Raw genomic sequence first — 144,179 nt, 5'->3', positions numbered from 1 at the left:
GTGATGGACCCCCAGTAATCACACTCCGTATTATATACAGTATATCCCCTGCTCGTGCCTTGCACTGATGAGTGATAGACCCCCAGTAATCACACTCCGTATTATATACAGTATATCCCCTGCTCGTGCCTGGCACTGATGAGTGATGGACGCCCAGTAATCACACTCCGTATTATATGTAGTGTATCCCCTGCTCGTGCCTGGCACTGATGAGTGATGGACGCCCAGTAATCACACTCCATATTATATACAGTATATCCCCTGCTTGTGCCTCGCACTGATGAATGATGGATGCCCAGTAATCACACTCCATATTATATACAGTATATCCCCTGCTTGTGCCTCGCACTGATGAGTGATGGACGCCCAGTAATCACACTCCATATTATATACAGTATATCCTCTGCTCGTGCCTCGCACTGATGAGTGATGGACGCCCAGTAATCACACTCCATATTATATACAGTATATCCCCTGCTCGTGCCTCGCACTGATGAGTGATGGACGCCAGTAATCACTCTCTGTATTATATATGCAGTATATCCCCTGCTCATGCCTCGCACTGATGAGTGATGGATGCCGAGTAATCAGACTCCATATTATATACAGTATATCCCCTGCTCGTGCCTCGCACTGATGAGTGATGGACCCCCAGTAATCAGACTCCATATTATATACAGTATATCCCCTGCTCGTGCCTCGCACTGATGAGTGATGGACGCCAGTAATCACTCTCTGTATTATATATGCAGTATATCCCCTGCTCATGCCTCGCACTGATGAGTGATGGATGCCCAGTAATCACACTCCATATCATATACAGTATATCCCCTGCTCGTGCCTCGCACTGATGAGTGATGGACCCCCAGTAATCACACTCCATATTATATACAGTATATCCCCTGCTCGTGCCTCGCACTGATGAGTGATGGACGCCAGTAATCACTCTCTGTATTATATATGCAGTATATCCCCTGCTCATGCCTCGCACTGATGAGTGATGGATGCCCAGTAATCACACTCCGTATTATATACAGTATATCCCCTGCTCGTGCCTGGCACTGATGAGTGATGGACGCCCAGTAATCACACTCCGTATTATATACAGTATATCCCCTGCTCGTGCCTTGCACTGATGAGTGATGGATCCCCAGTAATCACACTCCATATTATATACAGTATATCCCCTGCTCGTGCCTCGCACTGATGAGTGATGGACGCCCAGTAATCACACTCTGTATTATATACAGTATATCCCCTGCTCGTGCCTCGCACTGATGAGTGATGGACGCCCAGTAATCACACTCCGTATTATATACAGTATATCCCCTGCTCGTGCCTCGCACTGATGAGTGATGGACCCCCAGTAATCACACTCCGTATTATATACAGTATATCCCCTGCTCGTGCCTGGCACTGATGAGTGATGGACGCCCAGTAATCACACTCCATATTATATATACAGTATATCCCCTGCTCGTGCCTCGCACTGATGAGTGATGGACCCCCAGTAATCACTCTCCATATTATATACAGTATATCCCCTGCTCGTGCCTGGCACTGATGAGTGATGGACCCCCAGTAATCACTCTCCATATTATATACAGTATATCCCCTGCTCGTGCCTCGCACTGATGAGTGATGGACCCCCAGTAATCACACTCCGTATTATATACAGTATATTCCCTGCTCGTGCCTGGCACTGATGAGTGATGGACCCCCAGTAATCACACTCCGTATTATATACAGTATATCCCCTGCTCGTGCCTCGCACTGATGAGTGATGGATGCCCAGTAATCACACTCCGTATTATATACAGTATATCCCCTGCTCGTGCCTCGCACTGATGAGTGATGGACCCCCAGTAATCACACTCCATATTATATACAGTTTATCCCCTGCTTGTGCCTCGCACTGATGAGTGATGGACGCCCAGTAATCACACTCCGTATTATATACAGTATATCCCCTGCTCGTGCCTGGCACTGATGAGTGATGGATGCCGAGTAATCACACTCCGTATTATATACAGTATATCCCCTGCTCGTGCCTGGCACTGATGAGTGATGGACCCCCAGTAATCACACTCCGTATTATATACAGTATATCCCCTGCTCGTGCCTCGCACTGATGAGTGATGGACCCCCAGTAATCACACTCCGTATTATATACAGTATATCCCCTGCTCGTGCCTCGCACTGATGAGTGATGGACCCCCAGTAATCACACTCCGTATTATATACAGTATATCCCCTGCTCGTGCCTGGCACTGATGAGTGATGGACGCCCAGTAATCACACTCCATATTATATACAGTATATCCCCTGCTTGTGCCTCGCACTGATGAATGATGGATGCCCAGTAATCACACTCCATATTATATACAGTATATCCCCTGCTTGTGCCTCGCACTGATGAGTGATGGACGCCCAGTAATCACACTCCATATTATATACAGTATATCCTCTGCTCGTGCCTCACACTGATGAGTGATGGACGCCCAGTAATCACACTCCATATTATATACAGTATATCCCCTGCTCGTGCCTCGCACTGATGAGTGATGGACGCCAGTAATCACTCTCTGTATTATATATGCAGTATATCCCCTGCCCATGCCTCGCACTGATGAGTGATGGATGCCGAGTAATCAGACTCCATATTATATACAGTATATCCCCTGCTCGTGCCTCGCACTGATGAGTGATGGACCCCCAGTAATCACACTCCATATTATATACAGTATATCCCCTGCTCGTGCCTTGCACTGATGAGTGATGGATCCCCAGTAATCACACTCCGTATTATATACAGTATATCCCCTGCTCGTGCCTCGCACTGATGAGTGATGGATGCCAAGTAATCACACTCCGTATTATATACAGTATATCCCCTGCTCGTGCCTCGCACTGATGAGTGATGGACCCCCAGTAATCACACTCCATATTATATACAGTATATCCCCTGCTCGTGCCTGGCACTGATGAGTGATGGACGCCCAGTAATCACACTCCGTATTATATACAGTATATCCCCTGCTCGTGCCTGGCACTGATGAGTGATGGACGCCCAGTAATCACACTCCGTATTATATACAGTATATCCCCTGCTCGTGCCTTGCACTGATGAGTGATGGATCCCCAGTAATCACACTCCGTATTATATACAGTATATCCCCTGCTCGTGCCTCGCACTGATGAGTGATGGATGCCCAGTAATCACACTCCGTATTATATACAGTATATCCCCTGCTCGTGCCTCGCACTGATGAGTGATGGACCCCCAGTAATCACTCTCCATATTATATACAGTATATCCCCTGCTCGTGCCTCGCACTGATGAGTGATGGACCCCCAGTAATCACTCTCCATATTATATACAGTATATCCCCTGCTTGTGCCTCGCACTGATGAGTGATGGACGCCCAGTAATCACACTCCGTATTATATACAGTATATCCCCTGCTCGTGCCTGGCACTGATGAGTGATGGATGCCGAGTAATCACACTCCGTATTATATACAGTATATCCCCTGCTCGTGCCTGGCACTGATGAGTGATGGACCCCCAGTAATCACACTCCGTATTATATACAGTATATCCCCTGCTCGTGCCTTGCACTGATGAGTGATGGACCCCCAGTAATCACACTCCATATTATATACAGTATATCCCCTGCTCGTGCCTGGCACTGATGAGTGATGGACGCCCAGTAATCACACTCCGTATTATATGTAGTGTATCCCCTGCTCGTGCCTGGCACTGATGAGTGATGGACGCCCAGTAATCACACTCCATATTATATACAGTATATCCCCTGCTTGTGCCTCGCACTGATGAGTGATGGACGCCCAGTAATCACACTCCATATTATATACAGTATATCCTCTGCTCGTGCCTCGCACTGATGAGTGATGGACGCCCAGTAATCACACTCCATATTATATACAGTATATCCCCTGCTCGTGCCTCGCACTGATGAGTGATGGATGCCCAGTAATCACACTCCATATTATATACAGTATAACCCCTGCTCGTGCCTGGCACTGATGAGTGATGGATGCCCAGTAATCACACTCCGTATAATATACAGTATATCCCCTGCTCGTGCCTCGCACTGATGAGTGATGGATGCCGAGTAATCACACTCCATATTATATACAGTATATCCCCTGCTTGTGCCTCGCACTGATGAGTGATGGATGCCCAGTAATCACACTCCATATTATATACAGTATAACCCCTGCTCGTGCCTGGCACTGATGAGTGATGGATGCCCAGTAATCACACTCCGTATTATATACAGTATATCCCCTGCTCGTGCCTCGCACTGATGAGTGATGGACGCCCAGTAATCACACTCCGTATTATATACAGTATATCCCCTGCTCGTGCCTCGCACTGATGAGTGATGGACGCCCAGTAATCACACTCCATATTATATACAGTATATCCCCTGCTCGTGCCTCACACTGATGAGTGATGGACGCCTAGTAATCACACTCCGTATTATATACAGTATATCCCCTGCTCGTGCCTCGCACTGATGAGTGATGGACCCCCAGTAATCACACTCCATATTATATACAGTATATCCCCTGCTCGTGCCTCGCACTGATGAGTGATGGATTCCCAGTAATCACACTCCATATTATATACAGTATATCCCCTGCTCGTGCCTCGCACTGATGAGTGATGGACGCCCAGTAATCACACTCCGTATTATATACAGTATATCCCCTGCTCGTGCCTCGCACTGATGAGTGATGGACGCCCAGTAATCACACTCCATATTATATACAGTATATCCCCTGCTCGTGCCTCGCACTGATGAGTGATGGACGCCCAGTAATCACACTCCATATTATATACAGTATATCCCCTGCTCGTGCCTCGCACTGATGAGTGATGGACGCCCAGTAATCACACTCCGTATTATATACAGTATGTCCCCTGCTCGTGCCTCGCACTGATGAGTGATGGACGCTCAGTAATCAGATTCCGTATTATATACAGTATATTCCCTGCTCGTGCCTCGCACTGATGAGTGATGGACCCCCAGTAATCACACTCCATATTATATACAGTATATCCCCTGCTCGTGCCTCGCACTGATGAGTGATGGACCCCCAGTAATCACACTCCGTATTATATACAGTATATCCCCTGCTCGTGCCTCGCACTGATGAGTGATGGACGCTCAGTAATCAGATTCCGTATTATATACAGTATATTCCCTGCTCGTGCCTCACACTGATGAGTGATGGACGCCCAGTAATCACACTCCATATTATATACAGTATATTCCCTGCTCGTGCCTCGCACTGATGAGTGATGGATCCCCAGTAATCAGACTCCGTATTGTATACAGTATATCCCATGCTCGTGCCTCGCACTGATGAATGATGGATGCCCAGTAATCACACTCCATATTATATACAGTATATCCCCTGCTCGTGCCTCGCACTGATGAGTGATGGACGCCCAGTAATCACACTCCGTATTATATACAGTATATCCTCTGCTCGTGCCTCGCACTGATGAGTGATGGCCGCCCAGTAATCACACTCCGTATTATATACAGTATATCCCCTGCTCTTGCCTGGCACTGATGAGTGATGGCCGCCCAGTAATCACACTCCGTATTATATACAGTATATCCCCTGCTCTTGCCTGGCACTGATGAGTGATGGATGCCCAGTAATCACACTCCGTATTATATACAGTATATCCCCTGCTCGTGCCTCGCACTGATGAATGATGGATGCCCAGTAATCACACTCCGTATTATATACAGTATATCCTCTGCTCGTGCCTCTCACTGATGAGTGATGTACGCCCAGTAATCACACTCCGTATTATATAGAGTATATCCTCTGCTCGTGCCTCGCACTGATGAATGATGGATGCCCAGTAATCACACTCCGTATTATATACAGTATATCCCCTGCTTGTGCCTCGCACTGATGAGTGATGGCCGCTCAGTAATCACTCTCTTTATTATATATGCAGTATATCCCCTGCTCGTGCCTCGCACTGATGAGTGATGGCTGCTCAGTGATCACTCTCCATATTATATACAGTATATCCTCTGCTCATGCCTCGCACTGATGAGTGATGGACGCTCAGTAATCACTCTCTGTATTATATATACAGTATATCCCCTGCTCTTGCCTCGCACTGATGAGTGATGGCCGCCTGGTAATCACTCTTTTATATACAGTATATCCTCTGGTCATGCCTCGCACTGATGAGTGATGGCTGCTCAGTAATCACTCTTCTTATTATATACAGTATATCCCCTGCTCATGCCTCGTACTGATGAGTTGTGGCCGCTCAGTAGTTTATATACAGTATATCCCCTGCTCGTGCCTCGCACTGATGAGTGATTGCAGCCGGCCTCGGCTCTGTGACGCGGTGTTCCTGACCCTTCTCCTGCCTTTCCTAGGGGCTCATTTCTCACCAAGAAGCAGGATCAGGCCGCCCGTAAGATCATGCGCTTCCTCCGCCGCTGCCGTCACAGGTACAGGGAGGGTTTGGGGTCCGCCACCGCTGCTGTGAGTATTTGGGGGGACCTCCTACCTGACGCACTTTTGTGATCCCTCACAGGATGAAGGAGATGAAGCAGGCGCAGGACCTGGACTGTCTACAGAAGAGGGGACTGACCAATTAACCCCTCGCTCCTGCTAGATCACGGACCCTGGGAGGCAGCGCCGGAGCGGGCTGGCCTGTGCCATACTGTGCGCTGCCTACGCCTGCGAGCCGGGACGACGGGTGGTATCACTCATACCTCTTATGAGCTGCTGGGTGCAGCGCCCCCTGTGTGCAGCCGCCATGTGTGCAGGTGCCTGTAGCACATATGTGTCTGTATACCTGCACGTTCCTGCGGCCCCGTGTGTGTATATACATGTATTTGTGAGTGCTCGGGGGCCGCTCACCGGTGCATGTGGCTGTACGTATTGGTGTGTATATATCCGCATATAAATCTATACATATATATATAGGGCTGTGTGTATATACATATATATATCTGTACATTGTGGCCTCAGGCAGCTGGATTATTTATTTCACTGGCGTCATTTCATGCACTTTGATACTCGGATATTCTATGATTCTTATGTTTTTCTCTTTTTTTTACGGTTATTGCAGACGATTTTTCATGGTATTTTTGTCATGTTTTTGTAAAGCTTTTTCAGTCCTTGTATTTTTGGGTTTTGGCGTCTCTGACATCACTATGTCCTACGGGGGGCGCTCTGCAAGACGATGCACAAATCCGGGGTCTCCGCAGACGTCCGCTGCCCGATGTCGGCACTTTCCTCTTGGAGAGTCTATTGCACTATTTTACTTTGTCCTCTCGCTGCTGATGGGGCGGACGCTGCCGGAACGGGCATTTAGCGCATCAGTGCTGTACAGATTGGGGGGGGCGAGACATGTCCGGGGGTCCGGCTCACTTACTAAGACGGTGCCTCTGCTGAATGTGGGGGCCGCGTCGGGGTCTCGCTGTCGTCAGCCGACTAATGAGTGCAGCAGCATCTGCAGTAACGGCCCCACGCCAGACCGCACGTCAGACCCCCACGTCAGACCCCCACGCCAGACCGTACGCCAGACCGCACGCCAGACCGCACGCCAGACCCCACATCAGACCCCACGTCAGACCCCACGCCAGACCGCACGTCAGACCCCCACGCCAGACCCCACGCCAGACCCCACGTCAGACCCCCACGCCAGACCCCACGCCAGACCGCACGTCAGACCGCACGTCAGACCCCCACGTCAGACCCCCACGTCAGACCCCCACGTCAGACCCCCACGTCAGACCCCCACGTCAGACCCCCACGTCAGACCCCACGTCAGACCCCCACGTCAGACCCCACGTCATCCAACTTTAGATTTCGGGCTTTTTTTTTTTTCCAGATCACAATTATTAAAATATATAAAGATTCTTACCGGATAAAGGACGATGAGAAGCGGCAGTGTCCTCCGATGGCGCGGCCGCGGGGTCTCAGTCTCCCGATCCCTCTCTTACGGGCTTTTGCCCATTAGTTTTCATCGTTTGTCTCCTTTATCAGTCAGAATCTTCTGTATTCAAGAACAACAGGAAAAAAAAAACCTTTTGTATTTTTATTTCCACAAACTTTACATTCTGATTACATAGAGACCCTCGAATTCCTCCGCAGCAAATGCACAAAAATCTCCGGGAAGCATTAGATGGCAATGCTGTGACATAGAGAATCCTTCCCGACACACCGCCAGTTACATGAAATGTGAAAGATTGATGGAAAATCCACTGTCTTAATACCTGAAGAAATGTGGCTTTCCTCCTCGCCTCGTTTCTAGGTGCGCGGAGTTTCCTCCAGGAGATCGGTCCCCGTTACCCTCTTTTGTGTCCGTTATTGACCCCACTTTCCCAATCATGTGACTCCCATCCTCCACAGCGGAGGACGGCAAAAAAATATATATATATATAAAAAAAAATAAAATAAATGAAACTGAAAAAAAAAACACCTTAAAATATTTAACACTACAGATTGTGAACAGGAGAAATTCTATTTAAAAAAAGAAAATTAAGTAAAAAAAAAAAAAGCTATTTTTCGGAGCGAACCGCAGGGAGGGAGGGGGGGATTTTGCATGGAAACTAAATGTAAATATTGTAATATAGAAATTTTCTGATATTCTAGAATTTATTGCCTGCTTCACATGCAAACCTTTTGAAAATGCAAGAACTGATCAGTGTTTTTTTCCTCCAGAATTTCCGGCTTTGTTCTGAGTATTTTTTATTGTTTTTTTTATTTTCTTGCTTCTTTTTATTTATTTTTTTGCATGACTTTGTAACAATTTACATTAAAATGCTGAATTGGCCGGAATGAAAGCTCCTGTGGTTATTCTGTCGCCTAGAAGAGATATCCCAGAATGCACTGTGTCCTGTGGATGATGTCATGCTAGTATCATCCAATCATCTCTGCTCTCCCTGCAGTGGGAGGAGTCTGCACACGGCCTGTGGCGTGCAGGTCGCTGCCTCTCCTGGGCGCTGCTCCTCCATCTCCCCCAGTCTGCTGCTGCTGCTCCTCCATCTCCCCCGTCTGCTGCTCCTCCATCTCCCCCAGTCTGCTGCTCCTCCATCTCCCCCAGTCTGCTGCTCCTCCATCTCCCCCCGTCTGCTGCTCCTCCATCTCCCCCCGTCTGCTGCTTCTCCATCTCCCCCCGTCTGCTGCTTCTCCATCTCCCCCCGTCTGCTGCTTCTCCATCTCCCCCCGTCTGCTGCTTCTCCATCTCCCCCCGTCTGCTGCTTCTCCATCTCCCCCCGTCTGCTGCTTCTCCATCTCCCCCCGTCTGCTGCTTCTCCATCTCCCCCCGTCTGCTGCTTCTCCATCTCCCCCCGTCTGCTGCTTCTCCATCTCCCCCCGTCTGCTGCTTCTCCATCTCCCCCCGTCTGCTGCTTCTCCATCTCCCCCCGTCTGCTGCTTCTCCATCTCCCCCCGTCTGCTGCTTCTCCATCTCCCCCCGTCTGCTGCTTCTCCATCTCCCCCCGTCTGCTGCTTCTCCATCTCCCCCCGTCTGCTGCTTCTCCATCTCCCCCCGTCTGCTGCTCCTCCATCTCCCCCCGTCTGCTGCTTCTCCATCTCCCCCCGTCTGCTGCTTCTCCATCTCCCCCCCGTCTGCTGCTTCTCCATCTCCCCCCGTCTGCTGCTTCTCCATCTCCCCCCGTCTGCTGCTCCTCCATCTCCCCCCGTCTGCTGCTTCTCCATCTCCCCCCGTCTGCTGCTTCTCCATCTCCCCCCGTCTGCTGCTTCTCCATCTCCCCCCGTCTGCTGCTTCTCCATCTCCCCCCGTCTGCTGCTTCTCCATCTCCCCCCGTCTGCTGCTTCTCCATCTCCCCCCGTCTGCTGCTTCTCCATCTCCCCCCGTCTGCTGCTTCTCCATCTCCCCCCGTCTGCTGCTTCTCCATCTCCCCCCGTCTGCTGCTTCTCCATCTCCCCCGTCTGCTGCTTCTCCATCTCCCCCCGTCTGCTGCTCCTCCATCTCCCCCCGTCTGCTGCTCCTCCATCTCCCCCCGTCTGCTGCTTCTCCATCTCCCCCGTCTGCTGCTTCTCCATCTCCCCCCGTCTGCTGCTTCTCCATCTCCCCCCGTCTGCTGCTTCTCCATCTCCCCCGTCTGCTGCTCCTCCATCTCCCCCCGTCTGCTGCTTCTCCATCTCCCCCCGTCTGCTGCTTCTCCATCTCCCCCCGTCTGCTGCTTCTCCATCTCCCCCCGTCTGCTGCTTCTCCATCTCCCCCCGTCTGCTGCTTCTCCATCTCCCCCCGTCTGCTGCTTCTCCATCTCCCCCCGTCTGCTGCTTCTCCATCTCCCCCCGTCTGCTGCTCCTCCATCTCCCCCCGTCTGCTGCTCCTCCATCTCCCCCCGTCTGCTGCTCCTCCATCTCCCCCCGTCTGCTGCTTCTCCATCTCCCCCCGTCTGCTGCTTCTCCATCTCCCCCCGTCTGCTGCTTCTCCATCTCCCCCCGTCTGCTGCTTCTCCATCTCCCCCCGTCTGCTGCTTCTCCATCTCCCCCCGTCTGCTGCTCCTCCATCTCCCCCCGTCTGCTGCTCCTCCATCTCCCCCCGTCTGCTGCTCCTCCATCTCCCCCCGTCTGCTGCTCACAATGGTAGGACAGACTGAGATGAAACTGTAGGGGCCCTGTGACCCTACGCTATGGGGGCCCCGTGACCCTACGCTATGGGGGCCTCGTGACCCTAAAAAAGGACGTCTCGTCCCCTTTCACCTTGTGGAACCTGGGAAGGACACTTGGCAAGAAGAAACCCCATAAGGAGGACCACTTTATCTGATGAAACTCAAACCTGCCCCCGTGTCCCCCCCGAGACTGAAGAGATGAATTCGGTGGATCTCCGTCTGAGGGCCCGGTGTGTTTTGCCAATTTTAGTGACAAGTTCTGTAAAATGGCGAATGCCGATTGATGACATTTTTTTTTGTGCCACTTTAAAGTAAAAAGTCGCACGATCCTTTAAAATGTGCAATAATTTCTGATGAACAAAAAGAAAAAAAAATAAAAGACAGTGGGAAAATTTACAGACGTCGTTTTAAAAAACCGTAAATGATGAATTGGCAGAAAACAACCGAGTCAGTGATGGCAGAAAGCAACAATGAGCGTCGGTAATCCCATCGCAAACAGGATTACAATAAAAGGAAATACCTCAGTACATGGAGGGTTAAATGGGATCCACCATACACAAAAGGTGATGTCACAGCTCACTTCCTCCCCCTCCTGTACAATGACTGATAACTCCTCTATATACAGTAAATAACACAGAATCCACCATTCGCAATAGGTGATGTCACAGCTCACCTCCTCCCCCTCCTGTACAATGATAACTCCTTTATATACAGTAGATAACACAGGATCCACCATTCACAATAGGTGATGTCACAGCTCACCTCCTCCCCATCCTGTACAATGACTGATAACACTAATATATAAAGTGTAAAGATCTGAGGTTGTGGGTTGTAAGTAATCTCCTAGGCAGGTTAACGATGCAACAATATTTTATTGATCACAGCCATGGTAATAAAGCAATTCCAGGTAAATGGCGAAAATACTGTTCTCTCAGTCCTTAAGTTCCCAACCTGGGATCAGTAGTTCCACTGGCTTTGTATCAGGCCGTATTCACTGTCTCACAACTATTGGTTGGCCCACAGATTTCGCATCTCCAGCCAGTATAGTCTGTAGCCACAGTCCACGATCCTCCAGATGACAGATAAAACGATGGAAGCACAGGTATCCAGGAGCAGCCGTCCTTCAGGAAAGTGTAAATCCAAACGACATATCCACAACTGCAGCACGCTTATCCAGCCGTCGGTACTGATCTCCACATCCCGTCGATCCGTTCATGGTCCAGAACCACAGTCTCCCTCCTATTCCTTCGATGTCCTTCCACACAATTCTCACTAAAACATTTGTCCTCTTTCCTCCCTGGGGTCAGCCCCCTCCCACAGGTCACAAGTCATGACACCCTCCCCCTTAAGCAGTTACTTTAGCTGAAACAATGAAGAATATTCCATGAGCCTTCACCTGAGCCTTCACCCCTTTACCCCCGAGGGTGGTCTGCACGTTAATGACGGGGCCAATGTTTACAATTCTGACCACTGTCACTTTATGAGTTAATTACTCTGGAGCTTCATCGGATCCCCCTGATTCTGAGACTGTTTTTTCGTGACATATTGTACTTCATGATTGTGGTAAAATTTCTTCGATATCACTTGCGTTTATTTGTGAAAAAAATGGAAATTTGGCGAAAATTTTGCAATTTTCAAAATTTGAATTTTTATGCCCTTAAATCAGAGCGATCTGTCACACAAATAGTTAATAAATAACATTTCCCACATGTCTACTTTACATCAGCACAATTTTGGAACCAACATTTTTTTTATTAGGGAGCTATAAGGGTTAAAAGATGACCGGCGATTTCTCATTTTTCCAACAAAATTTAGATTATATTACACGGAGCGTTATATCCTCCTGTTACATTACACGGAGCGTTATATCCTCCTGTTACATTACACGGAGCGTTATATCCTCCTGTTACATTACACGGAGCGTTATATCCCCCTGTTACATTACACGGAGCGTTATATCCTCCTGTTACATTACACGGAGCGTTATATCCTCCTGTTACATTACACGGAGCGTTATATCCTCCTGTTACATTACACGGAGCGTTATATCCTCCTGTTACATTACACGGAGCGTTATATCCCCCTGTTACATTACACGGAGCGTTATATCCTCCTGTTACATTACACGGAGCGTTATATCCTCCTGTTACATTACACGGAGCGTTATATCCTCCTGTTACATTACACGGAGCGTTATATCCTCCTGTTACATTACACGGAGCGTTATATCCTCCTGTTACATTACACGGAGCGTTATATCCTCCTGTTACATTACACGGAGCGTTATATCCTCCTGTTACATTACACGGAGCGTTATATCCCCGTTACATTACACGGAGCGTTATATCCTCCTGTTACATTACACGGAGCGTTATATCCCCCTGTTACATTACACGGAGCGTTATATCCTCCTGTTACATTACACGGAGCGTTATATCCTCCTGTTACATTACACGGAGCGTTATATCCTCCTGTTACATTACACGGAGCGTTATATCCTCCTGTTACATTACACGGAGCGTTATATCCTCCTGTTACATTACACGGAGCGTTATATCCCCCTGTTACATTACACGGAGCGTTATATCCCTCTGTTACATTACACGGAGCGTTATATCCTCCTGTTACATTACAAGGAGCGTTATATCCTCCTGTTACATTACACGGAGCGTTATATCCCCCTGTTACATTACACGGAGCGTTATATCCTCCTGTTACATTACACGGAGCGTTATATCCCTCTGTTACATTACACGGAGCGTTATATCCTCCTGTTACATTACACGGAGCGTTATATCCCTCTGTTACATTACACGGAGCGTTATATCCTCCTGTTACATTACACGGAGCGTTATATCCTCCTGTTACATTACACGGAGCGTTATATCCCCCTGTTACATTACACGGAGCGTTATATCCCTCTGTTACATTACACGGAGCGTTATATCCCCCTGTTACATTACACGGAGCGTTATATCCTCCTGTTACATTACACGGAGCGTTATATCCCCCTGTTACATTACACGGAGCGTTATATCCCTCTGTTACATTACACGGAGCGTTATATCCCCCTGTTACATTACACGGAGCGTTATATCCCTCTGTTACATTACACGGAGCGTTATATCCCTCTGTTACATTACACGGAGCGTTATATCCTCCTGTTACATTACACGGAGCGTTATATCCTCCTGTTACATTACACGGAGCGTTATATCCCCCTGTTACATTACACGGAGCGTTATATCCTCCTGTTACATTACACGGAGCGTTATATCCTCCTGTTACATTACACGGAGCGTTATATCCTCCTGTTACATTACACGGAGCGTTATATCCTCCTGTTACATTACACGGAGCGTTATATCCTCCTGTTACATTACACGGAGCGTTATATCCCTGTTACATTTCACGGAGCGTTATATCCCTCTGTTACATTACACGGAGCGTTATATCCTCCTGTTACATTACACGGAGCGTTATATCCCTCTGTTACATTACACGGAGCGTTATATCCTCCTGTTACATTACACGGAGCGTTATATCCCTCTGTTACATTACACGGAGCGTTATATCCTCCTGTTACATTACACGGAGCGTTATATCCCTCTGTTACATTACACGGAGCGTTATATCCCTCTGTTACATTACACGGAGCGTTATATCCTCCTGTTACATTACACGGAGCGTTATATCCCTCTGTTACATTACACGGAGCGTTATATCCTCCTGTTACATTACACGGAGCGTTATATCCCTCTGTTACATTACACGGAGCGTTATATCCTCCTGTTACATTACACGGAGCGTTATATCCCTCTGTTACATTACACGGAGCGTTATATCCCTCTGTTACATTACACGGAGCGTTATATCCCTCTGTTACATTACACGGAGCGTTATATCCCTCTGTTACATTACAAGGAGCGTTATATCCTCCTGTTACATTACACGGAGCGTTATATCCCTTTGTTACATTACACGGAGCGTTATATCCTCCTGTTACATTACACGGAGCGTTATATCCTCCTGTTACATTACACGGAGCGTTATATCCCCGTTACATTACACGGAGCGTTATATCCTCCTGTTACATTACACGGAGCGTTATATCCTCCTGTTACATTACACGGAGCGTTATATCCTCCTGTTACATTACACGGAGCGTTATATCCTCCTGTTACATTACACGGAGCGTTATATCCTCCTGTTACATTACACGGAGCGTTGTATCCCCGTTACATTACACGGAGCGTTATATCCTCCTGTTACATTACACGGAGCGTTATATCCTCCTGTTACATTACACGGAGCGTTATATCCCTCTGTTACATTACACGGAGCGTTATATCCTCCTGTTACATTACACGGAGCGTTATATCCTCCTGTTACATTACACGGAGCGTTATATCTCTCTGTTACATTACACGGAGCGTTATATCCCCGTTACATTACACGGAGCGTTATATCCTCCTGTTACATTACACGGAGCGTTATATCCCTCTGTTACATTACACGGAGCGTTATATCCCTCTGTTACATTACACGGAGCGTTATATCCTCCTGTTACATTACACGGAGCGTTATATCCTCCTGTTACATTACACGGAGCGTTATATCCCTCTGTTACATTACACGGAGCGTTATATCCTCCTGTTACATTACACGGAGCGTTATATCCTCCTGTTACATTACAAGGAGCGTTATATCCTCCTGTTACATTACACGGAGCGTTATATCCCTCTGTTACATTACACGGAGCGTTATATCCTCCTGTTACATTACACGGAGCGTTATATCCTCCTGTTACATTACACGGAGCGTTATATCCTCCTGTTACATTACACGGAGCGTTATATCCCTCTGTTACATTACACGGAGCGTTATATCCTCCTGTTACATTACACGGAGCGTTATATCCCTCTGTTACATTACACGGAGCGTTATATCCCTCTGTTACATTACACGGAGCGTTATATCCCTCTGTTACATTACACGGAGCGTTATATCCCTCTGTTACATTACACGGAGCGTTATATCCCTCTGTTACATTACACGGAGCGTTATATCCTCCTGTTACATTACACGGAGCGTTATATCCCTCTGTTACATTACACGGAGCTCATTACAGCCGTTTTTCCCTCACAGGGCTGCGTTGCCCCTTTAATGCTCGGGGGGGGGAGGGGGGGCAATGTGCAGTCGCCCCTTTAAAGACGCGCGCACTTTTATGTCCAGGCGCGTGTCCGCCCACAGGATCCAAGATGGCGGATCTGCTCGGTTCTATTCTCAGCTCCATGGAGCGGCCGCCGCAGGTCGGGGACCAGGAGAGCCGGCGGAAGGCCAGAGGTGAGGCCGCTCCTCTATTCCCGCTCGCACAGTGAGCTGCTCCCGGTCCGGGCTATCAGGCGCCTCCTGGACTCCCGGTACTTCATTTTAGCACCGATAAATCAAACCGGCGTATGTCTGGCCTCTGATTGGTCAATCCGTGTGTCAGTTATAAAATGAGCGACCAATCAGCGGAGACATCACGTCCCAGCTGTGTCCTGGTTGGTTGCGTCCGTGTCTGGGCGGGTCTGCTGCAGCTGTTGTGCGCAGGCGCTGAGGTTTGCCACTGGCTGAGCTTCTTCCTTGTAGCAGATGATTGGCTGCTCCGTGTGTAGACTGTGGCGCAGCTGCTTTGTGATTGGTTATTTGAGGTCGTGGCCTTTTCTCTGATTTGCTAATAGTAATGTCTGTTCTATTCCTTGTCCCGCCTCTTGGAAGGATCTTCTAGTTTTAGCTCAGTGTTATTTAAAGGGAAAGTGTCATCTATTTTTTTTTTTTTCAACAATTTAAGAAATGTAAAGTATTAATATTATAATAAGAAAAAAAGTTGAATTATTGGGATCAAATATTAAATGTTTGTCCACTTTTAACCCCTTTATAACCTTGGATTTTGTGCTTTCATTTTTTTGCTCCTTTTCCCAGAGCCATAACATTTTTTATTTTTCGGTCAGTTTGGCCGTGTGAGGGCTTGTGTTTTTTTTTGCGGGACGAGTTGTACATTTGAAGGACACCATTGGATTTACCATATCATATACTGGAAAGTGGGGGGAGGGGAAAATCAAAGCTGTTAGGGGAGATGTCGGCTGTCATGTGCTGGTAACATGCGGGCTCGGCACTAGAGCCCGCAGAGATGTCCTCATACGTCCAAAGTGTAATGGGCTGAAGCTCGCTATGTAAAGCTGGTATGCCTGTAGCCTGCCGGACACCTGCAGTAAATGTGGGTGGGGCCTGCTGACATGTGGCTGCTGGCTCCTCCCCCTCTGTATGTGGGCGGACACCAGTCACAGTTTGCCCCACAGTCTCCCATGTTCAGGGTCTCCTGTATTTGTGGTGTGTAAGTGTCGCCCCCCCTGAGGCTGCAGAAATAAAGAATAAATGTTACACAGGACTCTTCATTTATTATTAAAAATAATAATAATTAATGCAAAAAATAAAGTTGGCGACCCCCTCCTGGCGGGCCGCGGCTGGGCATCTGCAGTGGTCGGAGTGTCCGGTCCGGCGACACTCTCTGGCGCCGTTTGTAATGATATCCGGCTGAGCCGACTTTACCGATGTGAGACATGGAAGTGAATATTTATTTCTTTATTTTATATAGAGCAAGCGGCCCGACTGAAGAAGATGCAGGAGCACGAGAAGAGGCAGAAAGTGGAATTCAGAAAAAAGGTGCGAGAAGAGGCCCCGCCCCCTGCAGGGTGATGCAGAGAGAGGGGAGCTGTGGCTCCGCCCCTCCCCCCCTGCAGGGTGATGCAGAGAGAGGGGAGCTGTGGCTCCGCCCCTCCCCCCCTGCAGGGTGATGCGGATAGAGGGGAGCTGTGGCTCCGCCCCTTCCCCCCCCCCCTGCAGGGTGATGCGGAGAGAGGGGAGCTGTGGCTCCCCCCCCCCCCCCCCCCAGGGTGATGCAGATAGAGGGGAGCTGTGGCTCCGCCCCTCCCCCCCCTGCAGGGTGATGCGGATAGAGGGGAGCTGTGGCTCCGCCCCCCTCCCCCCCCCCCCTGCAGGGTGATGCGGATAGAGGGGAGCTGTGGCTCCGCCCCTCCCCCCCTGCAGGGTGATGCGGATAGAGGGGAGCTGTGGCTCCGCCCCTCCCCCCCTGCAGGGTGATGCGGATAGAGGGGAGCTGTGGCTCCGCCCCCCTCCCCCCCTGCAGGGTGATGCGGATAGAGGGGAGCTGTGGCTCCGCCCCCCTCCCCCCCTGCAGGGTGATGCGGATAGAGGGGAGCTGTGGCTCCGCGCCCCCCCCCCCCCTGCAGGGTGATGCAGATAGAGGGGAGCTGTGGCTCCGCCCCTTCCCCCCCCCCCCCCTGCAGGGTGATGCAGAGAGAGGGGAGCTGTGGCTCCCCCCCCAGGGTGATGCGGATAGAGGGGAGCTGTGGCTCCGCCCCACCCCCCTGCAGGGTGATGCGGATAGAGGGGAGCTGTGGCTCCGCCCCCCTCCCCCCCTGCAGGGTGATGCGGATAGAGGGGAGCTGTGGCTCCGCCCCCCCCCCCCCCCCCCGCAGGGTGATGCAGATAGAGGGGAGCTGTGGCTCCGCCCCTCCCCCCCTGCAGGGTGATGCGGATAGAGGGGAGCTGTGGCTCCGCCCCTCCCCCCCTGCAGGGTGATGCGGATAGAGGGGAGCTGTGGCTCCGCCCCTCCCCCCCTGCAGGGTGATGCGGATAGAGGGGAGCTGTGGCTCCGCCCCCCTCCCCCCCGCAGGGTGATGCGGATAGAGGGGAGCTGTGGCTCCGCCCCCCTCCCCCCCTGCAGGGTGATGCAGATAGAGGGGAGCTGTGGCTCCGCCCCTCCCCCCCTGCAGGGTGATGCGGATAGAGGGGAGCTGTGGCTCCGCCCCTCCCCCCCTGCAGGGTGATGCGGATAGAGGGGAGCTGTGGCTCCGCCCCCCTCCCCCCCTGCAGGGTGATGCGGATAGAGGGGAGCTGTGGCTCCGCCCCCCTCCCCCCCTGCAGGGTGATGCGGATAGAGGGGAGCTGTGGCTCCGCCCCCCTCCCCCCCTGCAGGGTGATGCGGATAGAGGGGAGCTGTGGCTCCGCGCCCCCCCCCCCCCCCCCCCCTGCAGGGTGATGCAGATAGAGGGGAGCTGTGGCTCCGCCCCTTCCCCCCCCCCCCCTGCAGGGTGATGCAGAGAGAGGGGAGCTGTGGCTCCCCCCCCAGGGTGATGCGGATAGAGGGGAGCTGTGGCTCCGCCCCACCCCCCCCTGCAGGGTGATGCGGATAGAGGGGAGCTGTGGCTCCGCCCCCCTCCCCCCCCTGCAGGGTGATGCGGATAGAGGGGAGCTGTGGCTCCGCCCCCCCCCCCCCCCCCCCCCCCCCCCCCCCCCCCGCAGGGTGATGCAGATAGAGGGGAGCTGTGGCTCCGCCCCTCCCCCCCTGCAGGGTGATGCAGAGAGAGGGGAGCTGTGGCTCCGCCCCCCCCTGCAGGGTGATGCGGATAGTTTGGTATGTTGGCCCCGCCCCATGATGGGTGTCTCTTGTCCTGTAGATGGAGATGGCGGTGTCGGACTTCATTCAGGACAGTTCTCAGACGAAGAAGAAGTTCCAGCCGATGAGTAAGATGGAGCGCAGCATTCTGTGAGTAACGTCGCCCGTTTCTCGGCTCTGTACTTGCCGGTGTGGTGACCGCCGTCTCCTCTCACACAGACACGACGTGGTGGAGGTGGCCGGCCTGACCTCCTTCTCCTTCGGGGAGGACGAGGAGAGCAGATACGTCATGATATTTAAGAAGGTGGGTGTGGGGGGCAGGGCTCCTTAGTGGAGGGGGGGGTTGCGGGGTGATGGGGGTGAGTTGGGTTTCGGGGGTCCCTCTCATTGGCTGTGTACCTCACTGTGCCCCATATTTAGGAGTTCGCCCCGTGTGATGAGGAGCTGGAGTCGTACCGCCGCGGGGAGGAGTGGGACCCTGTGAAGGCTGAGGAGAAGAGGAAGATGAAGGTAAGCTTCCTGCAGCCACCAGCAGAGGGCACTGTGGGCTGTGAGCAAGTTGAGCCTTGTGGCCATGTGACTCATGGAGGCCAATCAGAATGCTGCTTTCATTTCATTGGTTACTATGGTGACCCGTCTGCTTCTGCCGTGTGTGTATAATATTATTATTATTATTATTATTATTTATTTCTGTGTTCTCAGGAGTTGGCGCAACGAGAGGCCGAGAAAGACGCCATGAAGACTCCATCAAGTGTCAACCCGAATAGCGACTACAAAGACAAGTACAGTCACCTGATCGGGAAGATGGCCGCCAAGGACGCCGCGCACACCCTGCAGGCCAACAAGGCGTACGGCTGCGGTAAGGGAAGCATGGCATCTGGGACCGGGGGTTGGTGGGGACTTTGGTCTTGACGTCTCCCCCTTTCTCCTCAGTTCCAGTCGCTAATAAGCGGGACACGCGATCCATCGAGGAGGCCATGAACGAGATCCGAGCCAAGAAACGATCAAAGCAGGAGGACGGCGACTCCGCGCCCGGGAAATCCTGAGCGCCGCGTCTCCTGTGTTTGGGAATTCTTCATTTTTTACGCCGCGGTTCTGCCGCAGACTGTTGGACGCGCGACTTCTCCGGTGCCCGAGCGTCTTATTTAATCTGGTTTTATTTGTGTTCTGGACTCATTTTAACCCTTGTCATGCTGTTATTCTTCAGAGTTTTTTAAAGTAAAAGAGTATAAAAGATGGCGGCAGTGACGCGTGGTGACTTCCTGGCTCGGCCGCCATTTGTGACGCCCATCACACGATTTATCTATAAATTATCCTTCGTGTACAGACGACTTTGTCTCCGTATCTGACCCGGAGTCACCGCTTCTTACTGCTGTAACATGGCCGCCCTCGAACACTTTAATATTTGGTTTGTTCCAGAAAATGAAGTATTTCTCCCAGAAACTTATTGCGCTTAAACATGTTTTGTTATACACATGATTATTTCTTTTGTGTGTAATGAAACAACACAAAAAAAAGGCAAATTGTTCATAATTTCAGACAGAATTGTGAGTAAACATCTTTGTTTCCAGCATGTGATGCTCGTTCACACTCACCTGTGGCAAGTAACAGGTGTGGGCAATATGAAAATCCCACCTGAAATCAGATAGAGGGGAGAAGTTGCAATCTTTGCATTATGTGTCTTTGTGCCACACTAAGCATGGAGAACAGAGAGAGAGGAGAAGAGAATTGTCTGAGGACTGGAGAACCAAAATTGCTGAACAATATCAACAATCTCAAGGTTACAAGTCCATGTCCAGAGATCTCGATGTTCCTCTGTCCACAGTGCGCAACATAATCAAGTTTACAACCCATGGCACTGTAGCTAATCTCCCTGGACGTGGACGGCAGAGAAAAAATGATGGAGGGTTGTAACGCAGGATAGTCCGGATGATGGATAAGCCCCAATCAAGTTCCAAAGAAATGCACCCTGTGCCTGCAGGGCACCTTGTATCAGTGTCAGCAGGAACTATCCAGCCACATGTGAATGAAATTAAGCGCTATGGCAGAGACCCGGGAGGACCCCACTGCTGACACAGAGACATAAAAACCTAGACTGCAGTAAGCCAAAATGTACACGAGTGAGCCAAAAGTCTTGTGGACAGATGAGACCAAGATAGAGCAATTTGGTAAAGCACATCAATCTTCTGTTTACCGAAAACGGAATGAGGCCTACAAAGAAAAGAACACAATACCTACAGTCAAATATGGTGGAGGGTCACAGATGTTTTGGGGTTGTTTTGTTGCCGCTGAAACTGTGTGTGAGGTATTATGAAATCTGAAGATTACCAAAGGATTTTGGGTGTCCATGTAGAGCCCAGTGTCAGAAAGCTGGGTTTGCGTCCTAAGTCATGGGTCTTCCCTCAGGACACTGACTCCAAACATACATAAAGAAGCCCCAGAAATGGATGGAAACAAAGCGCTGGAGAGATCTGAAGTGGCAGCAATGAGACCAGCTCTAAATCCCATTGATCACCGGTGGAGAGATCTTACAATTGCCGTTGGGAGAATACGCCGTCACATATGAGACCTGGAGCAAATTGTAAGAAGAGTCCAAGATCCCAGCTGAGGAGCAAGAAGAGTCCAAGATCCCAGCTGAGGAGCAAGAAGAGTCCAAGATCCCAGCTGAGGAGCAAGAAGAGTCCAAGATCCCGGCTGAGGAGCAAGAAGAGTCCAAGATCCCGGCTGAGGAGCAAGAAGAGTCCAAGATCCCGGCTGAGGAGCAAGAAGAGTCCAAGATCCCGGCTGAGGAGCAAGAAGAGTCCAAGACCCCGGCTGAGGAGCAAGAAGAGTCCAAGACCCCGGCTGAGGAGCAAGAAGAGTCCAAGACCCCGGCTGAGGAGCAAGAAGAGTCCAAGATCCCGGCTGAGGAGCAAGAGGAGTCCAAGATCCCGGCTGAGGAGCAAGAAGAGTCCAAGATCCCGGCTGAGGAGCAAGAAGAGTCCAAGACCAAGGCTGAGGAGCAAGAAGAGTCCAAGACCCCGGCTGAGGAGCAAGAAGAGTCCAAGACCCCGGCTGAGGAGTAAGAAGAGTCCAAGACCCCGGCTGAGGAGCAAGAAGAGTCCAAGACCCCGGCTGAGGAGTAAGAAGCTGACTGTTATAGGAAGTGACTGACTGCAGGTAATTATTCCTCAGGGCACAGCCAAATATTAAGGAGGGGACAACAACTTTGGGGTTTTGTGTGAAGTTTTGTCCAATTTGCCTGTTTTTTCTGTGGTTGCACACGCTTTGTTATACACACGTTTAAATGCAATAATTTTCCGGGAGAAATGATTCATTTTCTGACACAATTGCCAGGGTGCCAACACTTTCTGCCATGACTGTATCTCCGCAGCACCCTCCTCGTAGAAGGAAAGAATTCTGTCACATCATAATGTATACAAAAAAGTGCCCCCCCCCCCCCCCCCCTCCCTCATTGCTATAGTGGGCGGCTTAGTCAGGACCGGGCTGCCCTCTGCTCTTACTGCAGAGAATCCCGCTCGCCGGCTCTTCTCTCATCCACGTTGACATTACAAGCACCAATGGTGGACGATAGAGATCACTGATCTACACATGATGGAAACGACATGATCACATCGTCTGGAGTCACGTGCAAAAATCCCGGCACCCCCAGCTCTGGCCGCCATCACTGATGTTAACCCCTTCCCACGTGGCCAACTTCTGTTTTTTCTCCTCACCTTTTTCCAAGAGCCGTAACGTCTTTGTTTTCCTGACACTTGGGGTTTTGTCCTTTTACGGAACAAGTCGCATTTTTCACAAACATAATGCGTATTTGTTTTTATATTTTGATCAGACTTTTTTATTATTTTATTTTTTTTATTGCATTTATTTTTAATGGAGGTTAAGGAGGTGAGTGGAACTTTTTGTTTTTATTCTGTTCATGTTTTAAAAAAAGCCCACACTTTTAAAAACTCTTTATTAGTCCCCTTAGGGGACTAGAACTTGGGATTAGACCACGGTATTGCGTCATATAGTAAAAATCACGGTCACCTTTGGCGACTGGCCACGTTTCAAGGGAACTCCGTAATGACGAGCATGGAGGTCTTCAACAGACCTCCGGCTGTCATAGCAACCCACGGGTGCCTCTCGATTGCTTCGTGGGGGTGCCGATGGGTGCATTAAATGCCAGGGCCCTGTTAATGGCGCTGTCAGTTTGATGTAACAGTCGTGGACAGAGCTCGGCGCCACCTGCGGCTGTTAATGGCAGTGACACGCGGGCAGGATCCGCCTATATTGGCCAGGTATGGGGTGAGCTTTGCACCATGGTGGCACCTGAGCATGGTGACGTCAGCTCAATGGGCGCCTTCTGATGGTCTGTGTAGATGTCTGACGCCCCGTGCTTATACTGGGACATCAATGGTGGACCCGTGGTCAGTGCCGTGACGCTCACACTTCAGGTGAAGATAGGAAGATGTGAAAACTGTGTTTCCATTATTTTTGGTCAGTGATGTATTCGTCCCATGAGTACGTCGTTCACCACTTCACTTCTTGGTGCTGGAGGTTGAGGAGAGTAATAATAACCGGGCGCTGCAAGCCGCCCTCCATCACTAGGACCCTGGAAACATCTGTCCTGTAGTGCGCTCATCTGAGATGACTTTGCGCGGGGAGGGAGAGGAGTGGGGAGGCAGAGGAGCGAGGGGTGGGAGAGGAGTGGGGAGGCTGAGGCGCGCTGGGAGGGAGAGGAGTGGGGAGGCAGAGGCGTGAGGGGAGGCAGAGGAGTGGGGAGGCAGAGGAGCGAGGGGTGGGAGAGGAGTGGGGAGGCAGAGGCGCTGGGAGGGAGAGGAGTGGGGAGGCAGAGGCGCTGGGAGGGAGAGGAGCGGGGAGGCAGAGGCGCTGGGAGGGAGAGGAGTGGGGAGGCAGAGGCGCGCTGGGAGGGAGAGGCGCGCGGGGAGGCAGAGGCGCGTGGGGAGGCAGAGGAGTGGGGAGGCAGAGGAGCGAGGGGTGGGAGAGGAGTGGGGAGGCAGAGGCGCTGGGAGGGAGAGGAGTGGAGAGGCAGAGGCGCGCTGGGAGGGAGAGGCGCGCGGGGAAGGAGAGGAGTGGGGAGGCAGAGGCGCGTGGGGAGGCAGAGGAGCGAGGGGTGGGAGAGGAGTGGGGAGGCAGAGGCGCTGGGAGGGAGAGGAGTGGGGAGGCAGAGGAGCGAGGGGAGGGAGAGGAGCGAGGGGAGGGAGGGGAGGGAGAGGAGCGAGGGGAGGGAGAGGAGCGAGGGGAGGGAGAGGAGCGGGGAGGCAGAGGAGCGAGGGGAGGGGAGGGAGAGGAGTGGGGAGGCAGAGGAGAGTGGGGAGGGAGAGGAGAGTGGGGAGGGAGAGGAGAGTGGGGAGGGAGAGGAGCGAGGGGAGAGGAGCGAGGGGAGAGGAGCGAGGGGAGGGAGAGGAGCGAGGGGAGGGAGAGGAGTGGGGAGGGAGAGGAGTGGGGAGGGAGAGGAGCGAGGGGAGGGAGAGGAGTGGGGAGGGAGAGGAGTGGGGAGGGAGAGGAGCGAGGGGAGGGAGAGGAGCGAGGGGAGGGAGAGGAGAGGAGTGGGGAGGCAGAGGAGCGAGGGGGGGGTGAGGGAGAGGAGTGGGGAGGCAGAGGCGCGCTGGGAGGGAGAGGAGTGGGGAGGCAGAGGCGATGGGAGGGAGAGGAGAGGAGTGGGGAGGCAGAGGAGTGAGGGAGAGGAGTGGGGAGGCAGAGGCGCGCTGGGAGGGAGAGGAGTGGGGAGGCAGAGGCGCGATGGGAGGGAGAGGAGCGGGGAGGCAGGGGCTGGGAGAGGAGTGGGGAGGCAGAGGCGCGATGGGAGGGAGAGGAGCGGGGAGGCAGGGGCTGGGAGAGGAGCAGGGAGGCAGAGGCGCGAGGGGAGGGAGAGGAGCGGGAGGCAGGGGCTGGGAGAAGAGTGAGGGGAGGGAGAGGAGCGGGGAGGCAGAGGCGCGAGGGGAGGGAGAGGAGCGGGGAGGCAGAGGCGCGAGGGGAGGGAGAGGAGCGGGGAGGCAGAGGCGCGAGGGGAGGGAGAGGAGCGGGAGGCAGGGGCTGGGAGAAGAGTGAGGGGAGGGAGAGGAGCGGGGAGGCAGAGGCGCGAGGGGAGGGAGAGGAGCGGGGAGGCAGAGGCGCGAGGGGAGGGAGAGGAGCGGGGAGGCAGAGGCGCGAGGGGAGGGAGAGGAGTGGGGAGGCAGAGGCGCGCGGGGAGGGTGAGGAGTGGGGAGGCAGAGGAGTGGGGAGGCAGAGGAGCGAGGGGAGGGAGAGGAGTGGGGAGGCAGAGGAGCGAGGGGTGGGAGAGGAGTGGGGAGGCAGAGGCGCTGGGAGGGAGAGGAGTGGGGAGGCAGAGGCGCGCTGGGAGGGAGAGGCGCGCGGGGAGGGAGAGGAGTGGGGAGGCAGAGGCGCGTGGGGAGGCAGAGGAGCGGGGGGAGGGAGAGGAGTGGGGAGGGAGAGGAGTGGGGAGGCAGAGGAGCGGGGGGAGGGAGAGGAGTGGGGAGGCAGAGGAGCGAGGGGAGGGAGAGGACTGGGGAGGCAGAGGAGCGAGGGGAGGGAGAGGAGTGGGGAGGCAGAGGAGGGAGAGGAGGGAGAGGAGTGGGGAGTCAGAGGAGCGAGGGGAGGGAGAGGAGTGGGGAGTCAGAGGAGCGAGGGGAGGGAGAGGAGTGGGGAGGCAGAGGAGCGAGGGGGGGGTGAGGGAGAGGAGTGGGGAGGCAGAGGCGCGCTGGGAGGAAGAGGAGTGGGGAGGCAGAGGCGCGCTGGGAGGGAGAGGAGTGGGGAGGCAGAGGTGCGCTGGGAGGGAGAGGAGCGGGGAGGCAGGGGCTGGGAGAGGAGCGGGGAGGCAGAGGCGCGAGGGGAGGGAGAGGAGCGGGGAGGCAGGGGCTGGGAGAAGAGTGAGGGGAGGGAGAGGAGCGGGGAGGCAGAGGCGCGAGGGGAGGGAGAGGAGCGGGGAGGCAGGGGCTGGGAGAAGAGTGAGGGGAGGGAGAGGAGCGGGGAGGCAGAGGCGCGCTGGGAGGGGGAGGAGGGGGAGGAGCGGGGAGGCAGAGGCGCGCGGGGAGGGAGAGGAGTGGGGAGGCAGAGGCGCACAGGGAGGGTGAGGAGTGGGGAGGCAGAGGAGGGGGGAGGGAGAGGAGTGGGGAGGCAGAGGAGCGGGGGGAGGGAGAGGAGTGGGGAGGCAGAGGAGCGGGGGGAGGGAGAGGAGTGGGGAGGCAGGGGAGCGGGGGGAGGGAGAGGAGTGGGGAGGCAGGGGAGCGAGGGGAGGGAGAGGAGTGGGGAGGCAGAGGAGCGAGGGGAGGGAGAGGAGTGGGGAGGTAGAGGAGGGAGAGGAGTGGGGAGGCAGAGGAGCGAGGGGAGGGAGAGGAGGGAGAGGAGTGGGGAGGCAGAGGAGCGAGGGGAGGGAGAGGAGTGGGGAGGGAGAGGAGTGGGGAGGCAGAGGAGCGAGGGGAGGGAGAGGAGTGGGGAGGCAGAGGAGCGAGAGGAGGGAGAGGAGTGGGGAGGCAGAGGAGCGAGGGGAGGGAGAGGAGTGGGGAGGCAGAGGAGTGGGGAGGCAGAGGAGCGAGGGGAGGGAGAGGAGTGGGGAGGGAGAGGAGTGGGGAGGCAGAGGAGCGAGGGGGGGTGAGGGAGAGGAGTGGGGAGGCAGAGGCGCGCTGGGAGGGAGAGGAGTGGGGAGGCAGAGGCGCGCTGGGAGGGAGAGGAGTGGGGAGGCAGAGGCGCGCTGGGAGGGAGAGGAGCGGGGAGGCAGAGGCGCGAGGGGAGGGAGAGGAGCGGGGAGGCAGAGGCGCGCTGGGAGGGAGAGGAGTGGGGAGGCAGAGGCGCGCTGGGAGGGGGAGGAGCGGGGAGGCAGAGGCGCGCTGGGAGGGAGAGGAGTGGGGAGGCAGAGGCGCGCTGGGAGGGGGAGGAGTGGGGAGGCAGAGGCGCGCTGGGAGGGAGAGGAGCGGGGAGGCAGGGGCTGGGAGAGGAGTGGGGAGGCAGAGGCGCGAGGGGAGGCAGAGGAGCGGGGAGGCAGGGGCTGGGAGAAGAGTGAGGGGACGGAGAGGAGCGGGGAGGCAGAGGCGCGAGGGGATGGAGAGGAGCGGGGAGGCAGAGGCGCGAGGGGATGGAGAGGAGCGGGGAGGCAGAGGCGCGAGGGGAGGGAGAGGAGCGGGGAGGCAGGGGCTGGGAGAAGAGTGAGGGGAGGGAGAGGAGCGGGGAGGCATAGGCATGCTAGGAGGGAGAGGAGCGGGGAGGCAGAGGCGCGTGGGGAGGCAGAGGCGCACGGGGAGGGTGAGGAGTGGGGAGGCAGAGGAGCGGGGGGAGGGAGAGGAGTGGGGGGAGGGAGAGGAGTGGGGAGGCAGAGGAGCGGGAAGGCAGAGGAGCGAGGGGAGGCAGAGGAGCGAGGGGGGGGTGAGGGAGAGGAGTGGGGAGGCAGAGGAGCGAGGGGAGGGAGAGGAGTGGGGAGGCAGAGGAGCGAGGGGGGGGTGAGGGAGAGGAGTGGGGAGGCAGAGGCGCGCTGGGAGGGAGAGGAGCGGGGAGGAGAGAGGCGCGTGGAGGGAGACGCGCCGGGAGAGAGGCGCGCGTCTTCCAAAAAATAAGCCGAACACTCATTTCCTTCTGTTTTTATATCTTTGGTTTATTCTTTGGGATCCATGGAGGTGCCATTATGACGACCCTTGTGTGTACAACGCACCGTATGATGTCATCAGTAGCTGCTGGTGATGTCATATGGGGCACTAACATTTCGGGTGGTTGTTTGGCACCGATACGTGGCGGCGCAGCAGGAGGCTGTGACGATCGAGCCCCTTATGGCACCAAATGTCCTGTATGTGTAAGGAATGGGCCTGGCGGATGAGGCATGGCGTATCTACACCCTTCCGCCAGGTGACGAGTTGGGCTCACGGAAGCCATGTTGGATCTGCAGTTTGTCTAGAGGATTCGTAGGTGGTTGGTGGAGGGGGCCGATCAGGCAGGAGATTCAGGAACTTCTATCTTCACTTGGCCCGGGGGTTTCTGAAGTTACGTCCAGCAAACTTTGCTTTGTCGCCCAGCTCCTCCTCAATTCTGCAGAAGAAATAAACCGGTTGTGGTCAGCGACACGGGGGCCATATCCCAGTGCTGCCGTGGGCGCTGCCCTTCTCTAGATCATGTTTATGCCCACATCTAACCCTCCAGCTATAAATAATAACACGTGGGTGCACGGCCGCGGCACAGGCCTTACCTCATCAGCTGGTTGTATTTCGCCAATCTCTCTGACCTGCAGGGGGCGCCGGTCTTAATCTGGGAAAACAATGAGCACAATATTATTTATTGTGCTGGTGGTTTTATTTGTGTGATGTGGAAAGCCCATGTGTGTACCTTCTCTTCACCAGTGCTGTGCACAGTCCCTGTCCTCCCTTGTCCTGTGCACGGTCCCTGTCTTCCTCCTCCTCACCAGTCCTGTACACGGTCCCTGTCTTCCTCCTCCTCACCAGTCCTGTACACAGTCCCTGTCTTCCTTACCAGTCCTGTACACGGTCCCTGTCTTCCTCCTCACCAGTCCTGTACACGGTCCCTGTACTCCTCCTCCTCCTTACCAGTCCTGTACACGGTCCCTGTACTCCTCCTCCTCCTTACCAGTCCTGTACACGGTCCCTGTACTCCTCCTCCTCCTTACCAGTCCTGTACACGGTCCCTGTACTCCTCCTCCTCCTTACCAGTCCTGTACACGGTCCCTGTACTCCTCCTCCTCCTTACCAGTCCTGTACACGGTCCCTGTACTCCTCCTCCTTACCAGTCCTGTACACGGTCCCTGTACTCCTCCTCCTCCTCACCAGTCCTGTACACGGTCCCTGTCTTCCACCTCCTCACCTGCCCTGTACACTGTCCCTGTCTTCCACCTCCTCACCTGCCCCCTGTACACTGTCCCTGTCTTCCACCTCCTCACCTGCCCTGTACACTGTCCCTGTCCTCCTCATCATCAGTCCTGTACTCTGTCCCTGTCCTCCCTTGTCCTGTGCAGTGTTTCCTCCTCACCAGTCCTGTACACAGTCCCGGTCTTCCTCCTTACCAGTCGTGTACACAGACCCTGTCCTCCTCACCTTTCCTGTACGTGGTACCTCTGCTCCTCTTCACCTGTCTTGTGTGCAGTCCCTATATTTCCTTATTCCTCCCCTGTCCTGCACACAGTTCCAGTCCACCTCCTCACCTGCCATGTACACAGTCCCTGTCTGCGTCATCACCAGTCCTGCATACAGTCCCAGTCCTCTTTACATGTCCTGTAAACAATCCCTGTCCTCCTCCTCCAGTCCTGCACAGTCCTTGTCGTGGGTGCAGTCCGTGTCCTCCTCCTCGCCTCTCCTGTGTGCAGTCCCTGTTTTTCCTTCCTCCTCCCCTATCCTGTGAGCAGTCCCTGCCCTCCTTCTTTCCTGTCCTGTGTTCCCTCGCCTGTCCTGTGTTCCCTCGCCTGGGTGCAGCCAGTCTCCCCTTCCTCCTTGCTTGTCCTGTGCGCGCAGTTCCTGTCTCCCCTTCCTCCTCGCCTGTCCTGTGTGCGCAGTTCCTGTCTCCCCTTCCTCCTCGCCTGTCCTGTGCGCAGTTCCTGTCTCCCCTTCCTCCTCGCCTGTCCTGTGCGCAGTTCCTGTCTCCCCTTCCTCCTCGCCTGTCCTGTGCGCAGTTCCTGTCTCCCCTTCCTCCTCGCCTGTCCTGTGTGCGCAGTTCCTGTCTCCCCTTCCTCCTCGCCTGTCCTGTGCGCGCAGTTCCTGTCTCCCCTTCCTCCTCGCCTCTCCTGTGTGCAGTCCCTGTTTTTCCTTCCTCCTCCCCTATCCTGTGAGCAGTCCCTGCCCTCCTTCTTTCCTGTCCTGTGTTCCCTCGCCTGGGTGCAGCCAGTCTCTCCTTCCTCCTCGCCTGTCCTGTGCAAGCAGTTCCTGTCTCCCCTTTCTTCTCACCTGTCCTGTGCACAGTCCCACCACCAGGTCAGCAATGAAGGTGTCTTCTGTCTCTCCGGAGCGATGGCTGACCATGACACCCCATCCATTAGACTGAGCCAGCTTACAGCTATAGAGATAAAATATAAACAGTTACATAAGTTACGTCAGATCTGACCAATCAGAAATCTCTGTCCTGCGGAATCACAGAGGTGGCCCCCCCAGACACCGGGGGTACAATTATATTACCCCCTCAGTCCTCTGTTTACCACCAGTCGTTTTGTTAGCAAAGGTAAACTGCCGAAGGACATACACCAGGGGTGGGGGGAGGCCGGATGTTATACACCGGGGAAGATGGAGGGGCCGGATGTCAGACACCAGGGTGCAGATGGGGGAGCCGGATGTCAGACACCAGGGTGTAGATGGTGGGCCGGATGTTACACACTGGGGGGGTGTTGTAGGGGCCGGATGTTACACACTGAGGGGAGATGGAGGGGCCGGATGTTATACACTGAGGGGAGATGGAGGGGCCGGATGTTACACACTGGGGGGAGATGGAGGGACCGGATGTTATACACTGAGGGGAGATGGAGGGGCCGGATGTTACACACTGAGGGGAGATGGAGGGGCCGGATGTTACACACTGGGGGGAGATGGAGGGACCGGATGTTATACACTGAGGGGAGATGGAGGGGCCGGATGTTACACACTGAGGGGAGATGGAGGGGCCGGATGTTACACACTGAGGAGAGATGGAGGGGCCGGATGTTATACACTGAGGGGTGATGGAGGGGCCGGATGTTATACACTGAGGGGTGATGGAGGGGCTGGATGTTATACACTGAGGGGTGATGGAGGGGCTCGATGTTACACACTGAGGGGTGATGGAGGGGCCGGATGTTATACACTGAGGGGTGATGGAGGGGCCGGATGTTATACACTGAGGGGTGATGGAGGGGCTGGATATTATACACTGAAGGGAGATGGAGGGGCTGGATGCTATACACTGAGGGGAGATGGAGGGGCTGGATGTTACACACTGGGGGGGTGTTGTAGGGGCCGGATGTTACACACTGGGGGGAGATGGAGGGGCCGAATGTTACACAGTGAGGGGTGATGGAGGGGCCGGATGTTATACACTGAGGGGAGATTGAGGTGCTGGATGTTATACACTGAGGGGAGATGGAGGGGCCGGATGTTACACAGTGAGGGGTGATGGAGGGGCTGGATGTTACATACTGGGGGGAGATGGAGGGGCCGGATGTTACACACTGAGGGGAGATGGAGGTGCTGGATGTTATACACTGAGGGGAGATGGAGGTGCTGGATGTTATACACTGAGGGGAGATGGAGGGGCCGGATGTTATACACTGAGGGGAGATGGAGGGGCTGGATGTTATACACCGGGGGGAGATGGAGGGGCCGGATGTTATACACTGAGGGGAGATGGAGGTGCTGGATGTTATACACCGGGGGGAGATGGAGGGGCCGGATGTTATACACTGAGGGGAGATGGAGGGGCTGGATGTTATACACCGGGGGGAGATGGAGGGGCCGGATGTTATACACTGAGGGGAGATGGAGGGGCCGGATGTTATACACTGAGGGGAGATGGAGGTGCTGGATGTTATACACCGGGGGGAGATGGAGGGGCCGGATGTTATACACTGAGGGGAGATTGAGGTGCTGGATGTTATACACTGAGGGGTGATGGAGGGGCTGGATGTTACATACTGGGGGGAGATGGAGGGGCCGGATGTTATACACTGAGGGGAGATGGAGGTGCTGGATGTTATACACCGGGGGGAGATGGAGGGGCCGGATGTTATACACTGAGGGGAGATAGAGGGGCCGGATGTTATACACTGGGGGGAGATGGAGGGGCCGGATGTTATACACTGAGGGGAGATAGAGGGGCTGGATGTTATACACTGGGGGGAGATGGAGGGGCTGGATGTTATACACTGAGGGGAGATTGAGGTGCTGGATGTTATACACCGGGGGGAGATGGAGGGGCCGGATGTTATACACTGAGGGGAGATAGAGGGGCTGGATGTTATACACTGAGGGGAGATGGAGGGGCCGGATGTTATACACTGAGGGGAGATAGAGGGGCTGGATGTTATACACTGGGGGGAGATGGAGGGGCTGGATGTTATACACTGAGGGGAGATTGAGGTGCTGGATGTTATACACTGGGGGGAGATGGAGGGGCCGGATGTTATACACTGAGGGGAGATGGAGGGGCTGGATGTTATACACTGAGGGGAGATTGAGGTGCTGGATGTTATACACTGGGGGAGATGGAGGGGCCGGATGTTATACACTGGGGGAGATGGAGGGGCCGGATGTTATACACTGAGGGGAGATGGAGGGGCCGGATGTTATACACTGGGGGAGATGGAGGGGCTGGATGTTATACACTGAGGGGAGATGGAGGGGCCGGATGTTACACACTGGGTGAGATGGAGGGGCCGGATGTTATACACTGAGGGGAGATGGAGTGGCTGGATGTTATACACTGAGGTGAGATGGAGGGGCTGGATGTTATACACTGAGGGGAGATGGAGGGGCTGGATGTTATACACTGAGGGGAGATGGAGGGGCCGGATGTTATACACTGTGGGGAGATGGAGGGGCCGGATGTTATACACTGAGGGGAGATGGAGGGGCCGGATGTTACACACTGAGGGGAGATGGAGGGGCCGGATGTTACACACTGAGGGGAGATGGAGGTGCTGGATGTTATACACTGAGGGGAGATGGAGGGGCTGGATGTTATACACTGGGGGTGATGGAGGGGCCGGATGTTATACACTGAGGGGAGATGGAGGGGCTCGATGTTATACACTGGGAGTGATGGAGGGGCCGGATGTTATACACTGAGGGGAGATGGAGGTGCCGGATGTTATACACTGGGAGTGATGGAGGGGCCGGATGTTATACACTGAGGGGAGATGGAGGTGCCGGATGTTATACACTGAGGGGAGATGGAGGGGCCGGATGCTACACACTGAGGGGTGATGGAGGGGCCGGATGTTACACACTGAGGGGAGATGGAGGTGCTGGATGTTATACACTGGGAGTGATGGAGGGGCCGGATGTTATACACTGAGGGGAGATGGAGGTGCCGGATGTTATACACTGGGAGTGATGGAGGGGCCGGATGTTATACAATGAGGGGAGATGGAGGTGCTGGATGTTATACACTGGGAGTGATGGAGGGGCCGGATGTTATACACTGAGGGGAGATGGAGGTGCCGGATGTTATACACTGGGAGTGATGGAGGGGCCGGATGTTATACACTGAGGGGAGATGGAGGTGCCGGATGTTATACACTGAGGGGAGATGGAGGTGCTGGATGTTATACACTGGGAGTGATGGAGGGGCCGGATGTTATACACTGAGGGGAGATGGAGGGGCTGGATGTTACACACTGGGGGGAAATGGAGGGGCTCGATGTTATACACTGAGGGGAGATGGAGGGGCTGGATGTTATACACTGAGGGGAGATGGAGGTGCTGGATGTTATACACTGAGGGGAGATGGAGGGGCCGGATGTTATACACTGTCGGGAGATGGAGGGGCTGGATGTTATACACTGGGGGGAGATTGAGGTGCTGGATGTTATACACTGAGGGGAGATGGAGGGGCTGGATGTTATACACTGAGGGGAGATGGAGGTGCTGGATGTTACACACTGAGGGGAGATGGAGGGGCCGGATGTTATACACTGGGGGGAGATGGAGGGGCCGGATGTTATACACTGGGGGGAGATGGAGGGGCTGGATGTTATACACTGTGATGAGATGGAGGGGCTGGATGTTACACACTGTGGGGAGATGGAGGGGCTGGATGTTACACACTGTGGGGAGATGGAGGGGCTGGATGTTACACACTGTGGGGAGATGGAGGGGCTGGATGTTATACACTGGGGGGAGATGGAGGGGCTGGATGTTATACACTGGGGGGAGATGGAGGGGCTGGATGTTATACACTGTGGGGAGATGGAGGGTTGGATGTTACACACTGGGGGGAAATGGAGGGGCTGGATGTTATACACTGAGGGGAGATGGAGGGGCTGGATGTTATACACTGAGGGGAGATGGAGGGGCCGGATGTTACACACTGAGGGGAGATGGAGGGGCTGGATGTTACACACTGAGGGGAGATGGAGGGGCCGGATGTTATACAGTGAGGGTGATGGAGGGGCCGGATGTTACACACTGAGGGGAGATGGAGGGGCTGGATGTTATACACTGAGGGGAGATGGAGGTGCTGGATGTTACACACTGAGGGGAGATGGAGGGGCTGGATGTTACACACTGAGGGGAAATGGAGGTGCTGGATGTTATACACTGAGGGGAGATGGAGGGGCCGGATGTTATACAGTGAGGGTGATGGAGGGGCCGGATGTTACACACTGGGGGGAGATGGAGGGGCCTGATGTTATACACTGAGGGGTGATGGAGGGGCCGGATGTTATACACTGAGGGGTGATGGAGGGGCTGGATGTTATACACTGAGGGGTGATGGAGGGGCTCGATGTTACACACTGAGGGGAGATGGAGGGGCTGGATGTTATACACTGAGGGGTGATGGAGGGGCCGGATGTTATACACTGAGGGGTGATGGAGGGGCCGGATGTTATACACTGAGGGGTGATGGAGGGGCTCGATGTTACACACTGAGGGGAGATGGAGGGGCTGGATGTTATACACTGAGGGGAGATGGAGGTGCTGGATGTTATACACTGGGGGTGATGGAGTGGCCGGATGTTATACACTGAGGGGAGATGGAGGGGCTGGATGTTACACACTGGGGGGAAATGGAGGGGCTGGATGTTATACACTGAGGGGAGATGGAGGTGCTGGATGTTATACACTGAGGGGAGATGGAGGGGCTGGATGTTATACACTGAGGGGAGATGGAGGTGCTGGATGTTATACACTGGGGGTGATGGAGGGGCCGGATGTTATACACTGAGGGGTGATGGAGTGGCCGGATGTTATACACTGAGGGGAGATGGAGGTGCTGGATGTTATACACTGAGGGGAGATGGAGGTGCTGGATGTTATACACTGAGGGTAGATTGAGGTGCTGGATGTTATACACTGTGGGGAGATGGAGGGGCCGGATGTTATACACTGAGAGGAGATGGAGGTGCTGGATGTTATACACTGAGGGTAGATTGAGGTGCTGGATGTTATACACTGAGGGGAGATGGAGGGGCCGGATGTTATACACTGAGAGGAGATGGAGGTGCTCGATGTTATACACTGAGGGGAGATGGAGGTGCTGGATGTTATACACTGAGGGGAGATGGAGGTGCTGGATGTTATACACTGAGGGGAGATGGAGGGGCTGGATGTTTTACACTGAGGGTGATGGAGGGGCTGGATGTTAGACACTGAGGGGAGATGGAGGTGTCGGATGTTATACACTAGGGGAAGATGGAGGAGCCGGATGTTATACACTGAGGGGTGATGGAGGGGCCGGATGTTACACACTGAGGGGAGATGGAGGGGCCGGATGTTACACACTGAGGGGTGATGGAGGGGCTCGATGTTATACACTGAGGGGAGCTGGAGGGGCCAGATGTTACACACTGAGGGGAGATGGAGGGGCCGGATCTTACACACTAAGGGGAGATGGAGGGGCCGGATGTTATACACTGAGGGGAGATTGAGGTGCTGGATGTTATACACTGAGGGGAGATGGAGGGGCTGGATGTTATACACTGAGGGGAGATGGAGGGGCCGGATGTTATACACTGAGGGGAGATGGAGGGGCTGGATGTTACACACTGAGGGGAGATGGAGGGGCTGTATGTTATACACTGGGGGCGATTGAGGTTGTGAGGAGCTGCCCACTTACTAAAGACTAAGAGACTTTTCCAGCATGGAGCACCGATTCCGTCAATATTATTATTGTGTTTTATTAGGGATTTGCTGTGTTTTATTAATGCTCTGCTTGCTCGTTAGTTTATGTACACTAACTTTACTTGCAAATTGTTCAGCATTCCAGTAATCTCATCAGTTTCTCAGAAGCCTTAAATCATTGTCCAAACAGCGGCTAGACCCATAGTGTGAGTGTTAATTGTAGACACAGCGGTGCCGTCACCACAGAGGGTCTTATATGCAGTCTCAGGTGAAGGCTCCTGGAATATTCTTTATTGTTTCAGCTAACAGTAAATGCTTAAGGGGGAGGGTGTCATCACTTCTGACTTTTGAGGGGCCTGAGCCCAGAGAGGGAAAAGCAACATGTTTTAGTGAAACGTGGGTGGAAGGACGCCGAAGGGATAGAATCTATGGCTGTGGACATGGAGCTGATGGATGGATGGCTTACGGAGTGTTGGAGATCAGTTATCAACTAAGCTGGATAAGCGTGCTGCAGTTGTGGATATGTCGTTTGGATCTAAACTTTCCTGAAGGACGGCTGCTCCTGGATACCTGTGCTTCCATCGTGTTATCTGTCATCTAGAGGATCATGGACTGTGGCTACAGACTATACTGGCTGGAGATGCGAAATCTGTGGGCCAACCAATAGTTGTGAGACAGTGAATACGGCCTGATACAAAGCCAGTGGAACTACTGATCCCAGGTTGGGAACTTAAGGACTGAGAGAACAGTATTTTGGCCATTTACCTGGAATTGCTTTATTACCATGGCTGTGATCAATAAAATATTGTTGCATCGTTAACCTGCCTAGGAGATTACTTACAACCCACAACCTCAGATCTTTACAGAGGTGCCGGATGTTATACACTGAGGGGAGATGGAGGGGCCGGATGTTACACACTGAGGGGAGATGGAGGGGCTGGATGTTATACACTGAGGGGAGATGGAGGGGCCGGATGTTATACACTGAGGGGAGATGGAGGGGCCGGATGTTATACACTGGGGGGAGATGGAGGGGCTGGATGTTATACACTGGGGGGAGATGGAGGGGCTGGATGTTATACACTGAGGGGAGATGGAGGGGCCGGATGTTATACACTGAGGGGAGATGGAGGGGCTGGATGTTATACACTGGGGGGAGATGGAGGGGCTGGATGTTATACACTGAGGGGAGATGGAGGGGCCGGATGTTATACACTGAGGGGAGATGGAGGGGCCGGATGTTATACACTGGGGGGAGATGGAGGGGCTGGATGTTATACACTGAGGGGAGATGGAGGGGCCAGATGTTACACAGTGAGGGGTGATGAAGGGGCTGGATGTTACACACTGAGGAGAGATGGAGGGGCCAGATGTTATACACTGAGGGGTGATGGAGGGGCTGGATGTTACACACTGAGGGGAGATGGAGGGGCCGGATGTTACACACTGAGGGGTGATGGAGGGGCCGGATGTTATACACTGAGGGGAGATGGAGGGGCCGGATGTTACACACTGAGGGGAGATGGAGGGGCCGGATGTTACACACTGAGGGGAGATGGAGGGGCCGGATGTTACACACTGAGGGGTGATGGAGGGGCTGGATGTTACACACTGAGGGGAGATGGAGGGGCCGGATGTTACACACTGAGGGGTGATGGAGGGGCCGGATGTTATACACTGAGGGGAGATGGAGGGGCCGGATGTTATACACTGAGGGGAGATGGAGGGGCCGGATGTTACACACTGAGGGGAGATGGAGGTGCTGGATGTTACACACTGAGGGGAGATGGAGGGGCCGGATGTTAAACACTGAGGGGAGATGGAGGGGCTGGATGTTATACAGTGAGGGGTGATGGAGGGGCTGGATGTTATACACTGAGGGGAGATGGAGGGGCCGGATGTTACACACTGAGGGGAGATTGAGGTGCTGGATGTTATACACTGAGGGGAGATGGAAGGGCCGGATGTTACACACTGAGGGGAGATAGAGGTGCTGGATGTTATACACTGAGGGGAGACTGAGGTGCTGGATGTTATACACTGAGGGGAGACTGAGGTGCTGGATGTTATACACTGGAGGGGAGATGGAGGGGCCGGATGTTACACACTGAGGGGAGATAGAGGTGCTGGATGTTATACACTGAGGGGTGATGGAGGGGCCGGATGTTATACAATGAGGGGAGACTGAGGTGCTGGATGTTATACACTGAGGGGAGACTCTGGTGCTGGATGTTATACACTGAGGGGAGACTGAGGTGCTGGATGTTATACACTGGAGGGGAGATGGAGGTGCTGGATGTTATACACTGAGGGAGATGGAGGTGCTGGATGTTATACACTGAGGGGAGATTGAGGTGCTGGATGTTACACACTGAGGGGAGATAGAGGTGCTGGATGTTATACACTGAGGGGAGACTGAGGTGCTGGATGTTATACACTGAGGGGAGACTGAGGTGCTGGATGTTATACACTGAGGGGAGACTGAGGTGCTGGATGTTATACACTGGAGGGGAGATGGAGGGGCCGGATGTTACACACTGAGGGGAGATAGAGGTGCTGGATGTTACACACTGAGGGGAGATTGAGGTGCTGGATGTTACACACTGAGGGGAGATGGAGGGGCTCGATGTTATACACTGGGGGAGATTGAGGTGCTGGATGTTATACACTGAGGGGAGATTGAGGTGCTGGATGTTATACACTGGGGGGAGATGGAGGTGCCGGATGTTACACACTGGGGGGAGATGGAGGGGCCGGATGTTATACACTGAGGGGAGATGGAGGGGCCGGATGTTATACACTGAGGGGTGATGGAGGTGCCGGATGTTATACACTGAGGGGAGATGGAGGTGCCGGATGTTACACACTGGGGGGAGATGGAGGGGCCGGATGTTATACACTGAGGGGAGATGGAGGGGCTGGATGTTATACACTGGGGGGAGATGGAGGTGCTGGATGTTATACACTGAGGGGTGATGGAGGGGCTGGATGTTACACACTGGGGGGAGATGGAGGGGCCGGATGTTACACAGTGAGGGGAGATGGAGGGGCTGGATGTTACACACTGAGGGGTGATGGAGGGGCTGGATGTTACACACTGAGGGGTGATGGAGGGGCTAGATGTTACACACTCGGGGGAAACGGAGGGGCCGGATGTTACACATTGAGGGGTGATGGAGGGGCTGGATGTTACACACTGAGGGGTGATGGAGGGGCTGGATGTTACACACTGGGGGGAAATGGAGGGGCCGGATGTTACACAGTGAGGGGTGATGGAGGGGCCGGATGTTACACACTGAGGAGAGATGGAGGGGCCAGATGTTATACACTGAGGGGTGATGGAGGGGCTGGATGTTACACACTGAGGGGACATGGAGTGGCCGGATGTTACACACTGAGGGGTGATGGAGGGGACGGATGTTATACACTGAGGGGAGATGGAGGGGCCGGATGTTATACACTGAGGGGAGATGGAGGGGCCGGAAGTTACACACTGAGGGGAGATGGAGGGGCCGGATGTTACACACTGAGGGGTGATGGAGGGGCTGGATGTTACACACTGAGGGGAGATGGAGGGGCCGGATGTTACACACTGAGGGGTGATGGAGGGGCCGGATGTTATACACTGAGGGGAGATGGAGGGGCCGGATGTTATACACTGAGGGGAGATGGAGGGGCCGGATGTTACACACTGAGGGGAGATGGAGGTGCTGGATGTTACACACTGAGGGGAGATGGAGGGGCCGGATGTTACACACTGAGGGGAGATAGAGGGGCTGGATGTTACACAGTGAGGGGTGATGGAGGGGCTGGATGTTATACACTGAGGGGAGATGGAGGGGCCGGATGTTACACACTGAGGGGAGATGGAGGGGCCGGATGTTATACACTGTGGGGAGATGGAGGTGCTGGATGTTATACACTGGGGGGAGATGGAGGTGCTGGATGTTACACACTGGGGGGAGATGGAGGGGCCGGATGTTACACACTGAGGGGAGATGGAGGGGCCGGATGTTATACACTGGGGGTGATGGAGGGGCTGGAGATTATACACTGAGGGGAGATGGAGGGGCCGGATGTTATACACTGAGGGGAGATGGAGGGGCCGGATGTTATACACTGGGGGTGATGGAGGGGCTGGAGGTTATACACTGAGGGGAGATGGAGGGGCTGGATGTTACACACTGGGGGGAGATGGAGGGGCCGGATGTTACACACTGAGGGGAGATGGAGGTGCTGGATGTTATACACTGAGGGGTGATGGAGGGGCTGGATGTTACACACTGGGGGGAGATGGAGGGGCCGGATGTTACACAGTGAGGGGAGATGGAGGGTCTGGATATTATACACTGGGGGTGATGGAGGGGCTGGATGTTACACACTGAGGAGTGATGGAGGGGCTGGATGTTACACACTGAGGGGTGATGAAGGGGCTAGATGTTACACACTCGGGGGAAATGGAGGGGCCGGATGTTACACTCTGAGGGGTGATGGAGGGGCTGGATGTTACACACTGAGGGGTGATGGAGGGGCTGGATGTTACACACTGGGGGGAGATGGAGGGGCCAGATGTTACACAGTGAGGGGTGATGAAGGGGCTGGATGTTACACACTGAGGAGAGATGGAGGGGCCAGATGTTATACACTGAGGGGTGATGGAGGGGCTGGATGTTACACACTGAGGGGAGATGGAGGGGCCGGATGTTACACACTGAGGGGTGATGGAGGGGCCGGATGTTATACACTGAGGGGAGATGGAGGGGCCGGATGTTACACACTGAGGGGAGATGGAGGGGCCGGATGTTACACACTGAGGGGAGATGGAGGGGCCGGATGTTACACACTGAGGGGTGATGGAGGGGCTGGATGTTACACACTGAGGGGAGATGGAGGGGCCGGATGTTACACACTGAGGGGTGATGGAGGGGCCGGATGTTATACACTGAGGGGAGATGGAGGGGCCGGATGTTATACACTGAGGGGAGATGGAGGGGCCGGATGTTACACACTGAGGGGAGATGGAGGTGCTGGATGTTACACACTGAGGGGAGATGGAGGGGCCGGATGTTACACACTGAGGGGAGATGGAGGGGCTGGATGTTATACAGTGAGGGGTGATGGAGGGGCTGGATGTTATACACTGAGGGGAGATGGAGGGGCCGGATGTTACACACTGAGGGGAGATTGAGGTGCTGGATGTTATACACTGAGGGGAGATGGAAGGGCCGGATGTTACACACTGAGGGGAGATAGAGGTGCTGGATGTTATACACTGAGGGGAGACTGAGGTGCTGGATGTTATACACTGAGGGGAGACTGAGGTGCTGGATGTTATACACTGGAGGGGAGATGGAGGGGCCGGATGTTACACACTGAGGGGAGATAGAGGTGCTGGATGTTATACACTGAGGGGTGATGGAGGGGCCGGATGTTATACAATGAGGGGAGACTGAGGTGCTGGATGTTATACACTGAGGGGAGACTCTGGTGCTGGATGTTATACACTGAGGGGAGACTGAGGTGCTGGATGTTATACACTGGAGGGGAGATGGAGGTGCTGGATGTTATACACTGAGGGAGATGGAGGTGCTGGATGTTATACACTGAGGGGAGATTGAGGTGCTGGATGTTACACACTGAGGGGAGATAGAGGTGCTGGATGTTATACACTGAGGGGAGACTGAGGTGCTGGATGTTATACACTGAGGGGAGACTGAGGTGCTGGATGTTATACACTGAGGGGAGACTGAGGTGCTGGATGTTATACACTGGAGGGGAGATGGAGGGGCCGGATGTTACACACTGAGGGGAGATAGAGGTGCTGGATGTTACACACTGAGGGGAGATTGAGGTGCTGGATGTTACACACTGAGGGGAGATGGAGGGGCTCGATGTTATACACTGGGGGAGATTGAGGTGCTGGATGTTATACACTGAGGGGAGATTGAGGTGCTGGATGTTATACACTGGGGGGAGATGGAGGTGCCGGATGTTACACACTGGGGGGAGATGGAGGGGCCGGATGTTATACACTGAGGGGAGATGGAGGGGCCGGATGTTATACACTGAGGGGTGATGGAGGTGCCGGATGTTATACACTGAGGGGAGATGGAGGTGCCGGATGTTACACACTGGGGGGAGATGGAGGGGCCGGATGTTATACACTGAGGGGAGATGGAGGGGCTGGATGTTATACACTGGGGGGAGATGGAGGTGCTGGATGTTATACACTGAGGGGTGATGGAGGGGCTGGATGTTACACACTGGGGGGAGATGGAGGGGCCGGATGTTACACAGTGAGGGGAGATGGAGGGGCTGGATGTTACACACTGAGGGGTGATGGAGGGGCTGGATGTTACACACTGAGGGGTGATGGAGGGGCTAGATGTTACACACTCGGGGGAAACGGAGGGGCCGGATGTTACACATTGAGGGGTGATGGAGGGGCTGGATGTTACACACTGAGGGGTGATGGAGGGGCTGGATGTTACACACTGGGGGGAAATGGAGGGGCCGGATGTTACACAGTGAGGGGTGATGGAGGGGCCGGATGTTACACACTGAGGAGAGATGGAGGGGCCAGATGTTATACACTGAGGGGTGATGGAGGGGCTGGATGTTACACACTGAGGGGACATGGAGTGGCCGGATGTTACACACTGAGGGGTGATGGAGGGGACGGATGTTATACACTGAGGGGAGATGGAGGGGCCGGATGTTATACACTGAGGGGAGATGGAGGGGCCGGAAGTTACACACTGAGGGGAGATGGAGGGGCCGGATGTTACACACTGAGGGGTGATGGAGGGGCTGGATGTTACACACTGAGGGGAGATGGAGGGGCCGGATGTTACACACTGAGGGGTGATGGAGGGGCCGGATGTTATACACTGAGGGGAGATGGAGGGGCCGGATGTTATACACTGAGGGGAGATGGAGGGGCCGGATGTTACACACTGAGGGGAGATGGAGGTGCTGGATGTTACACACTGAGGGGAGATGGAGGGGCCGGATGTTACACACTGAGGGGAGATAGAGGGGCTGGATGTTACACAGTGAGGGGTGATGGAGGGGCTGGATGTTATACACTGAGGGGAGATGGAGGGGCCGGATGTTATACACTGAGGGGAGATGGAGGTGCTGGATGTTACGCACTGAGGGGAGATTGAGGTGCTGGATGTTATACACTGAGGGGAGATGGAGGGGCCGGATGTTACACACTGAGGGGAAACTGAGGTGCTGGATGTTATACACTGAGGGGAGACTGAGGTGCTGGATGTTATACACTGGAGGGGACATGGAGGGGCCGGATGTTACACACTGAGGGGAGATAGAGGTGCTGGATGTTACACACTGAGGGGAGATGGAGGGGCTGGATGTTATACACTGAGGGGAGATGGAGGGGCCGGATGTTATACACTGGGGGGAGATGGAGGGGCTGGATATTATACACTGAGGGGAGATGGAGGGGCCGGATGTTATACACTGAGGGGTGATGGAGGTGCCGGATGTTATACACTGAGGGGAGATGGAGGTGCCGGATGTTACACACTGGGGGAGATGGAGGGGCCGGATGTTATACACTGAGGGGAGATGGAGGGGCCGGATGTTACACACTGGGGGTGATGGAGGTGCTGGATGTTATACACTGGGGGTGATGGAGGGGCCGGATGTTACACACTGAGGGGTGATGGAGGGGCTGGATGTTACACACTGGGGGGAGATGGAGGGGCCGGATGTTATACACTGAGGGGAGATGGAGGGGCCGGATGTTACACAGTGAGGGGTGATGGAGGGGCCGGATGTTATACACTGAGGGGAGATGGAGGGGCTGCATGTTATACACTGGGGGAGATGGAGGGGCCGGATGTTACACAGTGAGGGTGATGGAGGGGCCGGATGTTATACACTGAGGGGAGATGGAGGGGCCAGATGTTATACACTGGGGGTGATGGAGGTGCTGGATGTTACACACTGGGGGGAGATGGAGGGGCCGGATGTTATACACTGAGGGGTGATGGAGGGGCCGGATGTTATACACTGGGGTGATGGAGGGGCCGAATGTTACACACTGAGGGGTGATGGAGGCGCTGGATGTTACACACTGGGGGGAGATGGAGGGGCCGGATGTTATACACTGAGGGGAGATGGAGGGGCTGGATGTTATACACTGGGGGGAGATGGAGGGGCCGGATGTTATACACTGAGGGGAGATGGAGGGGCTGGATGTTATACACTGAGGGGAGATGGAGGTGCTGGATGTTACACAGTGAGGGGTGATGGAGGGGCTGGATGTTATACACTGAGGGGAGGGGCCGGATGTTACACACCGAGGGGAGATGGAGGGGCTGGATGTTATACACTGAGGGGAGATGGAGGCGCTGGATGTTACACACTGGGGGGAGATGGAGGGGCCGGATGTTATACACTGAGGGGAGATGGAGGGGCTGGATGTTATACACTGGGAGTGATGGAGGTGCTGGATGTTACACAGTGAGGGGAGATGGAGGGGCCGGATGTTATACACTGAGGGGAGATGGAGGGGCTGGATGTTATACACTGAGGGGAGATGGAGGGGCCGGATGTTACACAGTGAGGGGAGATGGAGGGGCCGGATGTTATACACTGAGGGGAGATGGAGGGGCCGGATGTTATACGCTGGGGGTGATGGAGGGGCTGGATGTTATACACTGGGGGGAGATGGAGGGGCCGGATGTTATACACTGAGGGGAGATGGAGGGGCTGGATGTTATACACTGAGGGGAGATGGAGGGGCTCGATGTTATACACTGTGGGGAGATGGAGGGGCCGGATGTTATACACTGGGGAGAGATGGAGGTGCTGGATGTTATACACTAAGGGGAGATGGAGGTACTGGATGTTATACACTGGGGGGAGATGGAGGGGCTGGATGTTATACACTGAGGGGAGATGGAGGGGCTGGATGTTATACACTGAGGGGTGATGGAGGGGCTGGAGGTTATACACTGAGGGGTGATGGAGGGGCTGGATGTTATACACTGAGGGGAGATGGAGGGGCTCGATGTTATACACTATGGGGAGATGGAGGGGCCGGATGTTATACACTGGGGAGAGATGGAGGTGCTGGATGTTATACACTGAGGGGAGATGGAGGTGCTGGATGTTATACACTGAGGGGAGATGGAGGTGCTGGATGTTATACACTGTGGGGAGATGGAGGGGCCGGATGTTATACACTGAAGGGAGATGGAGGGGCTCGATGTTACACACTGAGGGGAGATGGAGGGGCTGCATATTATACACTGGGGGTGATGGAGGGGCTGCATGTTATACACTGGGGGAGATGGATTGGCTGGATGTTATACACTGGGGGTGATGGAGGTGCTGCATGTTATACACTGGGGGAGATGGAGGGGCCGGATGTTATACACTGGGGGTGATGGAGGGGCCGGATGTTATACACTGAGGGGAGATGGAGGGGCTGGATGTTATACACTGAGGGGAGATGGAGGGGCTGGATGTTATACACTGGGGGAGATGGAGGGGCCGGATGTTATACACTGAGGGGAGATGGAGATGCTGGATGTTACACACTGAGGGGAGATGGAGGGGCCGGATGTTACACACTGGGGGGAGATGGAGGGGCCGGATGTTATACACTGGGGGAGATGGAGGGGCTGGATGTTATACACTGAGGGGTGATGGAGGGGCTGGATGTTATACACTGAGGGGAGATGGAGGGGCTGGATGTTATACACTGGGGGAGATGGAGGGGCCGGATGTTACACACTGAGGGGAGATGGAGGTGCTGGATGTTATACACTGAGGGGAGATGGAGGTGCTGGATGTTATACACTGAGGGGAGATGGAGGGGCCGGATGTTACACAGTGAGGGGTGATGGAGGGGCCGGATGTTACACAGTGAGGGGTGATGGAGGGGCCGGATGTTACACAGTGAGGGGAGATGGAGGGGCCGGATGTTATACACTGGGGGAGATGGAGGGGCTGGATTTTATACACTGGGGGAGATGGAGGGGCCGGATGTTATACACTGAGGGGAGATGGAGGGGCCGGATGTTATACACTGGGGGAGATGGAGGGGCTGGATGTTATACACTGAGGGGAGATGGAGGGGCTGGATGTTATACACTGGGGGAGATGGAGGGGCCGGATGTTATACACTGAGGGGAGATGGAGGGGCCGGATGTTATACACTGGGGGGAGATGGAGGTGCTGGATGTTATACACTGAGGGGAGATGGAGGGGCCGGATGTTATACACTGGGGAGAGATGGAGGGGCCGGATGTTATACACTGAGGGGAGATGGAGGTGCCGGATGTTATACACTAAGGGGAGATGGAGGGGCCGGATGTTACACACTGAGGGATGATGGAGGGGCTGGATGTTATACACTGAGGGGAGATGGAGGGGCTGGATGTTATACACTGAGGGGAGATGGAGGGGCTGGATGTTATACACTGAGGGGAGATGGAGGGGCTGGATGTTACACACTGAGGGGTGATGGAGGGGCTGGATGTTGTACACTGAAGGGAGATGGAGGGGCCGGATGTTATACACTGAGGGGAGATGGAGGGGCTGGATGTTACACACTGAGGGGTGATGGAGGGGCTGGATGTTGTACACTGAAGGGAGATGGAGGGGCCAGATGTTATACACTGAGGGGTGATGGAGGTGCCGGATGTTATACACTGAGGGGAGATGGAGGTGCTGGATGTTATACACTGAGGGGAGATGGAGGGGTTGGATGTTATACACTGGGGAGAGATGGAGGTGCTGGATGTTATAGACTGAGGGGAGATGGAGGGGTTGGATGTTATACACTGGGGAGAGATGGAGGGGCCGGATGTTATACACTGGGGAGAGATGGAGGTGCTGGATGTTATACACTCAGGGGAGATGGAGGTGCCGGATGTTATACACTGAGGGGAGATGGAGGTGCTGGATGTTATACACTGAGGGGAGATGGAGGGGCTGGATGTTATACACTGGGGAGAGATGGAGGGGCTGGATGTTACACACTGAGGGGAGATTGAGGTGCTGGATGTTATACACTGGGAGAGATGGAGGGGCCGGATGTTATACACTGGGGGGAGATGGAGGGGCCGGATGTTACACACTGGGGGGAGATGGAGGTGCTGGATGTTATACACTGAGGGGAGATAGAGGGGCCGGATGTTATACACTGTTGGAGATGGAGGGGCTGGATGTTATACACTGAGGGGAGATGGAGGGGCTGGATGTTATACACTGGGGAGAGATGGATGGGCTGGATGTTATACACTGAGGGGAGATTGAGGTGCTGGATGTTATACACTGGGAGAGATGGAGGGGCCGGATGTTATACACTGGGGGGAGATGGAGGGGCCGGATGTTATACACTGGGGGGAGATGGAGGGGCCGGATATTATACACTGAGGGGAGATGGAGGGGCCGGATGTTACACACTGAGGGGAGATGGAGGGGCTGCATATTATACACTGGGGGTGATGGAGGGGCTGCATGTTATACACTGGGGGAGATGGATTACCTGGATGTTATACACTGGGGGAGATGGAGGGGCCGGATGTTATACACTGAGGGGAGATGGAGATGCTGGATGTTACACACTGAGGGGAGATGGAGGGGCCGGATGTTACACACTGGGGGGAGATGGAGGGGCCGGATGTTATACACTGAGGGAGATGGAGGGGCTGGATGTTATACACTGAGGGGTGATGGAGGGGCTGGATGTTATACACTGAGGTGAGATGGAGGGGCCGGATGTTACACACTGAGGGGAGATGGAGGGACCGGATGTTATACACTGGGGGAGATGGAGGGGCCGGATGTTACACACTGAGGGGAGATGGAGGTGCTGGATGTTATACACTGAGGGGAGATGGAGGTGCTGGATGTTATACACTGAGGGGAGATGGAGGGGCCGGATGTTACACAGTGAGGGGTGATGGAGGGGCCGGATGTTACACAGTGAGGGGAGATGGAGGGGCCGGATGTTATACACTGGGGGAGATGGAGGGGCTGGATTTTATACACTGGGGGAGATGGAGGGGCCGGATGTTATACACTGAGGGGAGATGGAGGGGCCGGATGTTATACACTGGGGGAGATGGAGGGGCTGGATGTTATACACTGAGGGGAGATGGAGGGGCTGGATGTTATACACTGGGGGTGATGGAGGGGCCGGATGTTATACACTGGGGGAGATGGAGGGGCTGGATGTTATACACTGGGGGAGATGGAGGGGCCGGATGTTATACACTGGGGGAGATGGAGGGGCTGGATGTTATACACTGGGGGAGATGGAGGGGCCGGATGTTATACACTGGGGGAGATGGAGGGGCCGGATGTTATACACTGGGGGTGATGGAGGTGCTGGATGTTATACACTGGGGGAGATGGAGGGGCCGGATGTTATACACTGAGGGGAGATGGAGATGCTGGATGTTACACACTGAGGTGAGATGGAGGGGCCGGATGTTATACACTGGGGGAGATGGAGGGGCTGGATGTTATACACTGAGGGGAGATGGAGGGGCTGGATGTTATACACTGGGGGAGATGGAGGGGCCGGATGTTACACACTGAGGGGAGATGGAGGTGCTGGATTTTATACACTGAGGGGAGATGGAGGTGCTGGATGTTATACACTGTGGGGAGATGGAGGGGCTGGATGTTATACACTGAGGGGAGATGGAGGGGCCGGATGTTACACACTGAGGGGAGATGGAGGGGCCGGATGTTACACACTGGGTGAGATGGAGGGGCCGGATGTTATACACTGGGGGAGATGGAGGGGCTGGATGTTATACACTGAGGGGTGATGGAGGTGCTGGATGTTATACACTGGGGAGAGATGGAGGGGCCGGATGTTATACACTGGGGGAGATGGAGGGGCTCGATGTTATACACTGGGGAGAGATGGAGGGGCTGGATGTTATACACTGGGGAGAGATGGAGGTGCTGAATGTTATACACTGGGGAGAGATGGAGGTGCTGGATGTTAGACACTGGGGGGAGATGGAGGGGCCGGATGTTACACACTGAGGGGTGATGGAGGGGCTGGATGTTATACACTGAAGGGAGATGGAGGGGCCGGATGTTATACACTGAGGGGAGATGGAGGGGCCGGATGTTATACACTGGGGGAGATGGAGGGGCTGGATGTTATACACTGAGGGGTTGTGGAGGGGCTGGATGTTATACACTGAGGGGAGATGGAGGGGCTGGATGTTATACACTGGGGGAGATGGAGGGGCCGGATGTTATACACTGGGGGAGATAGAGGGGCTGGATGTTATACACTGGGGGAGATGGAGGGGCTGGATGTTATACACTGAGGGGTGATGGAGGGGCTGGATGTTATACACTGAGGGGAGATGGAGGGGCCGGATGTTACACACTGAGGGGAGATGGAGGGACCGGATGTTATACACTGGGGGAGATGGAGGGGCCGGATGTTACACACTGAGGGGAGATGGAGGTGCTGGATGTTATACACTGAGGGGAGATGGAGGTGCTGGATGTTATACACTGAGGGGAGATGGAGGGGCCGGATATTACACAGTGAGGGGTGATGGAGGGGCCGGATGTTACACAGTGAGGGGTGATGGAGGGGCCGGATGTTACACAGTGAGGGGAGATGGAGGGGCCGGATGTTATACACTGGGGGAGATGGAGGGGCTGGATTTTATACACTGGGGGAGATGGAGGGGCCGGATGTTATACACTGAGGGGAGATGGAGGGGCCGGATGTTATACACTGGGGGAGATGGAGGGGCTGGATGTTATACACTGAGGGGAGATGGAGGGGCTGGATGTTATACACTGGGGGTGATGGAGGGGCCGGATGTTATACACTGGGGGAGATGGAGGGGCTGGATGTTATACACTGGGGGAGATGGAGGGGCCGGATGTTATACACTGGGGGAGATGGAGGGGCTGGATGTTATACACTGGGGGAGATGGAGGGGCCGGATGTTATACACTGGGGGAGATGGAGGGGCCGGATGTTATACACTGGGGGTGATGGAGGTGCTGGATGTTATACACTGGGGGAGATGGAGGGGCCGGATGTTATACACTGAGGGGAGATGGAGATGCTGGATGTTACACACTGAGGTGAGATGGAGGGGCCGGATGTTATACACTGGGGGAGATGGAGGGGCTGGATGTTGTACACTGAGGGGAGATGGAGGGGCTGGATGTTATACACTGGGGGAGATGGAGGGGCCGGATGTTACACACTGAGGGGAGATGGAGGTGCTGAATTTTATACACTGAGGGGAGATGGAGGTGCTGGATGTTATACACTGTGGGGAGATGGAGGGGCTGGATGTTATACACTGAGGGGAGATGGAGGGGCCGGATGTTACACACTGAGGGGAGATGGAGGGGCCGGATGTTACACACTGGGTGAGATGGAGGGGCCGGATGTTATACACTGGGGGAGATGGAGGGGCTGGATGTTATACACTGAGGGGTGATGGAGGTGCTGGATGTTATACACTGGGGAGAGATGGAGGGGCCGGATGTTATACACTGGGGGAGATGGAGGGGCTCGATGTTATACACTGGGGAGAGATGGAGGGGCTGGATGTTATACACTGGGGAGAGATGGAGGTGCTGGATGTTATACACTGGGGAGAGATGGAGGTGCTGGATGTTAGACACTGGGGGGAGATGGAGGGGCCGGATGTTACACACTGAGGGGTGATGGAGGGGCTGGATGTTATACACTGAAGGGAGATGGAGGGGCCGGATGTTATACACTGAGGGGAGATGGAGGGGCCGGATGTTATACACTGGGGGAGATGGAGAGGCTGGATGTTATACACTGAGGGGTTGTGGAGGGGCTGGATGTTATACACTGAGGGGAGATGGAGGGGCTGGATGTTATACACTGGGGGAGATGGAGGGGCCGGATGTTATACACTGGGGGAGATAGAGGGGCTGGATGTTATACACTGGGGGAGATGGAGGGGCCGGATGTTATACACTGGGGGAGATGGAGGGGTCGGATGTTATACACTGGGGGTGATAGAGGTGCTGGATGTTATACACTGGGGGAGATGGAGGGGCCGGATGTTATACACTGAGGGGAGATGGAGATGCTGGATGTTACACACTGAGGGGAGATGGAGGGGCCGGATGTTATACACTGGGGGAGATGGAGGGGCTGGATGTTATACACTGAGGGGAGATGGAGGGGCTGGATTTTATACACTGAGGGGAGATGGAGGTGCTGGATGTTATACACTGGGGGAGATGGAGGGGCCGGATGTTACACACTGAGGGGAGATGGAGGTGCTGGATTTTATACACTGAGGGGAGATGGAGGTGCTGGATGTTATACACTGTGGGGAGATGGAGGGGCCGGATGTTACACACTGAGGGGAGATGGAGGGGCCGGATGTTACACACTGGGTGAGATGGAGGGGCCGGATGTTATACACTGGGGGAGATGGAGGGGCTGGATGTTATACACTGAGGGGTGATGGAGGTGCTGGATGTTATACACTGGGGAGAGATGGAGGTGCTGGATGTTATACACTGGGGAGAGATGGAGGTGCTGGATGTTATACACTGGGGAGAGATGGAGGTGCTGGATGTTAGACACTGGGGGGAGATGGAGGGGCCGGATGTTACACACTGAGGGGTGATGGAGGGGCTGGATGTTATACACTGAAGGGAGATGGAGGGGCCGGATGTTATACACTGAGGGGAGATGGAGGGGCTGGATGTTATACACTGGGGGTGATGGAGGGGCTGGATATTATACACTGTGGGGAGATGGAGGTGCTGGATGTTATACACTGTGGGGAGATGGAGGGGCTCGATGTTATACACTGAGGGGAGATGGAGGTGCCGGATGTTATACACTGAGGGGAGATGGAGGTGCCGGATGTTATACACTGGGGGTGATGGAGGGGCCGGATGTTATACACTGAGGGGAGATGGAGGGGCCGGATGTTATACACTGAGGGGAGATGGAGGTTCCGGATGTTATACACTGAGGGGAGATGGAGGGGCTGGATGTTATACACTGAGGGGAGATGGAGGGGCCGGATGTTATACACTGAGGGGAGATGGAGGGGCCGGATGTTATACACTGGGGGAGTTGGAGGGGCTCGATGTTATACACTGGGGGTGATGGAGGGGCTGGATGTTATACACTGGGGGTGATGGGGGGGCCGGATGTTACACACTGAGGGGAGATGGAGGGGCCGGATGTTACACACTGCGGGGAGATGGAGGGGCTGGATGTTATACACTGAGGGGAGATGGAGGTGCCGGATGTTATACACTGAGGGGAGATGGAGGTGTCGCATGTTATACACTGAGGGGAGATGGAGGTTCCGGATGTTATACACTGGGGGTGATGGAGGGGCCGGATGTTATACACTGAGGGGAGATGGAGGGGCCGGATGTTATACACTGAGGGGAGATGGAGGTTCCGGATGTTATACACTGGGGGTGATGGAGGGGCCGGATGTTATACACTGCGGGGAGATGGAGGTGCCGGATGTTATACACTGGGGGTGATGGAGGGGCCGGATGTTATACACTGCGGGGAGATGGAGGTGCCGGATGTTATACACTGGGGGTGATGGAGGGGCCGGATGTTATACACTGCGGGGAGATGGAGGTGCCGGATGTTATACACTGGGGGTGATGAAGGGACCGGATGTTACACACCGGGGGTGATTGAGGGGCCAGATGTTATACACTGGGGGTGATTGAGGGGCCAGATGTTATACACTGAGGGGGATTGAGGGGCCAGATGTTATACACTGAGGGGGATTGAGGGGCCAGATGTTACACACTGGGGGGGATTGAGGGGCCAGATGTTATACACTAGGGGTGATTGAGGGGTCGGATGTTATACACTGAGGGGTGATTGAGGGGCCAGATGTTATACACTGGGGGTGATGGAGGGGCCGGATGTTACACACTGGGGGTGATTGAGGGGCCAGATGTTATACACTGGGGGTGATGGAGGGGCCGGATGTTACACACTGAGGGGGATTGAGGGGCCGGATGTTATACACTAGGGGTGATTGAGGGGCCGGATATTATACACTGGGAGTGATGGAAGGGCTGGATGTTACACACTGCGGGGAGATGGAGGGGCTCGATATTATACACTAAGTGGTGATGGAGGGGCTGGATGTTACACACTGAGGGGAGATGTAGGGGCTCGATATTATACACTGAGGGGTGATTAAGGGGCCAGATGTTATACACTAGGGGTGATTGAGGGGCCGGATATTATACACTGGGGGTGATGGAGGGGCCGGATGTTACACACTGAGGGGAGATGGAGGGGCTGGATGTTATAGACTGGGGGTGATGGAGGGGCCGGATGTTATACACTGAGGGGAGATGGAGGGGCCGGATGTTATACACTGAGGGGAGATGGAGGGGCCGGATGCTACACACTGAGGGGTGATGGAGGGGCCGGATGTTACACACTGAAGGGAGATGGAGGGGCCGGATGTTACACACTGAGGGGAGATGGAGGGGCCGGATGTTACATACTGAGGGGTGATGGAGGGGCCAGATGTTATACACTGAGGGGTGATGGAGGGGCCGGATGTTATACACTGGGGGGAGATGGAGGGGCCGGATGTTACACACTGAGGGGAGATGGAGGGGCTGGATGTTATACACTGGGGGGAGATGGAGGTTCCGGATGTTATACACTGGGGGTGATGGAGGGGCCGGATGTTATACACTGAGGGGAGATGGAGGGGCCGGATGTTACACACTGGGGGTGATTGAGTGGCTCGATGTTACACACTGAGGGGTGACGGAGGGGCCGGATGTTATACACTGAGGGGTGATGGAGGGGCCGGATGTTATACACTGAGGGGTGATGGAGGGGCCGGATGTTACACACCGGGGGTGATTGAGGGGCCAGATGTTATACACTGAGGGGGATTGAGGGGCTGGATGTTACACACTGGGGGGGATTGAGGGGCTGGATGTTATACACTGAGGGGGATTGAGGGGCTGGATGTTATACACTGTGGGGAGATGGAGGGGCCGGATGTTATACACTGAGGGGAGATGGAGGGGCCGGATGTTACACACTGGGGGTGATTGAGGGGCCAGATGTTATACACTGGGGGTGATTGAGGGGCCAGATGTTATACACTGAGGGGGATTGAGGGGCTGGATGTTACACACTGGGGGTGATTGAGGGGCCAGATGTTATACACTGAGGGGGATTGAGGGGCTGGATGTTACACACTGAGGGGTGATGGAGGTGCCGGATGTTAGACACTGAGGGGTGATGGAGGGGCCAGATGTTAGACACTGAGGGGTGATGGAGGGGCCGGATGTTATACACTGAGGGGGATTGAGGGGCCAGATGTTACACACTGAGGGGTGATGGAGGGGCCGGATGTTAGACACTGAGGGGTGATGGAGGGGCTGGATGTTATACACTGAGGGGTGATGGAGGGGCTGGATGTTATACACTGAGGGGTGATGGAGGGGCTGGATGTTACACACTGAGGGGTGATGGAGGGGCCGGATGTTACACACTGGGGGTGATTGAGGGGCTCGATGTTACACACTGAGGGGTGATGGAGGGGCCGGATGTTATACACTGAGGGGTGATGGAGGGGCCGGATGTTACACACCGGGGGTGATTGAGTGGCCAGATGTTATACACTAGGGGTGATGGAGGGGCCGGATGTTACACACTGGGGGTCATTGAGGGGCCAGATGTTATACACTGGGGGTGATGGACGGGCCGGATGTTACACACTGGCGGTGATTGAGGGGCCAGATGTTATACACTGAGGGGGATTGAGGGGCCAGATGTTACACACTGGGGGGGATTGAGGGGCCGGATGTTATACATTGAGGGGAGATGGAGGGGCTGGATGTTACACACTGGGGGGGATTGAGGGGCCAGATGTTATACACTAGGGGTGATTGAGGGGCCGGATGTTATACACTGAGGGGTGATTGAGGGGCCAGATGTTATACACCGGGGGTGATGGAGGGGCCGGATGTTATACACTGGGGAGATGGAGGGGCTGGATTTTATACACTGAGGGGAGATGGAGGTGCTGGATGTTACACACTGAGGGGAGATGGAGGTGCTGGATGTTATACACTGAGGGGAGATGGAGGGGCTGGATGTTACACACTGGGGGGGATTGAGGGGCCAGATGTTATACACTAGGGGTGATTGAGTGGCCGGATGTTATACACTGAGGGGTGATTGAGGGGCCAGATGTTATACACTGGGGGTGATGGAGGGGCCGGATGTTACACACTGGGGGTGATTGAGGGGCCGGATGTTACACACTGAGGGGGATTGAGGGGCCAGATGTTATACACTAGGGGTGATGGAGGGGCCGGATGTTACACACTGAGGGGGATTGAGGGGCCAGATGTTACACACTGGGGGTGATGGAGGGGCCGGATGTTATACACTGGGGAGATGGAGGGGCTGGATTTTATACACTGAGGGGAGATGGAGGTGCTGGATGTTACACACTGAGGGGAGATGGAGGTGCTGGATGTTATACACTGAGGGGAGATGGAGGGGCCGGATGCTACACACTGAGGGGTGATGGAGGGCCCGGATGTTACACACTGAGGGGAGATGGAGGGGCCGGATGTTACACACTGAGGGGAGATGGAGGGGCCGGATGTTACACACTGAGGGGTGATGGAGGGGCCAGATGTTATACACTGAGGGGTGATGGAGGGGCCGGATGTTATACACTGGGGGGAGATGGAGGGGCCGGATGTTACACACTGAGGGGAGATGGAGGGGCTGGATGTTATACACTGGGGGGAGATGGAGGTTCCGGATGTTATACACTGGGGGTGATGGAGGGGCCGGATGTTATACACTGAGTGGAGATGGAGGGGCCGGATGTTACACACCGGGGGTGATTGAGGGGCTCGATGTTACACACTGAGGGGTGATGGAGGGGCCGGATGTTATACACTGAGGGGTGATGGAGGGGCCGGATGTTATACACTGAGGGGTGATGGAGGGGCCGGATGTCACACACCGGGGTTGATTGAGGGGCCAGATGTTATACACTGAGGGGGATTGAGGGGCTGGATGTTACACATTGGGGGGGATTGAGGGGCTGGATGTTATACACTGAGGGGGATTGAGGGGCTGGATGTTATACACTGTGGGGAGATGGAGGGGCCGGATGTTATACACTGAGGGGAGATGGAGGGGCCGGATGTTACACACTGGGGGTGATTGAGGGGCCAGATGTTATACACTGGGGGTGATTGAGGGGCCAGATGTTTTACACTGGGGGTGATTGAGGGGCCAGATGTTATACACTGAGGGGGATTGAGGGGCTAGATGTTACACACTGGGGGTGATTGAGGGGCCAGATGTTATACACTGAGGGGGATTGAGGGGCCAGATGTTACACACTGAGGGGTGATGGAGGGGCCGGATGTTAGACACTGAGGGGTGATGGAGGTTCTGGATGTTATACACTGAGGGGTGATGGAGGGGCTGGATGTTTTACACTGAGGGGTGATGGAGGGGCTGGATGTTACACACTGAGGGGTGATGGAGGGGCTGGATGTTACACACTGAGGGGAGATGGAGGGGCCGGATGTTACACACTGGGGGTGATTGAGGGGCTCGATGTTACACACTGAGGGGTGATGGAGGGGCCGGATGTTATACACTGAGGGGTGATGGAGGGGCCGGATATTACACACCGGGGGTGATTGAGGGGCCAGATGTTATACACTAGGGGTGATGGAGGGGCCGGATGTTACACACTGGGGGTGATTGAGGGGCCAGATGTTATACACTGGGGGTGATGGAGGGGCCGGATGTTACACACTGGGTGTGATTGAGGGGCCAGATGTTATACACTGAGGGGGATTGAGGGGCCAGATGTTACACACTGGGGGGGATTGAGGGGCCAGATGTTATACACTGAGGGGAGATGGAGGGGCTGGATGTTACACACTGGGGTGGATTGAGGGGCCAGATGTTATACACTAGGGGTGATTGAGGGGCCGGATGTTATACACTGAGGGGTGATTGAGGGGCCAGATGTTATACACTGGGGGTGATGGAGTGGCCGGATGTTACACACTGGGGGTGATTGAGGGGCCGGATGTTACACACTGAGGGGGATTGAGGGGCCAGATGTTACACACTGGGGGGGATTGAGGGGCCAGATGTTATACACTAGGGGTGATTGAGGGGCCGGATGTTATACACTGAGGGGTGATTGAGGGGCCAGATGTTATACACTGGGGGTGATGGAGGGGCCGGATGTTACACACGGAGGGTGATTGAGTGGCCAGATGTTATACACTGGGGGTGATGGAGGGGCCGGATGTTACACACTGAGGGGGATTGAGGGGCCAGATGTTACACACTGGGGGGAGATGGAAGGGCTGGATGTTACACACTGGGGGTGATTGAGGGGCCAGATGTTATACACTGAGGGGTGATGGAGGTGCTGGATGTTATACACTGGGGGTGATTGAGGGGCCGGATGTTATACACTGGGGGGGATTGAGGGGCCGGATGTTATACACTGAGGGGAGATGGAGGTGCTGGATGTTATACACTGGGGGTGATTGAGGGGCCGGATGTTATACACTGAGGGGGATTGAGGGGCCAGATGTTACACACTGGGGGTGATTGAGGGGCCAGATGTTATACATTGGGATTGGACTGAAGGAAAGATCAGAATTTGTGCATCCTCTCTCCGGAGTGTCGGTGTCTCCACAGCGGCCGCTCCGGTCACTTACGCCTGGATGGACTCGGTGACGGAGCCAATCTGGTTGACCTTCAGCAGGAGGCAGTTGCAGGCTTTCACCTCCACGGCTTTCTGGATCCGCTTTGGATTTGTGACGGTTAAATCATCACCGACGATCTGGATATCAACAGTGGAGAGGAAGTTCTTCCAGTTATCCCAGTCATCCTGGTCAAAGGGGTCCTCAATGGAGACCACTGCGGGGAAAAGAGGAGAAGATTACTCTGCAGTAGGTGGTGCCGGCTCCCAGATCCCTTTTATCTGTATCACCCTGCAGGAGGCGGGGCCGGCTCACAGCTCCCTCTATATATATCACCCTGCAGGAGGCGGGGCCAGCTCACAGCTCCCTCTATATATATCACCCTGCAGGGGGCGGGGCCGGCTCACAGATCCCTCTATATACATCACCCTGCAGGAGGCGGGGCCGGCTCACAGCTCCCTCCATATGTATCACCCTGCAGAGGGCGGGGCCGGCTCACAGCTCCCTCTATATATATCACCCTGCAGGGGGCGGGGCCGGCTCACAGATCCCTTTTATCTGTATCACCCTGCAGGAGGCAGGGCCGGCTCACAGCTCCCTCTATATATATCACCCTGCAGGAGGCTGGGCCGGCTCACAGATCCCTTTTATCTGTATCACCCTGCAGGAGGCCGGGCTGGCTCACAGCTCCCTCTATATGTATCACCCTGCAGGGGTCGGGGTCGGCTCACAGCTCCCTCTATATGTATCACCCTGCAGGGGGCGGGGCCGGCTCACAGCTCCCTCTATCTGTATCACCCTGCAGGAGGCGGGGCCGTCTCACAGCTCCCTCTATATGTATCACCCTGCAGGAGGCGGGGCCGGCTCACAGCTCCCTCTATATATATCACCCTGCAGGGGGCGGGGCCGGCTCACAGCTCCCTCTATATGTATCACCCTGCAGGGGGCGGGGCCGGCTCACAGCTCCCTCTATCTGTATCACCCTGCAGGAGGCGGGGCCGTCTCACAGCTCCCTCTATATGTATCACCCTGCAGGAGGCGGGGCCGGCTCACAGCTCCCTCTATATATATCACCCTGCAGGGGGCGGGGCCGGCTCACAGCTCCCTCTATATATATCACCCTGCAGGGGGCGGGGCCGGCTCACAGCTCCCTCTATCTGTATCACCCTGCAGGAGGTGGGGCCGGCTCACAGCTCCCTCTATCTGTATCACCCTGCAGGAGGCGGGGCCGGCTCACAGCTCCCTCTATATATATCACCCTGCAGGGGGCGGGGCCGGCTCACAGCTCCCTCTATATGTATCACCCTGCAGGGGGCGGGGCCGGCTCACAGCTCCCTCTATCTGTATCACCCTGCAGGAGGCGGGGCCGGCTCACAGCTCCCTCTATCTGTATCACCCTGCAGGAGGCGAGGCCGGCTCACAGCTCCCTCTATCTGTATCACCCTGCAGGAGACGGGGCCGGCTCACATCTCCCTCTATATGTATCACCCTGCAGGAGGCGGGGCCGGCTCACAGCTCCCTCTATATGTATCACCCTGCAGGGGGCGGGGCCGGCTCACAGCTCCCTCTATATGTATCACCCTGCAGGGGGCGGGGCCGGCTCACAGCTCCCTCTATCTGTATCACCCTGCAGGAGGCGGGGCCGTCTCACAGCTCCCTCTATATGTATCACCCTGCAGGAGGCGGGGCCGGCTCACAGCTTCTCTATATATATCACCCTGCAGGGGGCGGGGCCGGCTCACAGCTCCCTCTATATGTATCACCCTGCAGGGGGCGGGGCCGGCTCACAGCTCCCTCTATCTGTATCACCCTGCAGGAGGCGGGGCCGTCTCACAGCTCCCTCTATCTGTATCACCCTGCAGGAGGCGGCGCCGGCTCACAGCTCCCTCTATCTGTATCACCCTGCAGGGGGCGGGGCCGGCTCACAGCTCCCTCTATATGTATCACCCTGCAGGGGGCGGGGCCGGCTCACAGCTCCCTCTATCTGTATCACCCTGCAGGAGGCGGGGCCGTCTCACAGCTCCCTCTATATGTATCACCCTGCAGGAGGCGGGGCCGGCTCACAGCTCCCTCTATATGTATCACCCTGCAGGGGGCGGGGCTGGCTCACAGCTCCCTCTATCTGTATCACCCTGCAGGGAGGGCGGCTCACAGCTCCCTTTTGTCAGGGTATATGTCGTCTACACCCTCACCCGGGTAATTCTTGATGAAGGACTTGTACAGGTTGCCCAGCTCTTCTCCGCTGATGTAGCGGTTCGGGTCGTCTGGTGATTTGAAGTCCAGATCGTATTTTCCTTTGCGGAAGAATTCGGATGCAGCGACGTCCATCCCGATGACGATCTTGTCTGGGTATCCGGCCTTCTCGATAGCGGCTTTCAGGAGCTCCAGAGCTGCAGGAGACACAATGCCCTCGTTCATTCCCCGCTGATCTCCGGGTGCAGACATTATACTGTACGATTATATGATGAGGGGCACGCGGGTCACCGTCACACCCTGCAGCGCCTCAAGGTGCCTCGTCTGCTCACCCTCATTGTTCTCCAGGATGTTGGGAGCAAATCCGCCCTCATCCCCCACGTTGGTGGCATCTTTGCCGTACTTGGCCTTAATGACAGCCTTCAGGTTATGGTAGACCTCCGCCCCGATGCGCATGGCCTCACGGAAGGTTGATGCCCCCACAGGAAGGATCATGAACTCCTGCATGGCCAACTTATTACCGGCATGGGAGCCACCATTAATGACATTGAAGGCCTGAAGAGAGACAGAAATAATGAGGAGACGGAGAGACGAGAGAGAATGAGGAGAAGGAGAGCGGAGAGAGAATGAGGAGACGGGGGGACGGACAGAGAGAATGAGGAGACGGGGGGACGGACAGAGAGAATGAGGAGACGGAGGGACAGACAGAGAGAATGAGGAGACGGAGGACGGACAGAGAGAATGAGGAGACGGAGGACGGACAGAGAGAATGAGGAGACGGGGGGACGGACAGAGAGAATGAGGAGACGGGAGGACTGTGAGAGAGAGAATGAGGAGACGGGGGGACGGACAGAGAGAATGAGGAGACGGGAGGACTGTGAGAGAGAGAATGAGGAGACGGGAGGACCGTGAGAGAGAGAATGAGGAGACGGGAGGACTGTGAGAGAGAGAATGAGGAGACGGGAGGACCGTGAGAGAGAGAATGAGGAGACGGGAGGACCGTGAGAGAGAGAATGAGGAGATGGGGGGACGGACAGAGAGAATGAGGAGACGGGGGGACGGACAGAGAGAATGAGGAGACGGGAGGACTGTGAGAGAGAGAATGAGGAGACGGGAGGACCGTGAGAGAGAGAATGAGGAGACGGGGGGACGGACAGAGAGAATGAGGAGACGGGAGGACTGTGAGAGAGAGAATGAGGAGACGGGAGGACCGTGAGAGAGAGAATGAGGAGACGGGAGGACTGTGAGAGAGAGAATGAGGAGACGGGAGGACCGTGAGAGAGAGAATGAGGAGACGGGAGGACCGTGAGAGAGAGAATGAGGAGACGGGAGGACCGTGAGAGAGAGAATGAGGAGACGGGGGGACGGACAGAGAGAATGAGGAGACGGAGGACGGACAGAGAGAATGAGGAGATGGAGGGACGAGAGAGAGAATGAGGAGACGGTGGGACGGACAGAGAGAATGAGGAGACGGGGGGACGGACAGAGAGAATGAGGAGATAGAGGGACGAGAGAGAGAATGAGGAGACGGGGGACGGACAGAGAGAATGAGGAGATGGAGGAGGGACAGAGAGAATGAGGAGATGGGGGGACGGACAGAGAGAATGAGGAGACGGGGGGACGGACAGAGAGAATGAGGAGACGGAGGACGGACAGAGAGAATGAGGAGAAGGGGAGCGGAGAGAGAATGAGGAGATGGAGGACGGACAGAGAGAATGAGGAGAAGGAGAGCAGAGAGAGAATGAGGAGACGGAGGGCAGACAGAGAGAATGAGGAGACAGAGGACAGACAGAGAGAATAAGGAGATGGAGGGACGAGAGAGAGAATGAGGAGACGGGGGGACTGAGATAGAGAATGAGGAGACGGGGGGACTGAGAGAGAGAATGAGGAGACAGAGGAGGACAGAGAGGATGAGGAGATGCAGGGACGAGAGAGAGAATGAGGAGACGGGGGGACGGACAGAGAGAATGAGGAGACGGAGGATGGACAGAGAGAATGAGGAGACGGAGGACGGACAGAGAGAATGAGGAGACGGGGGACGAGAGAAAATGAGGAGACGGGGGGATGGACAGAGAGAATGAGGAGATGGAGGATGGACAGAGAGAATGAGGAGATGGAGGACGGACAGAGAGAATGAGGAGATGGAGGGATGAGAGAGAGAATGAGGAGACGGGGGGACGGACAGAGAGAATGAGGATACGGGGGGACGGACAGAGAGAATTAGAAGACGGAGGACGGACAGAGAGAATGAGGAGATGCAGGGACGAGAGAGAGAATGAGGAGACGGGGGGACGGACAGAGAGAATGAGGAGACGGAGGACGGACAGAGAGAATGAGGAGATGGAGGACGGACAGAGAGAATGAGGAGACGGAGGACGGACAGAGAGAATGAGGAGACGGACGGACAGAGAGAATGAGGGGACGGAGGACGGACAGAGAGAATGAGGGGACGGAGGACGGACAGAGAGAATTAGGAGACGGGGGGACAGAGCGTGAACGAGCAGACGGGGACGGAGAGAGAGAATGAGGAGACGGGGGACTAAGAGAGAGAATGAGGAGAGAGGGGGACAGAGAGAGAGAGAATGAGGACACGGGGGATGGGGAGAGAGAATGAGGAGATGGGGGGACGGAGAGAGAGAGAATGAGGAGATGGGAACGGAGAGAGAGAATGAGGAGACGGGAACGGAGAGAGAGAATGAGGAGACGGGTACGGAGAGAGAGAATGAGGAGGCAGGGGGACGGAGAGAGAGAACAAGAAGACGGGGGATGGAGAGAGAATGAGGAGACGGGGACAGGGAAAGAGAATGAGGAGATGGGGGAACAAAGAGAGAATGAGGAGACAAGGGGACGGAGAGAGAGAGAATGAGGAAACAAGGGGACGGAGAGAGAGAGAATGAGGAGACGGAGGGACGGAGAGAGAGAATGAGGAGACGGGGGAACGGAGAGAGAGAATGAAGAGACGAGGGACGGTATTATTTTTGGGGGAATGCAATACTGAATACTCACAGGGACGGGAAGAATAATATCGGGGTTTCCCGCGAGGTCAGCGATGTGCCTGTAGAGGGGGACCCCCTTCTCCGCTGCTCCGGCCTTGCACACGGCCAGGGACACCCCCAGGATTGCGTTAGCACCAAACTTAGCTTAAAGTAAAGAGGGAAATCAGATTTTCTCCCCACGGACGTCTCGTCTCTCACATCTCTTCATACTTACATTTGTTCTCGGTCCCATCCAGCTCCAGCATCAGTTTATCGATCTTCTCCTGCTCCACAACGCTGAGTTTCTACAGAGACAGAACGTGGAGATGAGAAATCTCGCCTCAATCTACAGACCCCCATCTACTGGTCCAGGGCGAGACATATACAGGACCATCAGACCCCCGTCCACCATACTCTGGACCATCAGACCCCCGTCCACCATACTCTGGACCATCAGACCCCCGTCCACCATACTCTGGACCATCAGACCCCTGTCCACCATACTCTGGACCATCAGACCCCTGATCACCATATTCTGGACCATCAGACCCCCGTCCACCATACTCTGGACCATCAGACCCCTCACCACCATACTCTGGACCATCAGACCCCTGACCACCAAACTCTGGACCATCAGATCCCTGACCACCATACTCTGGACCATCAGACCCCCGACCACCATACTCTGGACCATCAGACCCCTGACCACAGTGCGTTGGTGATGCTGTCACTTACCTTCTCCAGTACGGCGGGGACAATAGTCTTGTTGATGTGCTCCACAGCCTTCTGGACACCTGTTGGGGGTAGTAGTGGTTACAGGACATGTGGGGAAGATGGGTAGATCCTCTTGGATGATTTATAATGGTCTTACCTTTCCCCAAATATCGTGATTTGTCGCCATCTCTCAGCTCCAGAGCCTCATAGATTCCTGTGGAGGCTCCACTCGGGACCGCGGCCCGAAACATCCCTGTCATAGTGAGGACACAGGATAAGAAAGCGCACAGCTGCTAGCAATCTATCTCCTGAAATACTCTGTGCTGCTCTGGAATCAGCCTCACACCTAGAGACCCGTGACCTCTGTACCTGAGTGTTGTATAATGAACACACGCACCTTTCCCGGTGTACAGGTCCACCTCTACGGTAGGGTTACCCCTGGAGTCCAGGATCTCCCGAGCATGAATCTTCTGTATAGACATGATGCCCTGAGGAGCAGGAAGGAGAAATGAGGGGACAGAGATCACATGACTGTAATAATACCAATATACACTGATCACATGACTGTAATACTAATATACACTGATCACATGACTGTAATAATACCGATATACACTGATCACATGACACAAATAATACCAATATACACTGATCACATGACTGTAATAATACCAATATACACTGATCACATGACTGTAATACTAATATACACTGATCACATGACTGTAATAACACCGATATACACTGATCACATGACTGTAATAACACCGATATACACTGATCACATGATTGTAATAATACCAATATTCACTGATCACATGACTGTAATAATACCGATATACACTGATCACATGACTATAATAATACCAATATACACTGATCACATGATTGTAATAATACCGATATACACTGATCACATGACTGTAATAACACTGATATACACTGATCACATGACTGTAATAATACCAATATACACTGATTACATGGCTGTAATACCAATATACACTGATCACATGACTGTAATAATACCAATATACACTGATCACATGACTGTAATACCGATATACACTGATCACATGACTGTAATAATACTGATATACACTGATCACATGACAGTAATAACACCAATATACACTGATCACATGACTGTAATAATACCGATATACACTGATCACATGACTATAATAACACCAATATACACTGATCACATGACTATAATAATACCGATATACACTGATCACATGACACTAACAATACCGATGTACACTGATCACATGACCGTAATAATACCTGTGACGAAACAGCTTCTTAGCTTAATCAGCCAGACGTTTACATTTGTTAAGCCAAGAGACGTACACTATTGTGTTTGTGTTGACTTGTAAATGTATTGTCTGGTCAAGAAGGACATACTATTATTTGTATAAACCTGAATGTTTATTTACAAGAGCCCCCTGCTATACCAACTATGTAAATTGATTAAATGCTCAAACAATGAGGCATGTTCCCTGTGGAATAATACCCTCCCTAATTCTTGACCAGTGGATGTGTGCTTGAAAAAACAATTGTAACTATTTAAGGGACATATGCCTCTGTAGCAGACAGAATTGAAAGAGAGACTTTGCAAAGAGAATCAACAATCAGACAGACTCTTCAGGACATCAGCTCGGTAGCATGGCTCGATCCAGAGAGACACAGATTTGGATTCTACATGATTCCGGCCTAAGTGTACACGGTCCTGACTTGAAGGATACATATCTACTCCATTGACCATCAGAGAACCCATGGATACATTTGGGGAGACATTAATGAATACCTGAGCAAGAGTCTTGGCATTCGGAAGTGCTGGTAATGCGATGAAACTACAACCACCAGAACCACAGTCTTGCCTGCAGATACCGGTAGGTCAGTAATAAAATCCATGGACAAGCGTGTCTGACGCGCCCCCTGGGCCATATTCTTTAGGGGAATACCCGGAGCCGGATCAGATGGGGGTTGTAGTCTCCGAGTGGCTGTGACCCGGTCCGTGCCCAGGGTGTCAAGCTCAGAGTATGTGGCAGTCCTACAGATGTTACAAAGTTCGTTATGTCGACTACGCCACCCGTTGGATTGCGGTCACTACGGCCGCCGCTGCAGCAGGGTCCGCTGAGGCTGATGGTGTTGGTGCAGCTTTAGATAGTATAACCCCCAACGGGAGGGGTATGGCCTCAGGGGGTCAGGTGCAGAGGATGGGGGTTGTGGTGGTGCAGCGTAGATGATAAGTAAAGACAGAGTCGGGTTGTGCAGTTCAGGGTGTTTACTTACTGCGGATATTCCGGTCACTCCGGCCTTGAGTGACCACCCGAGCCGTGCTGCGTCCACCAGGTCCTGGATTCAGCCAACCCCCAAGCAAGTCCGGAGCGTGTCCCTGAGCCCTCCTTCTTGTCCTTTCTTCTGGCCGTCCCCACCAGGGATCCACCTAGGTCCAGCTCCCTCGGGCCTTCTGTTGGGAGACCCTTGGCCTTGGGTTCCCTGACCCTACACGTGGTTTGCCTTCAGGGTGGATGTGGTGGGTGGCCGTGGCAGATCCTGCCCACGGCCTCCGGTCTCTGGCTGAGGTATGCTTTAGCCCCCACCAGTTTGGGATCCGGTACCCTGTTGCCAACTCTTCACCCTGTGATTGTATTTGGGGTCTCAGAGTTCCTTCTTTCTCCCCCTCTGGGTCTTTCTTTCTCTCCTCTCTCACTCTTGGGCTGGGGTTGCTCTGCTCTTCTGCTTTCTTCAGGTTACACTCTGACAGACTGACCCTGATCTTAGATGGTGCCCACCTTAAATACTCCCTCTATGTGTGAGCTCAGGTGACCAGCACCCAATGAGCTCCTATCTTTACCCAGGCTGCTCCCCCTATCTGCCCCTACACTACTGGGATGTACCACCCCCCTCCCACTCCAGCCAGGAACAGACTCGGTCGTACCTGCACATTTCTAAGTGGGAGTACCGTTGGTCTGCTCCTCGGAAATGGGATGTGTGTAGTGCATGCAGCTGACTGAGCTCAGTTCCACACTCCATCCTTACCCGGGAGTGGAATATCACACCTCTGGGTTGAGGTGCAATACCCCTGTAGCAGCCGAATCCTCAGGGTGCTACATTCCCCCCTGGTAAATCACAGCACGTCCTCGGGCTGTAAGATATAAAACAACACCAAAACATACAACTTTTGCATAAACAACATAATAAAACATATAAAACAACATATATTAGCAGCATCATAAAACTTTTCATATAAAACATTCTCGTAGTCGTTTCTTGCTTCTAACTCCTCCTCCGGACACTGTGCAACGTGTGCCCGGGAAAAGTGCAACAGTTTCTCTAGAAAATTGGTCTTCCTATAAAACCGGTAGGGGGCGCTTTAGGAAGCGCAACTATTTACAAAGGGATATGGCCGCTCTCAGTCCTCGGCCAGGTATTTAGGAAAGGGATGACCGCTCTCAGTCCTCGGTCAGTGGGAATAGGGACACACTGGTTAACAGTTCAATTCGCTGGTCCCAACGGGGACTATAATAGCAGCAACAGTTCACTGTGCCCCGACGGGCAACTATATACAGCTTGTACTCTGCTGTACTCAACGACGACGTCCTCCTGCTCTTTCTTTGTGGTTACCTTTAACTTCAGACCCGTCCGGGTCCTCTTGCTCCTCCTCACACCGCAGCTCCTCCTCCGTCAGGCGATGCACATGGAGGGCGTAGGGTCCTTTGGCACACTTGTGCCGGGTGAAGGTGACCTCGTCCCCTATATACAGGTCACGTCCTCTGTGTCCCTCCGGTAGGTGGGACTCAACGTCTCTTCTTGTCACGAAGACGTCGCCTGGGGTGCGGTGATCTCGGATGAAGCCCCACCCGTGCTGCATATTAAACTTGATCACAGTCCCGGTGGAAGGGGGACCATGAGCTGCACGGGGACTCCTCCTGGCCCGGCTCTTCTGCTCCGCGCTCTTTATTTGGGCTTGTTGTTCCCGGACCCGCCTCTCTCTCCGCTCCCTCTCAAAGACCTCGAGCTGCTGGCGGCAGCACTCTGCACGCTCCGCTGCGGCTGCCCGAGTCTCCTGAGTGAACCCCATGAGATCTTCTCCGGTGGGGTCCCACTCAAACTGTGCCTCCTCTAGCGGGGGCGAGGTCCTTTTTACGGGCTTTGGAACTGGAATCAGGGGTTCGTCTAGGGGTCTCTCTTTCCGGAGTCGGGGATGGTGAAACTCCGGTGGCCATATAAAGGGCTGCCCATCCGGGCACGTATGTTGGGCGAACAGATCTTCTCCCAGATGCGGCACTCTTGGTTTTATGGGCGCGGTGGTGGTGGCGCCCGGGTTGCCCAGGCCTTGCGGCCAGGCCTGGGGCACCTGGAAAGTGAAGGGCACCGTAAGGACGGCGGCGCCCTGGGCTACTTGGCCCTGCGACCAGGCCGGTGGCTCCGCGGAGGTAGGGGGCGCTGTTGGTATTGCGGCGCCCGGGGGTACTAGGCCTTGCGACCAGGCTGGTGGTACTTCCTGCTTGGTCACGCTCGGGGTCGAGGCGTGTGACGTCACAGGGGTCGCGGCTACGGCTTCCGGTTGAGGCCTAGTCTGTGGCGGTGACGTTGCGGTTACGGGCACGGCAGGGGGTACTTCGGGCTCTGCGACGGGGAGCTGGGGCAGGTACGCGGTTTCCCGGTTTGGGGTAGAGACGTCCCCTTTACCTGCCTCCTTTCGTTCGGCTCCCTTTCCGGCGCCGTCTCCGGCCTTCAGTCCTCCTGCGCCATCCTCAGAGGCGGTCTGTCTCCTCGTCTCGGGTGGCGTGCTCCGCTGACGAGTTCTTGTCTGCTGGGCCATCTCACGGCTCCATTCTGCTAACGTCTCTCGCTGCACCCGGGCCATCCTCCGTGCGAGGCCCTCCAGCGCGGTCTGTGCACACTCCCGATCTCGGGGGAGCTGTGCCAGGACCTCCACTAAGCCTAGTGGGGTCGTTGCTTCTAGCAGGCTCCTGACCAACGGGTCGGTGCTGCTCTGCTCTCCTTCCGTTGTCTCCAGCAGGCTCCTGGCCAGCGGGCCGGTGCTGCTCTGCTCTTCTTCCATCTCCGGGTAGGCTCTTTCTGGACTCAGCTCTAGGCTTCTTGTCTCCGGGTGCGCTCTCTCTAGACTGCTCCAGGCGACACCCATCTTTGTTCTCTTCTTCTCAGTCCTCCCACTTCGAGGGCGGTCCCGGGGCCACTTGGTGATTGTCAGCTCCAGGGGCAGTTCTTTCACGCTGACAGACACCTCTAGCATCACAGTCTCCGTTGGTGGGGGCGGTTTCCACTTTTGGCGCCATTTTCGGTCCTGGCCCACGATGGGAGGCGGCCTCTTGCCATTCTCTGGCACGCCCATAATGGCGTCCGCTCTGACAAGGCGGGAAACCTTTGGAAATGGCGGGAATCGTCTCCCAGTGGCGGGAAACTCTGCAGATGGCGGGAAAAAGCTGTTAATGGCGGACAACCGGCGGGAATCGATCTGTGATGGAGTCCGATGGCGGGGACCCTCCGGAACCGGCAGGAGACTTCTTTTTGAGGTAAACTTGTTCTTTTCTTCAGGCACGCAGTACCCGGTTGTTGCGGGCACGAGATCCTGCCGACTACGCCAAAGTTGACGCGCCCCCTGGGCCATATTCTTTAGGGGAATACCCGGAGCCGGATCAGATGGGGGTTGTAGTCTCCGAGTGGCTGTGACCCGGTCCGTGCCCAGGGTGTCAAGCTCAGAGTATGTGGCAGTCCTACAGATGTTACAAAGTTCGTTATGTCGACTACGCCACCCGTTGGATTGCGGTCACTACGGCCGCCGCTGCAGCAGGGTCCGCTGAGGCTGATGGTGTTGGTGCAGCTTTAGATAGTATAACCCCCAACGGGAGGGGTATGGCCTCAGGGGGTCAGGTGCAGAGGATGGGGGTTGTGGTGGTGCAGCGTAGATGATAAGTAAAGACAGAGTCGGGTTGTGCAGTTCAGGGTGTTTACTTACTGCGGATATTCCGGTCACTCCGGCCTTGAGTGACCACCCGAGCCGTGCTGCGTCCACCAGGTCCTGGATTCAGCCAACCCCCAAGCAAGTCCGGAGCGTGTCCCTGAGCCCTCCTTCTTGTCCTTTCTTCTGGCCGTCCCCACCAGGGATCCACCTAGGTCCAGCTCCCTCGGGCCTTCTGTTGGGAGACCCTTGGCCTTGGGTTCCCTGACCCTACACGTGGTTTGCCTTCAGGGTGGATGTGGTGGGTGGCCGTGGCAGATCCTGCCCACGGCCTCCGGTCTCTGGCTGAGGTATGCTTTAGCCCCCACCAGTTTGGGATCCGGTACCCTGTTGCCAACTCTTCACCCTGTGATTGTATTTGGGGTCTCAGAGTTCCTTCTTTCTCCCCCTCTGGGTCTTTCTTTCTCTCCTCTCTCACTCTTGGGCTGGGGTTGCTCTGCTCTTCTGCTTTCTTCAGGTTACACTCTGACAGACTGACCCTGATCTTAGATGGTGCCCACCTTAAATACTCCCTCTATGTGTGAGCTCAGGTGACCAGCACCCAATGAGCTCCTATCTTTACCCAGGCTGCTCCCCCTATCTGCCCCTACACTACTGGGATGTACCACCCCCCTCCCACTCCAGCCAGGAACAGACTCGGTCGTACCTGCACATTTCTAAGTGGGAGTACCGTTGGTCTGCTCCTCGGAAATGGGATGTGTGTAGTGCATGCAGCTGACTGAGCTCAGTTCCACACTCCATCCTTACCCGGGAGTGGAATATCACACCTCTGGGTTGAGGTGCAATACCCCTGTAGCAGCCGAATCCTCAGGGTGCTACATGTCCATGGTCTGCTAGGAGTAGGCAGCGGCAGAAGAGGACCAGACGGACGGGCATGCGATACTTTAGAATGCGCGCAAATACTGCAAGCCGACACATGGTCAACCACATTCCGATGCAATCCCGGCCACCAAAAATGACAGAAAGGAGGTCCGCAGTTGCCTTACCGCCTGAATGACCAGCAAGCACAGAGTTGTGATGTTCCCTAATTACTTTACGACGCAGATTAGATGGCACAAACAACATCCCCGGCAGGAGGCAGGGCCGTCCCCCTGAGCCTCCAACACCTCTCCCTCCAGGTCAGAGTACAAAGCCGAAATGTCTACCCCCTTCTGCAAAATAGGGGCAGGGTTCTCATGGTCACCACCACCAGGGAAGCTCCGGGATAAAGCTTCATCCTTGATATTTTTAATCCCTGGACAGAAAGTGACAACAAAATTGAACCTAGCAAAAAAGAGACCATCTAGCCTGGCTAGGGATGAGACGTTTAGCAAACTGAAGATATGACAGGTTCTTATGGTCCGTGATAACAGCAATAGGATGGACTGCCCCATCCAACCAATGTCGCCAATCTTCGAAAACCAATTTAATCGCCAAAAGCTCCCTATTACCCACGTCATAATTTCTCTAGGCCGAAGACATTTTTTTTGAAAAGAAAGCGCATGGATGCCATTTACCAGGGGACGGACCCTGAGACAACACAGCCCCAAACCCCACCTCCAACGCATCAACTTCTACAATGAAAAATTGAGAAACATCGGGTTGACTGAGTTATAGGTGCTGTGGCAAAATATCTCTTTAAGGAGGAAAAACAATGCTGCGCAGCATTCGACCATTTGGATCAGACCCCTTTCTTGTCATGTCAGTGAGGGGTTTCACAATTAACGAATAATTTTGAATACATTTCCAGTAAAAATGAGTAAAGCCCAGAAAGCGTTGTAATGCCTTAAGGTTTTTTAGGGACGGTCCCAATCAAGTACAGCATGGATCTTCTCTGGATCCATCCGAAAACCCGTTTGTGACAACAGGTACCCCAAAAATTGCACCCCCAGGATGGCGAAAATACATTTCTCTAGTTTGGCATATAGTTTGTTGTCTCTTAATATCTGTAGTACCTGTTTAACCTGACCCTGATGTATCTCAAAATCAGGTGAGTAAACCAAAATATCATTCAGATAGACCACCACAATCCTGCCCACCAAATGATGGAAAATATAATTTATGAAATGCTGGAATACTGCAGGTGCATTGGTCAAACCAAAAGGCATAACCAGACTCTCGAAATGACCTTCCGGGGTATTGAACGCTATTTTCCATTCATCCCCTTCACTGATTCTCACCAGATTGTAGGCTCCCCTTAAATCCAACTTGGAGAACAATTTAGCTCCCACAACCTAATTGAATAAATCTGGAATCAGAGGAAGAAGGATAAGGATCTCGGATGGTAATTTAATTCAATTCCGGGTATTCTAAACAGGGACAGAGACCCCCATCTTTTCTTCTTAACGAAGAAGAACCCTGCCACCACAGGCGAAGATGAGGGTCTGATATGGCCAGAAAGATTACACAGTGTGGACTTGGGTACTTTAGCTCCAGTTAATAGGACAGTCATATGCAAGATGAGGAGGCAAATCCTGACACCCCTTCTCAGAAAATACATCCTCGAAACCAGACAGAAAAGCAGGTAATGTCTCCGTAGAGACCGTAGAAAGGGAAATGTATAAGCAGTTCTCATGGCAGTAATCTGCCCATTCAACAATTTCCCTGGATTGCCAATCCACTATCGGATTATGTTTCACCAACCAGATCCAGTACAGTCAAGGTGGGAAGACCCTCCAGGACATAACAAGGAATTATTTCATAATGAAAAGACCCCACCCTCAGTCTTATATTATGTACAATCTGAGTCAGAGATCACTGAGTAAGTGTCGCTGAGTCGATGGCATAAATAAGGATGGGCTTAGTTAACAGACAGCAAGTAAACCCATGAGTTCTCACAAACCCAGCATCAACCATGCTGACTCCAGCTCCACTGTCCACAAATACAGACATTTTCTCAGTCCTGCTCTCTAGCACCACATCTGCCCTCAGGACAAACCGAGAACTGCATGTTAAAAAAAACACCCCCCCCCTGATTATCCAACTCCACACTACCAAGGGTTAATTGAGTTTCTTTCTGCTTGGAAACCGAGGGACAGACCTCAATAAAATGCCCTTTTTACCACAAAAAAAAGCACACCCCTTTCTCTTCTGCATGGGTTCCTCCAATTCCATAAGTACAGGTTCACCCCCAGACCATTTCCCCGGCAAAAGGGCGTTGCCCCAAAAAGGGGGCTCAGGAGGATGTGGTCTCACCCACCTATCCCTAAGGCGTCTATCCAAACATATGGCCAATGACATGGCAGCCTCCAAGGACCCCGGGGGTTCATAAACTGCCAAGGCATCCTTCACCCATTCTGAAAGGCTCTGACAAAATTGGCTTCTAAGAGCCGGGTCAATCTATCTGGTATCTGGTATCAGTTGCCCATCTACGGAATTCGGAACTATAAGTCTTGTAAGATGGCAGGTCCTTGAGGGAAAATATGTATCGTCAAGGTTGGTAGATTGGGTGATGTAAACCCAGGAAAGCATGCTCCAGCACGTATAGTGCTGAGAGGGTTAATAGGGCGTATCAGGGCTGATTTTAAGAGAAGTCATAAGAAATGGGTGGGAATGGCTGCTCACATATCCCCTCCCTGGGGGCTTGGTTTGGTAAATAAAATGGGACCAAGTGTCTTATTCAGTATCTGTGTCTGGAGAGGTGTGGATCTCCAGTGTGTTAGTCTGTGCTAAGGACTTGAGAACCGGACACTATCCTCACTATTCTGGCCTAGTCAGAGGGAATCCTACTGCAAGAGGGGTACCGGCCCACGATATCACTTTAAGTCTTTGTCGGAGAAGCCCGGAGGCTCAGTGGATCCCACCGGGTAACGGATGGAGTGAAGTCGCCACCCGTACCCTTGTTCTGTGCATAGACCAGAGGAAGGCCCGGCCTTAGTACACGCATCACATACGGACAGGAGAGGACCTAGTGGGAAAGTCTAGGAACACTCTAGTACGGGGATCCTGATTGACGCACCCGAACTACCCGGAGTGTGCTGAACCCCTTCCTGGTGGCCGCAGCGCGCCGTGAGGAGCAATGAGAAGCCTTGCAGCTGACACCTAACAATGTGAGTAAAGCTTGGAAGACTGCATCCATTGCCTCCGGTTCCTTATTGCAATGCGGCACCGCATCACCCACTACAACCCCCCTGATCCGTCTTCTCTGCCCTGAGGCCCTGCTCCGCCTGTGGGGAGTAGTACCATCTTCTGCTGCCACTACATCCGGCCTCAGAGGACTGAACGCAACGCTGGTGGCGGATCACCAGACACCACAGGTGGCGTAGTCATTACATCCACTCGATTAACACCAAACCTTGAAAGCCCATTAAATCTTTTATTGTGACCGCCCTGGGCACGGACCGGGTCCGGGCCACGACTGCAACCCCCCAACATCTGACCCGGCTCCGAGTAACCCCACTTCCCAGGGTGAGGGCTGTGAGCGTCACACCAGCACTGAAACGAGATCCATAAACCCGGGAAAAGAAAAAAAAAAACACAAAACGAAAACAAAAGTCAGTTTTGTTTTTTTTTTCTAAATGGCTGGTGATAATGTCATGCTAGATATGGGAAGAACCCAGCGTATGACGATGGGAAAAAGGGGGATGCCCAGCAACTAGGGAAAGGGAGAGTGGAGACCCCTAAGCAGATCTAACAACACCCTGACTCCCCTATCGTCCCTAAATAGGTTCCGCACCTATTGCCGAGCAGGATACCTTAGCCCTGGCTGACCCTAGAGCTAGCCCCTAGGTATGGAGGAGGAGGGGTGAGCACTAGTCTGCCCCACCGCAACTAAAGACAAACAAAATAAACATAAAAGGGGATGCACTTAACTTTGAAAAGACACCAGAGAGATAACGACTACAATCCACTAACGAACTCCAAGGAGAATCTAGCAGACTGCTAGAATTCCAGACCTGAACAGAGGAATTAACTCTATCACCAGCAACTCTCTGGAGAAACTGAGTGTATTTAAAGATCCAGATCACCAGCAACTCTCTGGAGATACTGAGTGTATTTAAAGATCCAGATCACCAGCAACTCTCTGGAGAAACTGAGTGTATTTAAAGATCCAGATCACCAGCAACTCTCTGGAGATACTGAGTGTATTTAAAGATCAACTAGCAGCAGAAGGTTTCTTTGAACATTCGGAGGGCCTGAATACATTTAGACTGGGGTCACAGTCATGGAAAGGTGGTTGTAGGAGTAGTGTGGCATCTCCCAGCAGATGTGCTGCTGGGAAACAACCTAGGAGACGGGTTGGTATGCCACTGGGCCAATGTTGTAACCCAAAGCCAAGGACCGGTTCACACTGCGTCAGCCGAGAGGGAAAGACACAATCTGAACATGCAGAGTAACCCCAGCCTGTGGTGAGTAATACACAAAATGCAATGACTGTTACCATAATGGAATGTGACCTGGGGGAGGTAAATGACATCAGGGAAGAGGCCCAGGGACTTCGTGAAACTGGGTCTACCATCTTCCTAGTCAGCCCAGATATTATCTTCCCTGAACACTATTTACCAGGCCACCAAGTGACCATCCCCATAGCTGGGGTCAGCACTCTGGGATTGGATGCAATGGATACAAGTTCGGTTCTTGCTGGGTACGTGTGGAGTTTCCCAGGACAAACCGATGGATCAGGGGGAGGATATGGAGGACCCCGCAGGAGTATCAGACCACTGTCCCAGCAAACTAAATACAGAATCCTCGTCCCAGGGCTTGGCAGGATCTGAAAGATCACATGAGAGAAGCTGCAGAGGTCTACTAAGCTGATGTATACCAGGGTGGAATGTGGATTGTGGAGTTTATTTGCAAGGACGACATGGAATATGCTTTGAGGAAACTGGATGATACAAAGTTTCATTCTCATGAAGGTGAAACCTCTTACATGCGTGTCCGTGCCGGAAAAATGGGGGAGGAGCGTGAGGAGCTGGCCTTGTTCTTAGATAATTAGATGTTGAAGGGAGAGGATCTAGGCTGAGGTTCTGGACCCCATGTATGAATAGCCTATGGCGTTTGGTGGCCGACTGAGCAGGATATATGTGCTAAAATTGTGGGATCGGTAGTCTGGATTGATGAACTTTCTTAAGGACTATTGCTGCTTGTCATAGAAAATATTAAGAATCTCTCTCCTCCTCTGAAATCCCTCTCACTCTTCCCCCCTCCTCTATCTACCATTTGTCAAATGAGCAAGAGCTCCTAATCTAGATAGCTGGCTCTATGCAAATAGCAGTACACAAAAGAAGTGGCAAGCTCAATTATCCAGGCTAATTAGCATACCAAATGGAAAGACATGGGTGATGAATAGACACCTGGCTAAATAGGAAACCGCTCATTAAGGCTCAAAGGAAATCTACCTCACCCCGCACAATAGCCAAGACCTTCTCATTTGCACATGTGTTGAATCTGCAGTCTCCTAGGCATTGACATTAAATATGGAATATTGGAAGTCCTATAATTCCGATGGGACACATATTTTTAGCGACAGGGTTAGCTAAGGAACAATACGCATAGTGTCTGTGAGCCCTCCCAGTGAGCTATAACGCAAAAGTACAAAAATAATGGACATCAGCCAGGTCATATCTGGTCTCTAAATAAAGGTAAATTCACACTAAAAAATATGGCATCACTTGCTAACTTCTGCGATCAACCAGCGAGAAGTTATCACAGAAATTAGAGATTTAATTTTAATAGTTCTGCTTCTTCTGTCCTGAAATCTTTCCTCCCCCGAAGCCATATGCTACCTATAAGGCGTCCAATCGGCCAGTACTGATTGGTGGTGGCAGCGAATAATCTTAATTGGGTTATCGTGAAGTTGCCATTGATCGTACAGGGGCATATACACATATTCCATGGAATTTGGAGGTGTGTACGCCATACGCTCACTGCTCGCTTGCCGATAGCTACGTAGTGAGTGATTGGGATCGTGCGTGTGCGCGAATCCCTGGCAAATTGGTGGCAAGCGGTGGGATATTACAGAACATCAGTGGTTGGATTGAGCAATCATTCCTGTCACTGAAAAGTTGCACGGTTCCTGCAAGAATTCTGTGCGAAGTTTTAAGGAACCAGACTCAGTGTTTTAATATTTTCTTATCTGGGACATTACTGTACGTGTAGCAGTTGCACCCCCCCTCCCCTTGTCTTGTTTTTCTGTCCTATCAATTGTTTGGCAATAATGGCTACGCGTGGAGAGCCCTGGTATCACTAGCAGTCAAAGGACACTATCACTGCCCTCTGTGAGCTGGGACGGATTGACCCCATGGGCAAAACCAAGGCCCAAATGATTGCTGAACTGTTGCAAGGTGCCACAGAACCAGTCCGACAGCAGAGCCCTGATGATGGAGCGGCCAGCCAAGGCCTGGATGGCGCTGCTGCAGGGGTCCCACCTGTGAGTGCCAGCCATAAACGCAGCCAGGGTAGTGTGGACCCCCACCTGCAGATGGACTTGGAGCAGCTCGCTGCAGACGATCGTGACGGACGACTGCAGCTGATCTTGAAATTCCAGGAGCGAGCAGAGCAACAGGTCAAAGTTGACCGAGAGGAGCGACAGGCCCAGGCTGAGAGAGCCGACCGAGTGACAGGCCCAAGACGAGCTGGAGCTAGCCCGGATTCAGAAGGAGCCATCCCACACACAGTCCCGTGAGTCCAACAGTGCCAACAGCTTTAAATCTCGTCCTGAGCATTTTCCTATAATGGAAAAGGACGGGGACTTGGACATATTTCTGCGGGGATTTGAAAAAGCTTGCAGACAGTATCAGCTGCCTGAGGACCTGTGTGGCAGATATTTAACTCCAGGGCTCAGAGGAAAAGCTCTGGAAGTGTTTGCTTCTCTCCCTCGAGCCCAAGATGGAGACTACAAAGCCATCAAGCAGGCCCTGATAAAAAACTACTAGCTGACTCCGGAGGTTTACCGGAAAAAGTTCAGAGCCCTCCAGCGTGGACCACATGACAGCTATGGAGATGTGGTAGATGGGCTCAGGACCAACTTCGAGCAGTGGGTCCAGGGACTGTCAGTCACCACCTTCGAGGACCTGAATGATCTGATGGTGAAGGACCAGTTTCTTCATCTTTGCTCTGTGGAAGTGAGACAGTTTGTGCTGGACCGGGAGCTGAAGGAAGCCACCAAAGCAGCCCAGATCGCAGATGCCTATGAGGCCAACCACACACCGGAGGTGTGGAAGTCAGCCGTCGCCAGCTGGAAAGGGTGTAAGCTGACAACCACCCCCAGTGTTCCAGCCAGCCGGCCCTCAGGGGGTCCTGCCCCATCTTCCAGTGCCTGGTCTGCATCTTACTCACGCTGGTGCTATACCTGTGACAGGACTGGTCACATCAGCCTCACCTGCCCACCGTGGCAGATGAAGAACCCCACACCTAAGGCCCAGGGGTCTATTGCAGCAGTTCTTTTAGAGGGTGGGGCGGTTGGGAGGGTCTGTGACAACTTACAATCAGTCACCGTGGGGCTCTATGGGGCTCAAGCACAGATCTTATCCCCAGAAAAACTCTGACTGTCACCGGGATTGGGGGTGTTCACCGTCCTTTGCCAATGGCCCGGGTTTTCCTAGACTGGGCTTGTGAGGAGGGGGTTTCGGGAAGTGGGGGTGTCCGAGAACCTCCCGACAAATGTTCTATTGGGGACTGATCTGGGACGGTTGGTTGGCCATTATGTTCCTGACGACCCTCCCAGATCTGATAATTCCTGTGTTGAAAATGCTGATTATGTGAACGATAATATGATGCATGATGACAATATGTCTTGTGGTACAGGAGTGCTCAGTCATGTCACACTGCGGGGTGATGTTGCTGAGGACCCCCAAAAAGGAGCCAGCGTAAGTGCTAAGGGCGAGGGGAGCAGGCACGGAGACCTTGAAGCCAGTGGTCCCGTGCCGCCGACCAGTGTCACGATGCCCCATGATTGACATGGCTCCTGAGGTATTGGGGGATGACGGGGAGGTGGTACCCACAGCCGGTCAGGCTGATGGGGAAGGGTTGTTGTCCTCCGGGGAGACGGCCTACATAGCCGCTGTCACTCGTAGTATTAGTGCCCAGAACGCATGTGGGTGCGCTGCCTTCTGGGCCCTCATCACCTGGTGTGACAACAAAACTGTCTGTGCACCCAGAGCCGGTCCCAGACGGTGCCAGCAAGGTTGGGGCCTTACCGTTGCTCCTGGCTACCTCCCGCCATGAGTTCCAGGTGGATCTGCGCTCAGATGGCAGTCTAGAGGCATTAAGGGACCTCGCAGAGAAGCCCATCTCCGAATCCGATAAGGAGAGGGTATTCTGGGATCAGGGGAGATTATACCGGGAAACGGTCACATGTATCCCCCAAAAGGAGTGGATGAGGGAAAGACACCTAGTCGTGCCCTATCAGTTTGGGGAGGGAGGAGTTGTTGCAGGTTGCCCATGAGATTCCATTAGCTGGACACTTGGGGGTCCGCAAAACCAAGGCCCAGCTGTCGCTCCACTTCTATTGGCCCCAAATGGGGACTGATGTTACCAACTACTGCCACTCTTGTGTCACTTGTTAAAGAGTGGGGAAGTTGGTGCGTGCACCCAAGGTTCCCCTGATCCCTTTGTCAGTGATAGAGGGGAGCCATTCCAGAGGATTGCTGTGGACATCATTGTCCCACTGGCAATACCCAGCAGCTCTGAAAAACAGGCAGTAGCTCTGTCCTCCATTAGGGTTGATAAGGTGGCAGCTTCCCTCCTGGCCATTTTTTCGAGAGTAGGACTTCCCAGGGAGATGCTTACGGACCAGGGGACTCAGTTCATGTCTCGGTTAAAGGAAGCCCTCTGTAAGAAAATGCAGGTGCATCACCCACAGACCAATGGTTTTTGTGAACGATTCAATGGTACCCTTAAGCAGATGCTTGAGATGCTGGTTGAGTCCCATGGGCACGACTGGGAGCGGTACCTCCCACTCCTGCTCTTTGCTTACAGAGAGGTATCACAGGCCTCAACGGGGTTCTCCCCCTTCGAGCTCCTGTATGATAGACGAGTCCGGGGACACCTTGGTCTGGTAAGAGAATTCTCGGAAGGGGAACTGGACTCACCCGAAGTGTCAGTCATAGAGTATCTCATGCGGCTCCGTGACAAAATGCAGGCAATGACGCAGCTGGTGCATGAGAATATGGTGCAGACCCAGGCCAGACAGAAACTGTGGTACAACCGGAATGCCTGGGAGCGGATATACGAAGTGGGTCACAAAGTGTGGGTCCTAGTTCCAATGACCCAGAACCAACTTCAGGGGGCCTGGGGAGGCCCATACCCCATATGCCAGTGCCTCAATGATGTGAACTACGTGGTCCCAATTGACCATGCCAGGAAGAGCCAGAAAACTCATTATGACAGGGAAGCCTGTGCCCTTCGTGTGTGTAGTGTCCCCGAAGAAGGCGAGACAGAAGTCCTGGTGGATTTACTGACTGCAGCCCGGGACGGAGGGTCTGTTGAGGATGCGGAATTCAACCCGCAGCTATCCACGGACCAGAAGTCCCAGCTGTGGGAGGTGTCCTGGCCTTACCTGACCCTCTTCACGGGTGTACCAGGGAGGACGCCGCTAGCTGTTCACCAGGTGGACACAGGGAGTCACCCCCCAGTCTGTCAATCCGCATACCGTGTCTCTCTAGAGGTGCAGAAAGACATGAAGGTGGAAATAGATGAAATGTTGTGCCTGGGGGTGATCCAAAGGTCAAAAAGCGCCTGTAGTCCTGGTCCCGAAAAAAGACCGGACCACTCGGTTCTGTGTGGACTACAGGAGGCTAAATGCCATCACAGCTCCCGATGCGTACCCAATGCCACGGCATCGATGAGGTGCTGGATCGCTTGGCCGGGGCCCGGTACTTGACAATTATGGATCGATTCGAGGAAACTTCCAGATTCCTATGTCCAAGGAGGCCCAGGAGAGGTCCACCTTTATTACACTGTTCGGGCTGTATGAATCCCTCGTCATGCCCTTTGGCATGAGGAATGCACCTGCCACTTTCCAGCGATTAGTCAACCAGATGCTTGAGGGACTAGAGGGGTTTGCTGTGGCTTACCTGGACGACACAGATCAAGGATTAGGGAGGGTATTATTCCACAGGGTTCAGGTCTCATTGTTTGAGCATTTAATCAATTTCCATAGTTGGTGTAACAGGGGGGTCTAGCTGGCTTTAGTATAATATGTAATTAGCATATTAACAAACATTATTGTTCCCAAACACTGAATCACTGTCCTTCTTAAACAGCCAAAGAAACACACATACATTCACAAGTCAACCCAAACACAATAGTGTATTTCTCTTGGTTTAACAAATCTAGACGTCTGGCTGATTAAGATAAGAAGCTGCTCCGTCACATACACTGATCACATGACTGTAATAATACCGCTATACTCTGATTCTGTATCACAACGGAGTACGTCTGGCTCTCGGGTTCTACATGAGGTATTTTAATTTGTATCTAGAATTATCTCGAGAGGTTTATAAATAACCAACGTAAAAGTCACTGGAGACAGATAAAGGTCAGGACAATTATAGCCATAGGTAAAGGTCACCAGGACTGTGCCCATGCCCTCAGTGGCCGCATTACATAGGGCCACTCCACAACCCATACACTACTGGGACCTGGCTGTGACTGCATATAATGCGCAGTGCAGGGGTGACGGGGTAATATACAGTATATAATGTACAGTGCAGGGGTGACGGGGTAATATACAGTATATAATGTACAGTGCAGGGGTGACGGGGTAATATACAGTATATAATGTACAGTGCAGAGGTGACGGGGTAATATACAGTATATAATGTACAGTGCAGGGGTGACGGGGTAATATACAGTATATAATGTACAGTGCAGGGGTGACGGGGTAATATACAGTATATAATGTACAGTGCAGGGGTGACGGGGTAATATACAGTATATAATGTACAGTGCAGGGGTGACGGGGTAATATACAGTATATAATGTACAGTGCAGAGGTGACGGGGTAATATACAGTATATAATGTACAGTGCAGGGGTGACGGGGTAATATACAGTATATAATGTACAGTGCAGGGGTGACGGGGTAATATACAGTATATAATGTACAGTGCAGGGGTGACGGGGTAATATACAGTATATAATGTACAGTGCAGGGGTGACGGGGTAATATACAGTATATAATGTACAGTGCAGCGGTGACGGGGTAATATACAGTATATAATGTACAGTGCAGGGGTGACGGGGTAATATACAGTATATAATGTACAGTGCAGGGGTGACGGGGTAATATACAGTATATAATGTACAGTGCAGGGGTGACGGGGTAATATACAGTATATAATGTACAGTGCAGGGGTGACGGGGTAATATACAGTATATAATGCGCAGTGCAGGGGTGACGGGGTAATATACAGTATATAATGTACAGTGCAGAGGTGACAGGGTAATATACAGTATATAATGTACAGTGCAGGGGTGACGGGGTAATATACAGTATATAATGTACAGTGCAGGGGTGACAGTGTAATATACAGTATATAATGTACAGTGCAGGGGTGACGGGGTAATATACACTATATAATGTACAGTGCAGGGGTGACAGTATAATATACACTATATAATGGACAGTGCAGGGGTGACAGTATAATATACACTATATAATGTACAGTGCTGGGGTGACAGTATAATATACACTATATAATGGACAGTGTAGGGGTGACAGTATAATATACAGTATATAATGGACAGTGCAGCGGTGACGGGGTAATATACACTATATAATGTACAGTGCAGAGGTGACGGGGTAATATACAGTATATAATGTACAGTGCAGCGGTGACGGGGTAATATACAGTATATAATGGACAGTGCAGCGGTGACGGGGTAATATACAGTATATAATGTACAGTGCAGGGGTGACAGTATAATATACACTATATAATGGACAGTGCAGCGGTGACGGGGTAATATACACTATATAATGTACAGTGCTGGGGTGACAGTATAATATACACTATATAATGGACAGTGCAGGGGTGACAGTATAATATACAGTATATAATGTACAGTGCAGCGGTGACGGGGTAATATACACTATATAATGTACAGTGCAGAGGTGACGGGGTAATATACAGTATATAATGTACAGTGCAGCGGTGACGGGGTAATATACAGTATATAATGGACAGTGCAGCGGTGACGGGGTAATATACAGTATATAATGTACAGTGCAGGGGTGACAGTATAATATACACTATATAATGGACAGTGCAGCGGTGACGGGGTAATATACAGTATATAATGTACAGTGCAGGGGTGACGGGTAATATACAGTATATAATGTACAGTGCAGGGGTGACAGTATAATATACACTATATAATGGACAGTGCAGCGGTGACGGGGTAATATACAGTATATAATGTACAGTGCAGGGGTGACGGGGTAATATACAGTATATAATGTACAGTGCAGGGGTGACGGGGTAATATACAGTATATAATGTACAGTGCAGGGGTGACGGGTAATATACAGTATATAATGTACAGTGCAGGGGTGACGGGGTAATATACAGTATATAATGGACAGTGCAGCGGTGACGGGGTAATATACAGTATATAATGTACAGTGCAGGGGTGACAGTATAATATACACTATATAATGGACAGTGCAGCGGTGACGGGTAATATACAGTATATAATGGACAGTGCAGGGGTGACGGGGTAATATACAGTATATAATGTACAGTGCAGGGGTGACGGGTAATATACAGTATATAATGTACAGTGCAGGGGTGACAGTATAATATACAGTATATAATGTACAGTGCAGGGGTGACGGGGTTATATACAGTATATAATGTACAGTGCAGGGGTGACGGGGTAATATACAGTATATAATGTACAGTGCAGAGGTGACGGGGTAATATACAGTATATAATGTACAGTGCCGGGGTGACGGGGTAATATACAGTATATAATGTACAGTGCAGGGGTGACGGGGTAATATACAGTATATAATGTACAGTGCAGAGGTGACGGGGTAATATACACTATATAATGTACAGTGCAGGGGTGACAGTATAATATACAGTATATAATGTACAGTGCAGGGGTGACGGGGTAATATACAGTATATAATGTACAGTGCAGGGGTGACAGTATAATATACAGTATATAATGTACAGTGCAGGGGTGACGGGGTAATATACAGTATATAATGTACAGTGCATAGGTGACGGGGTAATATACAGTATATAATGTACAGTGCAGGGGTGACAGTATAATATACAGTATATAATGTACAATGCAGGGGCGACGGGGTAATATACAGTATATAATGTACAGTGCATAGGTGACGGGGTAATATACAGTATATAATGTACAGTGCAGGGGTGACAGTATAATATACAGTATATAATGTACAATGCAGGGGTGACGGGGTAATATACAGTATATAATGTACAATGCAGGGGTGACGGGGTAATATACAGTATATAATGTACAGTGCAGGGGTGACAGTATAATATACAGTATATAATGTACAGTGCAGGGGTGACAGTATAATATACAGTATATAATGTACAGTACTATATAATGTACAGTGCAGGGGTGACGGGTAATATACAGTATATAATGTACAGTGCAGGGGTGACAGTATAATATACAGTATATAATGTACAGTGCAGGGGTGACGGGGTAATATACAGTATATAATGTACAGTGCATAGGTGACGGGGTAATATACACTATATAATGTACAGTGCAGGGGTGACAGTATAATATACAGTATATAATGTACAGTGCATAGGTGACGGGGTAATATACAGTATATAATGTACAGTGCAGGGGTGACGGGGTAATATACACTATATAATGTACAGTGCAGGGGTGACAGTATAATATACAGTATATAATGTACAATGCAGGGGTGACGGGGTAATATACAGCATATAATGTACAGTGCAGGGGTGACGGGGTAATATACAGTATATAATGTACAGTGCAGGGGTGACAGTATAATATACAGTATATAATGTACAGTACTATATAATGTACAGTGCAGGGGTGACGGGGTAATATACAGTATATAATGTACAGTGCAGGGGTGACGGGGTAATATACAGTAAATAATGTACAGTGCAGGGGTGACAGTATAATATACAGTATATAATGTACAATGCAGGGGTGACGGGGTAATATACAGTATATAATGTACAGTGCAGGGGTGACAGTATAATACACAGTATATAATGTACAGTACTATACAATGTACAGTGCAGGGGTGACGGGTAATATACAGTATATAATGTACAGTGCAGCGGTGACGGGGTAATATACAGTATATAATGTACAGTGCAGAGGTGACGGGGTAATATACAGTATATAATGTACAGTGCAGGGGTGACGGGTAATATACAGTATATAATGTACAGTGCAGGGGTGACGGGGTAATATACAGTATATAATGTACAGTGCAGAGGTGACGGGGTAATATACAGTATATAATGTACAGTGCAGCGGTGACGGGTAATATACAGTATATAATGTACAGTGCAGAGGTGACGGGGTAATATACAGTATATAATGTACAGTGCAGGGGTGACGGGGTAATATACAGTATATAATGTACAGTGCAGGGGTGACGGGGTAATATACAGTATATAATGTACAGTGCAGGGGTGACGGGGTAATATACAGTATATAATGTACAGTGCAGAGGTGACGGGGTAATATACAGTATATAATGTACAGTGCAGGGGTGACGGGGTAATATACAGTATATAATGTACAGTGCAGAGGTGACAGTATAATATACAGTATATAATGTACAGTGCAGCGGTGACGGGGTAATATACACTATATAATGTACAGTGCAGGGGTGACGGGGTAATATACACTATATAATGTACAGTGCAGGGGTGACGGGGTAATATACAGTATATAATGTACAGTGCAGGGGTGACAGTATAATATACAGTATATAATGTACAGTGCAGAGGTGACGGGGTAATATACACTATATAATGTACAGTGCAGGGGTGACGGGGTAATATGCACTATATAATGTACAGTGCAGGGGTGACAGTATAATATACAGTATATAATGGACAGTGCAGAGGTGACAGGGTAATATACAGTATATAATGTACAGTGCAGGGGTGACGGGGTAATATACACTATATAATGTACAGTGCAGGGGTGACGGGGTAATATGCACTATATAATGTACAGTGCAGGGGTGACAGTATAATATACAGTATATAATGTACAGTGCAGAGGTGACGGGGTAATATACAGTATATAATGTACAGTGCAGGGGTGACGGGGTAATATACACTATATAATGTACAGTGCAGGGGTGACGGGGTAATATACAGTATATAATGTACAGTGCAGGGGTGACAGTATAATATACAGTATATAATGTACAGTGCAGAGGTGACGGGGTAATATACAGTATATAATGTACAGTGCAGGGGTGACGGGGTAATATGCACTATATAATGTACAGTGCAGGGGTGACAGTATAATATACAGTATATAATGTACAGTGCAGAGGTGACGGGGTAATATACACTATATAATGTACAGTGCAGGGGTAACGGGGTAATATGCACTATATAATGTACAGTGCAGGGGTGACGGGGTAATATACAGTATATAATGTACAGTGCAGAGGTGACAGGGTAATATACAGTATATAATGTACAGTGCAGGGGTGACGGGGTAATATACACTATATAATGTACAGTGCAGGGGTGACGGGGTAATATGCACTATATAATGTACAGTGCAGGGGTGACGGGGTAATATACAGTATATAATGTACAGTGCAGGGGTGACAGTATAATATACAGTATATAATGTACAGTGCAGAGGTGACAGGGTAATATACACTATATAATGTACAGTGCAGGGGTGACGGGTAATGTACAGTATATAATGTACAGTGCAGGGGTGACGGGGTAATATACACTATATAATGTACAGTGCAGGGGTGACGGGGTAATATACAGTATATAATGTACAGTGCAGAGGTGACGGGGTAATATACAGTATATAATGTACAGTGCAGCGGTGACGGGGTAATATACAGCATATAATGTACAGTGCAGGGGTGACGGGGTAATATACAGTATATAATGTACAGTGCAGAGGTGACGGGGTAATATACAGTATATAATGTACAGTGCAGGGGTGACAGTATAATATACAGTATATAATGTACAGTGCAGCGGTGACGGGTAATATACAGTATATAATGTACAGTGCAGCGGTGACGGGGTAATATACAGTGTATAATGTACAGTGCAGGGGTGACGGGGTAATATACAGTATATAATGTACAGTGCAGGGGTGACAGTATAATATACAGTATATAATGTACAGTGCAGCGGTGACGGGTAATATACAGTATATAATGTACAGTGCAGCGGTGACGGGGTAATATACAGTGTATAATGTACAGTGCAGGGGTGACTGGTTATTATACAGTATATAATGTACAGTGCAGAGGTGACGGGGTAATATACACTATATAATGTACAGTGCAGCGGTGACGGGGTAATATACAGTATATAATGTACAGTGCAGGGGTGACGGGGTAATATACAGTATATAATGTACAGTGCAGGGGTGACGGGGTAATATACAGTATATAATGTACAGTGCAGGGGTGACAGTATAATATACAGTATATAATGTACAGTGCAGCGGTGACGGGGTAATATACAGTATATAATGTACAGTGCAGCGGTGACGGGGTAATATACAGTATATAATGTACAGTGCAGGGGTGACAGTATAATATACAGTATATAATGTACAGTGCAGCGGTGACGGGTAATATACAGTATATAATGTACAGTGCAGGGGTGACAGTATAATATACAGTATATAATGTACAGTGCAGGGGTGACGGGGTAATATACAGTATATAATGTACAGTGCAGGGGTGACGGGGTAATATACAGCATATAATGTACAGTGCAGGGGTGACGGGGTAATATACAGTATATAATGTACAGTGCAGGGGTGACGGGGTAATATACAGTATATAATGTACAGTGCAGGGGTGATGGGGTAATATACAGTATATAATGTACAGTGCAGGGGTGACGGGGTAATATACAGTATATAATGTACAGTGCAGAGGTGACGGGGTAATATACAGTATATAATGTACAGTGCAGAGGTGATGGGGTAATATACAGTATATAATGTACAGTGCAGGGGTGACGGGGTAATATACAGTATATAATGTACAGTGCAGGGGTGACGGGGTAATATACAGCATATAATGTACAGTGCAGGGGTGACGGGGTAATATACAGTATATAATGTACAGTGCAGGGGTGACGGGGTAATATACAGTATATAATGTACAGTGCAGGGGTGACGGGGTAATATACAGTATATAATGTACAGTGCAGAGGTGACGGGGTAATATACAGTATATAATGTACAGTGCAGGGGTGACGGGTAATATACAGTATATAATGGACAGTGCAGGGGTGACGGGGTAATATACAGTATATAATGTACAGTGCAGGGGTGACGGGGTAATATACAGTATATAATGTACAGTTCAGGGGTGACGGGGTAATATACAGTATATAATGTACAGTGCAGGGGTGACGGGGTAATATACAGTATATAATGTACAGTGCAGCGGTGACGGGGTAATATACAGCATATAATGTACAGTGCAGGGGTGACGGGGTAATATACAGTATATAATGTACAGTGCAGAGGTGACGGGGTAATATACAGTATATAATGTACAGTGCAGGGGTGACGGGGTAATATACAGTATATAATGTACAGTGCAGGGGTGACGGGGTAATATACAGCATATAATGTACAGTGCAGGGGTGACGGGGTAATATACAGTATATAATGTACAGTGCAGGGGTGACGGGGTAATATACAGTATATAATGTACAGTGCAGGGGTGACGGGGTAATATACAGTATATAATGTACAGTGCAGGGGTGACGGGGTAATATACAGCATATAATGTACAGTGCAGGGGTGACGGGGTAATATACAGTATATAATGTACAGTGCAGAGGTGACGGGGTAATATACAGTATATAATGTACAGTGCAGGGGTGACGGGTAATATACAGTATATAATGGACAGTGCAGGGGTGACGGGGTAATATACAGTATACAATGTACAGTGCAGGGGTGACGGGGTAATATACAGTATATAATGTACAGTGCAGAGGTGACGGGGTAATATACAGTATATAATGTACAGTGCATTGGTGACGGGTAATATACAGTATATAATGTACAGTGCAGGGGTGACGGGGTAATATACAGTATATAATGTACAGTGCAGAGGTGACGGGGTAATATACAGTATATAATGTACAGTGCATTGGTGACGGGTAATATACAGTATATAATGTACAGTGCAGAGGTGACGGGGTAATATACAGTATATAATGTACAGTGCAGGGATGACGGGGTAATATACAGTATATAATGTACAGTGCAGCGGTGACGGGGTAATATACAGTATATAATGTACAGTGCAGAGGTGACGGGGTAATATACAGTATATAATGTACAGTGCAGGGGTGACGGGGTAATATACAGTATATAATGTACAGTGCAGGGGTGACGGGGTAATATACAGTATATAATGTACAGTGCAGCGGTGACGGGGTAATATACAGTATATAATGTACAGTGCAGGGGTGACGGGGTAATATACAGTATATAATGTACAGTGCAGGGGTGATGGGGTAATATACAGTATATAATGTACAGTGCAGGGGTGACGGGGTAATATACACTATATAATGTACAGTGCAGGGGTGACGGGGTAATATACAGTATATAATGTACAGTGCAGGGGTGATGGGGTAATATACAGTATATAATGTACAGTGCAGAGGTGACGGGGTAATATACAGTATATAATGCACAGTGCAGGGGTGACGGGGTAATATACAGTATATAATGTACAGTGCAGAGGTGACGGGGTAATATACAGTATATAATGTACAGTGCAGGGGTGACGGGGTAATATACAGTATATAATGTACAGTGCAGGGGTGACGGGGTAATATACAGTATATAATGTACAGTGCAGCGGTGACGGGGTAATATACAGTATATAATGTACAGTGCAGGGGTGACGGGTAATATACAGTATATAATGGACAGTGCAGGGGTGACGGGGTAATATACAGTATATAATGTACAGTGCAGAGGTGACGGGGTAATATACAGTATATAATGTACAGTGCAGGGGTGACGGGGTAATATACAGTATATAATGTACAGTGCAGAGGTGACGGGGTAATATACAGTATATAATGTACAGTGCAGCGGTGACAGTATAATATACAGTATATAATGTACAGTGCAGAGGTGACGGGTAATATACAGTATATAATGTACAGTGCAGGGGTGACAGTATAATATACGGTATATAATGTACAGTGCAGGGGTGACGGGGTAATATACAGTATATAATGTACAGTGCAGAGGTGACGGGGTAATATACAGTATATAATGTACAGTGCAGGGGTGACGGGGTAATATACAGTATATAATGTACAGTGCAGGGGTGACGGGTAATATACAGTATATAATGTACAGTGCAGAGGTGACGGGTAATATACAGTATATAATGTACAGTGCAGAGGTGACAGTATAATATACAGTATATAATGTACAGTGCAGAGGTGACGGGTAATATACAGTATATAATGTACAGTGCAGAGGTGACGGGGTAATATACAGTATATAATGTACAGTGCAGGGGTGACGGGGTAATATACAGCATATAATGTACAGTGCAGGGGTGACGGGGTAATATACAGCATATAATGTACAGTGCAGGGGTGACGGGGTAATATACAGTATATAATGTACAGTGCAGGGGTGACGGGGTAATATACAGTATATAATGTACAGTGCAGGGGTGACGGGGTAATATACAGTATATAATGTACAGTGCAGGGGTGACGGGGTAATATACAGTATATAATGTACAGTGCAGGGGTGACGGGGTAATATACAGTATATAATGTACAGTGCAGAGGTGACGGGTAATATACAGTATATAATGTACAGTGCAGAGGTGACAGTATAATATACAGTATATAAGGTACAGTGCAGGGGTGACGGGGTAATATACAGTATATAATGTACAGTGCAGGGGTGACGGGGTAATATACAGTATATAATGTACAGTGCAGGGGTGACGGGGTAATATACAGTATATAATGTACAGTGCAGAGGTGACGGGGTAATATACAGTATATAATGTACAGTGCAGGGGTGACGGGGTAATATACAGCATATAATGTACAGTGCAGGGGTGACGGGGTAATATACAGTATATAATGTACAGTGCAGGGGTGACGGGGTAATATACAGTATATAATGTACAGTGCAGAGGTGACGGGGTAATATACACTATATAATGTACAGTGCAGGGGTGACGGGGTAATATACACTATATAATGTACAGTGCAGCGGTGACGGGGTAATATACAGTATATAATGTACAGTGCAGGGGTGACGGGGTAATATACACTATATAATGTACAGTGCAGCGGTGACGGGGTAATATACAGTATATAATGTACAGTGCAGGGGTGACGGGGTAATATACAGCATATAATGTACAGTGCAGCGGTGATGGGGTAATATACAGTATATAATGTACAGTGCAGGGGTGACGGGGTAATATACAGTATATAATGTACAGTGCAGGGGTGACGGGGTAATATACAGCATATAATGTACAGTGCAGGGGTGACGGGGTAAAATACAGTATATAATGTACAGTGCAGGGGTGACGGGGTAATATACAGCATATAATGTACAGTGCAGGGGTGACGGGGTAATATACAGTATATAATGTACAGTGCAGGGGTGACAGTATAATATACAGTATATAAGGTACAGTGCAGAGGTGACGGGGTAATATACAGTATATAATGTACAGTGCAGGGGTGACGGGGTAATATACAGCATATAATGTACAGTGCAGGGGTGACAGTATAATATACAGTATATAAGGTACAGTGCAGAGGTGACGGGGTAATATACAGTATATAATGTACAGTGCAGGGGTGACGGGGTAATATACAGTATATAATGTACAGTGCAGGGGTGACAGTATAATATACAGTATATAAGGTACAGTGCAGAGGTGACGGGGTAATATACACTATATAATGTACAGTGCAGCGGTGACGGGGTAATATACAGTATATAATGTACAGTGCAGAGGTGACGGGGTAATATACAGTATATAATGTACAGTGCAGAGGTGACGGGGTAATATACAGTATATAATGTACAGTGCAGAGGTGACGGGGTAATATACACTATATAATGTACAGTGCAGCGGTGACGGGGTAATATACAGTATATAATGTACAGTGCAGAGGTGACGGGGTAATATACAGTATATAATGTACAGTGCAGAGGTGACGGGGTAATATACAGTATATAATGTACAGTGCAGAGGTGACGGGGTAATATACAGTATATAATGTACAGTGCAGGGGTGACGGGGTAATATACAGTATATAATGTACAGTGCAGCGGTGATGGGGTAATATACAGTATATAATGTACAGTGCAGGGGTGACGGGGTAATATACAGTATATAATGTACAGTGCAGAGGTGACGGGGTAATATACAGTATATAATGTACAGTGCAGCGGTGACGGGTAATATACACTATATAATGTACAGTGCAGGGGTGACGGGGTAATATACAGTATATAATGTACAGTGCCGGGGTGACGGGGTAATATACAGTATATAATGTACAGTGCCGGGGTGACGGGGTAATATACAGTATATAATGTACAGTGCAGGGGTGACAGTATAATATACAGTATATAATGTACAGTGCAGAGGTGACGGGGTAATATACACTATATAATGTACAGTACAGGGGTGACGGGGTAATATACAGTATATAATGTACAGTGCCGGGGTGACGGGGTAATATACACTATATAATGTACAGTGCAGAGGTGACGGGGTAATATACAGTATATAATGTACAGTGCAGGGGTGACAGTATAATATACAGTATATAATGTACAGTGCAGAGGTGACGGGGTAATATACACTATATAATGTACAGTACAGGGGTGACGGGGTAATATACAGTATATAATGTACAGTGCCGGGGTGACGGGGTAATATACAGTATATAATGTACAGTGCAGGGGTGACAGTATAATATACAGTATATAATGTACAGTGCAGAGGTGACGGGGTAATATACACTATATAATGTACAGTGCAGAGGTGACGGGGTAATATACAGTATATAATGTACAGTGCAGGGGTTACAGTATAATATACAGTATATAATGTACAGTGCAGAGGTGACGGGGTAATATACACTATATAATGTACAGTACAGGGGTGACGGGGTAATATACAGTATATAATGTACAGTGCAGCGGTGATGGGGTAATATACAGTATATAATGTACAGTGCAGGGGTGACAGTATAATATACAGTATATAATGTACAGTGCAGGGGTGACGGGTAATATACAGTATATAATGTACAGTGCAGCGGTGATGGGGTAATATACACTATATAATGTACAGTGCAGGGGTGACAGTATAATATACAGTATATAATGTACAGTGCAGGGGTGACGGGTAATATACAGTATATAATGTACAGTGCAGGGGTGACGGGGTAATATACAGTATATAATGTACAGTGCAGGGGTGACGGGGTAATATACAGTATATAATGTACAGTGCAGGGGTGACGGGGTAATATACAGTATATAATGTACAGTGCAGAGGTGACGGGGTAATATACAGTATATAATGTACAGTGCCGGGGTGACGGGGTAATATACAGTATATAATGTACAGTGCAGAGGTGACGGGGTAATATACAGTATATAATGCACAGTGCAGAGGTGACGGGGTAATATACAGTATATAATGTACAGTGCAGGGGTGACGGGGTAATATACAGTATATAATGTACAGTGCAGCGGTGACGGGGTAATATACAGTATATAATGTACAGTGCAGGGGTGACAGTATAATATACAGTATATAATGTACAGTGCAGCGGTGACGGGGTAATATACACTATATAATGTACAGTGCAGAGGTGACGGGGTAATATACACTATATAATGTACAGTGCAGGGGTGACAGTATAATATACAGTATATAATGTACAGTGCAGGGGTGACGGGTAATATACAGTATATAATGTACAGTGCAGGGGTGACGGGGTAATATACAGTATATAATGTACAGTGCAGGGGTGACGGGGTAATATACAGTATATAATGTACAGTGCAGGGGTGACGGGGTAATATACAGTATATAATGTACAGTGCAGGGGTGACGGGTAATATACAGTATATAATGTACAGTGCAGAGGTGACGGGGTAATATACAGTATATAATGTACAGTGCAGGGGTGACGGGGTAATATACAGTATATAATGTACAGTGCAGGGGTGACTGGTTATTATACAGTATATAATGTACAGTGCAGGGGTGACAGTATAATATACGGTATATAATGTACAGTGCAGGGGTGACGGGGTAATATACAGTATATAATGTACAGTGCAGAGGTGACGGGGTAATATACAGTATATAATGTACAGTGCAGGGGTGACGGGGTAATATACAGTATATAATGTACAGTGCAGGGGTGACGGGGTAATATACAGTATATAATGTACAGTGCAGAGGTGACGGGGTAATATACACTATATAATGTACAGTGCAGGGGTGACAGTATAATATACAGTATATAATGTACAGTGCAGGGGTGACGGGTAATATACAGTATATAATGTACAGTGCAGGGGTGACGGGTAATATACAGTATATAATGTACAGTGCAGGGGTGACGGGTAATATACAGTATATAATGTACAGTGCAGGGGTGACGGGGTAATATACACTATATAATGTACAGTGCAGAGGTGACGGGGTAATATACAGTATATAATGTACAGTGCAGGGGTGACGGGGTAATATACAGTATATAATGTACAGTGCAGGGGTGACAGTATAATATACAGTATATAATGTACAGTGCAGGGGTGACGGGGTAATATACAGTATATAATGTACAGTGCAGGGGTGACTGGTTATTATACAGTATATAATGTACAGTGCAGGGGTGACAGTATAATATACAGTATATAATGTACAGTGCAGGGGTGACAGTATAATATACAGTATATAATGTACAGTGCAGGGGTGACGGGTAATATACAGTATATAATGTACAGTGCAGGGGTGACGGGGTAATATACAGTATATAATGTACAGTGCAGGGGTGACGGGGTAATATACAGTATATAATGTACAGTGCAGGGGTGACGGGGTAATATACAGTATATAATGTACAGTGCAGAGGTGACGGGGTAATATACAGTATATAATGTACAGTGCAGGGGTGACGGGGTAATATACAGTATATAATGTACAGTGCAGGGGTGACTGGTTATTATACAGTATATAATGTACAGTGCAGGGGTGACGGGGTAATATACAGTATATAATGTACAGTGCAGGGGTGACGGGGTAATATACAGTATATAATGTACAGTGCAGGGGTGACAGGGTAATATACAGCATATAATGTACAGTGCAGAGGTGACGGGGTAATATACAGTATATAATGTACAGTGCAGGGGTGACTGGTTATTATACAGTATATAATGTACAGTGCAGGGGTGACGGGGTAATATACAGTATATAATGTACAGTGCAGGGGTGACTGGTTACTATACAGTATATAATGTACAGTGCAGAGGTGACGGGGTAATATACACTATATAATGTACAGTGCAGAGGTGACAGTATAATATACAGTATATAATGTACAGTGCAGAGGTGACGGGGTAATATACACTATATAATGTACAGTGCAGCGGTGACAGTATAATATACAGTATATAATGTACAGTGCAGGGGTGACGGGGTAATATACAGTATATAATGTACAGTGCAGGGGTGACTGGTTATTATACAGTATATAATGTACAGTGCAGGGGTGACGGGGTAATATACAGTATATAATGTACAGTGCAGGGGTGACGGGGTAATATACAGTATATAATGTACAGTGCAGGGGTGACGGGGTAATATACAGTATATAATGTACAGTGCAGAGGTGACAGGGTAATATACAGTATATAATGTACAGTGCAGAGGTGACGGGGTAATATACAGTATATAATGTACAGTGCAGGGGTGACAGTATAATATACAGTATATAATGTACAGTGCAGAGCTGACGGGGTAATATACAGTATATAATGTACAGTGCAGAGGTGACAGGGTAATATACAGTATATAATGTACAGTGCAGGGGTGACGGGGTAATATACAGTATATAATGTACAGTGCAGGGGTGACTGGTTATTATACAGTATATAATGTACAGTGCAGGGGTGACGGGGTAATATACAGTATATAATGGACAGTGCAGCGGTGACGGGGTAATATACACTATATAATGTACAGTGCAGAGGTGACAGGGTAATATACAGTATATAATGTACAGTGCAGGGGTGACGGGGTAATATACAGTATATAATGTACAGTGCAGGGGTGACTGGTTATTATACAGTATATAATGTACAGTGCAGGGGTGACGGGGTAATATACAGTATATAATGGACAGTGCAGGGGTGACGGGGTAATATACAGTATATAATGTACAGTGCAGGGGTGACGGGGTAATATACAGTATATAATGTACAGTGCAGGGGTGACGGGGTAATATACAGTATATAATGTACAGTGCAGGGGTGACGGGGTAATATACAGTATATAATGGACAGTGCAGCGGTGACGGGGTAATATACAGTATATAATGTACAGTGCAGGGGTGACGGGGTAATATACAGTATATAATGTACAGTGCAGAGGTGACGGGGTAATATACACTATATAATGTACAGTGCAGGGGTGACGGGGTAATATGCACTATATAATGTACAGTGCAGGGGTGACGGGGTAATTTACACTATATAATGTACAGTGCAGGGGTGATGGGGTAATATACAGTATATAATGTACAGTGCAGGGGTGACGGGGTAATATACACTATATAATGTACAGTGCAGGGGTGACGGGGTAATATACACTATATAATGTACAGTGCAGGGGTGACTGGTTATTATACAGTATATAATGTACAGTGCAGGGGTGACGGGGTAATATACAGTATATAATGTACAGTGCAGGGGTGACGGGGTAATTTACACTATATAATGTACAGTGCAGGGGTGATGGGGTAATATACACTATATAATGTACAGTGCAGGGATGACGGGGTAATATACAGTATATAATGTACAGTGCAGGGGTGACGGGGTAATATACAGTATATAATGTACAGTGCAGGGTTGACGGGGTAATATACAGTATATAATGTACAGTGCAGGGGTGACGGGGTAATATACAGTATATAATGTACAGTGCAGCGGTGACGGGGTAATATACAGTATATAATGTACAGTGCAGGGGTGACGGGGTAATATACAGTATATAATGTACAGTGCAGGGGTGACGGGTAATATACAGTATATAATGTACAGTGCAGGGGTGACGGGGTAATATACAGTATATAATGTACAGTGCAGCGGTGACGGGGTAATATACAGTATATAATGTACAGTGCAGGGGTGACGGGGTAATATACAGTATATAATGTACAGTGCAGCGGTGACGGGGTAATATACAGTATATAATGTACAGTGCAGAGGTGACGGGGTAATATACAGTATATAATGTACAGTGCAGGGGTGATGGGGTAATATACAGTATATAATGTACAGTGCAGGGGTGACGGGGTAATATACAGTATATAATGTACAGTGCAGAGGTGACGGGGTAATATACAGTATATAATGTACAGTGCAGGGGTGACGGGGTAATATACAGTATATAATGTACAGTGCAGGGGTGACGGGGTAATATACAGTATATAATGTACAGTGCAGGGGTGACGGGGTAATATACAGTATATAATGTACAGTGCAGAGGTGACGGGGTAATATACAGTATATAATGTACAGTGCAGGGGTGACGGGTAATATACAGTATATAATGTACAGTGCAGCGGTGACGGGGTAATATACAGTATATAATGTACAGTGCAGGGGTGACTGGTTATTATACAGTATATAATGTACAGTGCAGGGGTGACTGGTTATTATACAGTATATAATGTACAGTGCAGGGGTGACGGTGTAATATACAGTATATAATGTACAGTGCAGGGGTGACGGGTAATATACAGTATATAATGTACAGTGCAGCGGTGACGGGGTAATATACAGTATATAATGTACAGTGCAGGGGTGACGGGTAATATACACTATATAATGTACAGTGCAGGGGTGACGGGTAATATACAGTATATAATGTACAGTGCAGAGGTGACGGGGTAATATACAGTATATAATGTACAGTGCAGCGGTGACGGGGTAATATACAGTATATAATGTACAGTGCAGAGGTGACGGGGTAATATACAGTATATAATGTACAGTGCAGAGGTGACGGGGTAATATACAGTATATAATGTACAGTGCAGGGGTGACAGTATAATATACGCTATATAATGATATACAGGGCGGGGAGTGTATATAGCACCCGGTATATAGTGTACAGGCGGCAGTGAGCCTCTAGCTTGTATACAGCAGCTCTTACCCGGTGTGCGGTGCCACTGGCCGGTGGGTGATGTGACAGCTCAGTACAGCGCTTCTCTTATATAGAGGGAGGGACGGCCGGGGGGCACACAACGAGCGCCCACAGGGAGGGGGCAAACACAGACACACGATCACAGTGCTGTGGAAAGTATCTGCCCCCCTCAGATGTCCTGATTATTGTGTATTATGAGAATGAACAGTTCCCACCTTAGGGACCCCGGCCCCGTCCTGCAGCGTTATACCACCCTACCCCCCTCTATTGCTGCAGTATAACGTTACGTCTGCACATGTCGGATTGCACACAGGTTCTGTATCAGGATCCGTGCTGAGATACGCGCCAGATGCGACAATAATCCGCATCCCGTGACGCTTCTCCATCTACACGGAACAGAACATATCTAGGCGGATTATTGGCTCCGCTGGGGCCGTTCACCGTCCACCATCCAGAGAGGAAGCAGCGCACACCGGGAGGCGGCTCTGCAGCAGACTGAGGTTTACCATGGGGCAGGACCATGGATGGCGGAAAGTCTTCCCTGGGTGCAGAGAGGTGGTGGCCCGTGAGCTCAGGAAGACCCCACCTTTAGCTAGTGAATTACTGGAAACAAATCAGTCCTACCTTGAGGTGTTGCACCTTACAAAGGTTTGCCGAACCCCCTGCTGTAGCTTGGGGGCCTTAACCTAATGGCTAGGGTTAGGGCTATGATTAGGAGTACAGTATTAGGGTTAAAGTTAGGTTTAGGCATAGGGATAGGATAACCGCTATGATTAGGGATACTTCTATAGGATTAGGGTTAGTACAAGGGTTGGGGTTAGGATTAGGGATATTATTAGGCATAAAATAAGGGATAGGGTTAGGATTGAGAGCAGAAGAGTCTAGAGGGGAGAGAAGAGTCTGGAGGAGAAGATGTATTTGGGGTCAAAAGAAGAGTCTGAGAAGGAACAGATAAGTCTGGAGGATGACAGAGGGGCCTGGAGGGGACAGAGGGACCTGGAGGTGAAAGAGGAGTCTGAAGGAGGACAGAGAGGCATGGAGGAGGACAGAGGAATCTGGAGGAGGACAGAGGGGTCTGGATGAGGACAGAGGAGTCTGGAGGAGGACAGAGGAGTTTGGAGGAGGACAGAGGAGTCTGGAGGGGAAAGAGGAGTGTGAAGGAGGACAGAGGGGACTGGAGGAGGACAGAGGGGTCTGGAGGAGGACAGAGGAGTCTGCAGGAGGACAGAGGGGCCTGGAGGGGAAACAGAAGTCTGAAGGAAGACAGATGGGCCTGGAGGAGGACAGAGGGGTCTGAAGGAGGACAGAGGGGCCTGGAGGAGGACAGAGGGACCTGGAGGTGAAAGAGGAGTCTGAAGGAGGACAGAGAGGCATGGAGGAGGACAGAGGAATCTGGAGGAGGACAGAGGGGTCTGGATGAGGACAGAGGAGTCTGGAGGAGGACAGAGGAGTTTGGAGGAGGACAGAGGAGTCTGGAGGGGAAAGAGGAGTGTGAAGGAGGACAGAGGGGACTGGAGGAGGACAGAGGGGTCTGGAGGAGGACAGAGGAGTCTGCAGGAGGACAGAGGGGCCTGGAGGGGAAACAGAAGTCTGAAGGAAGACAGATGGGCCTGGAGGAGGACAGAGGGGTCTGAAGGAGGACAGAGGGGCCTGGAGGAGGACAGAGGGACCTGGAGGTGAAAGAGGAGTCTGAAGGAGGACAGAGAGGCATGGAGGAGGACAGAGGAATCTGGAGGAGGACAGAGGGGTCTGGATGAGGACAGAGGAGTCTGGAGGAGGACAGAGGAGTTTGGAGGAGGACAGAGGAGTCTGGAGGGGAAAGAGGAGTGTGAAGGAGGACAGAGGGGACTGGAGGAGGACAGAGGGGTCTGGAGGAGGACAGAGGAGTCTGCAGGAGGACAGAGGGGCCTGGAGGGGAAACAGAAGTCTGAAGGAAGACAGATGGGCCTGGAGGAGGACAGAGGGGCCTGGAGGGGACAGAGGAGTCTGCAGGAGGACAGAGGGGCCTGGAGGGGAAACAGAAGTCTGAAGGAAGACAGCGGGGCCTGGGGGAGGACAGAGGGGCCTGGAGGGGAAAGAGGAGTCTGAAGGAGGACAGAGAGGCATGGAGGAGGACAGAGGAATCTGGAGGAGGACAGAGGGGTCTGGATGAGGACAGAGGAGTTTGGAGGAGGACAGAGGAGTCTGGAGGAGGTCAGAGGGGCCTGGAGGAGGACAGAGGGGCTTGGAGGGGAAAGAGGAGTGTGAAGGAGGACAGAGGGGACTGGAGGAGGACAGAGGGGTCTGGAGAAGGACAGAGGAGTCAGGAGAAGGACAGAGGGGCCTTGAGATCACAGAGGGGTCTGGAGGAGGACAGAGGGGTCTGGAAGGGACATAGAATTCTGAGGATGAAAAAAGAGTATAGATAGTATATATATAGTATAGGAGCAGAGGAGTTTGAAGGATGCTGAGAACCTTGGAGGACACAACAGCATATGTCAAGGAAAATGTGTCTTGGAGGAGAAGAAGAGTCTGAAAAGGAAAAGTGTGGAAGAGGCTCTAGAAAAGGACAACGATCTGTTGGAAGTCTGGAGAACAGAGCAGTCGGGTGGAGGACAGAGGAGCCTGGTGGAGGACAGGTGTATGTGTAAAGTGTCTGAGAGCAGTAGTTGCGACCAAGCTGCTGTCCGGTTGCGCTCTGGCACTTTACAGACAAGGGGTGACCCAGTGTGCTGTAGGGTGTGGGGTGCATCAGACTCTCTTGTAGGCTGCAGGCCTCTGCTGCCTCCAGGCTTCTGTCCTCAGGAGCCACAATGCATGGAACTCCAAGTTCTTTGTAACGGTCAAACTTTTACTAAACAGTCCAGGTTCATCAGGTGGTTACAGGTGGGATAGGGAACAGCAATTCGCACTTCCTTCCTCCTTATTACAACTCCTCTCCAGTTCTGCCACACGTTCATTCTGCACTACCCCCAAGTCCGCTGACTCCATCAGCCTCAGAGATTCTCATTGTCCGCTCCAGCATTTCTCCCAGGACTGGCCACCAGCCCCCATGTAATTCCATGTTATAGAAACATGGGGGTCAGTGGGTGCTCTCATTCACTGGCCCGGCTGTCTTTAGAAAGACCGCATGGACCAGGGCTCATCCCACTGAATGCCCGAACTCCTCCCTGTGGGCGTAATACTACTCAGACAACACAGGGTGAAGGTAAAACAGTGTGGCAATGCTTTATTGAACCATCAACAGACAATAAACATATGGAACAGTCCCAGCAAATACCCAAGATGGTGCAAATTACACAGTCTCATCCTTCCACTGACTCGCCAGGAATAGAGCAGCTGCGACTTTGGGGCTTCCAGGGCCGACTACCCCCACCAGTGGCATCTCACTTCTGGCGGGCACCTACAGAGAGAAGATAACGACAAGCTTAGGAAGCTGACAATCCATTGAGGTATGTGGTGAGGTGACCGGGGTGTCCCAACCTGGCTTTCCAAACATCTCCATGGGACCAGGTGACCAGATGGTCCCAACCTGGCTTCTCAGTCAGAACATCTCCATGGGGCCAGGTGAACGGAGGGTCCCAACCTGACTTCCCCTATCGTCTTTATGGGGCCAGGTGACCAGAGGGTCCCAACCTGGCTTCTCCAAACGTCTCCATGGGGCCAGTGTTGGTCAATGGAGCAGATCTGTATTCTTCCAGCTAGGGCCATGGTCCCTTAGGCTGGCATCCTGTAGAATGTCAAATCTGTGTCCCTCTTAATGGAGCCTTGGTGTCCTGGCTACTGTTCTGTAGAGTCTCGCAGTAGGATATAGATCCCATTTTATACCCACATCTGTAGTTCAGGCCATCATCCACAGGTAAGAGTGAAGGTGGGATAAGGTCAATTCTCATTGTTTAAGTATTTAATCAATCTGCATTTTGTCCTTCACTGTTTGCAAGTCAACAAGCTACATGGACTTATGAAATGGGAAATCAACATATTAGCAAACATCAATTGTTCAATAACCTTGCATCCGTGTCATCCAAGAATAGCAATAGAATAAATTGTAGGAGCTGATATAAGAGGTAAACAGCAGCCATAATTTATTGAACCACCAGCAATCAATAACATATAGAACAGTCCCAGCAACTACACAAGATGGGGAAAATTACAGAGTCTCACCCTTCCCCTGGCTCGCCGGGATTTGGGCAGTGACATATGTGGCCAGGTGACCTGATTGTCTCAACCTGGATTCTTCAAATTGTCTCTGAGATTCAGCAATGGCCAATGGAGCAGTTCTGAATTTTTCCAGCCTGGGCTGTGGTCCCTTAGGCTGACATTCTGTAGAGTCTCACAGAACAGACGCAGAGACCCTCTTTTATAGCTTAGTTGTGCCCGTGGTGCCTGAGAAGAGCCATCAAAAGAAACTGTTCCTTGTTCCAGAGGGCAGGAGGCCCTAAAGTGTTCCAGGAGAACCCGGATGTTGACCAGGATGGCCGAAGAGTTTTGTGTCATCTTCCCCCTCCCAGTTTGTTTTACGCACATTGTGTACCTCCCTGAGGGATTGCGTTAAAATGCGAGGGTCTTTCTCCCTGGCACAGGCAGGCGAGAATTAAACACAGACCTGTGAAATAGACACCCCTAGCATAGGGGCGGAGATGGAAGGAAAGAGGAAATAGCTCATTTAGGCTCAAAAGGGGTTTAACATAAACTTCCATAACTCTGGTAATAATGGGACCCATATTTTTAGTGGCAGTGTCAGCCAAGGAACAAGATGCTTATTTTTTTGTAGCCAAAAGTCCCTCCGGGGAGCTGTGGCGCAGGAGTAACAAAATAGCAGATCGCAACCACGCCATGTGTGGTCTCTAAATTAAGGTAAAATCATAATAGAAAAATGGTATCACTTTTGGGCTTCTGGAATCAACCAGCGATAAGTTGTTATCCCAAAAACCAGAGATCTTAAATAAAATGTGCAGGCTGGAGACCAGCCCCCATGATGTCAGCACAGGGGGTGTGTGGGACAGTCTCCCCTTAAGCATAAAAGGATCCACGGAGGATAGATGAGCATTCTTTGCCGGGAGTATATATTCATTATAGCAACGAATCCTGTTCGATAACTGTCAAATCTGGAGCGTCTCCCCTCCACCTATGCTGAGTCATCCCTGCGAACTGTATAGAGTAAGTTTCTTCTTTAATCCTTATTATTTTGTGTAACTGCCCATGTATTGTATTGTCCCCTTTTATAAAATCTTTTATATTTTTCATAATACTGCCTCCCTTTTGGATTAAATAGAAAATGTAAGAGTCCTGTTTCTTTTGTTCTGTAATCGTTCCCTCCCCCGAAGTCATCCCAGGTGTTTGACCAGGCCTGTATTATATTTCAAAGCTGGACGGTGGTGGCAGCGAATAATAATAATTGGACTATCGTGAAGCTGACAATAACCGTACGGAGCGTATACACATATTCCGTGCATTGGAATCCGGAGGTGTGATGCCATACACTCACTGGTCGCTTGCCGATACCTACATAGTCAGTAGTCTGGTTTGTGTGCTCGGCAACGGTGAGATATTGTGTGATCTCCCTGATGTCATCTCTTTGGAACCCTGACAGTGTTCATCGCCATCTTTGTTTTCGCTTGATCCTTCCCCGCATCTGTCAAGTTTTCTTGATACATGGATCGATCTTGCCAACTACGCCAAATGTAAAGTGTCCGAGAGCGGTAGTCGTGACCAAGCTGCTTTCCAGTTGCGCTCTGGCACTTTACAGACAAGGGGTATCCCAGTACCAGTGTGCTGTAGGGTGTGGGGTGCATTACAGTCACTTGTAGGCCGCAGGACTCCGCTGCCTCCAGACTTACGTTCTTTGTAACAGTCAAACTTTTACTAAACAATCCAAGTTCATCAGGTGGGCACAGCTGGGATAGGACACAGCAATTCTCACTTCCTTCCTCCTTAATACAACTCCTGTTCTGCCACCCATTCGTTCTGGACTATCCCCAAGCCCACTGATTCCCGCTAGTCTTAGGGATTTCTCATTGTCCACTCCAGCAGTGCACCGGGACCGGACACCTGCCCCCCATGTAATTCCATGTCCACCGACCTCGTGATGTCACAAGACCAGGCCCGCTCCTTGGTACCTGGCCCGAGCCCTAGGCTCCAGACGCTGTTGAAATGTCCATCAGAGAACTCCATTTGGCCTCCCACTGCCTCAAACGGTTGGCCCATGCTGCCTCTAGCAATCCACCACACCTGGACTTGGCCTTCATTAGGCACGATGACACTGACCTCCCCCTAACCAGGAAATGCCCCCCTATTATCAGCACTACTGCCCAACCACTGGGCTGGTTCTATCATTAACTATTTCCTATCTTACAAACTAAACCTATTATCCATACTCTATGTCTTATGTTGTCCTAAGCTTATCCTATGCTATTCTCACATTATGCATTAACACCTTATATACTGTATGTGAAGACTCGGGGTGTCCCGTGGGCATAATACTACTCAGACAACACAGGGTGAGGGTTAAACACTGTGCTAATACTTTATTGAACCACCAAACAATACAATAACATATAGAACAGTCCCAAGATGGTGCAAAATTACACAGTCTCACCCTTTCGCTGGCCCGATGGGAATAGAGCAACTGTGACTTTGGGACTTCCAGGGCCGACTACCTCAACCATAAATTCAAAAGTCAACACAAAGATAATAGTGTATTAGTGTTGAGCGATTATGTCTCATTAACCCTTTCAAACAGGCAATTACTGCATGTGTCACAGCTGTCTAACAGCCGGTGACACTTGCAGCTGCGGTGACAGTAAAAGAAATGCCGAGCACGCCAAAATACTCGGCGATCACCCGAGCGTGCTCGCCAGAAGGGTTAATGAGACATACTCGCTCAACACTATAGTGTATTTCTCCTGGCTTAACAAATCTAGATGTCTGGATAATTAAGACTAGAAGCTGTGTCGTCACACTCTACATTACACGTTACTTTTACATATAAGACCGCACGCTGGTATTCACATAGCTCGTCTGTTGTCTTCAGGGTTAGTAATAGGTTAAGACAGTCCATATTACTACATATGCAAGACAAAGTAGTTTAGAGGAGAGAGACAAGTCTGGGGGTGAGGAGAGTGGAAACAGGACAAAGTTTAGAGGGACAGAGATTCCTGCAGTGGACACAACAGACTAGAACAGAGTCTAGAATGGATAGAGTCGCCTCAAGGGGAACAGAAAGGTCGAAAAGGGGTCTGAATGGAGACAAATGAGTTTGAAGCGGAAATGGAAGTCTAGATGGTGACATGGGAGTCTGGAGCAGAGACAGAACTTTAGAAGGGACAGAGGAGTATGAAGTACAACAATGAGGGAACCAAGGGATTTGGAGAGATAAATGGGTTTGAAGGTGACAGATGAGCTTGAAGAGGAAAGAGAAGTCTGGAGGAGGACAGAGATGTTCAGAAGGAAAAGATGAGCCCAGTAGGGTGTCGCTGCCGAAAGAGGAGTCTGGAGGAGACAGTGGAGCCTGGAGAAAACAAAAGGGTCTAGAGGGAGAAAGGAGGGTCTGGAAGATACAGGGAAATATGCATTGAAACAGAGGGGTCTGGAGGAATCAGAAGGGAGAGGAATGAGGAATCATGGGTATGGAAGGGAACAGAGTACCCCGGAAGAAACATAATTCTGGAGGGGGACAAAAGAGTCTGGAATAGACAAAGAAGCCTGTTGCTGACCAAGAAATCTGTATGTGACAGTGGAGTCTGGACAGTGTTGGACTGGGGTGCCAAATGCCCACCAGTGACATTGGTTCTGGGGGCCGGGGCCCACTGTTCAGCAACATGCAATATTACCTAACCCCTGTTCACAAATTTGCCTCTGCTTCTATATAATAATACACAGGGCAGTTTGTTAAAAAATGAGATGCTGCCCTTGTCTGTACATGTATTAAGGGTACTGAGCCCGACACTGCTCATATAAGGGGTGCGGGCCCACCAGTTGATTTACCTGTTACCCCGTGGGTCAGTCCGAGCCTGCATCTCCAGGAAAGTGAAGGGGCAAGTGGAAACAAAAAAGTGAGGAGTCTGAATAGAGACAAAAGTGTCTGGTAGAAAAAGGGAATTCTGGAAGGGACAGTATGGTCTGGAAGGAGACAGAGGAGTCCGGAAGGAAACAGATGGGTCCGGAAGAAGACAGATGGGTCTGGAAAAAGACAGAGGGATATGGAAAGCCACAGAGGGATCTGGAAAGTGACAGAGGGATCTGGAAAGCCACAGAGGGATCTGGAAAGCCACAGAGGGATCTGGAAAGCGACAGAGGGATCTGGAAAGCGACAGAGGGATCTGGAAAGCCACAGAGGGATCTGGAAAGCGACAGGGATCTGGAAAGCGACAGAGGGATCTGGAAGGAGACAGAGGGATCTGGAGGAGTCTGGAAGGAGACAGAGGAGTCTGAAAGGAGACAGAGGAGTCTGAAAGGAGACATAAAAGTATGGAGGGGACAGAGGAGTCTGTAATGGGACAGATGGGTCTGGAAAGAGACAGAGGGATCTGGAGGAGTCTGGAAGGAGACAGAGAGACCTGGAGGACAGAGGAGTCTGGAGGAGAAAGAGGACTATAGACAGAGACCGAGGAGTCCGGAAGGAGACAAGGTGTGAAGACCTGGGGTCTTCCATGGGCGTAATAATACTCAGACAATGCAGGATGAGTGTAAAACAGCGCAACAATATTTTATTGAACCACCAAACAATAAACACATAGAACAGTCCCAGAAAATGCACAAGATGGTAGAACATTACACAGTCTCACTCTTCCGCTCCGCCTGCCAGGAATAGATCAGCTGCGACTTTGGGACTTCCAGGGCCAACTACCTCAACCAGTGGCCCCCTGCTTTTGGCGAGCCCCCCACAGAGAGGAGGTAGTGGCAAGCTTAGGAAGCTGACAGTCCATTGAGGAACAAGGCCATGAGACCCGAGAGTCCCACCCTGGCCTCTCCGAGAGTGTCCATGGGGCCAGATGACCGGCTGGTCCCAATCTGGCTTCCCAGAAATGTCTCCATGGGTTCCAGGTGACCGGAGGGTCCCACATTGCAACCCCAAACAACATATCCATGGGGCCAGGTGACCTCATTGTCCCAACTTGGTTTCCCCAAATTTATCCATGGGTTCTTTGATGGTCAATGGAGCAGATCTGTATCCTTCCAGTCAGGGCCATGCACCCTTAGGCTGGAGTCCTGTAGAATCCAAATCTGTGTCCCTCTTGATCGAGACATGCTACCAAGCTACTGTCCTGAAGAGTTTCTCTTGCAGCAGGACAGAAATTCCTTTTTATATTTCACATTTGTCCTTTCAAGTCATCATTCACAGGTCAGATGGAAAGGTGCAGGGTTCAGGTCTAATTTTTTGACCATTTAATCAATTTGCATAGTTGGTATCCCCCTGCTCTTGTAAATCACCAAACTAGCTGGCCTAGTACAATATGTAATTAGCATATAATCAAACACTATTGTTCTCCGTCCAAGAGAAGTCAACATTCAGACTTATACAAATACTGGTCTGTCCTTCTTGACCTACTAAACAAACACACATAGGAGACATATGAGTTTGAAGGAAGAAAGAGGAGACTGGAAGGGGAGAGATGGGTCTGGAAGAAGACAGAGGGATCTGCAGGAGTCAGGAAGGAGACAGAAGAGTCTGGAAAGAGACAGAGAAGTGTGAAGGCGACAGAGGAGTCTAGAGGATATAGAGGTCTCTGGAGGAGACAGACAGACCTGTTACCTCTGACCTCATTCAGTTCTGAGTTTGTCCCTTTGGTGGGTCGGGGGGCCCAGAACCTACAAGACACAATACAAGACACCTTGTACATCCTGAACCTAGGATCAATGGATCTGCTTGGGTCTTGGCCGCCGTCAGCACTGTGCATATTGTCAGCGATCCCTCCCAGGATATATTGTCATGGAGTCTGTATGCTCATTATCAGGGTAAGGTATAATGGGGGGCGTTTAGAAGCAGTGGGGGAGAGGAGAAATATACGAGTCGGGGGTCTCATTCTCTGATGCCGTATGTCTGTGTCTTTAACTTCAGCTCATACATTGATGTCGGTGACCCCTGTAATCAGACAGTGACACCCGGACTGTAGGGCAGGAGCAGGGTGTCGGGGCAGCAGATCAGGTGTCCCCTACGTGACCTTGTCAGGGGTCAGCTCAGGCTCCTGTTACCCCTGTCCTTTAGTCTTTCTCAGGAATGAGCCCGAGAAGGGGGAGACTGAGTCCTGACCTTAACACGGGATATATATATCCACTGCACCTGCCTCACACGTAACCCCTGCTCGCCCAGTATAGACCACCACCCCTGTCACTGCCGGCTCCCTCCATCTCCTCCACACGTCTCAGCTCCGAGATCGGTCACTTAAAGGGACACAGTGCCTCAATTGTAAGAGAAAACAACGAAACACTGGTAACATTATCAGTGACGCCGACCCAACAACACCAGCAAAGGCCGGCGACACCAGCAAAGGCCGGCGACACCAGCAAAGGCCGGAGACACCAGCAAAGGCCGGCGACACCAGCAAAGGCCGGAGACACCAGCAAAGGCCGGCGTCACCAGCAAAGGCCGGCGACACCAGCAAAGGCCGGAGACACCAGCAAAGGCCGGCGACACCAGCAAAGGCCGGAGACACCAGCAAAGGCCGGAGACACCAGCAAAGGCCGGCGACACCAGCAAAGGCCGGCGACACCAGCAAAGGCCGGCGTCACCAGCAAAGGCCGGAGACACCAGCAAAGGCCGGAGACACCAGCAAAGGCCGGCGACACCAGCAAAGGCCGGAGACACCAGCAAAGGCCGGCGACACCAGCAAAGGCCGGCGACACCAGCAAAGGCCGGAGACACCAGCAAAGGCCGGCGTCACCAGCAAAGGCCGGCGACACCAGCAAAGGCCGGAGACACCAGCAAAGGCCGGAGACACCAGCAAAGGCCGGAGACACCAGCAAAGGCCGGCGACACCAGCAAAGGCCGGCGACACCAGCAAAGGCCGGAGACACCAGCAAAGGCCGGCGTCACCAGCAAAGGCCGGAGACACCAGCAAAGGCCGGAGACACCAGCAAAGGCCGGCGACACCAGCAAAGGCCGGCGACACCATCTGCACCACCGAGTCCACAGCTGAGGACTAATCCTCCACCTGACACCATGACCAAGCCTCATCCTCCCAAGACTTCTCCTGTGCTGCACCTGTACTCTGGAATGCACAATCCGGCCACATACTGAGTGTAATGGATCATCATCACCCGACAGCAACAGGAAACAGTAATGTCAATGACGTCACACGACCAATGATAAAGTTATGTCAGTGTTACCTGCAGGAGCCTAATACAAAAAACAGCGCAGCCTGTAATGTGGAGAGATGACCACCAGGTGTCAGTGTAACCTGCAGGAGTCTAATATAAAATACAGCTCAGCCAGTAATGTGGAGAGATGACCACCAGGTGTCAGTGTTACCTGCAGGAGTCTAATATAAAACACAGCTCAGCCTGTAATGTGGAGAGATGACCACCAGGTGTCAGTGTTACCTGCAGGAGTCTAATATAAAATACAGCTCAGCCTGTAATGTGGAGAGATGACCACCAGGTGTCAGTGTTACCTGCAGGAGACTAATATAAAATACAGCTCAGCCTGCAATGTGGAGAGATGACCACCAGGTGTAAGCGTTACCTGCAGGGGCCTAATATAAAATACAGCTCAGCCTGTAATGTGGAGAGATGACCACCAGGTGTCAGCGTTACATGCAGGAGCCTAATATAAAATACAGCTCAGCCTGTAATGTGGAGAGATGACCACCAGGTGTCAGTGTTACCTGCAGAAGCCTAATATAAAATACAGCTCAGCCTGTAATGTGGAGAGATGACCACCAGGTGTCAGTGTTACCTGCAGGAGTCTAATATAAAATACAGCTCAGGCTGTAATGTGGAGAGATGACCACCAGGTGTCAGTGTTACCTGCAGGAGACTAATATAAAATACAGCTCAGCCTGCAATGTGGAAAGATGACCACCAGGTGTCAGCGTTACATGCAGGAGCCTAATATAAAATACAGCTCAGCCTGTAATGTGGAGAGATGACCACCAGGTGTCAGTGTTACCTGCAGGAGTCTAATATAAAATGCAGCTCAGGCTGTAATGTGGAGAGATGACCACCAGGTGTCAGTGTTACCTGCAGAAGCCTAATATAAAATACAGCTCAGCCTGTAATGTGGAGAGATGACCACCAGGTGTAAGCGTTACCTGCAGGAGCCTAATATAAAATACAGCTCAGCCTGTAATGTGGAGAGATGACCACCAGGTGTCAGTGTTACCTGCAGGAGTCTAATATAAAATGCAGCTCAGGCTGTAATGTGGAGAGATGACCACCAGGTGTCAGTGTTACCTGCAGAAGCCTAATATAAAATACAGCTCAGCCTGTAATGTGGAGAGATGACCACCAGGTGTAAGCGTTACCTGCAGGGGCCTAATATAAAATACAGCTCAGCCTGTAATGTGGAGAGATGACCACCAGGTGACAGTGTTACCTCTAGGAGCCTAATATAAAACATAGCTCAGCCTGTAATGTGGAGAGATGACCACCAGGTGTCAGTGTTACCTGCAGGAGTCTAATATAAAATACAGCTCAGCCTGTCATGTGGAAAGATGACCACCAGGTGTCAGTGTTACCTGCAGGAGCCTAATATAAAACATAGCTCAGCCTGTAATGTGGAGAGATGACCACCAGGTGTCAGTGTTACCTGCAGGAGTCTAATATAAAATACAGCTCAGCCTGTCATGTGGAGAGATGACCACCAGGTGTCAGTGTTACCTGCAGGAGCCTAATATAAAATGCAGCTCAGGCTGTAATGTGGAGAGATGACCACCAGGTGTCAGTGTTACCTGCAGGAGCCTAATATAAAATACAGCTCAGCCTGTAATGTAGAGAGATGACCACCAGGTGACAGTGTTACCTCTAGGAGCCTAATATAAAACACAGCTCAGCCTGTAATGTGGAGAGATGACCACCAGGTGTCAGTGTTACCTGTAGGAGTCTAATATAAAATACAGCTCAGCCTGTAATGTGGAGAGATGACCACCAGGTGTCAGTGTTACCTGCAGGAGTCTAATATAAAATACAGCTCAGCCTGTAATGTGGAGAGATGACCACCAGGTGTCAGCGTTACCTGCAGGAGCCTAATATAAAATACAGCTCAGGCTGTAATGTGGAGAGATGACCACCAGGTGTCAGTGTTACCTGCAGGGGCCTAATATAAAATACAGCTCAGGCTGTAATGTGGAGAGATGACCACCAGGTGTCAGTGTTACCTGCATGAGTCTAATATAAAATACAGCTCAGCCTGTAATGTGGAGAGATGACCACCAGGTGTCAGTGTTACCTGCAGGAGCCTAATATAAAATGCAGCTCAGGCTGTAATGTGGAGAGATGACCACCAGGTGTCAGTGTTACCTGCAGGGGCCTAATATAAAATACAGCTCAGGCTGTAATGTGGAGAGATGACCACCAGGTGTCAGTGTTACCTGCATGAGTCTAATATAAAATACAGCTCAGCCTGTAATGTGGAGAGATGACCACCAGGTGTCAGTGTTACCTGCAGGAGCCTAATATAAAATGCAGCTCAGGCTGTAATGTGGAGAGATGACCACCAGGTGTCAGTGTTACCTGCAGGAGCCTAATATAAAATACAGCTCAGCCTGTAATGTGGAGAGATGACCACCAGGTGACAGTGTTACCTCTAGGAGCCTAATATAAAACACAGCTCAGCCTGTAATGTGGAGAGATGACCACCAGGTGTCAGTGTTACCTGTAGGAGTCTAATATAAAATACAGCTCAGCCTGTAATGTGGAGAGATGACCACCAGGTGTCAGTGTTACCTGCAGGAGCCTAATATAAAACACAGCTCAGCCTGTAATGTGGAGAGATGACCACCAGGTGTCAGCGTTACCTGCAGGAGCCTAATATAAAATACAGCTCAGGCTGTAATGTGGAGAGATGACCACCAGGTGTCAGTGTTACCTGCAGGGGCCTAATATAAAATACAGCTCAGGCTGTAATGTGGAGAGATGACCACCAGGTGTCAGTGTTACCTGCAGGGGCCTAATATAAAATACAGCTCAGCCTGTAATGTGGAGAGATGACCACCAGGTGTCAGTGTTACCTGCAGGAGCCTAATATAAAATACAGCTCAGCCTGTAATGTGGAGAGATGACCACCAGGTGTCAGCGTTACCTGCAGGAGCCTAATATAAAATACAGCTCAGGCTGTAATGTGGAGAGATGACCACCAGGTGTCAGTGTTACCTGCAGGAGCCTAATATAAAATACAGCTCAGGCTGTAATGTGGAGAGATGACCACCAGGTGTCAGTGTTACCTGCAGGAGCGTAATATAAAATACAGCTCAGCCTGTAATGTGGAGAGATGACCACCAGGTGTCAGCGTTACCTGCAGGAGCCTAATATAAAATACAGCTCAGGCTGTAATGTGGAGAGATGACCACCAGGTGTCAGTGTTACCTGCAGGAGCCTAATATAAAATACAGCTCAGGCTGTAATGTGGAGAGATGACCACCAGGTGTCAGTGTTACCTGCAGGAGACTAATATAAAATACAGCTCAGCCTGTAATGTGGAGAGATGACCACCAGGTGTCAGTGTTACCTGCAGGAGTCTAATATAAAATACAGCTCAGCCTGTAATGTGGAGAGATGACCACCAGGTGTCAGTGTTACCTGCAGGAGCCTAATATAAAATACAGCTCAGGCTGTAATGTGGAGAGATGACCACCAGGTGTCAGTGTTACCTGCAGGAGTCTAATATAAAACACAGCTCAGCCTGTAATGTGGAGAGATGACCACCAGGTGTCAGTGTTACCTGCAGGAGCCTTCTATAAAATACAGCTCAGCCTGTAATGTGGAGAGATGACCACCAGGTGTCAGTGTTACCTGCAGGAGTCTAATATAAAATACAGCTCAGCCTGTAATGTGGAGAGATGACCACCAGGTGTCAGTGTTACCTGCAGGAGCCTAATATAAAATACAGCTCAGGCTGTAATGTGGAGAGATGACCACCAGGTGTCAGTGTTACCTGCAGGAGCCTAATATAAAATACAGCTCAGGCTGTAATGTGGAGAGATGACCACCAGGTGTCAGTGTTACCTGCAGGAGTCTAATATAAAACACAGCTCAGCCTGTAATGTGGAGAGATGACCACCAGGTGTCAGTGTTACCTGCAGGAGCCTTCTATAAAATACAGCTCAGCCTGTAATGTGGAGAGATGACCACCAGGTGTCAGTGTTACCTGCAGGAGACTAATATAAAATACAGCTCAGCCTGTAATGTGGAGAGATGACCACCAGGTGTCAGTGTTACCTACAGGAGCCTAATATAAAATACAGCTCAGGCTGTAATGTGGAGAGATGACCACCAGGTGTCAGTATTACCTGCAGGAGTCTAATATAAAACACAGCTCAGCCTGTAATGTGGAGAGATGACCACCAGGTGTCAGTGTTACCTGCAGGAGCCTAATATAAAATACAGCTCAGGCTGTAATGTGGAGAGATGATCACCAGGTGTCAGTGTTACCTGCAGGAGCGTAATATAAAATACAGCTCAGCCTGTAATGTGGAGAGATGACCACCAGGTGTCAGTGTTACCTGCAGGAGTCTAATATAAAATACAGCTCAGGCTGTAATGTGGAGAGATGACCACCAGGTGTCAGTGTTACCTGCAGGAGACTAATATAAAATACAGCTCAGCCTGCAATGTGGAGAGATGACCACCAGGTGTAAGCGTTACCTGCAGGGGCCTAATATAAAATACAGCTCAGCCTGTAATGTGGAGAGATGACCACCAGGTGTCAGCGTTACATGCAGGAGCCTAATATAAAATACAGCTCAGCCTGTAATGTGGAGAGATGACCACCAGGTGTCAGTGTTACCTGCAGAAGCCTAATATAAAATACAGCTCAGCCTGTAATGTGGAGAGATGACCACCAGGTGTCAGTGTTACCTGCAGGAGTCTAATATAAAATACAGCTCAGGCTGTAATGTGGAGAGATGACCACCAGGTGTCAGTGTTACCTGCAGGAGACTAATATAAAATACAGCTCAGCCTGCAATGTGGAAAGATGACCACCAGGTGTCAGCGTTACATGCAGGAGCCTAATATAAAATACAGCTCAGCCTGTAATGTGGAGAGATGACCACCAGGTGTCAGTGTTACCTGCAGGAGTCTAATATAAAATGCAACTCAGGCTGTAATGTGGAGAGATGACCACCAGGTGTCAGTGTTACCTGCAGAAGCCTAATATAAAATACAGCTCAGCCTGTAATGTGGAGAGATGACCACCAGGTGTAAGCGTTACCTGCAGGGGCCTAATATAAAATACAGCTCAGCCTGTAATGTGGAGAGATGACCACCAGGTGACAGTGTTACCTCTAGGAGCCTAATATAAAACATAGCTCAGCCTGTAATGTGGAGAGATGACCACCAGGTGTCAGTGTTACCTGCAGGAGTCTAATATAAAATACAGCTCAGCCTGTCATGTGGAGAGATGACCACCAGGTGTCAGTGTTACCTGCAGGAGCCTAATATAAAACATAGCTCAGCCTGTAATGTGGAGAGATGACCACCAGGTGTCAGTGTTACCTGCAGGAGTCTAATATAAAACACAGCTCAGCCTGTAATGTGGAGAGATGACCACCAGGTGTCAGTGTTACCTGCAGGAGCCTAATATAAAATACAGCTCAGGCTGTAATGTGGAGAGATGATCACCAGGTGTCAGTGTTACCTGCAGGAGCGTAATATAAAATACAGCTCAGCCTGTAATGTGGAGAGATGACCACCAGGTGTCAGTGTTACCTGCAGGAGTCTAATATAAAATACAGCTCAGGCTGTAATGTGGAGAGATGACCACCAGGTGTCAGTGTTACCTGCAGGAGACTAATATAAAATACAGCTCAGCCTGCAATGTGGAGAGATGACCACCAGGTGTAAGCGTTACCTGCAGGGGCCTAATATAAAACATAGCTCAGCCTGTAATGTGGAGAGATGACCACCAGGTGTCAGTGTTACCTGCAGGAGTCTAATATAAAATACAGCTCAGCCTGTCATGTGGAGAGATGACCACCAGGTGTCAGTGTTACCTGCAGGAGCCTAATATAAAACATAGCTCAGCCTGTAATGTGGAGAGATGACCACCAGGTGTCAGTGTTACCTGCAGGAGTCTAATATAAAACACAGCTCAGCCTGTAATGTGGAGAGATGACCACCAGGTGTAAGCGTTACCTGCAGGAGCCTAATATAAAATACAGCTCAGCCTGTAATGTGGAGAGATGACCACCAGGTGTCAGTGTTACCTGCAGAAGCCTAATATAAAATACAGCTCAGCCTGTAATGTGGAGAGATGACCACCAGGTGTCAGTGTTACCTGCAGGAGTCTAATATAAAATGCAGCTCAGGCTGTAATGTGGAGAGATGACCACCAGGTGTCAGTGTTACCTGCAGAAGCCTAATATAAAATACAGCTCAGCCTGTAATGTGGAGAGATGACCACCAGGTGTCAGTGTTACCTGCAGGAGCCTAATATAAAATACAGCTCAGCCTGTAATGTGGAGAGATGACCATCAGGTGACAGTGTTACCTCTAGGAGCCTAATATAAAACATAGCTCAGCCTGTAATGTGGAGAGATGACCACCAGGTGTCAGTGTTACCTGCAGGAGTCTAATATAAAATACAGCTCAGCCTGTCATATGGAGAGATGACCACCAGGTGTCAGTGTTACCTGCAGGAGCCTAATATAAAACATAGCTCAGCCTGTAATGTGGAGAGATGACCACCAGGTGTCAGTGTTACCTGCAGGAGTCTAATATAAAACACAGCTCAGCCTGTAATGTGGAGAGATGACCACCAGGTGTCAGTGTTACCTGCAGGAGCCTAATATAAAATACAGCTCAGGCTGTAATGTGGAGAGATGATCACCAGGTGTCAGTGTTACCTGCAGGAGCGTAATATAAAATACAGCTCAGCCTGTAATGTGGAGAGATGACCACCAGGTGTCAGTGTTACCTGCAGGAGTCTAATATAAAATACAGCTCAGGCTGTAATGTGGAGAGATGACCACCAGGTGTCAGTGTTACCTGCAGGAGACTAATATAAAATACAGCTCAGCCTGCAATGTGGAGAGATGACCACCAGGTGTAAGCGTTACCTGCAGGGGCCTAATATAAAATACAGCTCAGCCTGTAATGTGGAGAGATGACCACCAGGTGTCAGTGTTACCTGTAGGAGTCTAATATAAAATACAGCTCAGCCTGTAATGTGAAGAGATGACCACCAGGTGACAGTGTTACCTCTAGGAGCCTAATATAAAACATAGCTCAGCCTGTAATGTGGAGAGATGACCACCAGGTGTCAGTGTTACCTGCAGGAGTCTAATATAAAATACAGATCAGCCTGTCATGTGGAGATATGACCACCAGGTGTCAGTGTTACCTGCAGGAGCCTAATATAAAATACAGCTCACCCTGTAATGTGGAGAGATGACCACCAGGTGTAAGCGTTACCTGCAGGAGCCTAATATAAAATACAGCTCAGCCTGTAATGTGGAGAGATGACCACCAGGTGTCAGTGTTACCTGCAGGAGTCTAATATAAAATGCAGCTCAGGCTGTAATGTGGAGAGATGACCACCAGGTGTCAGTGTTACCTGCAGAAGCCTAATATAAAATTCAGCTCAGCCTGTAATGTGGAGAGATGACCACCAGGTGTAAGCGTTACCTGCAGGGGCCTAATATAAAATACAGCTCAGCCTGTAATGTGGAGAGATGACCACCAGGTGACAGTGTTACCTCTAGGAGCCTAATATAAAACATAGCTCAGCCTGTAATGTGGAGAGATGACCACCAGGTGTCAGTGTTACCTGCAGGAGCCTAATATAAAATACAGCTCAGCCTGTCATGTGGAGAGATGACCACCAGGTGTCAGTGTTACCTGCAGGAGCCTAATATAAAACATAGCTCAGCCTGTAATGTGGAGAGATGACCACCAGGTGTCAGTGTTACCTGCAGGAGTCTAATATAAAATACAGCTCAGCCTGTCATATGGAGAGATGACCACCAGGTGTCAGTGTTACCTGCAGGAGTCTAATATAAAATACAGCTCAGCCTGTCATGTGGAGAGATGACCACCAGGTGTCAGTGTTACCTGCAGGAGCCTAATATAAAACATAGCTCAGCCTGTAATGTGGAGAGATGACCACCAGGTGTCAGTGTTACCTGCAGGAGTCTAATATAAAATACAGCTCAGCCTGTCATGTGGAGAGATGACCACCAGGTGTCAGTGTTACCTGCAGGAGCCTAATATAAAATGCAGCTCAGGCTGTAATGTGGAGAGATGACCACCAGGTGTCAGTGTTACCTGCAGGAGCCTAATATAAAATACAGCTCAACCTGTAATGTAGAGAGATGACCACCAGGTGACAGTGTTACCTCTAGGAGCCTAATATAAAACACAGCTCAGCCTGTAATGTGGAGAGATGACCACCAGGTGTCAGTGTTACCTGTAGGAGTCTAATATAAAATACAGCTCAGCCTGTAATGTGGAGAGATGACCACCAGGTGTCAGTGTTACCTGCAGGAGTCTAATATAAAATACAGCTCAGCCTGTAATGTGGAGAGATGACCACCAGGTGTCAGCGTTACCTGCAGGAGCCTAATATAAAATACAGCTCAGGCTGTAATGTGGAGAGATGACCACCAGGTGTCAGTGTTACCTGCAGGGGCCTAATATAAAATACAGCTCAGGCTGTAATGTGGAGAGATGACCACCAGGTGTCAGTGTTACCTGCATGAGTCTAATATAAAATACAGCTCAGCCTGTAATGTGGAGAGATGACCACCAGGTGTCAGTGTTACCTGCAGGAGCCTAATATAAAATGCAGCTCAGGCTGTAATGTGGAGAGATGACCACCAGGTGTCAGTGTTACCTGCAGGGGCCTAATATAAAATACAGCTCAGGCTGTAATGTGGAGAGATGACCACCAGGTGTCAGTGTTACATGCATGAGTCTAATATAAAATACAGCTCAGCCTGTAATGTGGAGAGATGACCACCAGGTGTCAGTGTTACCTGCAGGAGCCTAATATAAAATGCAGCTCAGGCTGTAATGTGGAGAGATGACCACCAGGTGTCAGTGTTACCTGCAGGAGCCTAATATAAAATACAGCTCAGCCTGTAATGTGGAGAGATGATCACCAGGTGACAGTGTTACCTCTAGGAGCCTAATATAAAACACAGCTCAGCCTGTAATGTGGAGAGATGACCACCAGGTGTCAGTGTTACCTGTAGGAGTCTAATATAAAATACAGCTCAGCCTGTAATGTGGAGAGATGACCACCAGGTGTCAGTGTTACCTGCAGGAGCCTAATATAAAATACAGCTCAGCCTGTAATGTGGAGAGATGACCACCAGGTGTCAGCGTTACCTGCAGGAGCCTAATATAAAATACAGCTCAGGCTGTAATGTGGAGAGATGACCACCAGGTGTCAGTGTTACCTGCAGGGACCTAATATAAAATACAGCTCAGGCTGTAATGTGGAGAGATGACCACCAGGTGTCAGTGTTACCTGCATGAGTCTAATATAAAATACAGCTCAGCCTGTAATGTGGAGAGATGACCACCAGGTGTCAGTGTTACCTGCAGGAGACTAATATAAAATACAGCTCAGCCTGTAATGTGGAGAGATGACCACCAGGTGTCAGTGTTACCTGCAGGAGACTAATATAAAATACAGCTCAGCCTGTAATGTGGAGAGATGACCACCAGGTGTCAGTGTTACCTGCAGGAGACTAATATAAAATACAGCTCAGCCTGTAATGTGGAGAGATGACCACCAGGTGTCAGTGTTACCTGCAGGAGTCTAATATAAAATACAGCTCAGCCTGTAATGTGGAGAGATGACCACCAGGTGTCAGTGTTACCTGCAGGAGCCTAATATAAAATACAGCTCAGGCTGTAATGTGGAGAGATGACCACCAGGTGTCAGTGTTACCTGCAGGAGTCTAATATAAAACACAGCTCAGCCTGTAATGTGGAGAGATGACCACCAGGTGTCAGTGTTACCTGCAGGAGCCTTCTATAAAATACAGCTCAGCCTGTAATGTGGAGAGATGACCACCAGGTGTCAGTGTTACCTGCAGGAGTCTAATATAAAATACAGCTCAGGCTGTAATGTGGAGAGATGACCACCAGGTGTCAGTGTTACCTGCAGGAGTCTAATATAAAATACAGCTCAGCCTGTAATGTGGAGAGATGACCACCAGGTGTCAGTGTTACCTGCAGGAGCCTAATATAAAATGCAGCTCAGGCTGTAATGTGGAGAGATGACCACCAGGTGTCAGTGTTACCTGCAGGAGCCTAATATAAAATACAGCTCAGGCTGTAATGTGGAGAGATGACCACCAGGTGTCAGTGTTACCTGCAGGAGACTAATATAAAATACAGCTCAGCCTGCAATGTGGAGAGATGACCACCAGGTGTAAGCGTTACCTGCAGGGGCCTAATATAAAATACAGCTCAGCCTGTAATGTGGAGAGATGACCACCAGGTGTCAGCGTTACATGCAGGAGCCTAATATAAAATACAGCTCAGCCTGTAATGTGGAGAGATGACCACCAGGTGTCAGTGTTACCTGCAGGAGTCTAATATAAAATACAGCTCAGGCTGTAATGTGGAGAGATGACCACCAGGTGTCAGTGTTACCTGCAGGAGACTAATATAAAATACAGCTCAGCCTGCAATGTGGAAAGATGACCACCAGGTGTCAGCGTTACATGCAGGAGCCTAATATAAAATACAGCTCAGCCTGTAATGTGGAGAGATGACCACCAGGTGTCAGTGTTACCTGCAGGAGTCTAATATAAAATGCAACTCAGGCTGTAATGTGGAGAGATGACCACCAGGTGTCAGTGTTACCTGCAGAAGCCTAATATAAAATACAGCTCAGCCTGTAATGTGGAGAGATGACCACCAGGTGTAAGCGTTACCTGCAGGGGCCTAATATAAAATACAGCTCAGCCTGTAATGTGGAGAGATGACCACCAGGTGACAGTGTTACCTCTAGGAGCCTAATATAAAACATAGCTCAGCCTGTAATGTGGAGAGATGACCACCAGGTGTCAGTGTTACCTGCAGGAGTCTAATATAAAATACAGCTCAGCCTGTCATGTGGAGAGATGACCACCAGGTGTCAGTGTTACCTGCAGGAGCCTAATATAAAACATAGCTCAGCCTGTAATGTGGAGAGATGACCACCAGGTGTCAGTGTTACCTGCAGGAGTCTAATATAAAACACAGCTCAGCCTGTAATGTGGAGAGATGACCACCAGGTGTCAGTGTTACCTGCAGGAGCCTAATATAAAATACAGCTCAGGCTGTAATGTGGAGAGATGATCACCAGGTGTCAGTGTTACCTGCAGGAGCGTAATATAAAATACAGCTCAGCCTGTAATGTGGAGAGATGACCACCAGGTGTCAGTGTTACCTGCAGGAGTCTAATATAAAATACAGCTCAGGCTGTAATGTGGAGAGATGACCACCAGGTGTCAGTGTTACCTGCAGGAGACTAATATAAAATACAGCTCAGCCTGCAATGTGGAGAGATGACCACCAGGTGTAAGCGTTACCTGCAGGGGCCTAATATAAAACATAGCTCAGCCTGTAATGTGGAGAGATGACCACCAGGTGTCAGTGTTACCTGCAGGAGTCTAATATAAAATACAGCTCAGCCTGTCATGTGGAGAGATGACCACCAGGTGTCAGTGTTACCTGCAGGAGCCTAATATAAAACATAGCTCAGCCTGTAATGTGGAGAGATGACCACCAGGTGTCAGTGTTACCTGCAGGAGTCTAATATAAAACACAGCTCAGCCTGTAATGTGGAGAGATGACCACCAGGTGTAAGCGTTACCTGCAGGAGCCTAATATAAAATACAGCTCAGCCTGTAATGTGGAGAGATGACCACCAGGTGTCAGTGTTACCTGCAGAAGCCTAATATAAAATACAGCTCAGCCTGTAATGTGGAGAGATGACCACCAGGTGTCAGTGTTACCTGCAGGAGTCTAATATAAAATGCAGCTCAGGCTGTAATGTGGAGAGATGACCACCAGGTGTCAGTGTTACCTGCAGAAGCCTAATATAAAATACAGCTCAGCCTGTAATGTGGAGAGATGACCACCAGGTGTCAGTGTTACCTGCAGGAGCCTAATATAAAATACAGCTCAGCCTGTAATGTGGAGAGATGACCATCAGGTGACAGTGTTACCTCTAGGAGCCTAATATAAAACATAGCTCAGCCTGTAATGTGGAGAGATGACCACCAGGTGTCAGTGTTACCTGCAGGAGTCTAATATAAAATACAGCTCAGCCTGTCATATGGAGAGATGACCACCAGGTGTCAGTGTTACCTGCAGGAGCCTAATATAAAACATAGCTCAGCCTGTAATGTGGAGAGATGACCACCAGGTGTCAGTGTTACCTGCAGGAGTCTAATATAAAACACAGCTCAGCCTGTAATGTGGAGAGATGACCACCAGGTGTCAGTGTTACCTGCAGGAGCCTAATATAAAATACAGCTCAGGCTGTAATGTGGAGAGATGATCACCAGGTGTCAGTGTTACCTGCAGGAGCGTAATATAAAATACAGCTCAGCCTGTAATGTGGAGAGATGACCACCAGGTGTCAGTGTTACCTGCAGGAGTCTAATATAAAATACAGCTCAGGCTGTAATGTGGAGAGATGACCACCAGGTGTCAGTGTTACCTGCAGGAGACTAATATAAAATACAGCTCAGCCTGCAATGTGGAGAGATGACCACCAGGTGTAAGCGTTACCTGCAGGGGCCTAATATAAAATACAGCTCAGCCTGTAATGTGGAGAGATGACCACCAGGTGTCAGTGTTACCTGTAGGAGTCTAATATAAAATACAGCTCAGCCTGTAATGTGAAGAGATGACCACCAGGTGACAGTGTTACCTCTAGGAGCCTAATATAAAACATAGCTCAGCCTGTAATGTGGAGAGATGACCACCAGGTGTCAGTGTTACCTGCAGGAGTCTAATATAAAATACAGATCAGCCTGTCATGTGGAGATATGACCACCAGGTGTCAGTGTTACCTGCAGGAGCCTAATATAAAATACAGCTCACCCTGTAATGTGGAGAGATGACCACCAGGTGTAAGCGTTACCTGCAGGAGCCTAATATAAAATACAGCTCAGCCTGTAATGTGGAGAGATGACCACCAGGTGTCAGTGTTACCTGCAGGAGTCTAATATAAAATGCAGCTCAGGCTGTAATGTGGAGAGATGACCACCAGGTGTCAGTGTTACCTGCAGAAGCCTAATATAAAATTCAGCTCAGCCTGTAATGTGGAGAGATGACCACCAGGTGTAAGCGTTACCTGCAGGGGCCTAATATAAAATACAGCTCAGCCTGTAATGTGGAGAGATGACCACCAGGTGACAGTGTTACCTCTAGGAGCCTAATATAAAACATAGCTCAGCCTGTAATGTGGAGAGATGACCACCAGGTGTCAGTGTTACCTGCAGGAGCCTAATATAAAATACAGCTCAGCCTGTCATGTGGAGAGATGACCACCAGGTGTCAGTGTTACCTGCAGGAGCCTAATATAAAACATAGCTCAGCCTGTAATGTGGAGAGATGACCACCAGGTGTCAGTGTTACCTGCAGGAGTCTAATATAAAATACAGCTCAGCCTGTCATATGGAGAGATGACCACCAGGTGTCAGTGTTACCTGCAGGAGTCTAATATAAAATACAGCTCAGCCTGTCATGTGGAGAGATGACCACCAGGTGTCAGTGTTACCTGCAGGAGCCTAATATAAAACATAGCTCAGCCTGTAATGTGGAGAGATGACCACCAGGTGTCAGTGTTACCTGCAGGAGTCTAATATAAAATACAGCTCAGCCTGTCATGTGGAGAGATGACCACCAGGTGTCAGTGTTACCTGCAGGAGCCTAATATAAAATGCAGCTCAGGCTGTAATGTGGAGAGATGACCACCAGGTGTCAGTGTTACCTGCAGGAGCCTAATATAAAATACAGCTCAACCTGTAATGTAGAGAGATGACCACCAGGTGACAGTGTTACCTCTAGGAGCCTAATATAAAACACAGCTCAGCCTGTAATGTGGAGAGATGACCACCAGGTGTCAGTGTTACCTGTAGGAGTCTAATATAAAATACAGCTCAGCCTGTAATGTGGAGAGATGACCACCAGGTGTCAGTGTTACCTGCAGGAGTCTAATATAAAATACAGCTCAGCCTGTAATGTGGAGAGATGACCACCAGGTGTCAGCGTTACCTGCAGGAGCCTAATATAAAATACAGCTCAGGCTGTAATGTGGAGAGATGACCACCAGGTGTCAGTGTTACCTGCAGGGGCCTAATATAAAATACAGCTCAGGCTGTAATGTGGAGAGATGACCACCAGGTGTCAGTGTTACCTGCATGAGTCTAATATAAAATACAGCTCAGCCTGTAATGTGGAGAGATGACCACCAGGTGTCAGTGTTACCTGCAGGAGCCTAATATAAAATGCAGCTCAGGCTGTAATGTGGAGAGATGACCACCAGGTGTCAGTGTTACCTGCAGGGGCCTAATATAAAATACAGCTCAGGCTGTAATGTGGAGAGATGACCACCAGGTGTCAGTGTTACATGCATGAGTCTAATATAAAATACAGCTCAGCCTGTAATGTGGAGAGATGACCACCAGGTGTCAGTGTTACCTGCAGGAGCCTAATATAAAATGCAGCTCAGGCTGTAATGTGGAGAGATGACCACCAGGTGTCAGTGTTACCTGCAGGAGCCTAATATAAAATACAGCTCAGCCTGTAATGTGGAGAGATGATCACCAGGTGACAGTGTTACCTCTAGGAGCCTAATATAAAACACAGCTCAGCCTGTAATGTGGAGAGATGACCACCAGGTGTCAGTGTTACCTGTAGGAGTCTAATATAAAATACAGCTCAGCCTGTAATGTGGAGAGATGACCACCAGGTGTCAGTGTTACCTGCAGGAGCCTAATATAAAATACAGCTCAGCCTGTAATGTGGAGAGATGACCACCAGGTGTCAGCGTTACCTGCAGGAGCCTAATATAAAATACAGCTCAGGCTGTAATGTGGAGAGATGACCACCAGGTGTCAGTGTTACCTGCAGGGACCTAATATAAAATACAGCTCAGGCTGTAATGTGGAGAGATGACCACCAGGTGTCAGTGTTACCTGCATGAGTCTAATATAAAATACAGCTCAGCCTGTAATGTGGAGAGATGACCACCAGGTGTCAGTGTTACCTGCAGGAGACTAATATAAAATACAGCTCAGCCTGTAATGTGGAGAGATGACCACCAGGTGTCAGTGTTACCTGCAGGAGACTAATATAAAATACAGCTCAGCCTGTAATGTGGAGAGATGACCACCAGGTGTCAGTGTTACCTGCAGGAGACTAATATAAAATACAGCTCAGCCTGTAATGTGGAGAGATGACCACCAGGTGTCAGTGTTACCTGCAGGAGTCTAATATAAAATACAGCTCAGCCTGTAATGTGGAGAGATGACCACCAGGTGTCAGTGTTACCTGCAGGAGCCTAATATAAAATACAGCTCAGGCTGTAATGTGGAGAGATGACCACCAGGTGTCAGTGTTACCTGCAGGAGTCTAATATAAAACACAGCTCAGCCTGTAATGTGGAGAGATGACCACCAGGTGTCAGTGTTACCTGCAGGAGCCTTCTATAAAATACAGCTCAGCCTGTAATGTGGAGAGATGACCACCAGGTGTCAGTGTTACCTGCAGGAGTCTAATATAAAATACAGCTCAGGCTGTAATGTGGAGAGATGACCACCAGGTGTCAGTGTTACCTGCAGGAGTCTAATATAAAATACAGCTCAGCCTGTAATGTGGAGAGATGACCACCAGGTGTCAGTGTTACCTGCAGGAGCCTAATATAAAATACAGCTCAGGCTGTAATGTGGAGAGATGACCACCAGGTGTCAGTGTTACCTGCAGGAGCCTAATATAAAATACAGCTCAGGCTGTAATGTGGAGAGATGACCACCAGGTGTCAGTGTTACCTGCAGGAGTCTAATATAAAACACAGCTCAGCCTGTAATGTGGAGAGATGACCACCAGGTGTCAGTGTTACCTGCAGGAGCCTTCTATAAAATACAGCTCAGCCTGTAATGTGGAGAGATGACCACCAGGTGTCAGTGTTACCTGCAGGAGACTAATATAAAATACAGCTCAGCCTGTAATGTGGAGAGATGACCACCAGGTGTCAGTGTTACCTGCAGGAGCCTAATATAAAATACAGCTCAGGCTGTAATGTGGAGAGATGACCACCAGGTGTCAGTATTACCTGCAGGAGTCTAATATAAAACACAGCTCAGCCTGTAATGTGGAGAGATGACCACCAGGTGTCAGTGTTACCTGCAGGAGCCTAATATAAAATACAGCTCAGGCTGTAATGTGGAGAGATGATCACCAGGTGTCAGTGTTACCTGCAGGAGCGTAATATAAAATAGAGCTCAGGCTGTAATGTAGAGAGATGACCACCAGGTGTCAGTGTTACCTGCAGGAGCCTAATACAAAATACAGCTCAGGCTGTAATGTGGAGAGATGACCACCAGGCGTCAGTGTTACCTGCAGGAGTCTAATATAAAATACAGCTCAGCCTGTAATGTGGAGAGATGATCACCAGGTGACAGTGTTACCTCTAGGAGCCTAATATAAAACACAGCTCAGCCTGTAATGTGGAGAGATGACCACCAGGTGTCAGTGTTACCTGTAGGAGTCTAATATAAAATACAGCTCAGCCTGTAATGTGGAGAGATGACCACCAGGTGTCAGTGTTACCTGCAGGAGCCTAATATAAAATACAGCTCAGCCTGTAATGTGGAGAGATGACCACCAGGTGTCAGCGTTACCTGCAGGAGCCTAATATAAAATACAGCTCAGGCTGTAATGTGGAGAGATGACCACCAGGTGTCAGTGTTACCTGCAGGGGCCTAATATAAAATACAGCTCAGGCTGTAATGTGGAGAGATGACCACCAGGTGTCAGTGTTACCTGCATGAGTCTAATATAAAATACAGCTCAGCCTGTAATGTGGAGAGATGACCACCAGGTGTCAGTGTTACCTGCAGGAGACTAATATAAAATACAGCTCAGCCTGTAATGTGGAGAGATGACCACCAGGTGTCAGTGTTACCTGCAGGAGACTAATATAAAATACAGCTCAGCCTGTAATGTGGAGAGATGACCACCAGGTGTCAGTGTTACCTGCAGGAGACTAATATAAAATACAGCTCAGCCTGTAATGTGGAGAGATGACCACCAGGTGTCAGTGTTACCTGCAGGAGTCTAATATAAAATACAGCTCAGCCTGTAATGTGGAGAGATGACCACCAGGTGTCAGTGTTACCTGCAGGAGCCTAATATAAAATACAGCTCAGGCTGTAATGTGGAGAGATGACCACCAGGTGTCAGTGTTACCTGCAGGAGTCTAATATAAAACACAGCTCAGCCTGTAATGTGGAGAGATGACCACCAGGTGTCAGTGTTACCTGCAGGAGCCTTCTATAAAATACAGCTCAGCCTGTAATGTGGAGAGATGACCACCAGGTGTCAGTGTTACCTGCAGGAGTCTAATATAAAATACAGCTCAGGCTGTAATGTGGAGAGATGACCACCAGGTGTCAGTGTTACCTGCAGGAGTCTAATATAAAATACAGCTCAGCCTGTAATGTGGAGAGATGACCACCAGGTGTCAGTGTTACCTGCAGGAGCCTAATATAAAATACAGCTCAGGCTGTAATGTGGAGAGATGACCACCAGGTGTCAGTGTTACCTGCAGGAGCCTAATATAAAATACAGCTCAGGCTGTAATGTGGAGAGATGACCACCAGGTGTCAGTGTTACCTACAGGAGCCTTCTATAAAATACAGCTCAGCCTGTAATGTGGAGAGATGACCACCAGGTGTCAGTGTTACCTGCAGGAGACTAATATAAAATACAGCTCAGCCTGTAATGTGGAGAGATGACCACCAGGTGTCAGTGTTACCTGCAGGAGCCTAATATAAAATACAGCTCAGGCTGTAATGTGGAGAGATGACCACCAGGTGTCAGTATTACCTGCAGGAGTCTAATATAAAACACAGCTCAGCCTGTAATGTGGAGAGATGACCACCAGGTGTCAGTGTTACCTGCAGGAGCCTAATATAAAATACAGCTCAGGCTGTAATGTGGAGAGATGATCACCAGGTGTCAGTGTTACCTGCAGGAGCGTAATATAAAATAGAGCTCAGGCTGTAATGTAGAGAGATGACCACCAGGTGTCAGTGTTACCTGCAGGAGCCTAATACAAAATACAGCTCAGGCTGTAATGTGGAGAGATGACCACCAGGCGTCAGTGTTACCTGCAGGAGTCTAATATAAAATACAGCTCAGCCTGTAATGTGGAGAGATGACCACCAGGTGTCAGTGTTACCTGCAGAAGCCTAATATAAAATACAGCTCAGCCTGTAATGTGCAGAGATGACCACCAGGTGTCAGTGTTACCTGCAGGAGTATAATATAAAATACAGCTCAGCCTGTAATGTGGAGAGATGACCACCAGGTGTCAGTGTTACCTGCAGGAGTCTAATATAAAATGCAGCTCAGGCTGTAATGTGGAGAGATGACCACCAGGTGTCAGTGTTACCTGCAGAAGCCTAATATAAAATACAGCTCAGCCTGTAATGTGGAGAGATGACCACCAGGCGTCAGTGTTACCTGCAGGAGCCTAATATAAAATACAGCTCAGCCTGTAATGTAGAGAGATGACCACCAGGTGTCAGTGTTACCTGCAGGAGCGTAATATAAAATACAGCTCAGCCTGTAATGTGGAGAGATGACCACCAGGTGTCAGTGTTACCTGCAGGAGCCTAATATAAAATACAGCTCAGCCTGTAATGTGGAGAGATGACCACCAGGCGTCAGTGTTACCTGCAGGAGCCTAATATAAAATACAGCTCAGCCTGTAATGTGGAGAGATGACCACCAGGTGTCAGTGTTACCTGCAGGAGCGTAATATAAAATACAGCTCAGCCTGTAATGTGGAGAGATGACCACCAGGTGTCAGTGTTACCTGCAGGAGCGTAATATAAAATACAGCTCAGGCTGTAATGTGGAGAGATGACCACCAGGTGTCAGTGTTACCTGTAGGAGTCTAATATATAATACAGGTCAGCCTGTAATGTGGAGAGATGACCACCAGGTGTCAGCGTTACCTGTAGGAGTCTAATATATAATACAGCTCAGCCTGTAATGTGGAGAGATGACCACCAGGTGTCAGCGTTACCTGTAGGAGTCTAATATATAATACAGCTCAGCCTGTAATGTGGAGCGATGACCACCAGGTGTCAGTGTTACCTGTAGGAGTCTAATATATAATACAGCTCAGCCTGTAATGTGGAGAGATGACCACCAGGTGTCAGTGTTACCTGCAGAAGCCTAATATAAAATACAGCTCAGCCTGTAATGTGGAGAGATGACCACCAGGCGTCAGTGATACCTGCAGGAGCCTAATATAAAATACAGCTCAGCCTGTAATGTGGAGAGATGACCACCAGGTGTCAGCGTTACCTGTAGGAGTCTAATATATAATACAGCTCAGGCTGTAATGTGGAGAGATGACCAGCAGGTGTCAGTGTTACCTGCAGGGGCCTAATATAAAATAGAGCTCAGGCTGTAATGTAGAGAGATGACCACCAGGTGTCAGTGTTACCTGCAGGAGCCTGATACAAAATAGGGCTCAGCCTGTAATGTAGAGAGATGACCACCAGGTGTCAGTGTTACCTGCAGGAGTCTAATATAAAATACAGCTCAGCCTGTAATGTGGAGAGATGACCACCAGGTGTCAGTGTTACCTGCAGGAGCGTAAATATAAAATACAGCTCAGCCTGTAATGTGGAGAGATGACCACCAGGCGTCAGTGTTACCTGCATGAGTCTAATATAAAATGCAGCTCAGGCTGTAATGTGGAGAGATGACCACCAGGTGTCAGTGTTACCTGCAGAAGCCTAATATAAAATACAGCTCAGCCTGTAATGTGGAGAGATGACCACCAGGTGTCAGTGTTACCTGCAGGAGACTAATATAAAATACAGCTCAGCCTGCAATGTGGAGAGATGACCACCAGGTGTAAGCGTTACCTGCAGGGGCCTAATATAAAATACAGCTCAGCCTGTAATGTGGAGAGATGACCACCAGGTGTCAGTGTTACCTGCAGAAGCCTAATATAAAATACAGCTTAGCCTGTAATGTGGAGAGATGACCACCAGGTGTCAGTGTTACCTGCAGGAGACTAATATAAAATACAGCTCAGCCTGCAATGTGGAAAGATGACCACCCGGTGTCAGCGTTACATGCAGGAGCCTAATATAAAATACAGCTCACCCTGTAATGTGGAGAGATGACCACCAGGTGTAAGCGTTACCTGCAGGAGCCTAATATAAAATACAGCTCAGCCTGTAATGTGGAGAGATGACCACCAGGTGTCAGTGTTACCTGCAGGAGTCTAATATAAAATGCAGCTCAGGCTGTAATGTGGAGAGATGACCACCAGGTGTCAGTGTTACCTGCAGAAGCCTAATATAAAATACAGCTCAGCCTGTAATGTGGAGAGATGACCACCAGGTGTAAGCGTTACCTGCAGGGGCCTAATATAAAATACAGCTCAGCCTGTAATGTGGAGATATGACCACCAGGTGTCAGTGTTACCTCTAGGAGCCTAATATAAAACATAGCTCAGCCTGTAATGTGGAGAGATGACCACCAGGTGTCAGTGTTACCTGCAGGAGTCTAATATAAAATACAGCTCAGCCTGTCATGTGGAGAGATGACCACTAGGTGTCAGTGTTACCTGCAGGAGCCTAATATAAAACATAGCTCAGCCTGTAATGTGGAGAGATGACCACCAGGTGTCAGTGTTACCTGCAGGAGTCTAATATAAAATACAGCTCAGCCTGTCATGTGGAGAGATGACCACCAGGTGTCAGTGTTACCTGCAGGAGCCTAATATAAAATGCAGCTCAGGCTGTAATGTGGAGAGATGACCACCAGGTGTCAGTGTTAGCTGCAGGAGCCTAATATAAAATACAGCTCAGCCTGTAATGTGGAGAGATGACCACCAGGTGACAGTGTTACCTCTAGGAGCCTAATATAAAACACAGCTCAGCCTGTAATGTGGAGAGATGACCACCAGGTGTCAGTGTTACCTGTAGGAGTCTAATATAAAATACAGCTCAGCCTGTAATGTGGAGAGATGACCACCAGGTGTCAGTGTTACCTGCAGGAGTCTAATATAAAATACAGCTCAGCCTGTAATGTGGAGAGATGACCACCAGGTGTCAGCGTTACCTGCAGGAGCCTAATATAAAATACAGCTCAGGCTGTAATGTGGAGAGATGACCACCAGGTGTCAGTGTTACCTGCAGGGGCCTAATATAAAATACAGCTCAGGCTGTAATGTGGAGAGATGACCACCAGGTGTCAGTGTTACCTGCAGGAGCCTAATATAAAATACAGCTCAGGCTGTAATGTGGAGAGATGATCACCAGGTGTCAGTGTTACCTGCAGGAGCGTAATATAAAATAGAGCTCAGGCTGTAATGTAGAGAGATGACCACCAGGTGTCAGTGTTACCTGCAGGAGCCTAATACAAAATACAGCTCAGGCTGTAATGTGGAGAGATGACCACCAGGCGTCAGTGTTACCTGCAGAAGCCTAATATAAAATACAGCTCAGCCTGTAATATGGAGAGATGACCACCAGGTGTCAGTGTTACCTGCAGGAGTATAATATAAAATACAGCTCAGCCTGTAATGTGGAGAGATGACCACCAGGTGTCAGTGTTACCTGCAGGAGTCTAATATAAAATACAGCTCAGGCTGTAATGTGGAGAGATGACCACCAGGTGTCAGTGTTACCTGCAGAAGCCTAATATAAAATACAGCTCAGCCTGTAATGTGGAGAGATGACCACCAGGCGTCAGTGTTACCTGCAGGAGCCTAATATAAAATACAGCTCAGCCTGTAATGTAGAGAGATGACAACCAGGTGTCAGTGTTACCTGCAGGAGCGTAATATAAAATACAGCTCAGCCTGTAATGTGGAGAGATGACCACCAGGTGTCAGTGTTACCTGCAGGAGCCTAATATAAAATACAGCTCAGCCTGTAATGTGGAGAGATGACCACCAGGCGTCAGTGTTACCTGCAGGAGCCTAATATAAAATACAGCTCAGCCTGTAATGTGGAGAGATGACCACCAGGTGTCAGTGTTACCTGCAGGAGCGTAATATAAAATACAGCTCAGCCTGTAATGTGGAGAGATGACCACCAGGTGTCAGTGTTACCTGCAGGAGCGTAATATAAAATACAGCTCAGGCTGTAATGTGGAGAGATGACCACCAGGTGTCAGTGTTACCTGTAGGAGTCTAATATATAATACAGCTCAGCCTGTAATGTGGAGAGATGACCACCAGGCGTCAGTGTTACCTGCAGGAGCCTAATATAAAATACAGCTCAGCCTGTAATGTGGAGAGATGACCACCAGGTGTAAGCGTTACCTGTAGGAGTCTAATATATAATACAGCTCAGCCTGTAATGTGGAGCGATGACCACCAGGTGTCAGTGTTACCTGTAGGAGTCTAATATATAATACAGCTCAGCCTGTAATGTGGAGAGATGACCACCAGGCGTCAGTGTTACCTGCAGGAGCCTAATATAAAATACAGCTCAGCCTGTAATGTGGAGAGATGACCACCAGGCGTCAGTGATACCTGCAGGAGCCTTATATAAAATACAGCTCAGCCTGTAATGTGGAGAGATGACCACCAGGTGTCAGCGTTACCTGCAGGAGCCTAATATAAAATACAGGTCAGCCTGTAATGTGGAGAGATGACCACCAGGTGTCAGCGTTACCTGTAGGAGTCTAATATATAATACAGCTCATCCTGTAATGTGGAGAGATGACCACCAGGTGTCAGTGTTACCTGCAGGAGCGTAAATATAAAATACAGCTCAGCCTGTAATGTGGAGAGATGACCACCAGGTGTCAGTGTTACCTGCAGGAGCCTAATATAAAATACAGTTCAGCCTGTAATGTGGAGAGATGACCACCAGGTGTCAGCGTTACCTGCAGGAGCCTAATATAAAATACAGGTCAGCCTGTAATGTGGAGAGATGACCACCAGGTGTCAGCGTTACCTGTAGGAGTCTAATATATAATACAGCTCAGCCTGTAATGTGGAGAGATGACCACCAGGTGTCAGTGTTACCTGCAGGAGCGTAAATATAAAATACAGCTCAGCCTGTAATGTGGAGAGATGACCACCAGGTGTCAGTGTTACCTGCAGGAGCCTAATATAAAATACAGTTCAGCCTGTAATGTGGAGAGATGACCACCAGGTGTCAGTGTTACCTGCAGGAGCGTAAATATAAAATACAGCTCAGCCTGTAATGTGGAGAGATGACCACCAGGTGTCAGTGTTACCTGCAGGAGCCTAATATAAAATACAGCTCAGCCTGTAATGTGGAGAGATGACCACCAGGTGTCTGTGTTACCTGCAGGAGCGTAATATAAAATACAGCTCAGCCTGTAATGTGGAGAGATGACCACCAGGTGTCAGTGTTACGTGCAGGACCCTAATATAAAATACAGCTCAGGCTGTAATGTGGAGAGATGACCACCAGGTGTCAGTGTTATCTGCAGGAGACTAATATTAAATACAGCTCAGGCTGTAATGTGGAGAGATGACCACCAGGCGTCAGTGTTACCTGGAGGAGCCTAATATAAAATACAGCTCAGCCTGTAATGTGGAGAGATGACCACCAGGCGTCAGTGTTACCTGCAGGAGTCTAATATAAAATACAGCTCAGCCTGTAATGTGGAGAGATGACCACCAGGTGTCAGTGTTACCTGCAGAAGCCTAATATAAAATACAGCTCAGCCTGTAATGTGCAGAGATGACCACCAGGTGTCAGTGTTACCTGCAGGAGTATAATATAAAATACAGCTCAGCCTGTAATGTGGAGAGATGACCACCAGGTGTCAGTGTTACCTGCAGGAGTCTAATATAAAATGCAGCTCAGGCTGTAATGTGGAGAGATGACCACCAGGTGTCAGTGTTACCTGCAGAAGCCTAATATAAAATACAGCTCAGCCTGTAATGTGGAGAGATGACCACCAGGCGTCAGTGTTACCTGCAGGAGCCTAATATAAAATACAGCTCAGCCTGTAATGTAGAGAGATGACCACCAGGTGTCAGTGTTACCTGCAGGAGCGTAATATAAAATACAGCTCAGCCTGTAATGTGGAGAGATGACCACCAGGTGTCAGTGTTACCTGCAGGAGCCTAATATAAAATACAGCTCAGCCTGTAATGTGGAGAGATGACCACCAGGCGTCAGTGTTACCTGCAGGAGCCTAATATAAAATACAGCTCAGCCTGTAATGTGGAGAGATGACCACCAGGTGTCAGTGTTACCTGCAGGAGCGTAATATAAAATACAGCTCAGCCTGTAATGTGGAGAGATGACCACCAGGTGTCAGTGTTACCTGCAGGAGTCTAATATAAAATGCAGCTCAGGCTGTAATGTGGAGAGATGACCACCAGGTGTCAGTGTTACCTGCAGAAGCCTAATATAAAATTCAGCTCAGCCTGTAATGTGGAGAGATGACCACCAGGTGTAAACGTTACCTGCAGGGGCCTAATATAAAATACAGCTCAGCCTGTAATGTGGAGAGATGACCACCAAGTGACAGTGTTACCTCTAGGAGCCTAATATAAAACATAGCTCAGCCTGTAATGTGGAGAGATGACCACCAGGTGTCAGTGTTACCTGCAGGAGTCTAATATAAAATACAGCTCAGCCTGTCATGTGGAGAGATGACCACCAGGTGTCAGTGTTACCTGCAGGAGCCTAATATAAAACATAGCTCAGCCTGTAATGTGGAGAGATGACCACCAGGTGTCAGTGTTACCTGCAGGAGTCTAATATAAAATACAGCTCAGCCTGTCATGTGGAGAGATGACCACCAGGTGTCAGTGTTACCTGCAGGAGCCTAATATAAAATACAGCTCAGCCTGTAATGTAGAGAGATGACCACCAGGTGACAGTGTTACCTCTAGGAGCCTAATATAAAACACAGCTCAGCCTGTAATGTGGAGAGATGACCACCAGGTGTCAGTGTTACCTGTAGGAGTCTAATATAAAATACAGCTCAGCCTGTAATGTGGAGAGATGACCACCAGGTGTCAGTGTTACCTGCAGGAGTCTAATATAAAATACAGCTCAGCCTGTAATGTGGAGAGATGACCACCAGGTGTCAGTGTTACCTGCAGGAGCCTAATATAAAATACAGCTCAGGCTGTAATGTGGAGAGATGACCACCAGGTGTCAGTATTACCTGCAGGAGTCTAATATAAAACACAGCTCAGCCTGTAATGTGGAGAGATGACCACCAGGTGTCAGTGTTACCTGCAGGAGCCTAATATAAAATACAGCTCAGGCTGTAATGTGGAGAGATGATCACCAGGTGTCAGTGTTACCTGCAGGAGCGTAATATAAAATAGAGCTCAGGCTGTAATGTAGAGAGATGACCACCAGGTGTCAGTGTTACCTGCAGGAGCCTAATACAAAATACAGCTCAGGCTGTAATGTGGAGAGATGACCACCAGGCGTCAGTGTTACCTGCAGGAGTCTAATATAAAATACAGCTCAGCCTGTAATGTGGAGAGATGACCACCAGGTGTCAGTGTTACCTGCAGAAGCCTAATATAAAATACAGCTCAGCCTGTAATGTGCAGAGATGACCACCAGGTGTCAGTGTTACCTGCAGGAGTATAATATAAAATACAGCTCAGCCTGTAATGTGGAGAGATGACCACCAGGTGTCAGTGTTACCTGCAGGAGTCTAATATAAAATGCAGCTCAGGCTGTAATGTGGAGAGATGACCACCAGGTGTCAGTGTTACCTGCAGAAGCCTAATATAAAATACAGCTCAGCCTGTAATGTGGAGAGATGACCACCAGGCGTCAGTGTTACCTGCAGGAGCCTAATATAAAATACAGCTCAGCCTGTAATGTAGAGAGATGACCACCAGGTGTCAGTGTTACCTGCAGGAGCGTAATATAAAATACAGCTCAGCCTGTAATGTGGAGAGATGACCACCAGGTGTCAGTGTTACCTGCAGGAGCCTAATATAAAATACAGCTCAGCCTGTAATGTGGAGAGATGACCACCAGGCGTCAGTGTTACCTGCAGGAGCCTAATATAAAATACAGCTCAGCCTGTAATGTGGAGAGATGACCACCAGGTGTCAGTGTTACCTGCAGGAGCGTAATATAAAATACAGCTCAGCCTGTAATGTGGAGAGATGACCACCAGGTGTCAGTGTTACCTGCAGGAGCGTAATATAAAATACAGCTCAGGCTGTAATGTGGAGAGATGACCACCAGGTGTCAGTGTTACCTGTAGGAGTCTAATATATAATACAGGTCAGCCTGTAATGTGGAGAGATGACCACCAGGTGTCAGCGTTACCTGTAGGAGTCTAATATATAATACAGCTCAGCCTGTAATGTGGAGAGATGACCACCAGGTGTCAGCGTTACCTGTAGGAGTCTAATATATAATACAGCTCAGCCTGTAATGTGGAGCGATGACCACCAGGTGTCAGTGTTACCTGTAGGAGTCTAATATATAATACAGCTCAGCCTGTAATGTGGAGAGATGACCACCAGGTGTCAGTGTTACCTGCAGAAGCCTAATATAAAATACAGCTCAGCCTGTAATGTGGAGAGATGACCACCAGGCGTCAGTGATACCTGCAGGAGCCTAATATAAAATACAGCTCAGCCTGTAATGTGGAGAGATGACCACCAGGTGTCAGCGTTACCTGTAGGAGTCTAATATATAATACAGCTCAGGCTGTAATGTGGAGAGATGACCAGCAGGTGTCAGTGTTACCTGCAGGGGCCTAATATAAAATAGAGCTCAGGCTGTAATGTAGAGAGATGACCACCAGGTGTCAGTGTTACCTGCAGGAGCCTGATACAAAATAGGGCTCAGCCTGTAATGTAGAGAGATGACCACCAGGTGTCAGTGTTACCTGCAGGAGTCTAATATAAAATACAGCTCAGCCTGTAATGTGGAGAGATGACCACCAGGTGTCAGTGTTACCTGCAGGAGCGTAAATATAAAATACAGCTCAGCCTGTAATGTGGAGAGATGACCACCAGGCGTCAGTGTTACCTGCATGAGTCTAATATAAAATGCAGCTCAGGCTGTAATGTGGAGAGATGACCACCAGGTGTCAGTGTTACCTGCAGAAGCCTAATATAAAATACAGCTCAGCCTGTAATGTGGAGAGATGACCACCAGGTGTCAGTGTTACCTGCAGGAGACTAATATAAAATACAGCTCAGCCTGCAATGTGGAGAGATGACCACCAGGTGTAAGCGTTACCTGCAGGGGCCTAATATAAAATACAGCTCAGCCTGTAATGTGGAGAGATGACCACCAGGTGTCAGTGTTACCTGCAGAAGCCTAATATAAAATACAGCTTAGCCTGTAATGTGGAGAGATGACCACCAGGTGTCAGTGTTACCTGCAGGAGACTAATATAAAATACAGCTCAGCCTGCAATGTGGAAAGATGACCACCCGGTGTCAGCGTTACATGCAGGAGCCTAATATAAAATACAGCTCACCCTGTAATGTGGAGAGATGACCACCAGGTGTAAGCGTTACCTGCAGGAGCCTAATATAAAATACAGCTCAGCCTGTAATGTGGAGAGATGACCACCAGGTGTCAGTGTTACCTGCAGGAGTCTAATATAAAATGCAGCTCAGGCTGTAATGTGGAGAGATGACCACCAGGTGTCAGTGTTACCTGCAGAAGCCTAATATAAAATACAGCTCAGCCTGTAATGTGGAGAGATGACCACCAGGTGTAAGCGTTACCTGCAGGGGCCTAATATAAAATACAGCTCAGCCTGTAATGTGGAGATATGACCACCAGGTGTCAGTGTTACCTCTAGGAGCCTAATATAAAACATAGCTCAGCCTGTAATGTGGAGAGATGACCACCAGGTGTCAGTGTTACCTGCAGGAGTCTAATATAAAATACAGCTCAGCCTGTCATGTGGAGAGATGACCACTAGGTGTCAGTGTTACCTGCAGGAGCCTAATATAAAACATAGCTCAGCCTGTAATGTGGAGAGATGACCACCAGGTGTCAGTGTTACCTGCAGGAGTCTAATATAAAATACAGCTCAGCCTGTCATGTGGAGAGATGACCACCAGGTGTCAGTGTTACCTGCAGGAGCCTAATATAAAATGCAGCTCAGGCTGTAATGTGGAGAGATGACCACCAGGTGTCAGTGTTAGCTGCAGGAGCCTAATATAAAATACAGCTCAGCCTGTAATGTGGAGAGATGACCACCAGGTGACAGTGTTACCTCTAGGAGCCTAATATAAAACACAGCTCAGCCTGTAATGTGGAGAGATGACCACCAGGTGTCAGTGTTACCTGTAGGAGTCTAATATAAAATACAGCTCAGCCTGTAATGTGGAGAGATGACCACCAGGTGTCAGTGTTACCTGCAGGAGTCTAATATAAAATACAGCTCAGCCTGTAATGTGGAGAGATGACCACCAGGTGTCAGCGTTACCTGCAGGAGCCTAATATAAAATACAGCTCAGGCTGTAATGTGGAGAGATGACCACCAGGTGTCAGTGTTACCTGCAGGGGCCTAATATAAAATACAGCTCAGGCTGTAATGTGGAGAGATGACCACCAGGTGTCAGTGTTACCTGCAGGAGCCTAATATAAAATACAGCTCAGGCTGTAATGTGGAGAGATGATCACCAGGTGTCAGTGTTACCTGCAGGAGCGTAATATAAAATAGAGCTCAGGCTGTAATGTAGAGAGATGACCACCAGGTGTCAGTGTTACCTGCAGGAGCCTAATACAAAATACAGCTCAGGCTGTAATGTGGAGAGATGACCACCAGGCGTCAGTGTTACCTGCAGAAGCCTAATATAAAATACAGCTCAGCCTGTAATATGGAGAGATGACCACCAGGTGTCAGTGTTACCTGCAGGAGTATAATATAAAATACAGCTCAGCCTGTAATGTGGAGAGATGACCACCAGGTGTCAGTGTTACCTGCAGGAGTCTAATATAAAATACAGCTCAGGCTGTAATGTGGAGAGATGACCACCAGGTGTCAGTGTTACCTGCAGAAGCCTAATATAAAATACAGCTCAGCCTGTAATGTGGAGAGATGACCACCAGGCGTCAGTGTTACCTGCAGGAGCCTAATATAAAATACAGCTCAGCCTGTAATGTAGAGAGATGACAACCAGGTGTCAGTGTTACCTGCAGGAGCGTAATATAAAATACAGCTCAGCCTGTAATGTGGAGAGATGACCACCAGGTGTCAGTGTTACCTGCAGGAGCCTAATATAAAATACAGCTCAGCCTGTAATGTGGAGAGATGACCACCAGGCGTCAGTGTTACCTGCAGGAGCCTAATATAAAATACAGCTCAGCCTGTAATGTGGAGAGATGACCACCAGGTGTCAGTGTTACCTGCAGGAGCGTAATATAAAATACAGCTCAGCCTGTAATGTGGAGAGATGACCACCAGGTGTCAGTGTTACCTGCAGGAGCGTAATATAAAATACAGCTCAGGCTGTAATGTGGAGAGATGACCACCAGGTGTCAGTGTTACCTGTAGGAGTCTAATATATAATACAGCTCAGCCTGTAATGTGGAGAGATGACCACCAGGCGTCAGTGTTACCTGCAGGAGCCTAATATAAAATACAGCTCAGCCTGTAATGTGGAGAGATGACCACCAGGTGTAAGCGTTACCTGTAGGAGTCTAATATATAATACAGCTCAGCCTGTAATGTGGAGCGATGACCACCAGGTGTCAGTGTTACCTGTAGGAGTCTAATATATAATACAGCTCAGCCTGTAATGTGGAGAGATGACCACCAGGCGTCAGTGTTACCTGCAGGAGCCTAATATAAAATACAGCTCAGCCTGTAATGTGGAGAGATGACCACCAGGCGTCAGTGATACCTGCAGGAGCCTTATATAAAATACAGCTCAGCCTGTAATGTGGAGAGATGACCACCAGGTGTCAGCGTTACCTGCAGGAGCCTAATATAAAATACAGGTCAGCCTGTAATGTGGAGAGATGACCACCAGGTGTCAGCGTTACCTGTAGGAGTCTAATATATAATACAGCTCATCCTGTAATGTGGAGAGATGACCACCAGGTGTCAGTGTTACCTGCAGGAGCGTAAATATAAAATACAGCTCAGCCTGTAATGTGGAGAGATGACCACCAGGTGTCAGTGTTACCTGCAGGAGCCTAATATAAAATACAGTTCAGCCTGTAATGTGGAGAGATGACCACCAGGTGTCAGCGTTACCTGCAGGAGCCTAATATAAAATACAGGTCAGCCTGTAATGTGGAGAGATGACCACCAGGTGTCAGCGTTACCTGTAGGAGTCTAATATATAATACAGCTCAGCCTGTAATGTGGAGAGATGACCACCAGGTGTCAGTGTTACCTGCAGGAGCGTAAATATAAAATACAGCTCAGCCTGTAATGTGGAGAGATGACCACCAGGTGTCAGTGTTACCTGCAGGAGCCTAATATAAAATACAGTTCAGCCTGTAATGTGGAGAGATGACCACCAGGTGTCAGTGTTACCTGCAGGAGCGTAAATATAAAATACAGCTCAGCCTGTAATGTGGAGAGATGACCACCAGGTGTCAGTGTTACCTGCAGGAGCCTAATATAAAATACAGCTCAGCCTGTAATGTGGAGAGATGACCACCAGGTGTCTGTGTTACCTGCAGGAGCGTAATATAAAATACAGCTCAGCCTGTAATGTGGAGAGATGACCACCAGGTGTCAGTGTTACGTGCAGGACCCTAATATAAAATACAGCTCAGGCTGTAATGTGGAGAGATGACCACCAGGTGTCAGTGTTATCTGCAGGAGACTAATATTAAATACAGCTCAGGCTGTAATGTGGAGAGATGACCACCAGGCGTCAGTGTTACCTGGAGGAGCCTAATATAAAATACAGCTCAGCCTGTAATGTGGAGAGATGACCACCAGGCGTCAGTGTTACCTGCAGGAGTCTAATATAAAATACAGCTCAGCCTGTAATGTGGAGAGATGACCACCAGGTGTCAGTGTTACCTGCAGAAGCCTAATATAAAATACAGCTCAGCCTGTAATGTGCAGAGATGACCACCAGGTGTCAGTGTTACCTGCAGGAGTATAATATAAAATACAGCTCAGCCTGTAATGTGGAGAGATGACCACCAGGTGTCAGTGTTACCTGCAGGAGTCTAATATAAAATGCAGCTCAGGCTGTAATGTGGAGAGATGACCACCAGGTGTCAGTGTTACCTGCAGAAGCCTAATATAAAATACAGCTCAGCCTGTAATGTGGAGAGATGACCACCAGGCGTCAGTGTTACCTGCAGGAGCCTAATATAAAATACAGCTCAGCCTGTAATGTAGAGAGATGACCACCAGGTGTCAGTGTTACCTGCAGGAGCGTAATATAAAATACAGCTCAGCCTGTAATGTGGAGAGATGACCACCAGGTGTCAGTGTTACCTGCAGGAGCCTAATATAAAATACAGCTCAGCCTGTAATGTGGAGAGATGACCACCAGGCGTCAGTGTTACCTGCAGGAGCCTAATATAAAATACAGCTCAGCCTGTAATGTGGAGAGATGACCACCAGGTGTCAGTGTTACCTGCAGGAGCGTAATATAAAATACAGCTCAGCCTGTAATGTGGAGAGATGACCACCAGGTGTCAGTGTTACCTGCAGGAGTCTAATATAAAATGCAGCTCAGGCTGTAATGTGGAGAGATGACCACCAGGTGTCAGTGTTACCTGCAGAAGCCTAATATAAAATTCAGCTCAGCCTGTAATGTGGAGAGATGACCACCAGGTGTAAACGTTACCTGCAGGGGCCTAATATAAAATACAGCTCAGCCTGTAATGTGGAGAGATGACCACCAAGTGACAGTGTTACCTCTAGGAGCCTAATATAAAACATAGCTCAGCCTGTAATGTGGAGAGATGACCACCAGGTGTCAGTGTTACCTGCAGGAGTCTAATATAAAATACAGCTCAGCCTGTCATGTGGAGAGATGACCACCAGGTGTCAGTGTTACCTGCAGGAGCCTAATATAAAACATAGCTCAGCCTGTAATGTGGAGAGATGACCACCAGGTGTCAGTGTTACCTGCAGGAGTCTAATATAAAATACAGCTCAGCCTGTCATGTGGAGAGATGACCACCAGGTGTCAGTGTTACCTGCAGGAGCCTAATATAAAATACAGCTCAGCCTGTAATGTAGAGAGATGACCACCAGGTGACAGTGTTACCTCTAGGAGCCTAATATAAAACACAGCTCAGCCTGTAATGTGGAGAGATGACCACCAGGTGTCAGTGTTACCTGTAGGAGTCTAATATAAAATACAGCTCAGCCTGTAATGTGGAGAGATGACCACCAGGTGTCAGTGTTACCTGCAGGAGTCTAATATAAAATACAGCTCAGCCTGTAATGTGGAGAGATGACCACCAGGTGTCAGCGTTACCTGCAGGAGCCTAATATAAAATACAGCTCAGGCTGTAATGTGGAGAGATGACCACCAGGTGTCAGTGTTACCTGCAGGGGCCTAATATAAAATACAGCTCAGGCTGTAATGTGGAGAGATGACCACCAGGTGTCAGTGTTACCTGCATGAGTCTAATATAAAATACAGCTCAGCCTGTAATGTGGAGAGATGACCACCAGGTGTCAGTGTTATCTGCAGGAGCCTAATATAAAATGCAGCTCAGGCTGTAATGTGGAGAGATGACCACCAGGTGTCAGTGTTACCTGCAGGGGCCTAATATAAAATACAGCTCAGGCTGTAATGTGGAGAGATGACCACCAGGTGTCAGTGTTACCTGCATGAGTCTAATATAAAATACAGCTCAGCCTGTAATGTGGAGAGATGACCACCAGGTGTCAGTGTTACCTGCAGGAGCCTAATATAAAATGCAGCTCAGGCTGTAATGTGGAGAGATGACCACCAGGTGTCAGTGTTACCTGCAGGAGCCTAATATAAAATACAGCTCAGCCTGTAATGTGGAGAGATGACCACCAGGTGACAGTGTTACCTCTAGGAGCCTAATATAAAACACAGCTCAGCCTGTAATGTGGAGAGATGACCACCAGGTGTCAGTGTTACCTGTAGGAGTCTAATATAAAATACAGCTCAGCCTGTAATGTGGAGAGATGACCACCAGGTGTCAGTGTTACCTGCAGGAGCCTAATATAAAATACAGCTCAGCCTGTAATGTGGAGAGATGACCACCAGGTGTCAGCGTTACCTGCAGGAGCCTAATATAAAATACAGCTCAGGCTGTAATGTGGAGAGATGACCACCAGGTGTCAGTGTTACCTGCAGGGGCCTAATATAAAATACAGCTCAGGCTGTAATGTGGAGAGATGACCACCAGGTGTCAGTGTTACCTGCATGAGTCTAATATAAAATACAGCTCAGCCTGTAATGTGGAGAGATGACCACCAGGTGTCAGTGTTACCTGCAGGAGACTAATATAAAATACAGCTCAGCCTGTAATGTGGAGAGATGACCACCAGGTGTCAGTGTTACCTGCAGGAGACTAATATAAAATACAGCTCAGCCTGTAATGTGGAGAGATGACCACCAGGTGTCAGTGTTACCTGCAGGAGACTAATATAAAATACAGCTCAGCCTGTAATGTGGAGAGATGACCACCAGGTGTCAGTGTTACCTGCAGGAGTCTAATATAAAATACAGCTCAGCCTGTAATGTGGAGAGATGACCACCAGGTGTCAGTGTTACCTGCAGGAGCCTAATATAAAATACAGCTCAGGCTGTAATGTGGAGAGATGACCACCAGGTGTCAGTGTTACCTGCAGGAGTCTAATATAAAACACAGCTCAGCCTGTAATGTGGAGAGATGACCACCAGGTGTCAGTGTTACCTGCAGGAGCCTTCTATAAAATACAGCTCAGCCTGTAATGTGGAGAGATGACCACCAGGTGTCAGTGTTACCTGCAGGAGTCTAATATAAAATACAGCTCAGGCTGTAATGTGGAGAGATGACCACCAGGTGTCAGTGTTACCTGCAGGAGTCTAATATAAAATACAGCTCAGCCTGTAATGTGGAGAGATGACCACCAGGTGTCAGTGTTACCTGCAGGAGCCTAATATAAAATACAGCTCAGGCTGTAATGTGGAGAGATGACCACCAGGTGTCAGTGTTACCTGCAGGAGCCTAATATAAAATACAGCTCAGGCTGTAATGTGGAGAGATGACCACCAGGTGTCAGTGTTACCTGCAGGAGTCTAATATAAAACACAGCTCAGCCTGTAATGTGGAGAGATGACCACCAGGTGTCAGTGTTACCTGCAGGAGCCTTATATAAAATACAGCTCAGCCTGTAATGTGGAGAGATGACCACCAGGTGTCAGTGTTACCTGCAGGAGACTAATATAAAATACAGCTCAGCCTGTAATGTGGAGAGATGACCACCAGGTGTCAGTGTTACCTGCAGGAGCCTAATATAAAATACAGCTCAGGCTGTAATGTGGAGAGATGACCACCAGGTGTCAGTATTACCTGCAGGAGTCTAATATAAAACACAGCTCAGCCTGTAATGTGGAGAGATGACCACCAGGTGTCAGTGTTACCTGCAGGAGCCTAATATAAAATACAGCTCAGGCTGTAATGTGGAGAGATGATCACCAGGTGTCAGTGTTACCTGCAGGAGCGTAATATAAAATAGAGCTCAGGCTGTAATGTAGAGAGATGACCACCAGGTGTCAGTG

The 144,179-nt window shown here is 50.3% G+C and overlaps 3 protein-coding genes across 7 annotated transcripts in view; 2 read left to right on the top strand and 1 right to left on the bottom strand.

The window, feature by feature from the left end:
• CAMTA2 (calmodulin binding transcription activator 2) overlaps positions 1–8,484 on the top strand; it is a 296,591-nt gene extending 288,107 nt beyond the window's left edge. For all 4 annotated transcript variants that reach the window (XM_073654558.1, XM_073654557.1, XM_073654555.1 and 1 more), the window contains 2 exons: positions 6,449–6,523; positions 6,610–8,484. In XM_073654558.1, coding sequence (XP_073510659.1) covers positions 6,449–6,523; positions 6,610–6,673 — 139 coding nt within the window. In that variant the 3' untranslated portion in view covers positions 6,674–8,484. The remainder of the gene's footprint in view (positions 1–6,448; positions 6,524–6,609) is intronic.
• Positions 8,485–15,859: 7,375 nt separating this feature from the next.
• SPAG7 (sperm associated antigen 7) lies at positions 15,860–20,367 on the top strand. Of its 2 annotated transcripts, none has more exons than XM_073651064.1 (7): positions 15,860–16,015; positions 17,310–17,377; positions 19,195–19,283; positions 19,353–19,437; positions 19,554–19,643; positions 19,836–19,992; positions 20,067–20,367. In XM_073651064.1, exons 1-7 carry the CDS (start codon positions 15,931–15,933, stop codon positions 20,177–20,179), a joined length of 687 nt encoding a protein of 228 aa, XP_073507165.1. In that variant the 5' UTR covers positions 15,860–15,930; the 3' UTR covers positions 20,180–20,367. The 2 variants fall into 2 exon arrangements, with proteins under 2 accessions (XP_073507165.1, XP_073507166.1); XM_073651065.1 differs by having other exon boundaries at positions 15,953–16,092.
• Positions 20,368–27,694: 7,327 nt separating this feature from the next.
• On the bottom strand, positions 27,695–98,273 carry ENO3 (enolase 3). The gene is made up of 12 exons (XM_073651063.1): positions 98,159–98,273; positions 63,914–64,004; positions 63,674–63,769; positions 63,538–63,596; positions 63,038–63,107; positions 62,834–62,967; positions 60,160–60,382; positions 59,827–60,024; positions 57,650–57,851; positions 30,008–30,116; positions 28,306–28,364; positions 27,695–28,148 (listed from the first exon to the last, which is right to left on the bottom strand). The coding sequence occupies exons 2-12, from the start codon at positions 63,996–63,998 to the stop codon at positions 28,079–28,081; spliced, it is 1,305 nt and encodes a 434-aa protein (XP_073507164.1). The 5' UTR covers positions 63,999–64,004; positions 98,159–98,273; the 3' UTR covers positions 27,695–28,078.
• Positions 98,274–144,179: the final 45,906 nt, after the last annotated feature.

The sequence above is a fragment of the Phyllobates terribilis genome, unplaced genomic scaffold (assembly GCF_046119375.1).
Source record: "Phyllobates terribilis strain yellow unplaced genomic scaffold, ASM4611937v1 Scaffold_11__3_contigs__length_659146591, whole genome shotgun sequence".
NCBI classification, from domain to species: domain Eukaryota; kingdom Metazoa; phylum Chordata; class Amphibia; order Anura; family Dendrobatidae; genus Phyllobates; species Phyllobates terribilis.
The sequence above is the reverse complement of the archived record's forward strand: the minus strand, read 5'-3'. Positions and strand labels throughout refer to the sequence as shown.

Bases quoted from the DNA above. Each gene is read 5' to 3' on its own strand.
- SPAG7 (XM_073651064.1), top strand. From the start codon at position 15,931: ATGGCGGATCTGCTCGGTTCTATTCTCAGCTCCATGGAGCGGCCGCCG. The intron at 19,644-19,835 runs GTAAGCTTCCTG...CTGTGTTCTCAG, and splicing joins AGGAGAAGAGGAAGATGAAG to GAGTTGGCGCAACGAGAGGC. The intron at 19,993-20,066 runs GTAAGGGAAGCA...CTTTCTCCTCAG, and splicing joins CAACAAGGCGTACGGCTGCG to TTCCAGTCGCTAATAAGCGG.
- ENO3 (XM_073651063.1), bottom strand. From the start codon at position 63,998: ATGTCTATACAGAAGATTCATGCTCGGGAGATCCTGGACTCCAGGGGT. The intron at 63,770-63,913 runs GTGCGTGTGTTC...TCACTATGACAG, and splicing joins GGACCTGTACACCGGGAAAG to GGATGTTTCGGGCCGCGGTC. The intron at 63,108-63,537 runs GTAAGTGACAGC...CTGTCTCTGTAG, and splicing joins TCCCCGCCGTACTGGAGAAG to AAACTCAGCGTTGTGGAGCA.